At 43.5% G+C, this 122,710-nt stretch overlaps 4 protein-coding genes across 4 annotated transcripts; 2 read left to right on the top strand and 2 right to left on the bottom strand.

Moving 5' to 3' along the window:
• Nucleotides 1–12,269: 12,269 nt before the first annotated feature.
• On the bottom strand, nt 12,270–13,580 carry LOC135503759 (D(5)-like dopamine receptor). Its single transcript, XM_064921900.1, has one exon. It carries the CDS (start codon nt 13,566–13,568, stop codon nt 12,270–12,272), a length of 1,299 nt encoding a protein of 432 aa, XP_064777972.1. The 5' UTR covers nt 13,569–13,580.
• A 1,098-nt stretch (nt 13,581–14,678) lies between these two features.
• Nucleotides 14,679–35,534, top strand: LOC135505119 (TBC1 domain family member 12-like). Its single transcript, XM_064924223.1, is given in 15 exon segments — nt 14,679–15,112; nt 15,114–16,279; nt 18,008–18,131; nt 23,342–23,398; nt 25,278–25,408; nt 25,904–25,986; nt 26,309–26,426; nt 27,034–27,140; nt 28,936–29,010; nt 29,650–29,741; nt 29,868–29,939; nt 30,037–30,165; nt 30,567–30,676; nt 30,872–31,130; nt 33,881–35,534. Coding segments are annotated over 15 exon segments (2,763 nt in total). The 5' UTR covers nt 14,679–14,944; the 3' UTR covers nt 33,953–35,534.
• On the top strand, nt 34,064–42,085 carry LOC135559410 (nucleolar complex protein 3 homolog). Its single transcript, XM_064993565.1, has 7 exons — nt 34,064–34,105; nt 36,375–36,666; nt 38,622–38,758; nt 38,964–39,180; nt 39,493–39,686; nt 39,788–39,916; nt 40,281–42,085. The coding sequence occupies exons 1-7, from the start codon at nt 34,064–34,066 to the stop codon at nt 40,299–40,301; spliced, it is 1,032 nt and encodes a 343-aa protein (XP_064849637.1). The 3' UTR covers nt 40,302–42,085.
• Nucleotides 42,086–44,048: 1,963 nt separating this feature from the next.
• Nucleotides 44,049–120,080, bottom strand: LOC135559409 (1-phosphatidylinositol 4,5-bisphosphate phosphodiesterase epsilon-1-like). Its single transcript, XM_064993564.1, is given in 36 exon segments — nt 44,049–46,685; nt 46,687–46,760; nt 47,459–47,567; nt 47,854–48,066; nt 48,233–48,403; nt 48,643–48,840; nt 48,941–49,069; nt 49,241–49,359; nt 49,641–49,902; nt 50,956–51,119; nt 52,497–52,564; nt 55,758–55,899; nt 56,257–56,374; nt 56,526–56,650; nt 59,967–60,099; nt 60,249–60,407; nt 60,592–60,708; nt 60,913–61,020; nt 61,353–61,518; nt 61,638–61,699; nt 61,896–62,134; nt 62,537–62,673; nt 63,069–63,191; nt 63,433–63,580; nt 63,793–63,910; nt 64,026–64,181; nt 64,442–65,075; nt 65,400–65,435; nt 67,139–67,350; nt 67,567–67,828; nt 68,004–68,149; nt 70,749–71,065; nt 86,488–86,737; nt 117,907–119,157; nt 119,331–119,440; nt 120,029–120,080. Coding segments are annotated over 36 exon segments (6,903 nt in total). The 3' UTR covers nt 44,049–46,610.
• Nucleotides 120,081–122,710: the final 2,630 nt, after the last annotated feature.

Raw genomic sequence — 122,710 nt, 5'->3', positions numbered from 1 at the left:
CCACCAGTGCCAACACTAAGCACCAGGCTTCCTGTACGCTTTCAAAGCCCAGTACGCCCTGTTCCTCCTCCCCACACTCGCCCTGAGGTGTGTGTCACCAGCCCAGTACCACCAGTGCCAACATTAAGCACCAGGCTTCCTGTACGCTTTCAAAGCCCAGTACGCCCTGTTCCTCCTCCCCGCACTCGCCCTGAGGTGCGTGTCCCCAGCCCGGTACCACCAGTGCCGGCACCACGCACTTGGCCTACAGTGCGCCTTAGCAGTCCAGTACGCCCTGTTCCTGCTCCTTGCACTCGCCCTGAGGTGGGTGTCCCCAGCCCAGTACCATCAGTGCCGGCACCAGGCTTACAGTGGGCCTCGGCAGTCCAGAGCGTACGGCGACAGTACCCAGTCCAGAGCGTCCAGCGACAGTACCCAGTCCAGAGCGTCCGGATACAGTACCCCAGTCCAAAGCGTTCGGCGACAATACCCAGTCCAGAGCATCCGACGACAGTACCCAGTCCAGAGCGTCCGGCGACAGTACCCAGTCCAGAGCATCCAACGACGGGCCACAGTCCGGAACCTCCAACGACGGGCCACAGTCCGGAACCTCCAACGACGGGCCACAGTCCGGAACCTCGAACGATGGGCCACAGTCCAGAACCTCCAACGACGGGCCACAGTCCGGAACCTCCAACGACAGGCCACAGTCCGGGGCCTCCGGTGATGATCCATGCAGTGATGGTCCCCAGCCCGGGGTCTCCAGCGAAGGTCCCCAGTCCGGGGGGATTGGAAATGATTGGAAATGATGCAGACAATTACATTGATGGAAGCAACAATCTATTCACAATATTAAAGCTGATCCATCCCTTAAAAAAAAGATGATAAAAAAGAGGACATAAGAATAAAACAACCCACACAACACAGAGGTGTGCTGCAGCTAATCACACACAGCTTGCTCCATAAAGTGGTTGTGTGACTGTCTGCCATCCAAATGTTGCTTTCCAGTACTGGAAGAGAAGGTGAAGTCAGAAGGTGTATTGTAGCATTTCTCTCTCATTTCTCGGTGTTGGGGTATTCACCTACTCCTCACGTCTCTTCAGTGTGACTGTGCTTCGGGGTTGGCAGTCTAGTAGATTAAGAAACCTTTTTCAATCAATCGAATGTATAAATGTATACATGTAAAAGTATAAAGCTTTTTTTTTTACATTGGCAGCTGCCACAAAGTGATTTTACAGTAACCTGGCCTAGACCCCGAAGAGGAAAAATAAATAAATGCACAACAAAAGGATGATGCTAGCCAGGTTTGTTGTGCAAACACTTTGAAGATCTTCAAATGTAAAAAATAAATAAAATACAAATAATACAACATTAAACTGAATAAATCTACTAAATCTATTTTGGGGGATATGCTCATCGTTATTAATGATTTATTCATAATTATCCATAGTCATGGTAGCATCTGCAATAATGTAGAAGTGTTCCGAAACATCTTATATTCTTATTTATAAGAATACTCCAAAATGACACAATACATTCATTATTCACCGTTATTCACCATTCATTTCTATTCCCTCAAATAAAAGGTGACATTCCGTACTGTCGCCTCATATGAAACATTTGACCTCAAATCCAAAATGCTGGAGTATAAAGCCAAATAAAAACAACAAAAATAGCTTGACCGTCTAAAAACAACGGGAGGGGAGTGTATATGCAGGCAGCAGGGTGCTGATATGAATGAGCGTGACTGTTGGAGTCTTTCTGAAACATCAAACCTTGAAGAGTAATAACCACAGAGCGCTTGGTGCTTCTGCAATCAAGGAGCTCCATCAGGCCCCATTCACCATGATTAGACAGAGATGGATTGGATACTTTTCCTAGAAAGACCCCTGCCCTTTTCAGTTCTTACCTTAAAGAAGCGTGTGTGTGTGTGTGTTTGTGTACTCTGCAAGCTTTACTGTGTGTAACGAAGATAAGATTTTGATCATTTTTTGGGCACTCGTCCAATGCAGGTGTTACTTTAGCTGGTCTAGTTTCACAGCAACAATCTCTCTTCTAATCAGCGTCTCTCGTCCCATTCATCTGACGGAAACACAGATGTCTCCTCTCACATCCTGTTCTCCGCTACTTTCAACTCCCGGATTCATCGCTCTCATCATAAGTCTTGTCGGAGACTGGCAATGGCGCAGCTTTGAACAAAAACTTTCTCTTGATGCCTTTCGAGAAACTTCTCATGGTCTTTTGTATACCCAAATGTGATATTTGTTCAAACTCCGGTTGTTTTTGTGGTTTCTTTTGCTGTTGCTTTGTTACTGAGTGACCTTGTTAAGACGCTGGATTAAAAAGAGGTGTTTGTTTCATACCTCTCTTAAATTCCTCCTCAGACCTCCACAACTGTCTGTGTCTGTCTCTCTCCTCGCTCTCTCTCTCGCAGTTAAATGTTTTGAGCATCTTATTATCTTCCCTCTCTCTTATTTCATCTTTAGTTTTTCATCGTCTCGCGTCTCTCTCTGTCTCTCTCTGTCTCTCTCCTCGCTCGCTCTCTCTCGCTCTCTCTCCGTCTCTCTCTCTGTCTCTCTCTGTCTCTCTCCTCGCTCGATCTCTCTCGCTCTCGGTTAAATGTTTTGAGCAGCTTATTGTTTTAGCCCTGTGTAATTGCTGTCAATCAAAATGTCTCTAGTCTCTAGTCGAAGTCCTCTACTCTGTTACCACACATTATTTGGAGAGATTTCAAAGTTAGCTATTCTGATCTCACAGACAGATCCCCCTCCGAATGTGAAATATTACAGGTAGAGTCTCCAACAACTAAATTACATTTTCAACCCATTTATATTGTGTGTTGGCATGGTAACCTTTTTATGCAATCCTCAAGGATTAAGCAATAAAGGAGGTGTTTAAAAATGGCAGCCCTATGCACTTTCAACAAATTCTTATTTTTGCTAAATTTGCCATATTGTACATGTTCTCTGATAGTCTTTTTTTGTATGGTCATTAGCAGAATATACATTATCATTTTCATGGTCCTGTGCAGTTGTAAATCACACAAATTCACATGTGAAGACCATTTTTATTTTTCAATTTTAACTTCTTTTTGGAAAAATAGTTAATTATTCTTTAAACCTGCAATGGTGCAAATATATTACAATGCAACTGTACAAAGTATTTCACAAAATGCATTGTTTTGCCTCTACTTTTATTAATAAATGAAAAAGTTAAAATAATATAAAATATTTGGTCTTGATGTCATTGCCCCAGGCTTGTTTATAGGCTATGTACCTGAGTTTACTGTATTAAGCCCTACCCCAAGTAAAAATGTAAAAATGGCCCCAAATCAAATTTCATCTTCACATATTCTCTTGCATTCTGTCTGTGTTTCAGTTTCCCCAAATTCTTCCATCTATGATTTTGTAATATTTCCTTGTTATTTATATATTCATGGTGTAATTTGTTTTTCAGGGTAGGGTGCCTCATTGTTACCCTCTCTGCAGTATGTCTGTGGGATATAATTGGCAAGTGTAGCAGCAGGTTCAGAGATAGAGATACTGGTGGAGCCCACAGGGGGAGAGCTGTCAGTCATCAGCACTTCATCACTATTCCTCCTCAGACCTCTGCTACTGCGGAGGAGGCTCTTCCGTCTCTCGTCTCTCTCCTTATTTCCCTTCTCCTTTTCATTCTCACATCTCCTCCTTCTCTCTCTCTCATCTCTCCTCTCCCTCCCTCCCTCCATCCCTCCTCTCCTCTTTCCCCTGCCAAGAGATTAACCCCTCTGATAATGCAAGGCTCCTGTAGTTACAGTGGATGAAATGATTGTTATGCCAGCCGTGAGGTGATACACTGGGGGGCCTGTCATTGAATCAAGCTTTACAGCTGATTTAAGCTGTTGATTGGTGGCTATTAGAAAGAGGCACTGGAGTACAGGTTTTTGACGTATTTCCATGGAAACTTCCCCCTTTCATGCAACCAGAATAAGATAGGGGCCACCCATATGTAAAAGTAGTGGCCCCAGCCGACTTGTAAGTCGCTTTGGACAAAAGCGTCTGCTAAATGGGATATATTATAGTTCAACTGTCGGCACACTGTGGAGCCCAATACTACTTTCTTTTACCATTGAACCTTTCCCTTAAAACTATTAAAGCTTAACTTGTGGTACATTGCTTCTGGCCGAATAACTTAAACATAGACATAGTTACTCTGGGGGGGGGGGTCATGCATATCAGATTTAATAGACACTCAGGACATGATGTTCACACTGTGCTCCGGCAAAACTGATACCCGGATCATGTCCAAACGTGGCCAACTATGGAAAGAGGAGAGGAAGGAGAGAATCAAAAGTATAATAGTGTAACAACAACAAGTAAAATCACATATGTGGCAATTGTCTGAAATGGACCCTTTAGAGGTCTCAAACATATCTTTCAACACAGCCATGAACAGAAATGTTTGCTGACAAACTGCTTGTGAAGAGCAACACTCAGTTGAAATAGGTTCCATTCAGAAAGAATACATCTTCTGTCCAGTAATACCTCTGGAGAAAATGTCATGGCCACCTTTAGAGAGGAATAAACTATTGGTTGGCGGTCTGACTATTATGGCAGTCTATACTTCAATTAAAAATGATGCTTGATATCTGAGATTAATTACTGAGTTTCATACTGTATGTAATTGGATTCCTGTGGTTAGAAAAATACATTTCACCACAGTTATTGATCATTAGGCTTTGTGTCCCTTTTCATAGTCACGTAGAGTGACTCAAGGCTTTAGAACAGCAACATGCAGACACTGTCGCCTTAGCTGTGTGTGGGCAGTTGTACACTTCTGCCATACAATTATTTTAGACCATGGATAGAATGTCACTTTATCCTTTAAAACATTTTATCTGATCAGACAAAATAGTAAGAAAAATACATTGCATTTTGAGTGGAACAGTATGTCGTAAACTGAATACAGGGACTTCTTTTTTTAACTGTTATTTAACTAGGCAAGTCAGTTAAGAACAAATTCTTATTTTCAATGATGGCCTAGGAACTGTGGGTTAACTGCCTGTTCAGGGGCAGAACGACAGATTGTGTACCTTGTCAGCTCAGGGTTTTGAACTTGCAACCTTTTGGTTACTAGTCCAATGCTCTAACCACTAGGCTATACTGCTGCCCCTTCAGAAAGTATGCCCACCTCTTTACTTTTTTCACATTTTGTTGTGTTACAGCCTAGATTTTAAATGGATTAAATTGAGATTTTATGTCACTGGCCTACGCACAATAGCCCATAATGTCAAAATGGAATTATGTTTTTAGAAACTTTTACAAATGATTAACAAAGGAGTAGAATAATAGTGAAGACATCAACACTATGAAATAACACACATGGAATCATATATATATATATATACATATATATTAGAATCTTCAAAGTAGCCACTTTGTTTTGATGACAGCTTTGCACACTCATATATATTAGATTCTTCAAAGTAGCCACTTTGTTTTGATGACAGCTTTGCACACTCATATATATTAGATTCTTCAAAGTAGCCACTTTGCTTTGATGACAGCTTTGCACACTCTTGGCATTCTCTCAACCAGCTTCATGAGGTAGTCACCTGGAATGTATTTAAGTTAATTTGTGGAATTTCTTTCCTTCTTAATGCGTTGGGGTCAATCAATTGTCAGTTGTGTTTTGACAAGGTACAGGTGGTATACAGAAGAAAGCCCTATTTGGTAAAAGACCAAGTCCATATTGTGGCAAGAACAGCTCAAATAAGCAAAGAGAAACGACAGTCCATCATTACTTTAAGACATGAAGGTCAGTCAATGCAGAACATTTCAAGAAATTCGAAAGTTGCAAAAATACTCATGCGCTATGATGAAACTGGCTCTCATGAGGACCGCCACAGCAAATAATTACCGCTGCTACGGAGGATAAATTAATTAGTTACCAGCCTCAGAAATTGAAGGACAAATAAATGCTTCACCAAGTTTAAGTAACAGACACATCTCAATATCAACTGTTCAGAGGAGACCGCATGAATCAGGCCTTCATGGTCAAATTGCTGCAAAGAAAACACTACTAAAGAACACCAATAAGAAGAAGAAGAGACTTGCTTGGTCCAAGAAACACGAGCAATGGACATTAGACCGGTGGAAATCTGTCCTTTGGTCTAATGCAGGGCAAAGGCATGCCTGGGGTGATTCAATACCGCCCGCGGAATCATGCATAAAGAATTAAGAATTTGCGATAGTAACGTTTTTTTAAACGTATTTGTTATTCAAATTAAAAGCCCAAAAATATTTGCGTTTGTGTAATGATTTAACTCCCACCGCTTGTGGGACATTAGAAATTGCGCATTGTTTAAAAAAAAAGATTTCAAAGAAAATTAAAGTAGACAATGAATGTAAAGTGTTCCAGCAAGAGTGGATATCAACATATTTTTTTATTGAGGTATCTTGGAAAGCTGTGTGCTTAGTGTGTAAAGAGGGGCGGAAGGGTAGCCTAGTGGTTAGAGCATTGGACAAGTTCAAACCCCCGAGCTGACAAGGTACAAATCTGTTGTTCTGCCCCTGAACAGGCAGTTAACCCACTGTTCCTAGGCTGTCATTGAAAATAAGAATTTGTTCTCTGACTTGCCTAGTTACATAAAAAGAGGACATCGCTGTCGTGAAAGACTACCACTTATCCCTACACACCCAAAAGAATTGTGCAGAGAAATATAGGAATGTGTCTTCTGAGCAGAGGGCAAGTGCATTTTAAGAGTTTTTTCTCAGTTGCAAAAGCAGCAAGGACTTTTCACATAACTGCATTCAAGGAACGACGGAATTGCGAGAGCTAGCTATGTATTGTCTCACAAAATTGCTAAACAGCAAGACATTCGCTGAGGGTCAATTCATTAAAGAATGTTTAATTGACTCCGCAGCCATACTTTGCCCCAACAAGAAAGAGCTGTTTGAAAATGTTTCCCTGTCAAGATGAACAGTGACACGGCGTGTTGGGGACATCGCAGATAATATGGAACGACAGTTGAAAAGACAAGGTACAGGATTTCACCTATTTCTCCTTGGCCCTGGATGAGAGCAGTGATGCATGTGACACGGCGCAGTTTTTGATGTTCTTACGAGGCAAAACCCCAGACTATGATATTACAGAGGAGCTTGCTTCAGTGCGGTCAACTAAGAGCACAACCACATGGAAAGATTTATTGAAGAGGTTAATTAGTGTGTGGCAAAGCTGGGACTGAGTTTTGAAAAATGATCCAGTGTCACCACTGATGGATGGCCAAACTTGACAGGAAAAACATTGGCCTCTTGAAAAGGACACAAGATCAAGTAGCTGAGCTGAACCCAGATCAGAAAAGTATTTTCCTGCATTGCATTATTCATCAGGAGGTGCTCTGTAAATGTGTTCTGAAAATGAGCCATGTTGTGGATACAGTCACTAAAGTGGTGAACTTCATAAGAGCAAAATCTTTAAACCACAGGCAGTTTGTCTCACTGTTGGAAGAGACAGAGCCAGGTCATGCAGATCTCCCCCTTGGGGAAGGTGCTTAAAAGGGTGTGGGACCTGAAGTCGGAGATTGCTGTGTTTTTGCAAATGAAAGACAAATATGTGTATTTCCCTCAACTGCAAGATAAAGATTGGTTGGCTGATTTTGCCTTCACCATGGACATCATGGCCCTCATGAATGAACTGAATTCCAAGCTACAAGGGAAGGGCTTTTTTGCACATTATATGCCTTGTCAAAGCCTTCAAGGGAAATGTACTCCTGCTGACCCACCAAGTAGAAGCCAACAATCTGACCCACCTTCCGACACTACTAGTCTGTTCCTCTCAGATGACCAGCGGGAGAAGTATACATCGCTGCTGCGTGCTTTGAACGGTGAGTATTCTTGTTGTTTTGGGGATTTCAAAGTGTTGGGAAATGACATGCTGTTGGTTTCCTCTCCTTTCACCTTCAATGTGGATAACGCTCCCACTGACCTACAACTTGAACTTATTGATCTTCAGTCTGATGCAGTGATTGGAGAACTATTCAAAACAATGTAACCAACGAGGTTCTACGCATTTCTCGATGAACAAAACTTTCCAAAGATTAGGAGTCATGCTCAGAAGATGTTTGTACTGTTTGGGTCAACCTATGTATGTGAACAGACATTTTCACTGATGAAATATAACAAGTCAAGGCACAGATCATCTCTTACTGACTCTCACCTCTCAGCAATCCTGCCCATAGCGACGTCAGAAACTATACCTGACTTCACTGCTCTAGTCAAAGCCCATCAGAGACTTCACTCCTCACACTGATTGAGTAGTTTAAATGTAATGTTGAGCTCCCGCTCTTTCTTGTGTTTTTGTGCATACTAGTTAAGAAGAGTTCTGTCCGTGGTGCTGAATGCACAGTGTACTTTCCCGCCGTGTAGTTAATTGCATGTTTGATAATGAAAATACACAGTCATACACATGATGCATAATCCTGTAATATGATTCTGGCCTGCGATGGCAAAAATATATTCTAATGTGCCCCTCCGTGGAAAATAATTGCTCAGGCCTGGTCTAATGAGTCCAAATTTGAGATTTTTTGGTTCCGACCAACGTGTTTTTGTGAGATGTAGAGTAGGTGAAAGGATTATCTCTGCATGTGTGGTTCCCACCGTGAAGCATGGAGGATGAGGTGTGATGGTGTGGGGGTACTTTGCTGGCGACACTGTCTGAGATTTATTTAGAATTCAAGGCACAGCATGGTTACCACAGCATTCTGCAGCAATACACCATCCCATCTGGTTTGCCCTTAGTGGGACTATCATTTGTTTTTCAACAGGACAATGACCCAACACACCTCCAGGCTGTGTAAGGGCTATTTGACCAAGAAGGAGAGTGATGGAGTGCTGCATCAGATAACCTGGCCTCCACAATCACCTGATCTCAACCCAATTGTGATGTTTTGGGATGAGTTGGATCGCAGAGTGAAGGAAAAGCAGCCAGCAAGTGCTCAGCATATGTGGGGACTCCCTCAAGAGTGTTGGAAAAGCATTCCAGGTGAAGCTGGTTGAGAGAATGCCAAAAGTGGGCAAGTGATGTCTTCACTATTATTCTACAATGTAGAAAATAGTAAAAATAAAGAAAAACCCTTGAATGAGTAGGTATGTCAACTTTTGACTGATACTGTAATTCTAACATGTATTCACTCAGGGCTGTGAATATCTAATGTAAATGAGATATTTCTGTATATAATTTTCAATAAAGTTGCACATATTTCTAAAAACATGTTTTCACTTGTCATTATGGGGTATTGTGTGTAGATGGGCGAGGGAAGAAAATAGATTTAATTGATTTTGAAGTCAGGCTGTAACACAACAAAATGTGGAGTAAGTTAAGGGGTATTAATAGTTACTGAAGGAACTGTACATGCAGATGCAAAGTATTTAGGACTGTGTGTTGGATCCAGAATCACACTGGATTTTTAATACTTCTTATTATACAATACTGTAACACTCCTGTGTTTGAAGATGCTACTCTTTCAATGTTTTATGCATTTTCATCCCCCTTGCTTTAATAACTAGGTGACCATTTTTAACACAATAGTTCACTCAAGCTGACATGGGAAAATAGAATATCACTTCAAATGGACTTCTCTTGTGAATATTAGCAGATCTTTACAACATTTGTCAGCTTAAATCCTGTTTCACACAAGTAGGTGCTTCTCCAGAACACACATCTGGTTTCTCCTTGTACTATAATGACATTACGAGAAGAAATGTCAATCCTTGAGGGTATGTGTGTGTGTGTGTTCTGTCTGTAATGTAAGGTTTAAAAATTAAACTCACTGGAATTCAATTTCTTTTACGATGTTACTGCCAAAATTATATCCTTAAGATTTTCTCTAAGTCACCATGGTAACTACAAGAGTCACTTCACTGAAAAGAACTGTCCATGTATATATATTGACTTCACCCTCTTGACTGATTATGTGTTTTTTCCACATTATAATTTTCTCTGTGAATTTTTGAGCAAGAAGCAGAAACATATTATCTAGGTGAAATCTATTCTTTGAGCAACAGGTGGCGATGAGAAAAGCCATGTTGCGAATCAAACAGTTGTATCTTTGACACCACAGCTCCTGTACAGAGTGATAATGTATCTGCATCATCAAATCAACCCTTCAATTTCACTCACTTCATCCCAGCTCAGCCCAGCCAGCTGACAGACAGAGAAGCTTTCAGACAGTCCCCATTTCTGGATAAAATAAAACAGCTTCTGTGTGTGTGCTTTGTTCTATAGAGATGAAAGCAGTAAAATAGCTTTCAGGGACAGTTTTGTTTGTTCTATGTCTTCAACTGACACCCTGTCGATCAAGTGTGCTTCTGAACGTCCAAAAAGGCTTCAAAGCTGAACTACAGCAACAGTGACAGAACAAAAATGAATAAAATAATATTAAAAGCCTTTGAAGTGTAGTTTAGTGTCTCACCAGTTAGAGATCTGTTTGATCCGCACTCAGACCTGGTGTGTGCTTAAATGATGTCATCTTAATGATGTCATCTTAATGATGTCGCAACACACAGTAGGTGGAAATCTGGTGGTACTTTGAAGTAACTTGGGTGTCAACATGCCTTTAGATGAGTTTGTATCTGTCTTGTATCTTTGAGATCTTTGAGATACCATTCAGTAAGGTGGTTCTATTCTAAGAACTGAATCCAACACTTCAAAAATTGACAAGCATTGACCAGAGAGGTGATACTGCAGGAAGGCCATCTTTTAAAAAAAAGTGGAGAGTTTGGGGGATGGAAACTTATTTTGAGGAATACTGATCAGTTGATTAGAGATTCAGGAAATGAGTTTGGAAAGGTAATGTATGTGAGGGCAATGCAAAATGAAAAGCAGCCAAAGTGAATGGTGGAGGGCATTTTTGGATTACTCTGCCTGTCCATATAACCGCATGGGGAGTAAGGAGTAAGCAGAGGAGGTACAAACGTGTTGCATTACAAAGTGGCACACTGGCAGAGGAGCAATGACCTTCCATCTCCTGCTTGCTGTTCACACAGTTTGGATGAGACCTGTGCAGTAGGGCCTAGGATCCAGGGCCCTTGTTCACTGATGCATCTCAGAGAAGGAGTGCTGATCTAGGATCACATCCTGCCCTCTCTTATTCATTATGATTTTAGGCAGAGCTGTTCCTAGATCAACAGTCCTACTCTGATACGGTTTGTGAGTACAGGCCAAATTGTACTCCCACTGACACAGATTAAGCCTGGTTTTGGACTAAAAAGCACACTCTCCATTGTCCAGGAAACTGCCCTGTTTACTTTGCCTCCAAAGTATGTTTGTTTTCAGGGTTGGGGAGTAACTGATTACACATAATAACGTACATGTAATCTGATTACAAAAAACAGTAACTTTAATCAGTTATGTTACCAGTAAAAATATTGTCATCAGATTACAGACACTTTTGAAAAACTAAATTATTATATCTTGGATTACTTTTAATAAATTTAGAAAGGATGATTGCGAGAGAGAAAAATAGATTGACTCATTTCTGTTTTCTCAATGACATTCAATTCAGCTTTGAAAAAAAGTGCAAGTTTAAGTTTGTTCCACCTGAGCGAGTCTGACCACAAGTCAAAGACCACTATGATAACACACCAAATGCTTTTGAAGAATCATTTTAGTCTTCTTGTAATGCTGCTTAAGGGGAAAGTACTCCAAAAGTAACTGAAAGTAATCAAAGTCAGTAAAGCAATGTTGCTGCTAAATTTTTTAAACAGGTTACTAGTAACTGTAACGGATTACATTTAGAAAGTAACCTACTCAAGCCTAATTGTTTTTCAATCAACATATGTTTTGCAAACCTATGCTCTTTACTCTCTACCTCTTATCTGCTGTGGGTATGCTTTCATAGTTAAACCTGCTGCTACATTCCCAAGATAACTACCACAGAATTGCCACTGCAATTAAACAGGCAATTATCTGTAATTATACTTCTTGGTTCTTGTATCTTACCATATCAAAGACCCACTCACCCAGAGATGATGTCTGTTTTATTTCCTTTGAGTGGCATGGTATTTTACATAGACAATATATGATACCGACATTATTACATTTTGTTATAAATTGTATTTTAAAAAAATGCAATTTACTGATCAGTCATATTAATTTTTCATACTCAACTCAATTACCTGAGGTTTGTACCAATGTTTTTATATACAATGCTAGACAGAATATTGTACACTAAAACACCATGTGAAGATCAGAAAATAGGTATAATAGTGTACTGTATATCAAACATGAAAAAGACACAAAGTAGACTAGTTTCACATATCCTCAATTTGACCTGGAATCACACAGCACTCACTGGGCCCAGTTGAGGGGAAAGGCATCATGTCTAAGGATATTTCTGCTTCACATTCAAACTGCAGTGTTGCAGGCAGGATAAGGTTTCTTGGGTGACGTGAAACATCCGAGATAATGGAGACTTTGTCAAACGGTACGTCCAAGCCTTCACCGTGTGGGACCACGGGCTGGCGTTGAGCACAGTGCGCAGAGGCTGTGATATTTGTGTCTCTCTGGAGCGTAGTGTCGTGGTGGTAAGACACCAACTCGTTGCTGAAATTGACAGCTTCTACAGTAGAACTGGAGCAGTATCTATTGCAGCCCAGAATGGTGGAGAATGCTTTCCTGAAATCAGCATTAAATGCGTATATGACTGGGTTTAATGATGAGTTGGCCCATCCAAACCACACAAACATGTTAAACGTGGTGTTACTTACGCACAGGCGATCACCAACATCATTGATGTCACAAAAAGGTACGATGCAGTTGACCACGAAAAAAGGTAACCAGCAAAATACAAAAACTCCCATAATGATAGAAAGTGTCTTTAAAACTTTCGTTTCTTTTTTAAAAGTTCTTTTAAAGGAGTTTGTTTGCTCGGTTGCTTGTTGATTGTTCTGCGCGTGTTCCACCGCTCTCTCCAGCGAAGATATCCTCCGGATCTGGGTTTGCGCAATCCGGTAGATCCGGGTGTAAGTGCCAACCATAATAACGACAGGAATGTAAAAACTGATCAATGAGGAAGATATGGCATATGTGCTATTCAAGCTTGCGTTGCAGTCCTCGATGTCATTCATCTCGTTCCCTGTTGCATTGTCCTCCTCTGCTTTGTGCCAATTGAGCTGAACTGGAATGAAGGAGATGAGAATAGAGAGGGTCCATGCCACTCCGATCATAACGAAGGCAAACCTCTGGGTCATTTTACGCTCATATCGAAAAGGGCTCGAAATTGCCCAGTATCTGTCCATACTTATTATACAAAGATTGAGAATTGACGCGGTGGAGCACATGATGTCAAAAGCTATCCAGGTATCACAGAAGCTGCCGAAGATCCAGCATCCGGCCACCTCAGACATAGCCTTCCACGGCATCACAAGAACGGCCACGAATAGATCTGATACCGCCAACGAGATGACAAAAAAGTTGGTAACTTTAGATCGAAGGTGTCTAAATTTGATCACCGCGGCGCAAACGAGTGTATTCCCAAGAAGCGTTGAAACGATCAGGATGAACAGGGCGCAGCCGGTGAGCGCGCGGACGCTGCGCCCGGAGCTGTCCATTTCAGCACCTGCGGTTTGGTTGTCAGATTTCTCCATTGACAACTAATTTCTCCGCTTTTCTGCACATATAAAAGTTTGCATCTTCTACACTTGGCGTTCAGCACTACCTATATACATTATTCTTTCCGCATCGTTTTGGAGAACCCACTTGCGGATTTGGGAACTCATGCGGCAGCTATTTCATAAATTGCTTAATGTATTTTATTTTATTTTAAATATAGCATATCTACATCATAAACAGTACGTAAACAATAACGTAATCTCCGTTATGTTCTTACTCTGATCCAGTAAAACATTGTCCATGGTCGTGAATTAGTGCACTGCACATAACCCATTGTGCACGATCGCGCCTTTTTTGACAGTGAATGAGTGAATAGTCTCCCTCAGTGGTTGAATAGCGACTCTCGGTGCTTGATGATGGCAATGAATACCCCTCCTCTTAACAATGAGATATGACGAAAACAAGTGAATGGATCAGGGGTAATACCATCAACCGTAGAAAATGCAGTTAATGATGCCCCATGATTGCGATATTATCAGAAGTTTGACATCTAGGCAATTTCAGAGAAATTCGAAATCGAACAAGAAAAACATCTATACAATATATTTATATATTGATTATAGAACATCCAAAGAAAATATATAATCAATCAGTTAGCTGTTGAATGAATGCGGACATAATTAGCACTTTCAGTAGCCTGTGGAATAGCCTGTTATTTAGATGCCTCTAAGCAGCTAAATAAAACGTTATTTCATTGGCGCTGTCTATGGTGCTGAAACTAAACTGGGCACCATAGGTAACCTTTGCAGGCTATGAAGTGAAACAAATTAAACTACTCCATTGTGTGATCAACTCTTTCCAGGTCTTAGCCTGCCACCATTGTTGTGAGTCCCTTTACAAAAGACCAACGGGATACTACATCTTAAAAACCGACAACGAACAAATCCTGAATACCTGCTCATTGTGCTGTTTAAAAAAAGTGTTTCGGATAAGCCAGGCGTGTTATAGCACCGTACGGACACCAGATGTCACCTCATCCCAAATTTTCCGTCTGCGTGCCGGGGGATTTGCGCTCTCCCTACGTCATTGGAATCTCAAAATGGCTCCTGCTCAAATTCGCCGTCAAAGTGGGGGCGGCTGCCGATTTTTCTAACATAAATTACACACGACCATACGACTGACATTCTCTCTTTTCTTGCCGCTATCTCTCGAAATAGAAACCGTAATTTGTTAGCGTCATCATCAAGTAATTAGGGATACGCTGAGATCATGATAGGCATAGCCTACAGGGAACAACCGGGACGGAGCAATTGTAGCTGATGCAGCCGCCACAGCGTTTTTGTTGTGGAGCGGTGGTGTGGGGAATGTGAATGACATGGAAAAGGCAGAGAATGGCATTTTTCCACCGGCTTTGTCTGTGAACGAAAAGTGGACCAGCAGCACATCTCTCAACCAGCCACTGTCTGACGATATCGCCGACGCCGCAGGTCCTCTCTCTAAACATGTCAACAGGGATGAGACGTGTTGGACCGACACCGGACGCAGCCCGTGAAGCAGGAGAGGATATTTCCCGTTCCACAGTAGCGTGTGTACGTGTCGGGAGTACGATAATGCTCGATTTAGTTACTGACAGCCCATCTGGTGGCACTGTAAGCAATTGTGTCATTCCTGAGCCAGGTAGCGACTCTGCTACAAACGGGTTTACTGGGTCAATAGTGGTTGCCTCCAAGGCAGGGAGCTGCTCTGCTATCACTGCAGTGAATCGAGAGGAAATGGACAGAAGTGCTCACTGGGGGACCTCACTGACTCAGAAGAACAATGATTGCTCTGCAGAAAGACTAGATGCCTGTGTGACAGCAGCTGAGGCACTGCAGTCATTGGCACACTCCTGGAATGGACAGCTTGAACAGAGGTGCACAGTAGCCTCCCGGACTGGTCCGGCAGGGTTCTCGATTGGAGACACAGTCTGTGTTATACAGAGTCCTCTTCGCAGTGATGCTGTTATTAGACTACATATTAACCGAAGTACGACCCCTGACAAGGAGGACATAATGGCAAACGGTGGATTATTGATTGGATACAACAGCGCAAAGTTACACACAGAGACAGCTGGAACAATTTTTTCTGATGGAGCTGCAACCTGTATCTCTAACCCACAATGTGAAAAACTCCCCATGTCTGCAGTGAGTGCAAGGGAGGGCCATCACGAATCCTGCAATATCAGAGAGGAACCTGATGGAGCCGGGGCCCAGCCTAGAAAACAAGTTAACGTGGCAGGAGAGCTATCTGATGGGGCTACTTCCAGTCTCACCTCTCAGGGTTTACCATCAAGCCCAGCACCAAGGAAAGACCCTTGCAGTGTCAAACCAGACACCAAGCAGGGAGCAGAACCATCAACATCTGGTCACCCAGGAGGGGATCCATCCTCCAGACTCCATCTTCAGTCCCACAAGACCACCAGTCTGAACTATGACCCGTCCAGCATTCTCAGCCCAGGGGACGAGGATGAGGATGAGGATGGGGAGACCTTCGTGGAGCTGGGGGCCCAAGGCTACAGTGACCTCAGGTTCATGGACATCAGTCTGAGCTCCAGGAACACCTATGAGTCCAGCAGACGTCAGTCCGCCCCAGGACATATAGGACTGAGTGTGGACTCCTCTGAACTGGCCTTACAGTCAAAAAGGCCTGGCATCGCTGAATATTTCAGCAGGTAAATTCGTTTTTTTCTTTGTGGTCTGAGGTTATTTGCATGTTGCCGAGAGGATTTCTTACAAGGACAAGAACGGCACAAACTTTTAGAGTCTGCTTACCTCTCTTCACGTCATATTTGCATTTATACTGTGTATAGCCGCATTATTGCTGCAATATACACCCGTTACAACAGCAGTCACTTCTGTTAACCATGCTCTCCTAACAGAGATGTGTCCTGACATTGTAACAGCACACCAGGGCATAATGAACAAAGCCAGAACTAGAACTAGGTCTCAGTCAACATTTAGCGCAGGCAGAGACCCACCTGGTGGAAATGGAGCCAGCTGCAGTGAATACCGTTATATTGGTGTTCCCACAAGGACATCCCCTAGGTGCGTACTCTTTACATTAAAGGATTTTGGCAATGAAGCCATTTATCTACTTCCCAAGAGTCAGAAGAACCAGTGGATACCATTTGTATGTCTCTGCGTGTAGTTTGAAAAACCTATAAACCGTTTATAAATATGTAATAAATACTTTTTGGTATATATAATAAAATAATGAACAGTTTATAAACTACGTATAACTCCATCATAAACACTTTTGAGTACACCTTAATGTGAAGCGTTAACCCCTAGGTTTATAATCCCACATAGGATCAGGTGAAATTCATTCAATTGATGAAATAAGAGTGCCATCAAATCACTCACTCAGCTGAACGGACCATATCAGTATGACTTATTAGTATGAATTATTGGCACCCTTGAGAAAGATGAGCAAAACATACTGTATATAATAAATAAGGAAAATACTGAGCTATATTATCTGCAAAAAAATAACTGCATTCCAGGTGACTACCTCATGAAGCTGGTTGAGAGTGTACAAAGCTGTTATCAAGGCAAAGAGTGGCTACTTTGAATCATCTAAAATCTAAAAATATATTTTGATTTGCTTAACACGTTTTGGGTTACTACATGATTCCATGTGTTATTTCATAGTTTTGATGTCTTCACTATTCTACAATGTAGAAAATAGTCAAAATAAAGAAAACCCCTTGAATGAGTAGGTGTGTCAACTTTTGACTGGTACTGTATATATGTATTGCTCAGAGAAAGAGATTTTGTTTAACAAATAATATATAAATATATTTTAATAAAAAAGATTGGGGTCAAAATTGGCACCCCTGTTTTCTATTCTCTTCAATACCTCCCTTTGCAAGGATAACTTCCCTGAGTCTTTTTCTAAAATGTTTTTAGAGGGCAGTCCATAAGTGCAGATGAAGGACCAAAGATCTGAAAAGATTCTGTATGGAGAAATGGTCTTAAGTTCCCTCCCGAAGTGTTTCTTCAATCTCATAAAACATTTTTTTTTAAATACTCTTATCCTCGCAAGGTGATCTATTGAAAATAGGGGTGGCAATAATTTTGATCCCAATGTTTACATTTTTAAACATTTGTATTACTTGTTAATCAAAATCCCTTTCCCTGAGCATATACAATATAGCTCAGTATTTCTATTATTTGTTTGGTAGTCTTTTTTGCTTCTCTTTATCAAGGGTGCCAATGATTTTGGACCTGACTGTATGTCAGATCAGGGAAATGATTCAGATACTTAGAGAAACATTAATTTCCCTGTTTTCTCAGTATGTCTACTCATCAAAACTGTTTCGCTGACCGGAGCAATAAAATGAAAGTGTGTCATCATTAATAATTACCCACACATTGTCCTGGTTTTTCTGTCTGTTCAGGGGTTTATTTTCCAAGAAGCATATAGAGCCGAAGAGTCCGTCCCAGAATGTACCTGGGTGGAAGCTGTTTGGAAAGGTTGCTGCCAGAGAGAGCCCTCCCAAGGACTCCAGGACCATACAGCAGGTTGGTACCCTGGTCCTCTATTCTTCTTGTCAGATTAGGAGTGCTGATCTAGGATCAGTTTTGTCTTTTAAACCATTATAACTACGATTTCATTGACATGGAGGACCTGGGTCCGTATACATCAATAATTGCATCGTTGGAGTGCTGATCTAGCTTTTAAACCCACCCCTCAGCTACTCTCAGTCCATTCCACCTATCTACGTAAATTTCCCTGTTATGATTTCCATGTGCCATATATATTTCAACTGTGCTGTGATGTGTCACATAGATTCTGAACCTGTCTAATCGCATAGTATCTACAGATTGTAAGTTCAAGATCAATATTTTATTAAAAGTATTATTATATTGTTGATTGATTGACTGTGGTTTTTCAAATCTCCCAACACTACTATTTGTAGTGTTTATTTTAGATAAATGTTGTGATTTTTCAGCCATTCCTGAACCTGTGACCAGAAACAAGCTACATAGAGGCAATACCAAATAAGTGATCAAATGATTCTTTCTCTTCGTGGCAAAATCTGCAGAGCTGAGCTGGTTTTATGCCCCATATACATAACATTCTGTTTGAATTTTGTATAATCATTTAAATGGGGAAACTCTTAAGTTTTTGAATCAAGTGTTGCGCTCTGAGAAGCTTTTTGAATGTTTGCTCTGATGTCACTGTGCTCCTAAGTCTACAGTAGTTATTCACTAACCTATTAACTGACCGCCTAACTTACTGTACAGTATTGTGTATGGGAGACAACGCTATCTGACCCTCCGTGGAGTGAAGCCAGCATGTCTAATTGAATGCAATGAGCTCAATATTTTGCCCTACGTGCTAGTCAGGACTTAATCCTTATTCATCTAGGTTATGTCAGCATTACATACATACAGTAACCTCACTTGGTTAACATACGTTGCTTAAAGCTTGAAAGAAAGTCCAGAACTACCGTTATTTCATTTAAATCAACTCATTCATTCACTCATTCATCAACTCAATTCATCGTTGTTGGGGATTTTAACAAGGCTAATCTGAAAACAAGACTCCCTAAATTTTATCAGCATATCGATTGCGCAACCAGGGGCGGAAAAACCTTGGATCACTGTTACTCTAACTTCCGCGACGCATATAAGGCCCTGCCCCGCCCCCCTTTCGGAAAAGCTGACCACGACTCCATTTTGCTGATACCTGCCTACAGACAAAAACTAAAAAAAGAAGCTCCCACGCTGAAGTCTGTCCAACGCTGGTCCGACCAAGCTGACTCCACACTCCAAGACTGCTTCCATCACGTGGACTGGGACATGTTTCGTATTGCGTCAAATAACAACATTGACGAATACGCTGATTCGGTGTGCGAGTTCATTAGAACGTGCGTTGAAGATGTCATTCCCATAGCAACGATTAAAACATTCCCTAACCAGAAACCTTGGATTGATGGCAGCATTCGTGTGAAACTGAAAGCGCGAACCACTGCTTTCAATCAGGGCAAGGTGTCTGGTAACATGACTGAATACAAACAATGCAGCTATTCCCTCCGTAAGGCTATCAAACAAGCTAAGCGTCTGTACAGAGACAAAGTAGAATCCCAATTCAACGGCTCAGACACAAGAGGCATGTGGCAGGGTCTACAGTCAATCACGGACTACAGGAAGAAATCCAGCCCAGTCACGGACCAGGATGTCTTGCTCCCAGGCAGACTAAATAACTTTTTTGCCCGCTTTGAGGACAATACAGTGCCACTGACACTGCCTGCAACGGAAAAATGCGGTCTCTCCTTCACTGCAGCCGAGGTGAGTAAAACATTTAAACGTGTTAACCCTCGCAAGGCTGCAGGCCCAGACGGCATCCCCAGCCGCGCCCTCAGAGCATGCGCAGACCAGCTGGCTGGTGTGTTTACGGACATATTCAATCAATCCCTATACCAGTCTGCTGTTCCCACATGGTTCAAGAGGGCCACCATCGTTCCTGTTCCCAAGAAAGCTAAGGTAACTGAGCTAAACGACTACCGCCCCGTAGCACTCACTTCCGTCATCATGAAGTGCTTTGAGAGACTAGTCAAGGACCATATCACCTCCACCCTACCTGACACCCTAGACCCACTCCAATTTGCTTACCGCTCAAATAGGTCCACAGACGATGCAATCTCAACCACACTGCACACTGCCATAACCCATCTGGACAAGAGGAATACCTATGTGAGAATGCTGTTCATCGACTACAGCTCGGCATTCAACACCATAGTACCCTCCAAGCTCGTCATCAAGCTCGAGACCCTGGGTCTCGACCCCGCCCTGTGCAACTGGGTACTGGACTTCCTGACGGGCCGCCCCCAGGTGGTGAGGGTAGGTAACAACATCTCCTCCCCGCTGATCCTCAACACTTGGGCCCCACAAGGGTGCGTTCTGAGCCCTCTCCTGTACTCCCTGTTCACCCACGACTGCGTGGCCACGCACGCCTCCAACTCAATCATCAAGTTTGCGGACGACACAACAGTGGTAAGCTTGATTACCAACAACGACGAGATGGCCTACAGGGAGGAGGTGAGGGCCCTCGGAGTGTGGTGTCAGGAAAATAACCTCACACTCAACGTCAACAAAACTAAGGAGATGATTGTGGACTTCAGGAAACAGCAGAGGGAACACCCCCTATCCACATCGATGGAACAGTAGTGGAGAGAGTAGCAAGTTTTAAGTTCCTCGGCATACACATCACAGACAAACTGAATTGGTCCACTCACACAGACAGCATCGTGAAGAAGGCGCAGCAGCGCCTCTTCAACCTCAGGAGGCTGAAGAAATTCGGCTTGTCACCAAAAGCACTCACAAACTTCTACAGATGCACAATCGAGAGCATCCTGGCGGGCTGTATCACTGCCTGGTACGGCAACTGCTCCGCCCTCAACCGTAAGGCTCTCCAGAGGGTAGTGAGGTCTGCACAACGCATTATCGGGGGCAAACTACCTGCCCTCCAGGACACCTACACCACCCAATGTTACAGGAAGGCCATAAAGATCATCAAGGACATCTTCCACCCGAGCCACTGCCTGTTCACCCCGCTATCATCCAGAAGGCGAGGTCAGTACAGGTGCATCAAAGCTGGGACCGAGAGACTGAAAAACAGCTTCTATCTCAAGGCCATCAGACTGTTAAACAGCCACCACTAACATTGAGTGGCTGCTGCCAACACACTGACACTGACTCAACTCCATCCACTTTAATAATGGGAATTGATGGGAATGATGTAAATATATCACTAGCCACTTTAAACAATGCTACCTTATATAATGTTACTTACCCTACATTATTCATCTCATATGCATACGTATATACTGTACTCTATATCATCGACTGCATCCTTATGTAATACATGTATCACTAGCCACTTTAACTATGCCACTTTGTTCACATACCATCTCATATGTATATACTGTACTCGATACCATCTACTGTATCTTGCCTATGCTGCTCTGTACCATCACTCATTCATATATCCTTATGTACATATTCTTTATCCCCTTACACTGTGTATAAGACAGTAGATTAGGAATTGTTAGTTAGATTACTTGTTGGTTATTACTGCATTGTCGGAACTAGAAGCACAAGCATTTCGCTACACTCGCATTAACATCTGCTAACCATGTGTATGTGACAAATAAAATTTGATTTGATTTACACCCCTTCTGTTAAACTCCTTCACCAATGATACATTGCATTTACAGGCCTTTGTTTTACTGTATCACACAAATCATTAGTTTATTCGCAGCCTTGTGCAATATGTCATGCCACTGCATAGCAATCACTCCCTAGGCCCTATTCTCACAATAACTCACCTATACCAGTCTGACCAGGTAGCAAACTGATAGCAACTCACAGCTCAAGTAAATTCTTTATATCTATCCTTCTGTGTGTCCTGTAATAGAGCATCTTGTAACGATGACATCACAGCTTATAGATAAGTGTTGCAAAGGCTGTAGTCAGTCTGTACTTGGCCTACTCCTCCCCAACACTTGACAAGAGCGAGTAGGGTGTGGTAGGAGTAGGGTTCAGGTCCTCCATGTTGGAGGCTGGCAGCCCACTACAGCTGTTGAGGGTGTATGCTCCAGCTGGCTCTGTGCCTGGCTGGGTAACTAAGGAGCTGGTCTTACTCAAGGTGGATGCTGTGTTGAGCCTCGGCTGGGCTTGAATTATGCCCATCTCCTAGCCTCAGCCATGAGGCTTGTCTCCTGCCCTTAGCCCCTAGCTCTGTTCTTCCTCTCCCTCTCTCTCCCTCACTCCCTGTCTCCCGCTCTACCTCCCCAACTCTACCCTGCAGCTACTGATCTGTCTCCGCACTTGTCGGAGGCAATAATACATGTTTTCATGCCTGGATGGAAACAGACACTAAAGCCAATTACATTTGTCCCTTCACTGGATTAGTAGTGCACTTACCTCTAGTACTCTACAGCTGCAGACGGGGATGAGAGCATGTATCTGCCTCACTGCTGAGATTATGACTAGACAAGAGTGATCTCATCTACAGTGAGCTACGTGGGTTAGAGCAGGGATTAGGGGACTCCTAGGAAAAAGGGTTCCAAAAACTATTTTTGGTTCCACGTAGAATTATTTTGGGTTTCATGTAGAACCCTCTATAGAAAAGGGTTCTACCTGGAACCAAAAATGGTTCTTCAATGGGGACAGCCGAAGAACCATTTTAGGTTCTAGATAGCACCTTTTTTTCTAAGAGTAAAATTGTTTTTTTATTTTACCTTTTATTTAACTAGGCAAGTCAGTTGAGAACAAATTCTTATTTTCAATGACGGCCTAGGAACAGTGGGTTAACTGCCTGTTCAGGGGCAGAACGACAGATTGTTACCTTGTCAGCTCGGGGATTCAATCTTGCAACCTTTCGGTTACTAGTCCAACGCTCTAACCACTGCCGCCCCAGGGCTCATCTGTAATGTGTTACACAAATGTGCCGTACAGAAACTCGGATGATGGGAAGTTTATTCATGCAGTTATCCTACGTGCAAGGGGAGGGAGGGACTGAGTTGGATCTCCAACAGAGGCCTTTTTTTAATAAAGTTGACTATCTTATTAACCCTATCCAAAGGGCAAAGATGTTTATGTGGATTGGAAGTGTACTGAAGTACTTGAAATAATTGTTTAGTTTGAAAGACAGTTTGGAGTTGTTTTTTGGAGGGATTGAGCTATTTAACTCTTGAGTGCAAACTCTGTTTTTCTTTCATCAGGAGAGTGTTCCAGGTGGTCTCACGTCTGTGTCTGCACCCAATCTCTTAAGTGAAGGGGTATGGACTTTCTCAAGTTTCCCTTTCAGTCATCTTCTCACTCTCCTATCTGCATGGGGTTGCCAAGCAACCATTTCCATTGAACATCTAACTCATGCCCATGCCAACCCGTAGCACTTTGACAGGGGAAGCGAAATAAATGCACGTTAGAAAAAATACAAAATAATAATTAATCGCAGGTTTTTCAACAATACCAAGGTCTCTGGGACTCTTGCCATAGCTCCAGCAGCTTAGTCTCTGTGGCTCAAAATGTTGGAATCCAAAGTATGGCTATGTTTTTGTTCCAGTTGTCCTGACATACAGTACATGCCACCACATGTTTCTCTAGTGCAATAGATCTATTCCATATCGATTGTATTCCTTTTATTCCTTATCTGGGAATGTAAGGGTTTTTGGTTTACGGGTGTATTTGACTTGAGGATTATGAATACACAGTTGATTATGTGATTGTATATACACTTTGACATTACAAGCGGTGCCAGAGCTCTATCTGCTTCTCTGCTATACCATTTGTGAATAGAAATGCATGGGTGTTGGTTATACACAGTTCATCTCGGACTTTTCTTTGTACTATGGGGCTGTTCTTCTTCACTGGTGTTGGTAAATCTCACTCTCCTTAGATGGCACTCCCCTCTCCTGTTCCTACCAGCCATTTCCTCTGATAGCACCGATGTAATTTATTTATTTTATGTAACCTTCATTTAACTAGGCAAGTCAGTTAAGAACAAATTCTTATTTACAATCACGGCCTACCCCGGCCAAACCCTCCCCTAACACGGCCGACGCTGGGCATATTGTGCGCCGCTCTATGTAACTCCCGATCACGGCCGGTTGTGAAACAGCCCGGGATCAAACCCGGGTCTGCAGTGATGCCTCTAGCACTGCGATGCAGGTCCTTAGACCGGTGCGCCACTCAGTCCCCCAAACTATACCAATAAATGCCTGGAAGGAGCCACAGCCACAACACAAGACAATGTAGCCATTGACATCCATACAGAAGCAGTTTCATGCATCGTGAAAGGCCAAAGGTGAGACTTTTTATTGTGTAGTGGAGGTGAGGGATGTATGGTCACTAAGTCTAAGATACTCAATGTATCAACTCGCATGAAACAAACCCATAGGATATCAGTGGCGTCATGTAGAACGACTGGACATAAAGTCATTCCTTCAACAGGCTCTGATGCATTAGGCATGGCTAGGTATTTATTGACCCATAAGATCTCTCTCCAGTCATCAACAACCATCATACTCTCTCTCTCTCTCTCTCTCTCTCTCTCTCTCTCTCTCTCTCTCTCTCTCTCTCTCTCTGTCGCTCTCTCTTTCTCTCTCTCTCTCCTTCTCTCTCTCTCTCCCCCTCTCTCTTTCTCTGTCTCCTCTCTCTTTCTCTGTCTCCTTCTCTCTCATTCTCTCTCTCTCTCTCTCTGTCGCTGTCTCTTTCTCTCTCTGTCTCTCCTTCTCTCTCTCCTCTCTCTCTCTCCACCTCTCTCTCTCTCTCTCCCCTCTCTCTTTCTCTGTCTCCTTCTCTCTCATTCTCTCTCTCTCTCTGTCTCTGTCTCTCTCTCTTTCTGTCTCTCCTTCTCTCTGTCTCTCTCTCTCTGTCTCTCTGTCTCTCTTTTTCTCTCTCTCTCTCTCTCTCTTTCTCTCTCTGTTTCTCCTTCTTTCTCTCTCTCTCTCTCTCCTCTCTCTGTCTCTCTCTCTATCTGCCTGTATGGGCTTTGTGATCTCCATCATTCTGTCAGCTGATCCTGTCGGCCCTCGTGGCTATCTTTCCTTCCTTTCAAATGTAAACCCATAAGTCTAGTTGGACTAGTTGAAATGCGTATACTGGGGCTGTGTTTTCCAGTTTCTATGGAGATTTAGGTTGTTGATGTATCTGCAGGAGTACGAGGCCAGGGCGGGCAAGGCTGGATCTGGGGGAACGTCTCCTACTCAGCCTCAACATGGCCGGAGGAAGAACCTGGACTTTGAACCACTGTCCACCACAGCTCTTATACTAGAGGACAGGCCTTCGTAAGTCCCCACTCTCTCTCCTTTTTTCTTTTTTCTTTCTTTGTCGGTTCCTCTTTTCTTTTTTAGTTTATTCTGCCCCCCCCCTGTTCATACAAGGGGAAAGGCCAAACCTCCCAGACCTGCAGCCATATTACTTACACACATTCCATTGTTTTCAAATAGGCTCAGGCCAGTGTGTGGTGTCTATGAAGAACACAGTAAGAAACGCAGCGTCCAGAGACGAGCAGTGTTGTGTTTCTCCTCAGGTGCTCTCTCTGATCCAAGACCTCCGGCCCTCATTAAGAATAGATACAGTATATGAAATATGAGCATGCCGCCTGAACCATGACAAACACACTGTCTGCAAGGCAAAGTCTCTCTCATTTGTAGGTCTTACTTTCTCTTAAGTCCTCAATGTGTTAAACCAGCCATTTTGTGTCCTCAGTTGCTGTGATATGCACGGATTACGGTGAAACCAGCTGATACTGTGTCCCGTCTCCTCTTGTCTCTCTGCAGGAACCTTCCTGCTAAGCCTGTGGAGGAGGCCCAGCGTCACCGTCAGGAGTATGACGAGATGGTGGCTGAGGCCAAGAAGAGAGGTACTGGTACTTGTACTGTTACTGGTATTGTTGCTGGTGCTGGTACTGCACTGTCTGTCTCCTCAGAGCTGTGTAATTGAGGTCAGCAGCATCTGGCCTGTCGACTGAACAGATCTCCAGGTGGCACTTAGCTCAGTCTGTCTGTTGTAGCTGTTGCAAATACTTTTGTAACTTTACATGTACTTCAACAATTGTAAAGCTTTAGGCAAATTATTATAAAACATTTATAAGCATCTGTTAACATTTATAAGCATGTATAATGGCTTATTCATTGAAGTTATTGTAAAGTGTAACCAAAGGATTTGTGTCCCCATCCCCACAGAGTTAAAGGAGGCCCAGAGGAAGAGGAAAGAGATGAAGGAGAGGTTTAAACAGGAAGATAGCATCGCCAACGCCATGGTGGTCTGGAACCACGATATTCTGCCCCACTGGGACAACATGTGAGCCACTTTCTGCTAAACAACTCTCCACTGGCACGGAGCAGCTATGTACATTATCCAGTCAGTCAGGCAGTCCGTCTGTCAGTACGATATTCAGTCAGTTACTCAGTCAGTCAGTTATTTTGCCAGTCAGCCAGCCAGACAGTCAGTGAATCAGTCAGTCAGTGAACAAGTCAGTCAGTGAGTCAGTCTGTAAATCAGTCAGTCTGTAAATCAGTCAGTCAATGAACCAGTCAGTCGGTGGGTCAGTCAGAGAACCAGTCAGTGAGTGAGCCAGTCAGTGAACCAGTCAGTCAGTGAGTGAGTGAGTCAGTCAGTAAATGAACAAGTCAGTCAGTGAACCAGTCAGTCAAGTGAGTCTGTCTGTAAATCAGTCAGTCAGTAAATCAGTCATTCAGTGAACCGGTCAGTCAATAAATAAATCAGTCAGTCAGTCAGTGAGCCAGTCAGTCAGTGAAGTCAGTCAGTAAATAAGTCAGGCAGTCATGCAGTGAGCCAGTCAGTGAGTCAATGAGCCAATCAGTCAGTGAACCAGTAAGTCAGTGGGCATAGGTCAGGGCTCTGTTGTTCAGTAGGCCCATGCCAGTCAGTTTGTGTCCCCCTGTAGGCGTAACACTCGGCGGGTGAGAGAGCTCTGGTGGCAGGGCTTGCCCCCCAACGTCAGAGGAAAGGTCTGGAGCCTAGCCATCGGCAACGAGCTCAACATCACTCCAGGTATGTATGGTGTTTCAATAGTCATAACTCATAGAACTCCCATCATAATTGTCTATTCCCATTGGCATGCCAAAATATGATTTGCCTTCAGAATAAGATGTACAAAGTTAAGGATATCATGTCATAAACTCAGCAGAAAAAGAAATGTCCTCTCACTGTCAACTGCTTTTATTTTCAGCAAACTTAACATGTTTAAATATTTGTATGAACAGAACAAGATTCAACAGCTGAGACATAAACTGAACAAGTTCCACAGACATGTGACTAACAGAAATGGAATAATGTGTCCCTGAACAAAGTGGGGGTCAAAATCAAAAGTAACAATCAGTATCTGGTGTGGCCACCAGCTGCATTAAGTACTGCAGTGCATCTCCTTCTCATGGACTGCACCAGATTTGCCAGTGCTTGCTGTGAGATGTTACCCCACTCTTCCACCAAGGCACCTGCAAGTTCCCGGACATTTCTGGGGGGAATGGCCCTAGCCCTCACCCTCTGATCCAGCAGGTCCCAGACATGCTCAATGGGATTGAGATCCGGGCTCTTTGCTGGCCATGGCAGAACAGTTCCTGTCTTGGAGGAAATCCCGCAGAGAATGAGCAGTATGGCTGGTGGCATTGTCATGCTGGAGTGTCATGTCAGGATGAGCTTGCAGCGTTGAGATTGCCTGCAATGACAACAAGCTCAGTCCGATGATGCTGTTACACACCGCCCCAGACCATGACGGACCCTCCACCTCCAAATCGATCCCGCTCCAGAGTACAGGCCTCAGTGTAACGCTCATTCCTTCGACGATAAACGTGAATCCAAACATCACCCCTGGTGAGACAAAACCGTGACTCGTCAGTGAAGAGCACTTTTTGCCTGTCCGGTCTGGTCCTGCGACGGTGGGTTTGTGCCCATAGGCGACGTTGTTACCGGTGATGTCTGGTGAGGACCTGTCTTACAACAGGCCTACAAGCCCTCAGTCCAGCCTCTCTCAGCCTATTGCGGACAGTCTGAGCACTGATGGAGGGATTGTGCATTCCTTGTGTAACTCGGGCAGTTGTTGTTGCCATTCTGTACCTGTCCTGCAGGTGTGATGTTTGGATGTACCAATCCTGTGCAGGTGTTGTTACACGTGGTCTGCCACGCGAGGACGATCAGCTGTCCGTCCTGTCTCCCTGTAGCGCTGTCTTAGGCGTCTCACAGTATGGACATTGCAATTTATTGCCCTGGCCACATCTGCAGTACACATGCCTCCTTGCAGCATGCCTAAGGCACGTTCACGCAAATGAGCAGAGACCCTGGGCATCTTTCTTTTGATGTTTTTCAAAGGCAGTAGGAAGGTGTCCTAAGTTTTCATAACTGTGACCTTAATTGCCTACTGTTAGTGTCTTAACGACCGTTCCACAGGTGCATGTTCATTAATTGTTTATGGATCATTGAACAAGCATGGGAAACAGTGTTTAAACCCTTTACAATGAAGATCTGTGAAGTTATTTGGATTTATAAGAATTATCTTTGAAAGGCAGGGTCCTGAGAAAGGGACGTTTCTTTTTTCGCTGAGTTTACATTGAAATGTATTAAAATAGCCAAGGTTATACTTGTAGAAATTTAGTACCATATTGTTTGTTTTCTACCAAAGCAACACGTTCACCTCTTTCAGCTGGAATAGATTTACGAGCCTGTTGTTTTACTGCCAGGAAGTGCCTTTGTGGGTTACACAAAAAAGCATAATAGACGTCTCAGCTGGAGGACCCACCGCCTGACTCATTGCGAGAGATCTTCTTTCATTTCCCTCTTTTCTTCTCTACAGAGCTGTATGACATCTTCCTCTCCAGAGCCAAGGAGAGGTGGAGGAGTTTCAGTGAGACGGGTTCAGAGGCTGACGGTACGTCTGAGATGGGGGGGGGGGGTGTCACGTGGCAAGACTGTGAATTAAAGCCAAGCTTCTCGCATGTCAGACTGAACACCCCAGACTCATCCATTCTCCTCTCTTCCTCTTTGAGGCAAAGCTATTTCCTCTCGTTGCTTCACATCTATCGGCCATATTGGTGTCCCTCATTGCTGCACAAATCCCCCTCGTTCAGCAATCATCTGCAGGCTTGGAGGAGACCGGATAACTTTCTGCAAAGGGTTTCTGTTGTTTTTACTGCAAAATGTCTGCTTCTGCCATCATGTCAGACTAACTGGCCATTGGTGTAGTGCTGAGAGCCAACAGTGACACATTCTCTCCTCTAGCTCGTCAGAAAGACTGTGTTGTTGCCAACGAGAGCCTCAGGAGTTAGATCCAACAGGACTTAATGGAGCTGAACAGAAATATTTGCAGGATGTCTTCCTCCTGGCATCGTTTTCGGGTTACAAAATATTGTCACGGCATCAGTGTCTCTATGCATCATTGATTACCAAATGACTCTGTCTGTCATGCACAGACAGCGACACAGAACCAGCAGGAGATCAGTTTATTTGAGTAAAGTGAAATTATAAAGTTTTTCCTTTCGTTAGTATTCTGTTTGTGTTTCAATACTAGATGGGGCATCGCAGGCAGACAGAGAGTCCAGTCTGGACCTGATCAAGCTGGACATATCCCGCACATTCCCACCTCTTTTTATTTTCCAGAAGGTACAGTACATCTCTTACCCACTAATGTGTGTGTGTGTGTGTGTGTGTGTGTGTGTGTGTGTGTGTGTGCGTGCGTGTGTGTGCGCTCCATGACATTTCTCATCCTCTGATTGTCTTCCACCACAGGGTGGGCCATATCATGATCTCCTCCACAGCGTGCTGGGGGCCTACACCTGTTACAGACCTGATGTGGGATATGTGAGTATCACTTCAAAACGACACTCTTAACTCTTTATTTTATGCCATACTGTACATGCGGTGATTGTGAACTAAAATGGGGGTTCTGTTCTCTCAGGTTCAGGGCATGTCCTTCATAGCTGCAGTGTTAATCCTCAACCTGGAGGAAGCTGACGCCTTCATTGCCTTCGCTAACCTGCTCAACAAGCCCTGCCAGCTGGCCTTCTTCAGAGTGGACCATGATCTAGTGAGTCCTACTTCCACAGTGGCCACAGTAAAAAAAACTGTCCTCTCTAAAACTAATTTAAAGGGATACTTCACCCAAATTACATATTGGGTTCCTTACCCTATACGCAGTCTATGGACAAGGTATGACAGCAATCCATGCTTTGGTTTAATTTCCCAGGCATTGTCTCCACATGCTAACGTTTTAACATTTGTAGCACAAATGCCATTCAAATCATGGGACTGATATTAGCATTTTTCCCACATCATGTTCATATCATCTATAAGTTACTTTGTTGAGCTTCACAATAAATTTGAAACACTTTTGGACGATTTTGACATGATGCACGATTAGCTCTTTAACAGTACTGAATTAGTGGTCCCTGAATCTGTCTCTGACCTTTTTTTCTTCTTCTCCTCTAGATGCTGAAATACTTTGCTGCGTTCGAGGTGTTCTTTGAAGAGAACCTCCCTAGACTGTTTAACCACTTCCAGATCTCCAACCTCACCCCAGATCTCTATCTCATCGACTGGTGAGTAACTATAGATCTCTACATCAAAGCATGCATCAATTCTCTGTTAGTGTGGCCTTCAAGCTGTTTTCTCACACATTTAACACCAGCCATGCTGTCAGGTCATTATTCACAGTTATCAGAGCACAGCTGCTGTGCCATTCCGCTAACTGCCATTTTTTTGGCCTGTGTGTGTCTGTCTGTGTCTGTTTACAGGATCTTCACTCTGTACAGTAAGTCGTTGCCGTTGGACGTGGCATGTAGAGTGTGGGATGTGTTCTGTCGTGACGGCGAGGAGTTTCTGTTCCGGACGGGTCTCGGGATCCTGCGTCTCTACGAGGATGTGCTCCTACAGATGGATTTCATCCATAGCGCCCAGTTTCTGACACGCCTCCCAGAGGATATAGACTCTCATAGGCTGTTCGCCTGCATGGCGGCCATGCCCATGCTCAACGGAAACAAAAAATGGTCCCAGGTCAGTTCCTCTAAACATAAGAAGACAGGGAAGTGAGAAAATGGACAATACATACAGTGCATTCGGAAAGTTTTCAAACCCCTTGACTTTTCCACATTTTGTTCCGTTACAGTCTTACGAAATATCACATTTACATAAGTATTCAGATCCTTTACTCAGTATTTTGTTAAAGCACCTTTGGCAGCGATTACAGCCTCGAGTCTTCTTGGGTATGACGCTATAAGCTTAACTCACCTGTATTTGGGGAGTTTCTCCTATTCTTCTCTGCAGATCCTCCCAAGCTCTGTCAGGTTGGATGAGGAGCGTGGCTGCACAGCTATTTTCAGGTCTCTCCAGAGATGCTTGATTGGGTTCAAGTCCGGGCTCTGGCTGGGCCACACAAGGACAATCAGAGACTTGTCCCAAAGCCACTCCTGCGTTGTCTTGGCTGTGTGCTTAGGGTTGTTGTCCTGTTGGAAGGTGAACCCTGGCCCAAGTCTGAGGTTTTCATAATGGATCTCTGTACTATGCTCCGTTCATCTTTCCCTCGATCTTGACTAGTCTCCCAGTCTGTGCTGCTGAAAAACATCCCCACATCATGCTGCCACCACCATGCTTCACCGTAGGGATGGTGCCAGGTTTCCTCCAGCTGTGCCGTTTGGTATTCAGGCTAAAGAGTTCAATCTTGGCTTCATCAGACCAGAGAATCTTGTTTCTCATGGTCTGAGAGTCTTTAGGTACCTTTTGCCAAACTCCAAGCGGGCTGCCATGGTCCTTTTACTGAGGAGTGGCTTCCGTGTGGCCTGATTGGTAGAGTGCTGCAGAGATGGTTGTCCTTCTGTAAGATTCTCCCATCTCCACAGAGGAACTCTGTAGCTCTGTCAGAATGACCATCGAGTTCTTGGTCACCTCCCTGACCAAGGCCCTTCTCCCCCGATTGCTCAGTTTGGCTGGGCAGCCATCTCTAGGAAGAGTCTTGGTGGTTCCAAACTTCTTCCATTAAAGAATGATGGAGGCCACTGTGTTCTTGGGGACCTTCAATGCTGCAGAAATGTTTTAGTACCCTTCCTCAGATCTGTGCCTCGACACAATCCTGTCTCGGAGCTCTACTGACAATTCCTTCGACCTCCTGGCTTGGTTTTGCTCTGACATGCACTGTCAACTGTGGGACCTTATATAGACAGGTGTGTGCCTTTCCAAATCATGTCCGATCAATTGAATTTACCACAGGTGGACTCCAATCAAGTTGTAGAAACATCTGAAGGATGATCAATGGGAACAGGATGCACCTGAGCTCAATTTCGAGTCTCATAACGAAGGGTCTGAATAGCAATGTAAATGATGTATTTCTGTTTTTTATTTGTAATACATTTGCAAAACCTTCTAAAAATTGGTTTTCGCTTTGTTATTATGGAGTGTTGTGTGTAGATTGAGTAACATTTTTCATTTAATCCATTTTAGAATAAGATTCTAACGTAACAAAATGTGGAAAAACTGAAGGGGTCAGAATACTTTCTGAATGTATAAGAATATTATTATGTTTTTAAGGTAAAGCCATTTCTAGAGTCTGTTGTGTGAACTGGGACATGTTCCCAGAATTCCTCACACATATCCTGTATTTATGTTCAGACCCTGGTCTGCCCCGTCACATGTGATACTGGTGTGGCCAGGAGCGGTTTGGGAATGATACGTCACTCAGACACTGCAATGTCAAATAATTCAGGTTATAATCAAATCAAACTTTATTTGTCACATGCGCCGAATACAACAAGTGTAGACCTGACCGTGAAACGCTGACTTACAATCCCTTAACCAACAGATCAGTTCAAGAAGAGTTAAGAACATCTTTACCAAATAAACTGAAGTAAAAAATAATAAAAGTAACACAATAAAATAACAATAACGAGGCTATATACAGGGGGTACCAGTACCGAGGCCAGGTTATATGAGGTAATTTGTACATGTAGGTAGGGGTGAGGTGACTATGCATAGATAATAAACAGCGAGTAGCAGCAGTGTACAAAACAAATGAAGGGGGGATCAATGTAAATAGTGGCCATTTGATGAATTGTTCAGGAGTCTTATGGCTTGGGGGTAGAAGCTGTTAAGGAGCCTTTTTGTCCTAGACTTGGCGCTCCGGTACTGCTTGCCGTGCGGTAACAGAGAAGACAGTGGGTGACTGGAGTCTGACAATATTTTGGGCTTTCCTCTGACACCGCCTATTATATAGGTCCTGGATGGCAGGATGCTTGGCCCCAGTGATGTACTGGGCTGTACACATTACCCTCTGTAGTGCCTTGCGGTCAGGTGCCGAGCAGTTTCCATACCAGACGGTGATGCAACCGATCAGGATGCTCTCGAGGGTGCAGCTGTAGAACGTTTTGAGGATCTGGGGACCCATGCCAAATCTTTTCAGTCTCCTGAGGGGGAAAAGGTGTTTTCATGCCCTCTTCACGACTTTTGGTGTGTTTGGACCATGATAGTTTGTTGATGTGGACACCAGGGAATTTGAAACTCTCGACCCTCTCCACTACTGTTCGGCCCACCTTTGTCATAGATTCAAACCCGTTGGGTCCTACAATTCATATACTACAGCACCTGCAGAGGTGCATGTATGTCAGTTAAAGAAATACATTTGAAATAACCCATATGATAGTCTGCCTTTTTGTGGAAATGCAGCACCACCTACAGGTATGTATTGTGTGTGCCTAAAAATAATGATCGGTTGCAGTTTTATATTGAGATTTGATCTCCTTCTCTCTCCTCTCCAGGTGTTTAATGCATTGATAAAGGAGAACAAGGACGTGGACAGGAATTGCAGCCAAGTACTGAAGAGTTCATGATTCAGCCGTGGAATATTTTTATGTTCATGTTCCTCTCTTTAAATGAGAGCCTTTGACCACATTAGAGTCACAATGGTAATTTGACCTTAAAGAATGACATCATACTTGAAGATGGAGGCCTCAGACACCATTGCCAGTTTGATTGAATTGAGCGTATTTATGGTAGTATACCATGAATATATGATGATATACTGTAGGTAGATGTGATGAATTGGGTCTGTCTAGTCCCATCAGAAAGGTATGGAGTTTCTTAGATTGAGTGAGGCCCTTTGTTACACCTGTGGATTTTATCTCACTAACATTACAATATATATTTTCTGAAAGTGCACCTCCAAGCATAGATATATTTATATGACTTAATTGACCAAGCCAATTTTACAACATAGGACAATTATGAAATAATTAATTGATAGAGCCCTTCCGTTTCGTAAGTATCTGAAGCTTGACATCGAATAGTTTAACTAAACTACCAGTAATAGGTTTTCATTACAGTGAGCAATTGTTTCCGAAACTAATAGAGAAAATTTGTGACATGTGGCACTAGCCCAGTATTGGACTAAAGGAGCCTACCGTTACTCCTTAGTCCAAGGACCTTACATGATCTGTTTAAAGGGCGAATTGGCTCTGAAAGACAAAACTGCCAAATACTCCCATCTAAACGTGTATCGTTTCTCAATTGCGTCACGGTTCTAGAAACAAAGATCCCTCTACTTTCATATCACATCTAAATAATTTCACAAATGCAAAATACACACTGGTTTTAACACAGTTGCAGTCGACAGTATTTTTCAGTGACAACACGTTTGTGTCGCCTGTCTTCACACATGTGTTCGGAGACGGAGATCGCTAATTTGCACAGATAGTCCACTCTGTCTTCCGTCTGTTTTCCGTAAACAATCGCTTTAACATGGAAATATGTCCGTATGGGAACCCCAACCCTTTACATTTTACCTTTTTTTTTTTCATTCAAAAGGCACTCGAACATATGAGCTATCTTTGTTGCTATACTAGCTATTTGTTATACTAGCAAGAGCAGTGTGCAGGTGTGAAAGGTTAAGCTTCCGAAATCGTACGGTCAGCGTCGCGGCTCACACCCCCGTACAGAAGACGCCTTCATCCAATGACTCTTATGTGTAATGTAATACAACTGAGAGTTATGATCAAGGGCTGTTGTGCCACGTGAGGTTTCAGTGTTTTGCTGGATGAGTCCACAGTGAAGCTATTATATTGTTGTGAATAAAACAGCAATGGGACACCTTTTCAAAGTACCTATTCATGAAACATAATCCACTTTTAAAACTTGGTCTTGTTTGTGATGTTGCTCACATCTATTGTTACTTTACATTTGACCAAACACTTAGGTTGAGGTCCAAGATTTTTTATTATCAATACTGTAGTTCGTTTCTACAGTACATGTTTCATATCTGATTGTATATTGTTTCTTATGCTCTCTATTGTATAGTTTTCATACTGAGTACTAAAAACAATTGTACATATATTTTAAATGAATTCAAAAGTACCTCTGTGATACTGTATCAGACCAAAAGTGATGAATTATGTAAATAAATCAAAGATGATTATTCTCAAATGGTCAACAGTTTTTCCTGACTGCCACACACCACACCAAAGCACAACAGTTTTCTCAGCCAGTAGGTGGCGGTGTTTTCAAATCAATTTGTAGAGATCACAGTTTACTTTAATGGTCTTCACCTACGCCTAGCTAGTTGAAAATAAATACGCGTGACAACGTTATACAGTTTATATTATTATAATCAACTATATATCGATTCAAACAGGCACCCCATCCTTTAAAAAATAAGTCCTTTACGATGGCTCCGGAAAGTACCTCTTGTTATAGATGGTCGCTAGATAACTTGACAATCTGTACTAGTAGCAAAACAGAATGCATGTGCAGTTTCTCAGCAGTCAATGGCTTTTCACTGAACAGAACATTTGGCCTACTAATGTAACTCACCATTATACTAATATCCACATCAATAGTCCCATTGATATACATTTTCATTTTATTTAACTAGGCAAGTCAGTTAAGAACAAATTCTTATTTACAATGACGGCCTGGGAACAGTGGGTTAACTGCCTTGTTCAGGGGCAGAACGACAGATGTTTACCTTGTCGGCAATGGGGATTAGATCTAGCAACCTTTCATCTACTGGCCCAATGCTGACCACTAGGCTATCTGCTGCCATACATTCAGCTACTGTATTTATTAATATGGATCCCCATTAGCTGCAGGTGCATGGTAACTCTTCATGGGGTCCAGCCAAACCAAGGCAGTTATACAATTTGAAAAACATTACAGATTTCACAACACACTACTGTAGCGAGTGACTATTCAATCCCAATTCATCACCCAAGTTGTTCTTTTGAATACAAAGCAGTGACGAACTTTTGTCATCAACAGCCAAGGAGCAAAAAGAGGAAGTCGAGCTTTCGCAGGCTGCCGAAGACGAGCAACGTGAAGCTTGACCACAAGCTGAAGAACCGTCAGTTCAAGAAGGAGAGCACAGACAAGAATCACCGCAAGGAGCAGAAGAAGTTCCGGGCAGCTATCAAAGATGTCGCCTTGAAGGATGAAGAGGAGGAGGAGTTTGTGGAGTCCCTGCCAATTGACATGATGGATGAAGATGACCTGGAGCAGATTAAGGCCATGGCTCAGAAAGCCTCCTTCCTCACCAGAGACCTGTCATCGAGGAAATGACACGCGATGGAGGAAATGACACAGTCCATACTGTATTTAGACTGTTAGGATTTCTTTGTAGTTTTATGGTGTGATGTACCATCTGTCTATTCATTTCATGTACATCCCAACAACAAGTAGGTCATAGCAAAGTGCACACATGTTGAAATGTATAGCTGTATGGAGAGAGAGAGAGAGCAATGGAGAGAAAGAGAGAGCAATGGAGAGAGAGAGAGAGCAATAGAGAGAGAGCAATGGAGAGAGAGAGAGAGCAATGGAGAGAGAGAGCAATGGCGAGAGAGAGAGCAATGGAGAGAGAGAGAGCAATGGGGAGAGATAGAGCAATGGAGAGAGAGAGAGAGCAATGGAGAGAGAGAGAGCAATGGAGAGAGAGAGAGAGAGAGCAATGGAGTGAGAGAGAGCAATGGAGAGAGAGAGAGCAATGGAGAGAGAGAGAGCAATGGAGAGAGAGAGAGAGCAATGGAGAGAGAGAGAGAGCAATGGAGAGAGAGAGAGCAATGGAGAGAGAGATCAATGGAGAGAGGGAGAGAGCAATGGAGATAGTGAGAGCAATGGAGAGAGAGAGCAATGGAGAGAGAGATCAATGGAGAGAGAGAGAGCAATGGAGATAGTGAGAGCAAGGAGAGAGAGAGAGAGCAATGGAGAGAGAGAGAGAGAGAGCAATGGAGAGAGAGACCAACTTGTGAAAGTTAAACAAACTTGTTGCTGCAATAGGTTATCTATGATACCATCTGGTAGTGCCTGTCTTGACGGGATCATATCGTTGTAAATAAGCTGGTTAACTAGCTAGCTAAAGAGGCAAAGCTATTTTGAGGCATCCTCGTCTACAACAACTCCATTCATATGAAACATATGAAACGGCCTACCTGTTGTTGTCTTTTTTTTATGGGGCTCGCTCATAAAAACTCGTAACTGTTGTTTTTTTATTAACATTTGAAATGTAATGGTCTATCCTAGTATTCTATGTAGCAATGTCACATAGATATTTTAATTCAAATGAATACTCTCCCAAGTAATCGAATACTAACGTCCGTTCTGATATTCGAATAACCGTGCCCACCTCCAAGCATGATGGGATGTTAATTTCTTAATTAACTCAGGAACTACACCTGTGTGGAAGCACCTGCTTTCTCAATATACTTTGTATGCCCCATTTACTGAAGAATTTCCATTATTTTCAAGGTGTCTGTAACTTATCTTCTCACTTATACCTTACTTGTTTCTACTTGAATACCTACAGTGGTCCAGCGCATGACAAAAAGCACAAGGGGAGCAGCAGGGGCCAGAGAGCTATGAGAAGATGCCCAGAAAGATGCAGCTAACAGAAGAGAATTCACCTCCTGCCAATCAAAGAAAAGAGGCCTCATCCCTCAGAGCATGGAGAAACCTGGTAGGATGATGATTCAAATGTGTGTTTCCCTTGTACATCTTCATCTGAAAATGTCCATTTTTACCAAAGTCATATTGTACTAAATGTAAGTATCTCTGGATAAGAGTGTCTACTCAATGACTCAATTGTAAATATTGTTAAAACGTTTTAGAATTTACAACTCTGTTGATCCAAATTGGTTTTATGGTTTTGCCTCTTTCAGTTGAACCCCAAAAAGCTGAGGAGGAAGCAGATGCCCTGACTGGCTTGGAGCCCATGAACCCCTTCTTGGCTTGAGTCAGCCATCCTCTCTGTGTAGAATGTGTTGTAAGACCAACTCTTGGTAGCCCAGTCCTGGTCAGTAGATAAGGTTATTCACTCTGATGTTGCTGGGGTGTATTCATTACGCCGTTTCTGTTAGAACAGAAACGGCAAACGGAAATGAACGTTTCTATTGGACAAATTCAGATAGGTCCTGCCCCGTTTTGTTTGCTTCCGTTTTGGTTCTCAAACGCTAAATGGTTTCCGTTTTGCAAGATGCTGCAAGGCGTAATGAAATCAACCCTGATGTGTGTCCACAGAGGATGAGGCTGTGACTGGCCCGGCCCTGACCCCTCAGGAGCAGCTAAAGCTCCGCACACAGAAGCTGACAGACAGGATGCTACGCATCGCCAGTCTAGGATCAGACATCCTCTCAGAATTCCACCATCAACGTAAGGTTGCCCAGGCTACTGTTACTTCCTTGTCCCCATAGGAACATTTAAAGTATCATCTTATGTCACATAGACCATTCATCTCATAGCAGATAGAAGGGGACTTGGGAAATGTTTTGTTTGGTTCTCCTTGATGGTTTCTGTATGAAACCACTGTCTGTCTGTGTTCAGATTAAGAAGCTGCAAGAGCTGTGATCTATGCTGATGGAGACCGACCCCTACATGGCCGTGATGGTCAGAAAGCTGGTCATGTTCTCTCTGATGGAGGTCTTCAAGGACATCGTCCTCTCATACAGGATAAGACCCCTGACAGAGACAGAGAAAGCCTCAAAAGTGAAGAAAGAGACACAGCAGTTGAGGGAGTTTGAGAAGGGCTTGGTGAGCCAGTACAAGTTCTACCCGGAGAACCTGGAGCAGGCAGTCAAAGGTACATGGACACACTCTCACGCTGAACCTACTTTTCTTTTTATCTATTGATATTAATGACTTGTTGTGACTGGTTGATATTAATGACTTGCTGTGACTGGTTGATATTAATGACTTGTTGTGACTGGTTGATATTAATGACCTATTGTGACTGGTTGATATTAATGACTGGCTGCTGTTGGTTGTAAGGATTAGCTGTGTGAACGCCCTGCCCTGTAGACTGGAAGCAGAAGAAGAGAAAGCGCAGCGAGGTGGTGTGTCTCTGCAGTCCTATAGGGGCCTGGCTGAGGTGGCCATCCGCTGCATCTGTGAGCTGCTGGTGGCCCTGCCACACTTCAACTTCCACAACAAACAAAAAAATGTCTCGACGTGATGCTGACCAAGCGTAGGAAACGGGTAAACCTGCAGCACGCCTTAGCTTTCGTCAAGAGACTGAGCACGCTTAGTCTGCACACCCTGCCCAACGCCACCGTGGACATCCTGGCATCCAACAAGATGTTGATACATGTAAGTGTTTACCGTCTGTGTGTATGATGGATGGAGAGAGAGTGTGTGTGAGAGCATACGTTTGTGGTTTAAGAAAGCTGTGCTCCCCCTCTCTCGCCCAGACCTTCCCCAAGTGTAACATCCTCCTGGACAATGAGGCTCAGGGTAGTGGGGTGTTCCTTCCTGAGCTGGACGAGCCGGAGTACTGCAACCCTCAGAACACTGCCCTGTGGGAGCTACACACACTCAGGGTAAACGCACAAAGCGAACACACACACAGAAAAACACACACACAGGTATAGCTGATGGCGTTGTTGTTATTGCGTTGCAGAAACACTATCACCCAGTAGTCAGGTTTGCCGCTCGACTCTGTGCAGGGCTCCTAGTAAAGAGGAGCCCATCACTTTAAATCTCACTTTTCATTCATCCTCTATAAAAGGCCCTTTTTGCTCCTCCAGCTCTTTTACAAATACTCATACAAGACTAGTCTTTCTCAACAGTGCTGAGATATGAGACGCTAACCAAAGATGTGTGCATGTGCAGTATATAAAAAGCCCTAGCGTCTCTTGGGTGTATTATGATTGAATGGTGTACATTACTTTTGACCCGTCTCAGGCACCCAGTAGAGCTGTTTGAGGACCACAGAGCTAAAGACATGACCTTCAACCCTCCAGTGGCAGCGCCTTCCACAAAGAAGGAGGTACCTCCCTTCCCTCCCTGTCCATGTATCGACCTGGCCAAGGCTTTCGACTCTGTCAATCACCGCATTCTTATCGGCAGACTCAATAGCCTTGGTTTCTCAAATAAATGCCTCGCCTGGTTTACCAACTACTTCTCAGATAAGAGTTCAGTGTGTCAAATCGGAGGGCCTGTTGTCCGGACCTCTGGCACTCTATGGGGGTGCCACCAGGGTTCAATTCTCGGGCCGACTCTTTTCTCTGTATATATCAATGACGTCGCTCTTGCTGCTGGTGATTCTCTGACCCACCTCTATGCAGATAACACCTTTCTGTATACATCTGGCCCTTCTTTGGACACTGTGTTAACAAACCTCCAAACGAAATTCACTGTCATACAACACCCCTTCCGTGGACTCCAAATGCTAGGAAAACTAAATGCATGCTCTCCGACCGATTGTTACCCGCATCCGCCCGCCCGACTAGCATCACTAGTCTGGACGGTTCTGACTTAGAATATGTGGACAACTACAAATACCTAGGTGTCTGGTTAGACTGCAAACTCTCCTTCCAGACTCACATTAAGCATCTCCAATCCAAAATGAAATCTAGAATCGGCTTCCTATTTCGCAAACAAAGCCTCCTTCACTCATGCTGCCAAACATACCCTCGTAAAACTGACTATCCTACGGATCCTTGACTTCGGCGATGTCATTTACAAAATAGCCTCCAACACTCTACTCAGCAATCTGGATGTAGTCTATCACAGTGCCATCCGTTTTGCACCAAAGCCCCATATACTACCCACCACTGCGACCTGTATGCTCTCATTGGCTGGCCCTCGCTACATATTTCTCGCGAAATCCACTGGCTTCAGGTCATCTATAAGTCTTTGCTAGGTAAAGCCCGGCCTTATCTCAGATCACTGGTCACCATAGCAACACCCACCCGTAGCACACGCACCAGCAGGTATATTTCACTGATCATCCCCAAAGCCAACACTTCCTTTGGCCGCCTTTCCTTCCAGTTCTCTGCTGCCAATGACTGGAACGAATTGCAAAAATCACTGAAGCTGGAGTCTTATATCTCCCTCTCTAAATTTAAGCATCAGCTGTCAGAGCAGCTTACCGATCACTGTACCTGTAGCACACCCAATAACCTCATCCCCATATTGTTATTTATCCTCTTGTTCTTTTGCACCCCAGTATCTCTAATTGCACATCATCATCAGCACATCTATCACTCTGATGTTAATGCTAAATTGTAATTATTTCGCCTCTATGGCCTATTTATTGCCTTTACCTCCCTACTATTCTACATTTGCACCCACTGTACATAGATTTTTCTATTGTGTTATTGACTGTACGTTTGTGTATGTGTTACTCGTATTTTTGTTGCACTGGTTTGTTTTATCTTGGCCAGGTCGCAGTTGTAAATGAGAACTTGTTCTCAACTGGCATACCTGGTTAAATAAAGGTGAAAAAATATATATATATTCCACAATGTTATTAGGCCCCACTTAAAGGAATACTCCACCCAAAAACTGTTTCATTAGTCCATTGTTGATATAGTCCCAAAATCTTTTAGCTTTTGTCAGCGATCATGTTTTCAAGATATGTAACTGTCAAAATACAGAAATCATCCCGGTATGATGCAGGAATTTCCTTTAAGTGAGTTGTCTTTGTCTCCTACCTCTGCATTGTCTGTCCCAGGGTTATTTCAGGATAGGCAAAGCCGATTGATCATGTTCAGACATTTTTGACACCTGAGAATATACAAAGACATTTGATACAGTTAAGTGTCGAAGAACATTAAAGTAATGTTGCGTTAAACCTCCTGCCCCATTGATTACTCATTTCGCTACAGTCCTGTACACCCCTTTATAAACCTCAATCTCAGAGTAATGTATTCACAGAAAGAAAGTTGCACACTAATTATTCACCCAAACATTTCATGGTTATGCAGGGCCTTCAGAAAGTATTCATAGCCCTTGACTTATTCCACATTTTGTGTTACAGCCTGAATTCAAAATGTATTAAATATTTGTTTTCCTCTCACCCATCTACACACCATACCCCATAATGACAAAGTGAAAACACGTTTTTAGAAATGTTAGCAAATATATTGAAAATGAAATGCAGATGTATTCGGCCATGTTCTGTTATACTCTCCACCCGGCACAGCCAGAAGAGGACTGGCCACCCCACATAGTTGGTTCCTCTCTAGGTTTCTTCCTAGGTTTTGGCCTTTCTAGGGAGTTTTTCCTAGCCACCGTGCTTCGACACCTGCATTGCTTGCTGTTTGGGGTTTTAGGCTGGGTTTCTGTACAGCACTTTGAGATATCAGCTGATGTACGAAGGGCTATATAAATACATTTTATTTGATGTATTCACACCCTTGAGTCAATACATGTTAGAATCACCTTTGGCAGCGATAACAGCTTTGAGTCTTTCTGGGAAAGCTCTAAGAGCTTTTAACACCTGGATGGTACATTATTTGCCCATTTATAATTTTCAAAATTCTTAACTCAATTGGTTGTTGATCATTGTCAGACAACCATTTAATTCTTGCAACTTGGCAATCAACTCCAGTAGATTTGGCCTCATTTTAGGTTATTGTCCTGCTGAAAGGTAAATTCATCTCCCAGTGTCTGGTGGAAAGCAGACTGAAACCAAATTTTCCTGTAGGATTTTGCCTTTGCTTAGCTCTATTCCGTAAATTTTTCTTCCTGAATAAATCCCCAGGCCTTAAGGATTACAAGCATACCCATAACATGATGCAGACACCACTATGTGGTGGCTGCAACATTATTCAAGAGAAATTGCTTTGCCACATTTTTTGCAGTATTACTTTAGTGCCTTATTGTAAACAGGATGCATGTTTTGGAATATTTTTATTCTGTATAGGCTTGTCACTGTCAATTAGGTTAGTATTGTGGAGTAACTACAATGTTGACCCAACCTCAGTTTTCTGCCATCACAGCCATCCATTAAACGCACCATTGGCCTCATGGCGAAATCACCGAGCGGTTTCCTTCCTCTCCTCTCCGGCAACTGAGTTAGGAAGGATGCCTGTATCTCTGTAGTGACTGGGTGTATTGATACACCATCCAAAACAATGAATAACTTCATCATGCTCAATGGGATATTCAATGTCTTTTACCCATCTACGAATAGGTGCCCTTTGAGGAATTAGTAAACCTCCTTGGTCTTTATGGTTGAAATTCACTGCTCAACTGAGGGACTTTACAGATAATTGTAGGTGTTGGGTAGAGGTAGTCATTCAAAACTCATGTTAAATTGCACACAGAGTCCATGCATCTTGTGACTTAAGAAAATGTTTACTCCTGAACTTAAGGCTTGCCGTAGCAAAGGGGTTGATTGCTTGACTCAATACATTTAAGCTTTTCATTTGTAAAAATGTTGAAGAAAAAAAAACATTCCACTTTGAAATTATGGGGTATTGTGTGTAGGCCAGTGACAAAATAATCTATCAATTATAAATTCAGGCTGTAACCAAATGTAAACATCAAGGTGTGAATACTTTGACAGCACTGTATGTTGCTATGCCCACTAAAATGTTTGGGAGCATAGTGTAAAACTTTATTTTTTTAGTTCACTCTCCAATAATCAGCACGTCTACAAAACATTTTTGAGGTGTGCGTCAGTTTATGCCTTTTACTAGACCAAGTAATCCAAACATGAAATATGACTAATGATTTTATTGTGGTCATAATATAGAACAATTAATAGTCCAAGTAATTAAGACATTAGTCCCCCGACGGTCACATCACATGAAGTGAACACGTTACTATGACATTCATCATGGCGACTCCAAGAGCTAAAAACATAAATGTGGAAATGTTTAGTCGCTGAAATTCAATTTACCATAACGGTATGCGCTTGACACAACTTGACAAACGTTAAATGTTCAGCATTGACGCTAATAAACATTACATGAAAAGCATACAATGCCAGTGTGCAGCAGAATAACTAATACTAGCTATATATTAAAGCCTCCATGTTAAAAGTACATATTTCAATTACAAATATAAAGTTAGTCACAGCAGTGAAAGCATTTTTCCTCCACACCTTCAAATAAATTAAGACAATTCAAATATTTTTTCTACTTGCAGGAAAAACTCGATAAGAGCTTTGTACACAAAATAATAAAGGAAAGAACCAACCAGGGCTACACATTCAAATAAATATAACATACAAAACATCTCGACAACAATATTCATGTTATATTACAACTCAGCTCTAAAAGGTTAAGAGAAAGAAATTTGACCCCTTCAAAAGCAAACAGGGAAGAGATGGTAGTTTGCTATTACATTGTCAGCCAAATGTCATCGGCATTACAATCCTCATAAGGTAAAATTACTGTTTGGATTTGATTACTCAAAACTGAATGAAGAGCCAGAGGCCATAGTCAACCAAGTCAAATTAAAACAATATATTTTTTCAAAATAAAAGTGTCCCTTGGGTGACAAAACATACCAAAAGAAAAACCGCTGTAAAAAAATTATAGTTATAATGCAGTTTGTTGATACTTTTTCCATAATATTGTCATGATGGATAGTTGTAGTTGATTGGTTGCTAATTGGTTGATATTGGTCACTTAAGTACTGTAGCATCTACAGATCTCATACAGCGGCTGCATAAAAGCCCATCATTTTGTCTGCTGTGAGATTGTATGGACACAGGGGAGAGGTTGAAATATGTATCTAGATCTGTAATGCCCTAAGGAAGTGGACATCTGGGCAGTACCAACGATCAGACAAGATACACACACAAAGTACAACATAAAGAATGAATTAGAAAATGCCAAACCTTCATAGTTTAAAACATGTACTGAGTTGGAAAAACTACAGACAATCACACACAGTGATCCACAGTCCAAACCAAGGAGGGAAACAACATGGGCCCCGATTAAACAAAGTTTCTGACAACTAGTTGAAATGGACATCGGTTAAAACACTTGAGGGTTCGAGTCAATCCGTATCGCGGAAGATCAGCGTGACTGAAATTTAAAAGGCAATGTTCACGTATTAGCGAAAGGACGTTTCAATTTCGATCTCGCAATCTAAAGCTTCAGCAATCCAGATTGACAAGAGCCATTAGTAGACTACGGTTTACTATTTTAATCAATTTCATCAGCAAACGATTCAAACAAATGTTACTAGATAATGCTGAGGGTCTGCAATCAATATGCCAATCAATAAATTGGGAACAACATCAGAAAACTCTAAAACCCTGTACTGACCTTGTTATGCTGGTTATGTGTGCTCCAATAGAAAGAAATCAATAACATTACATTAAAACTACACTTGAGATTTTTATGTTTTAACGAAAATAATTATATCTGGGGATTCGAAAACCTCTCTTGCGTTTGACATTCAAGAAGTGATGGTGGTTCTCAACTTTGACCTGATGAAAAGTTTGCATTTGAAGCCAAAATCACATTGAGGTGGAAACCCATTCAAGGTGACCTCACAACTTCATATCAAACAATGATTCACCCTCAAAGTAGAGAGAGCAAGTACTGAGCGTAACAGCAAAACAACAACTACGTGCAAAACACTGAACATCTTCAAATACACAACTATGTGTTAGATATGACAGTACTGTGAAAACTGGGTCACAAAGGGAATCAAACAACAAGCCAGCTTGTTGGCCACATTCACAATGCCCTCATTCTTAGCAGGAGAAAGGCTGCGAGCAGCAGTTATAGCTGCCCCCCGCACCACAACGACATACGCTGCCTGGATTCAATGCAGCCATTCAACACCGGCCTACATACAGTAAGGGCATGACTCAGCTGTGGGTATTCATTCTCAAAGAAACCAGGCTGAACCGGGTTAGGCTGCTACATCCAGTCTGCCTCCTCAACATTGCTACCTCATCCCTGGGCGTCACTTCAAGGGTGTATTCATTGGGCACCAAACGGAAGAAAACTAAAACACAGAGGGACTACCTAAACTTGTCCAGTAAGAATCATTTGTTTAATTTTCCGTTGCAAAATGTTCCGCTACAGCGTACCCTAATGAATATGACCCAGGTAGAGGGGGGACGGCTAACGACCCTGTAGATGACGAGGTCTTCCTTCACTCAGAACCGTCATCCTGGAGCCGACATTCCAAATCAGCCAGCCAGTCTGGGTAGGACTTTCTGGGGGAAGCTCTTCACTCATGGGAGGGAGTAACTCGACTCATCATGGTGTGTTCAGGAACACAGGTGCTCTCTATGGTGGTGGAGGGGACCTAGCTTCATTTGTGGATCTTCCAGTTCCTCAGCAGAGGGAGGGACCAAGTAGAAGGGGTCACATAGCCGGTGTGGGCCCCGACCCCCCAGCAGGAGCCTCTCTGCCTCAGCCCGGCCCTCCATCACCCAGGCCCCGAGTCCTGCAGAGAGAGACCCTGCGAAGGGAGAGACGGAAGTCAGGGGTTAGAGAGAAGACATGGACAACAGGACGACACAGACATGCACTCTGTGTATAGTAGAGAAGATTTCAGATGCATGATGCAATACGCAATTGCCCGTGTCATTGTCCACGCAAACATACTGTGTATCTGTAGATGTCATACTACAGGATAATGTAATAACACACAAACAGTATTGAAATAAAGCACATTGTAGCCAAGATGCAAAACACTACAGAGAGAAATAGTTTATTTAGACATGTTATGGAGTGCTGCTAGTGTTATTGCATTCCGGTTTAGAATATTACACTCACACTTAACCACACCTCATATCTATAAACCCGTTGGCACTCCACAGCCTGGTTAAACACAGCAACCCAACAGCCGTAAATCACACCCTTACTGGTCCCTGGGTGACACGTTTATGCTAATTTGTGGGGTGATAAAGTATCTCATTAAATATATGGCGTTGTATAAACAAAGGAAGATGTCAGAAGTTAAGGAATTGAAGAAAGAAAACTGACTATGGAAGACACGAAGAAGAAGGACAAGCCCTAGCTGTAAAGACAACAGGAAACTGTAGGGACTTCCGTACCTTCTGGGGACTCTATGCACACACTGCCGACCGAACGTCTCTCACTCACGGGTCTCAGTCAGAGGCACATTGCATGCTGCCCTGCAGTTCTCATCCTTACTGTGACTGCTCTCCTGGGCGGCTGGAGCCGGGATGCTCCGGCTGCGACACGTCAGCTTCTTCAGCTCGCTGGCAAACGAGATGCCCTTCCTCTTGTCCTCACGGGCCATCTGAGTACACACACACACACCAACAGTCAGTGTTATACCTGATAAGAGCGAGAAAGATTATTGCTGCTCATATGAACTTGAGCCGATGCGTGGGTCTCTCAAACATTGGCACAATTGTATCATTTACACAAACGTTTGAGTTATTACATGCTTATTTTTCAAGTTCAGATTCAGCTCTTTTTATTTTTACAAGTCATTTCTCTACAATTAGTAGAGATATACACTAATACATATACACACACACACACACTGGCACAGTTCATTTCTGCCCTCCAAACCTGGGTACCTGTTCTTTGAGCTTGAGGATGAACTTCCCTGCGCCCCTCCAGCGGCCCTGGACCTGGTACACGCACTCCTGGTCCAGGAGGACCCTCTGGAAGGGCTTAGCTTGAGAAGACTTCTTACTGCTGGCCTCCTTCGACACCTCCTCCACCAACACATAGTCACTGGGGTTAGTGTTACTCAGAATGCTCAGGGAATACTTGGCTTTGCTCAGCGTCTGTAAAGGAGACCCGAGGAAAGATATTTTACTTTAACGATGACCTTTCAGTCCAAAGCCATTTCAAAATCAGCTGTTTAGTGCATGAAGTGATGTCAGAAAATCTGCATATCAAAGCCAGTCTCCTGTGATTCCTGTTGTTAATGTTGCAGCGCCACATCATCACCTGCTGGATGATGTCCTGCGCCGTGCTGTATCGAGGGGCTCTGATGACTGTGTGAGGTTGTTCTGGGGACACGTCGTGCACCTGGACGAAGAAGGTGTCGTCCTCCCCTGCTACCACCTTCTCCACGCCCTCCTCCACTCTCTCCACCACTCTGTTCTCACAGTTCAGGTTCTGCCAACACAGCATTTCATTATTCAAATTGTTCCGTTATTGAGACTTTCCCCTGTATGAAAGTAAAGTGGTGTGCAATTTAGAACATGTCCACAAGAGGGGGGCCTTAGAACATGAAGAAATTCATAACAATTCTATAGAACAAAAAAATACACGATTTGTTTGAAAATGAATGGGCTTGACCTATTTCTCATATAAATATCTTGACTCTAGAACAGTGTTGATTAAAAAAGTGGCACCTCTTCCTTGGTTTTAAGGTAGATTCTGCCCACATATCCCTCTTCAGGCTGCCAGCTGTTGACCACCCTGACGATCTCCTCCTCGGAGGCTAGGGGGCGCTGCTGAGGACACCGCTTACTGTCACTGCGCTCCTTCACCAGAGGCACCTTCTCCTCACACAGGAAGTACTCACCGGCACCTTCTGTGGACGTCGGTAACTAAAGTTGGGAGAGGGGAAATCCATGAGCCACTTTGAACAGAGTGTGGCAGGTGTGTGTGGGCGTGCGTCAGTCTGTGGGTGGGAGGGCTGGGACTGACCGTATCCAGTAGCTGTCTGACGGTGGTCTGCTGCTTCACAGACACTACAGTGAAAGGCTCTGGACCTGGGACACCATGGACTGTCACCTGGTGCTGCTGGGCTGTCCTCCGCTCCTCAGAACTGAACAGCTGCCAGGGATACAGTGTTCCGTACAGATACGACAGAGTATTTGACACAGTCCTCACATGCACTTTAAGGTTGCTAGCTAATTAGCTCATCGGATGCTGTTCGACAAGCTCCAAAAAAATCTAAGTAATCCCTAGATGTTCCTTCCCTAGTGGGGTGTGAGCGTGTGTTACCATGGCAGCAGGCAGCGCTGTGCCGGTGGGGCTCTCCTCTACTCTGCGGCTGTAGACGAACAGACTGGACACCTCCAGGGGCTCGTTGTGCTGTGTCCTCAGCTGGATGTGTCTGTAACCTGGAACAACACACAACCAACCACAGACATTAACAACAGGGAGTAGAAGTGTATGAACCTGGCCACATGTCATGCTACAGCTGCTAGCCAACTCTGTACATAGTGTGTTGCAACATAGCATGTTGATAAATACAGTAGCGTGTTGCTACATAGCGTGTGGACAAATAGGTTTCATGCTGTCGCTTGAAAACATTTGTTAGGATTATTTAAAGTGAAAATAGAACAGTTTTAAATTAATCACTTTCTTCCTCCTCTCCACCCCCCCCCCTCCTCTTCCTCACCTGGTTTGAAGGCCCGTAGAGGCAGCGTCCTTTGAGCGGTGGTCTGGGAGCTGTTATTCTCAACCACAGCGATGCGCAGGAAGCAGGCGTCCTCAAAGTGCACGTGGAACAGGAAGTGCTCTGACCACATGGGGTTGAGCGTGTTGCGGTGGATGGGCTTGGTGCGGAAGTGGCAGCAGTCCACGGGCATGCCCAGCACGTCCACCTCCACACAGGGGCTGCCCGCGCTGTTGGCAGGGCACACATTCTGCCCCGACACAATCTGACACAGAGGGGGAGGACATCTTTACTTCATGTCAATCATCTCAAAACACTTCAATACAGATACATAACTTATTTACTTAGTACTTTATAATACTTCTGTCGGCCTAGTGGTTAAGCGCGTTGGGCCAGTATCCGAAAGGTCGCTGGTTTGAATCCCTGAGCTGACTTGCTGAAAAATCTGTCGATGTGCCCTAACTGCGCCTATTAGTCACTCCGGAGGAGAAATTAAACATCTCTTTGTTTAGACATAACTAGTCTTTTACCCTTCACTATTGCAAAATATTTATTGGGTGGCGTCCCTGTCTGTCAACTAGACAAATCAGATTTATGATGCAAATAGCTCTAATAAACCATCAAACCCATGCTGAAGAGCCGATGGGAGTGCTTTGGGTAAGTGTGTGTTAATACCCAGAAGGGTAGTTAGTGGGAGAAAGCAGTACATAGGTCATATTGAAGTGCGTTTGGCTACATTCTAGTTTTTGTTGGGTTGAGTATCTGGGTATCCCTAGAGGGGGAGAGATTGTGTGTTTACTCCCAGAGCACTGTGTGTGCGTGTGTGTGTGTGTGTGTGTGTGTGTGTGTGTGTGTGTGTGTGTGTGTGTGTGTGTGTGTGTGTGTGTGTGTGTGTGTGTGTGTGTGTGTGTGTGTGCGTGCGTGCGTGCGTGCGTGCGTGCGTGCGTGTGTGTGCACATGCGTCCATGTACAGTCCCATCCATATATCCACGTCCAGTCAATTCCTATTGGACAAACTATAATCTAAAACACAACCAAAACAAACTGAACATTGATCTAAATACTAAACCTTTGACTACTTAATACCCGATAAGTGAATTTGTTCAAATACTTGAGTTCTTCAAATGGGGGACCTAGATACATAAGTGCTTTCATTCTTAAACGGTAAAACAGAGATGTATGAAAATACACTCTAATAAAAGGTGACATTCCGTACTGTCGCCTCATATGAAACACTTGAACTCAAATCCAAAATGCTGGAGTATAAAAAGCCCTGTTTGCAGTCCAAAAACATAGAGAGGTGTGTGTGAGTGCTCACCGTCAGAGAATAGAGTGTTGGGCTCATGCTCTCTACATCTCTCTCCAGGGGGCAGAGTTGCTGGTAGAGGGGACAGCAGCGATCCCACAGCACTGGAGGTTTCAGAACGTAACCACAATGCCCATTTGCTTCAAACAGAGCTGTGTTCAACTGCATGGGCAGGTCTAGAGAGAGAGAGAGAGAGAGAGAGCAGAGAAGAGAGCGAGCAGAGCAGAGAGCAAGCAGAGAAGAGAGCGAGCAGAGAGCAGAGAGCAAGCAGAGAAGAGCAGAAGAGAGAAGAGAAGCAGAGAAGCAGAGAAGAGAGCGAGCAGAGCAGAGAGCAGAGAAGAGAGCGAGCAGAGAAGAGAGCGAGCAGAGAAGAGAGCGAGCAGAGAAGAGAGCGAGCAGAGAAGAGAGCGAGCAGAGAAGAGCGAGCAGAGAAGAGCGCGAGCAGAGAAGAGAGCAGAGAAGAGAGCGAGCAGAGAAGAGAGCAGAGCAGAGAGCAGAGCAAGCAGAGGAAGAGCGAAAGCAGAGAAGAAAGGAGAGAAGCAAAAAATAGCAGAGCTAAATCCAGCAAGCATCACTTAATATCAGAAAGCTGAAGAGCGTGAGTGCAAAACATATCAGCGCAAAGCAGAGAAGAGTAAATTAGTGTAAAACAGACAAAGCCCATAAAATGCGAGCAGATCACAACCATGTTCAGTGAGCAGTGGACTAGGTGCTGCCAAGGTCAGAGTGCCCGCTTACAGAGAAATGAATGACATGCATGCGAGCACAAGCCAGTGATACATCTCCACAGGGTGATACTGTAAAGACCCTGCCCACGAGCAATGAGTAAGCAGAGCAGAAAAGAGAGCAAGAAGCAGGCCCAGAGCACCTGACCAGGGAAGAAGCAGAGTAGAGATGGAGAAAGTGAGTGAAAGAGGGGAGAAAAGGAGAGAAGGAAAAAAAATAGCAGACCTTCCACTCTAAATCCATTGTTCCACAAGCATCACTTAATATCATTTTTGTTTGGAAACGCTGAATTGGCACAGGTGAGTGGAAAAACATATCAGCTTGCAAAGCTGGGTCCAAGCTTTGTAAATTAGTGTAAAACAGACAAAGCCCATAAAATGCTTCAGGCCCATCAGTATCACAACCATGTTCAGTGTACCGAGTGGACTAGGTGCTGCCAAGGTCAGAGTGCCCCCTTACAGAGAAATGACATGACATGCATGCGAGCACAACCCTGCCAGTGTTTCTCCAATACATCTCCACAGGGTGATACTGTAATGTACCCTGCCCACGCCATTTCCAATGAGTAAGCAACTAAAGTTTCATGAAAAGTTCAATGAGTTCAAGAAGTAGGGCCCTGCGTTTTTTATTACCATGTCACCTGACCAGGGAAGAACTCAAGAGCCCTAGTTATAGACTTCATGGGTTACTTCCTGATAAAGTCCCAGCCTGGTCCTGGACAATTTAAAAAAAAAATACTTTCAATGAAGAATCACCATTGAGCATAGTCTCATCCAGGGACTAACCTGGACTGACCCTCTCAGTAAACCTCCACTCCATCACCTTACCGTCAGTCTGATAATTGAGGGCCACCACTTGCATGCCGTGGAGCCAGAAGGGCAGAGGGACACTAATACTGATTGGGGTTGGCTGACACTAATACGATTCTGACACTAATACTGATTCTGACACTAATACTGATTCTGACACTAATACTGATTCTGACACTAATACTGATTCTGACACTAATACTGATTCTGACACTAATACTGATTCTGACGGGTAGGTCTGACACTAGCAGCTGGCAGGTGGTGTGCTGGATGACACAGCTGATTCTGACACTAATACTGATTCTGGACACTAATACTGATTCTGACAAACTGATTCTGACACTAATACTGATTCTGCGATTCTGACACTAATACTGATTCTGACACTAATACTGATTCTGACACTAATACTGATTCTGCAGATTCTGACACTAATACTGATTCTGACACTAATACGATTCTGACACTAATACTGATTCTGAGGAGATGTGACACTAATACTGATTCTGACACTAATGGGAGTGATTCGGATGATGGATTCTGCTCATTCTGACACTAATACTGATTCTGACACTAATACTGATTCTGGGGCTGATTCTGACACTAATACTATTCTGGGATTCTGACACTAATACTAATTCTGACACTAATACTGATTCTCCTCCCAATTCTGACACTGATTCTGACACCCAGATTCTGACACTAATACTGATTCTGCCTGATTCTGACACACCACCTGGATTCTGACACTAATACTAATTCTGACACTAATACTGATTCTGTCTAATACTGATTCTGACACTAATATAATTCTGACACACTTACAACCTATTCTGACACTAATACTAATTCTGTCATTTAGCTAATACTGATTCTGACACTAATACTGATACTGATTCTGACACTAATACGGATTCTGACACTAATTCTGACACTAATACTGATTCTGACACTAATACTGATTCTGACACTAATACTAATTCTGATACTGATTCTGACACTAATACTGATTCTGACACTAATACTGATTCTGACACTAATACTGATTCTGACACTAATACTGATTCTGACACTAATACTGATAATCTGATTCTGATTCTGACACTAATACTGATTCTGACACTAATACTGATTCTGACACTAATACTAATTACTGATTCTGACACTAATACTGATTCTGACATTCTAATACTGATTCTGACACTAATACTGATTCTGACACTAATACTGATTCTGACACTAATACTGATTCTGACACTAATATTCTGATTCTGACACTAATACTGATTCTGACACTAATACTGATTCTGACACTAATACTGATTCTGACACTAATACTGATTCTGACACTAATACTGATTCTGACACTAATACTGATTCTGACACTAATACTGATTCTGACACTAATACTGATTCTGACACTAATACTGATTCTGACACTAATACTGATTCTGACACTAATTCTGATTCTGACACTAATACTGATTCTGACACTAATACTGATTCTGACACTAATACTATTCTGACACTAATATTCTGACACTAATACTGATACTAATACTGATTCTGACACTAATACTGATTCTGACACTAATATATTCTGATTCTGACACTAATACTGATTCTGACACTAATACTGATTCTGACACTAATACTGATACTAATACTGATTCTGACACTAATACTGATTCTGACACTAATACTGATTCTGACACTAATACTGATTCTGACACTAATACTAATTCTGACACTAATACTGATTCTGACACTAATACTGATTCTGACACTAATACTGATTCTGACACTAATACTAATTCTGACACTAATACTGATACGAATACTGATTCTGACACTAATACTGATTCTGACACTAATACTGATTCTGACACTAATACTGATTCTGACACTAATACTGATTCTGACACTAATACTGATTCTGACACTAATACTGATTCTGACACTAATTCTGACACTAATACTGATTCTGACACTCTGACACTAATACTGATTCTTATTCTGACACTAATACTGATTCTGACACTAATACTGATTCTGATTCTGATTCTGACACTAATACTGATTCTGACACTAATACTGATTCTGACACTAATACTGATTCTGACACTAATACTGATTCTGACACTAATACTGATTCTGACACTAATACTGATTCTGACACTAATACTGATTCTGACACTAATACTGATTCTGACACTAATACGGATTCTGACACTAATACTGATTCTGACACTAATACTGATTCTGACACTAATACTGATTCTGATACTAATACTGATTCTGACACTAATACTGATTCTGACACTAATACTGATTCTGACACTAATACTGATTCTGACACTAATACTGATTCTGACACTACTGATTCTGACACTAATACTGATTCTGACACTAATACGGATTCTGACACTAATACTGATACTAATACTGATTCTGACACTAATACGGATTCTGACACTAATACGGATTCTGACACTAATACGGATTCTGATACTAATACGGATTCTGACACTAATACTCATTCTGATACGTTTATCCAGAGCAATAACTGTGAATAGTAAGGACAGATCAAATAATGATTTGAACACATTAAAAAATTTAAAAATATTCCAGGACCTTAAAGACAATGTAACACTAACATTTCATGAGGTAGGACATTTAAATAATACTAATCTGACACTAACTGAATACTCCTGATTGATTATAATACTAATACAAATAGATTCTGTACTGACACTCATTGATCAATAACTATGAAAGTAAGGCAAATAATGATTTGCATTAAAAAATACAATACTAAAGACAATTAACACAACATTTCGACATTTAAATAATCTAACTTCCTTAGTGTTCTCATTGATCATGAAAGAGGCCTCAGTGCTGAGCCAAGCCTCAGTGCTGAGCCAGAAAGAACATGGGCCTCCAAAAAGAAAATCCCATTTCAACCCTTCTACAAACCTTTTACAAATGTCACGACAGCTCCTCTCAGCATGTTTCAGTATACTTTTGATTACATCGTGCACTCACTTTTAGAGGGCCATTTTAAGTATGGAAAAGTTAACAGGCTGGTTCCCATGGGGTGTAGTCCGACTATGTGGGTGTCCTTCCCTGTCCCATCACATCCCGTCCCCCAGCTCCAGGTCTAGGGGTCTGGGTCATGGGGAAAGGCCCGGCCATATGTACCCTTCCCTGTCCCATCACATCCCGTCCCCCAGCTCCAGGTCTAGGGGTCTGGGTCATGGGGAAAAGGCCCGGCCATACGTACCCTTCCCTGGGGTCCGGCCCAGCGTCACCGCCTCCCCGGGGCTGCCTCCGCTACGACCAGGAACCGTGCCAAAGATGGACTTCCTGCTCTTTCTGTCTTTTCTTCTGCCAGAGGCCGAAGGAGAGAGGGTGGAGAGGCCTGTTTCCCACACAAGACAGATGGACACACACACAGAAAGAGAGCCCCAGACGAGAGTGTAAGACAAGGGCACCAGCTCTCCTCCTCTCGCTGGTTTAATGTTGCTTGTTTGTTCTGGCTGTGCTCTGGAGAATTATGCCCCTAGCAGATGTGCACCTGATTCTAATTTACCATCAATTCATAGACCTGTATTTCATTCCTTTGTGAACTTTTAATCGGTATCCCTCATGATTGAAAAATCACCAGGCAGAATCAAAACACTCTAGGAATAAGCAAACGCACAACATTGTGAACATAAACCATTTCTATGCTGGAATGAGCCATACAGTAAAGTAAATTAAATGAAAGGAGGACTACCAGGGAACTTGACGGCCTGGCAGTAGATGACGAGGTCAGAGAGCTCCTGAGCGATCTGTCGACTCTCCTTCTTGTTCTGGGGGAGATGGAACTCTTCTCCCAGCTCCATGTCAAATACCTGGGGTAGGAGCAGAGTCAGTCACTCCATCTGGGATTACTTCCAAGAATAAAAACATTTCAGGTGCATTTGTCAAATCTGGTGTCTCCTAGTTCTCAATGGTCTCTCTTGGTTCAGAGACTAGAGGTCAAGGGTTAGAGGTGAAACCAACCTTCCCTTTGCTCTGGGTTACAGAATTGTCTGCTTTCTTCATCCTCTTGGGCATCTCATCAATGATGGGATGATCATCCTTGTCACCAGAGGACTTCCCGTCTGGTTTATCATCTAGGATGTTATCTGAGAAACAGAACCATCAACTTTGAGGGAGGGAGTCAGAGGCAGACCAGCTTTATTTAATCAACAGACTGCTTTCAATGTGATGTTAGTCAATGGTTTCACATTGAGTCTTCCTTGTCAAACCATAAGTGCTAAACTGGGAAGAATTCCATCCCATATCAGATAGCTTGCTTGCAATGCTGGGAATTGGGGAAATGCCATTCCGAGGAAAATATTGGTCCCCCACGAATACCACAATGCAATGCAGATTCTGTAAACAAAGAGCTGGGAGTTTGAGCCTCCTGTTCTTCTCTCGCCCACACACAGCAGGACACAAAACATGAATGTAAGCCATCCATCACACACATCCAAAGTCAAAGTGCTTTGCGGTTAAAGAGGAATTTTCACCAACATGACAGTTATTTTACAGGAGGAATCCCACCGGTTCAGTGCAGTTACAGTACAGTGTAGTGTCGTCTGTGTCTCATACTGCTCTGGTTACATGTGGTAGTGGCTGGTGAGAGCATCGCTTATCCCCAGAGCTCCTAACAGTAGAGTTTTTTTAACCCCCGCGGCTCCCCGTTGGACAGGGGCGCGCAGGGGCCTGAGAAAACAGATGTCTTTGTTTTCTCTCTCTGATGAGCCACTGCCACCAGCGAGGTCAGGACGTACATATGAAAACACAGCAGTGCGGATGGGGGGTGGCGTATTTACACTATACTGGCCCTGTGTGTACTGACAACACAGAGACAAACAGATCATTAGACATGACCCCCCCCCCCCCCGAGCGACATGACCATCATCCCATCTGCAGCGTAGTACTACAACAAAACCCCAAAGACAATGTAACAGTTCCAGACTTCTAACCCATCCAGTACCCACACTAAAAGCCTTGACTTCACTCCAGACCGCGCGATGGAGACATGCAAAGCGTACAGCACCCAGGCCAAGCACACTGCACAGGCAGAGTGTTACAGTAGGAGCCATGCAGTAGCGCTGGTAGGGTGAAGGCGGGGCGGCTGGTTATGTTGTTCAGTTTACCTTCAGGGCTATACGAGGCAGTGGACGCTGTAAGAACGTCAGCTAAGGAAGCACAGAGGAACCGTCAGGGACAGGGGAGGAGAGAGTACAGGAATAACAGAAACCCATCTCCAAGTAGAGCTACTGTAACTCGTGTTAAAAAGAGAGAATCAAGGAAGATGTTACAAAGAAGAGTCTAGATACAAGATCTCACTCCTACATTACTGGTCCATGCATGTGCAGTGTATATTACTGGTCCATGTATGTGCTGTGTACATTACTGGTCCATGTGTGTGCAGTGTACATTACTGGTCCATGTATGTGCTGTGTACATTACTGGTCCATGTATGTGCAGTGTACATTACTGGTCCATGTGTGTGCTGTGTACATTACTGGTCCATGCATGTGTTGTGTACATTACTGGTCCATATGTGTGCAGTGTACATTACTGGTCCATGTATGTGCTGTGTACATTACTGGTCCATGTATGTGCTGTGTACATTACTGGTCCATGCATGTGCAGTGTACATTACTGGTCCATGCATGTGCAGTGTACATTACTGGTCCATGCATGTGCTGTGTACATTACTGGTCCATGTATGTGCTGTGTACATTACTGGTCCATGTATGTGCAGTGTACATTACTGGTCCATGTATGTGCTGTGTACATTACTGGTCCATGTGTGTGCAGTGTACATTACTGGTCCATGTATGTGCTGTGTACATTACTGTTCCATGCATGTGCTGTGTACATTACTGGTCCATGCATGTGCTGTGTACAGTCGTGGACAAAAGTTGAGAATGACACAAATATTAATTTCCACAAAGTTTGCTGCTTTAGTGTCTTTAGATATTTGTCAGATGTTACTATGGAATACTGAAGTATAATTACAAGCATTTCCTAAGTGTCAAAGGCTTTTATTGACAATTACATGAAGTTGATGCAAAGAGTCAATATTTGCAGTGTTGACGCTTCTTTTTCAAGACCTCTGCAACCCCCCTGGCATGCTGTCAGTTAACTTCTGGGCAACATCCTGACTGATGGAAGCCCATTCTTGCATAATTAATGCTTGGAGTTTTCTTGAGGATTGACCACAAGTTCTCAATGGGATTAGGGTCTGGGGAGTTTCCTGGCCATTGACCCAAAATATTGATGTTTTGTTCCCCGAGCCACTTAGTTATCACTTATGCCAAGGTGCTCCATCATGCTGAAAAAGGCATTGTTCATCACCAAACTGTTCCTGGATGGTTGGGAGAAGTTGCTCTCGGAGGATGTGTTGATACCATTCTTTATTCATGGCTGTGTTCTTAGGCAAAATTGTGATTGAGCCCACTCCCTTGGCTGAGAAGCAATGCCACACATGAATGGTCTCAGGATGCTTTACTGTTGGCATGACACAGGACTGATGGTAGCGCTCACCTTGTCTTCTCCGGACAAGCTTTTTCCTGAAAGGAGATTCATCAGAGAAAATGACTTAACCCCAGTCCTCAGCAGTCCAATCCCTGTACCTTTTGTAGAATATCAGTCTGTCCCTGATGTTTCTGCTGGAGAGAAGTGGCTTCTTTGTTGCCCTTCTTGACACCAGGCAATCCCTTAAAAGGCTTTGTCTCACTGTACGTGCAGATGCACACACCTGCCTGCTGCCATTCCTGAGCAAGCTCTGTACTGGTGGTGCCCCGATCCCGCAGCTGAATCAACTTTAGGAGACGGTCCTGGCGCTTGCTGGACTTTCTTGGGCACCCTGAAGTCTTCTTCACAACAATTGAACCGCTCTCCTTGAAGTTCTTGATGATCCGATAAATGGTTGATTTAGGTGCAATCCTACTGGCAGCAATATCCTTGCATGTGAAGCCCTTTTTGTGCAAAGCAACGATGACGGCACGTGTTTCCTTGCAGGTAACCATGATTGACAGAGGAAGAACAATTATTCCAAGCACCCCCCTCCTGTTGAAGCTTCCAGTCTGTCATTCGAACTCAATCAGCATGACAGAGTGATCTCCAGCCTTGTACTCGTCAACACTCACATCTGTGTTAACAAAAGAATCACTGACATGATGTCAGCTGGTCCTTTTGTGGCAGGGCTGAAACGCAGTGGAAATGTTTTATGGGGATTCAGTTCATTTGCATGGCAGAGGGACTTTGCAATTCATCTGATAACTCTTCATAACATTCTGGAGTATATGCAAATTGCCATCATATAAACTGAGGCAGCAGAATTTGCGAAAATTAATATTTGTGTAATTCTCAAAACTTTTGGCCACAACTGTACATTGTTACTGAGGGCTTATATACAGTCAAAGCGAGTATCTGTCTCACCATCAGACAGGGATTCATAGTCATCGTCGTACTCGTCTTCCTCCTCTTCATCATCATCATTGTGGTTACCAGGTGAGCTGCCAGCCGGTGCCCCGTTGCCGGCCTGGGCCTGGATGTGGGCCAGCTGGTGAGCCTGAGGGAACAGAGCACAGTATGATTGGTGGAAAGTACAGTAGCCATTGCCCCCATGTCAACAAACAAACTACCTAAGACAAACCTGACGTCATCCTGCGAGGGACGCGTGTGTAATAATGCACGTGTTCACACTGTATAAGATCTCACCTTCTGTTTGACAATGTCGACGGGAGCCTGGTGTGCTTTCAGCTTCTTGTTCTTGAGGAGGATCTTTCCCTTCAGTTGCAGCGGGGAGGGCAGCAGAGGGTCATCAGAGAAATCGCTCTCAAACAGGAATTTGGTCACCAGCTTGTCTCCGAACACAGTCTTCAAAACACAAACAAACAGGAATCCTCACAGGCACGCTACAATCAAAGGCTTTTTTTAAATCAAAGTACTTGGAGCAATCTCCAAAGGAAGGAATGCAGTAACAAGGTTCTTTGAGACAGGACACATGACACATCATCTAGAATCCCTACAGATCAGGTCCATTGGAGCCAGGAGGAGGTACCTTGAAGATTTCAGCCATTTTGCGTTGCTGGGGTAGAGAGCAGTGGTTCTCAATGGACAGGATGACCGGCATGTCTGAGTTGACGAAAGCAGTGCGATTGACCGCCTCCACCACATCCTAGAAGACCACGGGTTACAATACATGAGGCATAACATACATGACACTAGTCTCATTTATTCTAGAATACAACCCGTAGAGATTCCAGCAGTATTAATCAAGCTACTATGGAGGTTGGACATTATTGTACTGTATCTAGGATAAACAGTGACATAAGGTCAAAAGTGGCAGTGTGCCACGGTCGTGCCAGGGTTACAGACTAACCTTGAAGGGGATCTTGGTGGTGAGGGTGTGCCCATGGTAGATAATGGGTGATCCGTCATCTCCATCCCAACAGTCCAGCTCCACACTCCTGCAGCCCTGCAGCAGCACCTAGACAACACAAACGACCACATCCCATAATAATAAGATGGGACTATCACACCAACACAGAATTCATCTTATAGCTCAAGTACTGCAGGAGCTCAGAGTTTGTCCTGGTCAGTTCATATAGTCTGGAAAAACTCCTGGCCCTGCTTATGGCAAACCACACCAGAAACATCCTCGCTTATTTTTAATCTGAAAACCAGATGTGGGGATCCCGCGCAGGCCTTTCTTTTACACCTGCTACGTTAAGTAAAATGATCAGATGCTTAGAAATCCCCTACAAACTAGAAAAAGGTCAATTTCCTGAAGAAAATATATACGATTGCATCAATCATCACCTGGCTGTAGAGCTCTACAGAGGACTCTCCTTTGAGCTGGTGTCCAGTGAGGTACGTGTTGTGAGAGGACTCTATGTAGTAGTAAGACATGGGATACTGGAGCTCCTCCGTGTTCACCTGAGACTCCTCGTTCTTAGACGCAAAGTTGTCCTTGTCCATTAAAAACCTGGGGAGGATTAGAGTTAAAAGGTCACTAACTAAACAGTTGAAATATGTCATCTCAGAATTCCTATGACGGAATTTCTTGAGTCGGTCAACTTCATATTTCTTGGGAAATTAATGTACCTGGCAAAACCTTCGAAGGACATCCAACCCATCTGACGCATGCTTATGCAAGGCTCAAACTTCTGAGATGGACAAAAGAAACCCAATTAAACAATATTTCACAGTAATCCGGTCCTTACCTATATGTCTACTGTGCAGTATATCATATGTCGGCCTAGTTAAAGGGACATTACACTCCAAAATTTAATTCAGACATTTTTTTCAGACCGTAAAAGACATCCCTTAAGTACAGCTTGCTGGACCAGTCATGTGACGCACCTGGATGACGCTGAGGATCTCGTCGTAGGTCAGGTGTTCCCGCTGGCAGTTGACCAAGAAGTCGTTGAGCTGTGGGATGGCCAGCCCCAGCACCCCTAAAGAGGCGTTCTCCACACCTGTCCCATTGGTCACGATGCTGGCTGCCGCAATGGCGTCCGAGATCTGCTTCTGGTTGTCCGACATCTGCTGCCGTGTTCGGATTAAGAGGCCCAGGTCCGAACCGTTACGGGTCAGCAAGTCTGGAGGACAGGAAAAGTGCATCATTAGAAGTCATTCTCTAACACACTAACGACATTAACGTCCAATGCTCCTACACCACAGTGTGAATACACTGTTAAGAGTCCTTCGGAACCAACAAGCCTCTAGAGAGAAATCATCGCAGAGCGCTTGGTGCTTCTGCAATCAAGTAGCTCCCATCAGCCCCCATTCACCATGATTAGACAGACTGAGCACTGAAAGCTTGTACCATTGCCACCCAAACCAATCCACTTCTCTTATTTAAGTATATATTTAAATATATATACACGTTCTGACCTTAAATATATATATATGTATTTGATTTACTTTGAAACAATGACTGAACAGTACCCAATGCAAACCACTCACAAACACATAGGAGTACAGTAGAACAGAGGACAGACCTAGGTCAGGCTGCAGTCCCGTGTCCTTGTCGTCGATCCTCAGGTTGGTGTAGAGGGGGGCAGACTCCGTGCCGGAGCGACTGCAGGGAACGGCGTAGGTGTCAAACAGCTCCTTCAGGTCTTTACGGCTCCGAATGCTACAGCACATGAAAACAAGAACGGGGGCGTTCACATTCAACTGATGGAAATATGAAGCCACTCTTGGAGGACATAGACAGGTGACAATGGTATGCTTTTTCATTTTTACATAAGAGCAACATGTTTTGGCGTGTAGCCTTGGTCTTTGTTTTCAACTGAGAGACACTTTAGAAAACCACAGTGTGTCTTTGACAAAACAACCTTGGGAAAGATTGGTTGGATTTGTAAAAGCTTCTTCTGAATGTTTGAATGGAATGCAATAACTGTGCTCTTGTGCTATGAGAATTCTCTCTATTTTGCCAGTGGGAGTGCATTTAATCACTACCAGTGACTGTATATAGACTATAGTTACTGCGCGCTACAAAGAGAGGAGGCTGGAAGTTGGACGGCACACCTGAAAGACTTGAAGAGCTCGACGAACTCAATGAAACTCATGGTGCTGCCAGAGATCATGAGGTTCTGGAAGCCCTTGAAACAGCCCTTCCCCCGTCCGTGCCAGCTCCTGCTGCTCCACGCACTACACAGGGACAAGACGAGAGGGGATTGGTTACTGTTATAGTTAAAAAAACTAGATTTAAAATCTATTCTCTTGTTTGTTTTATGTTGTAGATAAAGACATTTAAATAAAGTGGCAATAGTATTCGGTGTGAGGCTTACACTATCAGTATATGATAATAGGTTTACAGATGTATTATCAACTACGTATATACAATGTTTCCCCTCTAAGAACAGGTCTGGGGTCAGGTTTCATTTCTTACCCTGGCTGGGCCTTGGTGCTGCCTGACAGGACGGGGGAGGAGAGAGGACGGGAGGGGTTGGAGCTGCCCATACTGGAGGAAGAGGAGGAGGAGGAGGAACCCGGGGTCTTACAGCTCGACAGGGAGAAGGGTCCAGGGAAGCCGTCCTCTATGGGATCAATAACGTGCAGGGTTACACTCAATGTAAAAATGGTCAAACACAGTGAACAAGAGTCAAAATCGGTCTATTTAAAATCCCAGATATTCCCCTTTTTGAAAGTATTCCTCCCTGTAAACCATAAACTACTGGTATGTAAAGACAGTTACGTGTCACTGAGGAATTGTGAGAGGTGGTGTAGTGTAGGGTAGTGGACAGGTTACCTAGCCCTTCCTGGTCCATGCCGTCACACAGCTCCGGCCTGTTCCTGCACAGGGTGTCCTTGCAGCTCTTGGTTTTCCGTTGGAATATCTCGTCATCGGTAGCGTCCCCGCTGTCTCCCTGTGTGGTGTATGAAACACCCAGTCAGTGACCCAGATCTCCACAAACCCAGACAAACACATTTGAACGCTGTATTTCTCAAACTAACACTGTATTTAGGTATATTTCTCCTAACCCTGGTGAGAGCCTTCTTCTTCTTCTTGGTGGTAGAGATGGAGTTGTGCTTCTGAGCGCTGGGCTTCTCTGTGCCCCCTGTGCCCATGTTCCAGCGCCGGCCCCCAAACAGCTCTATAGCCTGAGCAAGAGTGGGACCCTCGTACCTGCCCTCCTCCTATTGCAGATGGGAGACGAAACACACAGCAGTCTATGAGGAGATCGCTCACTCAAGGCTAATTGACATTAGGATGAGTCAAAATCACCTTCCTCGCATCTGTGCTGAAGTTACAGGAGGCTCACTGTTTCCCTTTTGAGTATTGATTAACAGAACATTAGACTTCCCAAATCAATTCTACCTTGTGTATTCTAGACTGACTCAATATACCTGCCATCCCATATCATCCACTACACAATCTCAATGAATTAGTATTTTACCTGATAGAGGCTGACGTACTGCCTCCTGAGCCAGTGCAGTCTCTGATCAGGGAACTTCTTCAGCTTCCTCATGGCGTTGACCAGCTCCACCAGACCCTCATGCAGCATGCGGGCTGTGTGCTTGGGGGCCACAAAGTGCAGCAGCCTGTTGTCTGTAGTATGGAGCCCGTAAAGCAGACTGACCCCATTCTCCTCAGCCCTCATGGTGTGACACAGCTTGTTCTGCAGACACACAGCATGTAAGTCCACCCCGGAGTGGCCCAGGAACACAGCCTTGACCACCGAGAGGTCCAGCAGACCCTCCGACAGGCTGTTCACTACAGGTTGACCCAGGCCTGGGGGCTCCGCGGGGGGGCTGCCGCTCTGGGGATTAGCCCAGGTCAGGATGCAGTTGTCGGGCTGCAGGCGGAGGAGGCAGCGAGCGGTGAGGTGGCTCTCCTGGTCGTAATGGATGACGGTGGCTCCCTGCAGGAGGAACTGGTGGACGTCAGGCTGGAGGGAGAGCACGTACCAGGGGATGAGCTCCGTGCCGTGGCCGAAGGCCCGGTGGGTCTCCTCGGTGCCCTGGAATTCCACCTCTTTAGCCTGCTCAGACAGGTCGCCCTCAGAGTCTGACAGGTCTCCCACCACAAACCTAACGGGCGAACAAGGAGGTCAAAGAGGAGCAGAACACCAAACGGTGGATATTTGTGATCGATTAATAGTTCTGCCTCTGCTCTAGGACATATAGAGCGGGAATGATTGTCTCATCACCACCTTGTTCTATTCAATGAGTGTAACAACCCAGCCATGTCATCTACCAGAAGGAAATCACTTTGAGGATAGCAAAATGCATTGAATGCAGCCCAGTCTGAACAAACAAAAAACGCACCATGCAATTGCAACAGCAAATTCGACACATACAAATAAAGCAAAGTCAGTTAGTGGGAAAGCTCTAAACGACAGTCTGATAACTTACAAGACACGGTTGGAATCTGACGTGCTCCTGAAAGAGCTACGGTAGAAGGAGGAATGAGGGAGGAAGAACAGAGAGAAAAGGTCAGGAAGTGTCGAGCTACAAATAGTTGCGATAAAACAAGTAAAACAGAGAAGGACTGAAAGGATGAGAAGTGTCACATTTGCCCTTATCTTTCCTCCAATCAACATTGTGAGAGGACTTCCACAGAAAACCATTGACTGGATCCAGAGGCCCCGTCGGAAACAAAATGGTGTCATAAATCAGAAGCCTTTTCCACCAAGTAGCCATTACCCCCAGTCAGAGGACAAACAGATCTCCCATAAGGGTCAGGAAACTTCACAGCGCTGGAAACTGGCTCTCGTTTTCCAGTATAGTACACTAGTACAGGTAACGGGATCTCTTCAGATTTCTACCACAATCATTTATGCCATTCATTTTTGCTTTGTAAAGCCAAAAGGAAACTGGAAAGTAGTGAAACAAAGATTTCCCATCATATAAATACTCACAGTCCCCAGATAACCTGACATTAAATATGATTCATGAACCTCTGCTTCCTGTCAAGTACCACTTGTCATTGATTATACAGTATCATAAACCAGGTAGTTTGGGTCCTGGACGCTGATTGGCTGAAACCGGTGGTATATCAGACATTATAAACCGGGTGGTTCGAGCCCTGAATGCTGATTGGCTGACAGCTGTGGTATATCAGACCGTATACCACTGGTATGACAAAACATAATTTTTACTGCACTAATTACATTGGTAACCAGTTTGTAATAACAATAAGGCTCCTCGGGGGTTTGTGATATATGGCCAATATACCACGGCTAAGGGCTGTGTCCAGGCACTCCTCATTGAGTCGTGCTTAAAAACAGCCCTTAGCCGTGGTATATTGCCGATATACCACACCCCTTGTGCCTTATTGCTTAACTATACTCTACGCTTTACTGTTGCATGTTCTCTAAAATATCCCGTCTTAAAATATTCTTTGTCTTGCAGTTACTGTGCATTCAGCACGTTCCACAAGGCCAAACAATGATATTTCATAACAACTCCACTTCTGCTGGACAGAACATTTAAAAAACATTTTTTTAAAGGACAAGCTGCAATAATGGCAGAACTGAAGTGGTCCATGGACAATGTCTGCAGACAATGTCTGCTAACTGAACATTATACAAGCCGTCCACCTTCGGTTTCTATGCGTTATCTGTCAAAGAAACAGCAGAAAAAGGAGTTGACATTAAAGGGAGCCTCCCGCTATCAGACAGGGTCACCATTCCTTTTGAAAGGGTTGACATTCAAATAAGAGCTACTTTAAACACAACATAACTTTTGGTGGAGGTTCGGCTGTGGAAACATCAGGGGGAAAAGATTTAGGATTTAAAGGGGAAGACGTTATTCTCAACTTTCTCAGATTAAAGGGCGTTTAAACAGGTGGAATCTATATCTATCATCCATGTAATTCTGATATAGAATGTGAAACATTCATAGAAAATCCACGTATAAATAACCTTTGAATCAAACATGCAAGTACTGAATATGCTAGAGGGGAGTAGTCAAGTAGAGGGAACGCCTACATGAACGCCATCACAATATGATGGCGAGAGGAACGGAGCGACTGTAGATTCTCCCTGACATTTTAGGATTTTTCGTGTTTCCCCCCACAGGTTAAGTTTAGGATTTGGCAATCCCAAAATTGATCCTAGATCTGTGCCTGAGTACCACTTCTAGTCACTTACTGGTTCCTGCTCCTGTCCATGAATGTCCTTTTGCAGGAGATGGAGGAGCCTTCCTGGTGGCCCTCCTCTCCCTCCTCCATCTCCAGACTGCGGTTGCAGGAGCGGATGATCTGCAGGATGTTGCTGACCGTGGCCTCCTTCTCCTGGCTGTGTAGCCCATCTGGCCCCGCCCTCTGCAGGAAGTGCTGCTGCCCACCGTAGTCCCCCACAAACTACACAGAAAGAGAAACAGGGTAACGTGAACAATAAAAGGTGGCACTACACAGGTAAAATAGCAACTTGATGTAAAGTGTACACGGTCAAACTGCTCATCTAGGAAGAGCCATCAAAGCTGTGTTAAGAGCTTCAGAGCGATAGCAGGTTTTGTCTATCCAGCTAGCCTTGTTCACCCACTACGCTACAAGCCTGGGCCTGGCCCACTTCCTTACCTCTAGTGAGTCCTCAGGCGAGTCGTGCGTTGAGTGGCGCAGGCTGATAATGCTGGCGGCCCCGTCCAGCGCGTCACTCAGCTCTTTGAGGAAGACGCCACAGAAGGGCACTACCTTACACCCTGGGATGTTAAGGGCACGGTTCAACACTTTCTTGTACTCGGACGAAGACTCGTGCTGCGCCATGGCATCTTTCAGCCTGCGCATGGTCTCAATGTCCGACTGCTCCATGAACTGCCACATCTTCAGTACTTTACGAGACCTGGAGCAGAGAATAATTCCATATCGATCTATCACACATCTTACTTACGTTAGGTTTAGCAGAATTAATTTTAATTCGGTGCAATCTGAATAATGAAAATTGACAGGTGCTGTAGGATTACAGCCGGTTGGAAGAAAGTGAGGCGTGTAAGAAATGCGTCTGGAGGACCAAATACCGTAGTCCAGCCAGGAACTCCATCACGGCGTTGTAGTTGCCCATGTTCCAGCAGCACTTGGCCACGTGGACCAGGTAGGAGAACACCGCTCTCTTCTCCTCCATTGAACTCGCAGTCAGGATCAACCAGGTCACCCACGAGCTCACCTGTTAGAGGCAGCAACTCTCACAGTTACAACATCGTCTACTTCAAGACCTGCCAATGCTCTGAAACAGCCAGGCTGAGCTTGAAATGGCACGCTAATCCCCATGTAGTGCACTACTTTCATAGGGCCCCTATATATAGTGCACCGCTTTCATAGGGGCTCTGGTCAAACGTGGAGGCACTCTATAGGGAATATGGTGCCATTTTGGACACACCCTTATAATGAAAGGAAGAGTGTTTCACACTGGGCAGGTCAATGTTCTACATCGACAAACGCATCGACAACAGCACCATTTACGATGAACTCAATGAATCGGAATTAGGCCTTATTTCAACCCAGGTTTAGAGGTCAACATCTCTAACCTAACACGAAACAATGCTGGTCGTCGGCTCTACAACAAGTTATGAAACCTCTTGATTGCATCAGGTCTCGTTTGTTGCATACATCCAACCAAAATAGTAGCGATAAGGGTTTATCCAAGTTCAGGCAGAAACCCTGGACTGGACATAACAGTTGGAGCAAATATTTGCCCGCTGTCATGTTGCGGCTAACCCCCCCCCTAAAACAATGAGGGTTACATAAACAGTTCCACAGGCAGGTTCCTGATACTGCAGTCAGGTCTGCTCTGTTCCTATGGGAGAACCAGTCATCAGAACCAGGGCCAGTCAGACTCTCTGCCTCTCTAAAGTCATCCCTGTAAGCATTCCTCTTGTCGCTCTGCTCGGCTGTCTACAGTTACAGATGTAGGATCTTCATTTGAGCCAGTTTGCTACAGCAGGAAAATAATCCTGCAGCAACAGGACATGTGAATTGTTTGGGAACTATAATTAATGGAAACATCTTGTAGGGGTTGATTCATTTTTCCTTATAGAGCAAATCAAGTATGACATTTTAAAGTGGAAATTACAAACTGTACAAGCCTTTGTAAACCTAAACAACTTTGCATTTCCTGCTGTGCAAAATTCTCAGCAACACAAGAGCAATCAAATGAAGAACCTAAATCTGTACACACCCAGAGAGAAGCCAGTAGGCTTAAAAAAACAACACAACACAGATCCAATTACCGGGTTATGTAAGATGTAAAGGGGGGGGGGGGGGACTTTAGTTTGATTCCCTCCAGAGAGAAAACTTCAGACACTAAAAAGTTACAGCGCCATCACAGACAAATAGATATCATCCGCCTTCTCCTCCCCCGTTTCCAGGAACGACTGACAATGAGAGACGGCACCGAAGTGATCGAGAGAGAAACATGACATTCCACTTCTCCCTCTCCCAAGTGTCTGCAGTACATAACTATTTGAATCCAGACTGTGTTACATTACAGCCATGTCCCTCAGCACTATAAACATTGTCGGCGGTGGACATGAAAGCACTGGTAGGCCGTAGATTAGAGGCAGGTGCATATCTGTCCGAGTGGCTGATATTCTAGACGGCACGACTCCCGTCCTCCCATGGATGAGTCCATATTAAAAAGGTGGGAGATCAGTCGGCGGTGATCAAAAATGGTCTCTGCCTGTTATGTGGCGTCCCTTTGATAACGACACATAGGGGATACATCAGAATGACAACCCGAATTCACTGGACTAAAAACCGCACGGCACTCGGATTCCAATATGATACCATATAAATCAAATAGGCTACACAATAACAATGGAAGTATAATTCCAGGAATAAATATTTTGGTGAGAATGCCAATAACACCATTTGACCCGTGATCAAAAACATACAACGTGCTTACAATCTTGTTTTCTTTGTCAAGGTTCAGTTTCCCCCATGATGGAACGATGACATAATCAAGGTTGACAGAGTTAATAAAAACTCACCACACGACCATTTTGTGTTTGTCAGAATGAACCGCTCCAGACAGCTATTTCGGCTCTAACAGCCTCTGCCCAGTTTCTCTGATCGGTTCGTGGAACTGGGGCACAGCAGGTAACCACACACATAGTGAGTCCATCTCTACCATGCTGCGTAGGTTATGTCAGACTCGGTCTCTGTTGAGAAGAGTCACTCATTTGATTGTAGCTCCGCCATATGCCCAAAAATGGTTAGGATGCACATTTGGGGAAATACAATTCTCACTCAATAAAAACCAGCTTATGTTAAGGCACGAAACTTAAAGATGACATCATTTCCACTCTCCTCCGTGTGCTTGGGACTGACCTCATTCTGATGCTGCCGTAATGTTTTTCTTAATTGTTAATTCTCAAAGTCAATCAGCGTAGAGGGAAGCTCAAAGAGCTCCGTTTAGGAGTGTAATTTGACACTAATCACCGCAGGTGTGGGAAACAAACTGGCAGAATAAGACCATCAAACACAGTACACCACCGGGTGGTCAATTCCACAAAAATAATAACTAACAATTAACATTACCATGAAGTGAGATCTTTAATAACCTTACACCATAGGGCTCTCCAATCCTGGTCAACAGTGTGTGCAGGCTTTTGTTCTAGCCCGGCATTAACACACCTGACTCAACTAATAGATTAATCATCAAGACCTTAATTAATTCAACCCCATCCTGCAGATATTTAGGACCAAGATTGTTACTAACCACTCAACGCAGTCACATTAGTCCAGCCTCTCTTCACCAGTCTCACCTCATTGAACCGCGTGACCAGGTCCTCCACAGTGTTCCTCTGGGTCTGTATGGGCATGGCCGGGGCCGACAGCGAGGCCTTGAGGCTGGGGTGCAGGCGCCTGCTGCAGTCGGGGCTGCCCAGGTCCCTGGTGAAGAAGCAGAGGTAGTCCAGGGGTAAGATGCGTCGGTACAGCTGCTGCTCCTGCTCCGTCAGGATGCTGGCGATCTCCTCGGGGAACTGGATCAGGTGACGCAGCTCGACCAGCTCCTTGCTGATGCCCGTCACGTTGGACGGGACCGCGCTGGACGCCGACATGTTGCTGCACAGCTGACGCTCTGAGAGAGACAGACGGGTGAGAGATGTACACAGTAACCTAAAAAGTATCTTCCAACGTCAATTCCCAGGTAATATTAAACATGGGAGGAAAGCTGAACCACGCTGCTTTTCAGAATACAAAACACGTCGAAAACAAACTCCCCAGATCAGACAAACTTCTAAGTGACTCCCACATTTCCACCCGAGTGGCAGAAGTGCGTGTTTGGGTTTTCGTACAGGAGCCATTAGCCCCGTTTCCAGTGTGTTTACACACCCTGAGAACACACACCACAGCTCTGCTGTCTCTGCTCAGAGATAAATGGCTGTGTGCTCTGTTGGTATGGTGGACCGGGGGACCGGTGCAGAAATACCATAAATACAGGGAATTAGATGCCCCTCTGGACATCGTCAGCCCTCAGCCGCCACACACCACCGCTGGATGTCCTGGGAAACCTTTTGATATGTGCGCCAGGTAGCCATGGCTACCGCAATAACGGGCGGCGAGAAAATAAATAAATAAATCGGCCATTTATATTGGTTGATTTGTGCATCCGGCGCAGTCTCTCAAATGCTCTCGGTAATGAACATTGTGTGCGAGTGTGGATTTGTGTGCCGTTTACATTGTGAGATTGACGCGATCTATCATGCTACGGCCTAGAGCGGAGTCTAACTAAACACAACATCCCGCAGACTGCACTAGGACTGGTGGTAAAAAAAAATACATGCAAAAAAAAGTCAGACTTAAAAGGGACAGTTCAAACAATAAGAAAAAGGGACCATCCCGCCACTGTTTGGGTAAACAGCTGAGGGATGGCGATGGAGAAATGTAACTACTCAAATTCATAGACAGAGCTGACCATCTATGAGATCAAAATGACAGTTTTAACCCTGTTTTGAGGCTAGTAACATAAGCCTGTGTTTTGGATTCTGATGGAGTAAGATGGTTGAACTAAGCTTATAAGGCATTTATAATTTGGGCCTATATTCTCGAAGAATAAATGACGACATATCATGAATTGAAAAGTCTAAAAATGGACGTAGCCACTGCAGATTGCCCCTTTAAAATGATACTGAAGTGGGTTGAAATATATAAAGGGCCCCGCTTTATAGCCAGAACATAATCAGAAAGTTCTAGAACGGCGTAAAAGCAGAACATAAACAATCATTTGATGAATTCTTCTTATTTTTAGAACCTTGATAAAGGGGGCTCGGTGTTTTATTGGGCCCCCATATAACAGTTGAAGCTCAAACATTGCCATTGACCATATTAGCCATTTTATCCTTGTAGTCAATAACACTACTCTCCCTTAAACAAGAGCAGCATTTGTTTTGGTTGTATAATGCTATAAATCATTGACTTCTTATCAAGTTAATATCTCAAAACTAATATTGAACATTTAATTTAAAAAAAGCTGTGGCGGCATATGGTCCTGGAAATATTTTCAACAAATCAACGTCTGTTATCATCCATCTCCAACATCTGCTCAAAGTCCTCTTTTTATGAGCTACCTTTTGAAGTGGAAATAAATTGCATTTGATTATGTAGTACAATACTCCGGGGCTAAGTGTCTTCCGCTCCCTAATCTTTATGCACGATGCCCTACTCAAAGCACAGCATAAGCCTTGCATAAAAGCCTGGTAAAGCAGGGCTCATGGGAGATTGTCTGCAAAGATCCTGTTTTAGAATATACCCGGTTGCATCCTAAATGGCTCTTTATTCCTATATAGTAGTGCACTAGGTTTGGCCAGGTCCAATAGGGCTCTGGTAAAAAGTAGTGCACTGTATAGGGAATAGCCAGGCTGCCTAGGTGGCTGGTCAAGGATGTAGCCTAATGTACAGTGGGGAGAACAAGTATTTGACACACTGCCGATTTTGCAGGTTTTCCCACTTACAAAGCATGTAGAGGTCTGTAATTTTTAACATAGGTACAATTCAACTGTGAGAAAAATCCAGAAAATCACATTGGATGATTTTTAAGCAATTAATTTGCATTGTATTGCATGACATAAGTATTTGATACATCAGAAAAGCAGAACTTAATATTTGGTACAGAAATCTTTGTTTGCAATTACAGAGATCATACGTTTCCTGTAGTTCTTGACCAGGTTTGCATACACTGCAAAAAGGGATTTTGGCCCACCCCTCCATACAGACCTTCTCCAGATCCTTCAGGTTTTGGGGCTGTCGCTGGGCAATACGGACTTTCAGCTCCCTCCAAAGATTTTCTATTGGGTTCAGGTCTGGAGACTGGCTAGGCCACTCCAGGACCTTGAGATGCTTCTTACGGAGCCACTCCTTAGTTGCCCTGGCTGTGTGTTTTGGGTCGTTGTCATGCTGGAAGACCCAGCCACAACTCATCTTCAATGCAGTCGTCCTGTCCCCTTTGCAGAAAAGCATCCCCAAATAATGATGTTTCCACCTCCATGCTTCACGGTTGGGAGGGTGTTCTTGGGGTTGTACTCATCCTCCTTCTTCCTAAAAACACAGCGAGTGGAGTTTAGACCAAAAAGCTCTCTTTTTGTCTCATCAGACCACATGACCTTCTCCCATTCCTCCTCTGGATCATCCAGATGGTCATTGGCAAACTTCAGACGGGCCTGGACATGCGCTGGCTTGAGCAGGGGGTCCTTCCGTGCGCTGCAGGATTTTAATCCATGACGGCGTAGTGTGTTACTTATGGTTTTCTTTGAGACTGTGGTCCCAGCTCTCTTCAGGTCATTGACCAGGTCCTGCCGTGTAGTTCTGGGCTGATCCCTCACCTTCCTCATGATCATTGTTGCCCCACGAGGTGAGATCTTGCATGGAGCCCCAGACCGAGGGTGATTGACCGTCATCTTGAACTTCTTCCATTTTCTAATAATTACGGTTGTTGCCTTCTCACCAAGCTGCTTGCCTATTGTCCTGTAGCCCATCCCGGCCTTGTGCAGGTCTACAATTTTATCCCTGATGTCCTTACACAGCTCTCTGGTCTTGGCCATTGTGGAGAGGTTGGAGTCTGTTTGATTGAGTTCAAACAGGTGCAGTTAATACAGGTAATGAGTGGAGAACAGGAGGGCTTCTTAAAGAAAAACTAACAGGTCTGTGAGAGCTGGAATTTTTACTGGTTGGTAGGTGATCAAATACTTATGTCATGCAATAAAATGCTAATTAATTACTTAAAAATCATACAATGTGATTTTCTGGATTTGTTTATTTTAGATTCCGTCTCTCACAGTTGAAGTGTACCTATGATAAAAATAACAGACCTCTACATGCTCTGTAAGTAGGAAAACCTGCAAAATCGGCAGTGTATCAAATACTTGTTCTGCCCACTGTACATCCTGCTGAGGAGACGTCCTCTGTGATCACACTCTGCGTCTTTCTGTCAGCCTGTGTCACGGCCCGTGTCTGTACAACAATATACTTCAGAGCTGTATTCAGGGTGCTTAAAGCCCATAGGTCAGATCCTCAGGAAAGAGAGTCAAGACCTGAGTCGAGAGAGTTCTTTCCCTTTGCCCCTCTGTGATATTTCCTGTGTGAGGAGCAAGTCGGTAGGATGCTTATTGGCGTGACAAAGGAGAATAACAGAATGTAAACCATTACAAAACCGGATCAAGAGAAGCTTGCAATTACTGTAGCTTGAGCCATGCCATGATGAATCACCTGGCTATTTATACTGACCTGAGCAGAGCACAGAACCTTTACATGTCTGACCTTACTCATTGCTGCAGTGATGACAATCACAACTACAGTAGGGGATGAATCAAACAGGTGCACCAAGTCGGAGATCATTATTTTATTTGATCTAAAACCAGCCTGGTTATATACACATTTCTTTATTATGATAAATTGACTTTACCCATATCGGTCTCATGACAAGGGCCTAACACAACACCCCAAAACCTTGTATCAATCAATCAAATGCATTTATAAAGCCCTTTTTACATCAGCGAATACAGACTATAACCACAGCACCTGACAAGAGTCTCTCTAAAGCCCAAACCACACAACAAATTCGTGACATCAAAAATACTGTTTCAAGTCAACAAATCCACATCATTCAAAACAACATTGCAACAGACTGTAAAGGAACAGAAGTCTGTCCTTGGAGCTCAAAATAAAACATGCCATTACAAACCAGGACATACTGTGACCAGCCAGTCCTGGTAAACTAGCCACAGACACAGAGACAGGAGTAGCAACAGTCTGTGACAGCTCTGGAGACAGAAACTCTGTGGAGACAAGTGACAACCCACAGGAGTAGGCTAGCTATAGAAACTGAAGAAATCTAATCACACACACTTGAGAAGGCTGCTAAGGTGCAGGCAGATAGCTTACTGTTGGGTGAAAAGAGCCTCCACACACTCACAGTTTAGTCACAGTATACTCCACACTCACAGTACAGTCACAGTATACTCCACACTCTCACAGTATAGGCACAGTATACTCCACACTCACAGTATAGTCACAGTATACTCCACACTCACAGTATACTCCACACTCTCACAGTATACTCCACACAGTACAGTCACAGTATACTCCACACTCTCATTGTATACTTCACACTCTTACAGTATACTCCATACTCACAGTACAGTCTCAGTATAGTCCACACTCTCACAGTATACTCCACACACTCACAGTATAGTCCACACACTCACAGTATAGTCCACACACACACAGTACAGTCACAGTATAGTCCACACACCAACAGTACAGTCCACACACTCCCAGTGCAGTCCACCCACCCACAGTACAGTCCACACACCCACAGTACAGTCCACACACCCACAGTACAGTCCACACACCCCCAGTACAGTCCACACACCCCCAGTACAGTCCACACACCCCAAGTAGAGTCCACACACCCCCAGTACAGTCCACACACCCCAAGTAGAGTCCACACTCACAGTACAGTCCACACTCACAGTATAGTCCATACACTCACAGCATACTCCACACACTCACAGCATACCCACCTGTAGCACGCGCTCCAGCAGGTGTATCTCACTGATCATCCCTAAAGCCAACACCTCATTTGGCTGCCTTTCATTCCAGTTCTCTGCTGCCTGTGACTGGAACGAATTGCAAAAATCGCTGAAGTTGGAGACTTTTATCTCCCTCATCAACTTCAAACATCTGCTATCTGAGCAGCTAACCGATCGCTGCAGCTGTACATAGTCTTATCGGTAAATAGCCCACCCAATTTTACCTACCTCATCCCCATACTGTTTTTATTTTATTTACTTTTCTGCTCTTTTGCACACCAATATCTCTACCTGGACATGACCATCTGATCATTTATCACTCCAGTGTTAATCTGCAAAATTGTATTTATTTGCCTACCTCCTCATGCCTTTTGCACACAATGTATATAGACTCTCTTTTTTTTCTACTGTGTTATTGACTTGTTTATTGTTTACTCCATGTGTAACTCTGTGTTGTCTGTTCACACTGCTTTGCTTTATCTTGGCCAGGTCGCAGTTGCAAATTAAAACTTGTTCTCAAATAGCCTACCTGGTTAAATAAAGGTGAAAAAAATAAAAAAATACTCCACACACTCCCAGTATAGTACATTCCATAGGACTACAGCACTGAATCTTTTGTCTCTAGACGGTTTCATTTAAAGCCCACTTACTGATCAGCTTGAAGTCCATCCTGTGGGAGTGCTTCATGGCTGAGCTGCGGACGGCGGGAGCAGCGCTGTCGTTACTGTTAGCTCCGTGGTTGTTCACACAGCACCGGCGAGGTGCACTTGTCCACATCAGGAGCGCCAGCTGCTCTCCAGCTCTCGTTGCTCTGCTGCTCCCCGAGCTGACACGCTACAAATCTCACAGCCATGCGCCAGCAGCCAGCCCCCCACCTCCAGCTAGAACACCCCACACAGAGAGACACCGATAGCCCCAACACTCCTCCCTCCCCCTTCCCTCCCCCAGCTCCTCTCTGTGAGGTCAGTTTACATACACATGAAGGCTATACATGTCCCTCCACAGAGGGGGAGTCAAGTATCTAAACATGTAGTCTAGAAGCCAAATATGACTCATTACAAAGTGGAGGGAAATCTCAGAGAAAAGGAGTGTACCATTGATTTACTGGCGGTTGTAAAATGGTTTTCAGATAAATATATTCGGATAAAGCTTAGTCACTCCCCAGTCCAAAGGAACATTTAAGTCTGACTAACAGAATATCAAGGTAATACTCAGTGCTGCCAGAATACATGTGGTCAGCTGGCATTTTCCCCCAGCACTTTTCACTTTGGTGGGGCAGCGCCTCACCTTTTCTGATTTAGTTTAATAAAAAAATATTGATGCTAACGTGTTAAAAAAAGGCGCAACGTGTGTTTCTTTTGTTTTCTTAAAACAAATTCCCTCATGATTGGTCAACTCACGCACAATTTCTCTGTCCTTCACATCAGAGTGCTGCTGCAGGCTCTGTGTATGTCTTTAGAAATCCGATTTAAGGAACTCGCGCTCTCCACTTTCCTCTGGTAGATTATTTATTTAGCAAGCGTGACAACCACACATCCCCCGCAGTTAGCTGTTTTCACAACGCCAAAATAAATGAATATACAATTTATTTATTACTTTGGGGGACCTTGCATGTTGCCTTGCAATACGCCACTGATAACACACCATTCACATTACTACTCTCTGTCCCTCTGGCCAGGGTAAACAAAGCACTAACATTAAGTATTTATAGCCCAGTTGTTTGTGTTAAGAGTAAACTTGATTTACTCAATAAACACAATAGCTGACAGACTGAGATCATTTTTTTATTAGGCCTACAGTTGCAAAGGGCAGGCCTACACAATGCAAACCTGCATGACGCAAGCTCAGCCTGGTGAGTGCCATTGTCCAATCATGCTGGCTGTCTGTGCAGAGGAAAACCCTCTCCCTGTTAGTCTAGCTTTACAAAAAAACAATCCATATGAATTGATGTGAAACAAGTACAGGTCGCAGCAGTTTGACAGGGTTTTCATCCTCCCCAAACCCAGGAGTTTTTCCAGGAGAGTTTTTCAAACCATGTGACCGGATGACAAAAACACTGGTCCCATCATAGCCCATATTAAAACTTTTAACAACTGATAAACACCTTCATACCATATAAGGTCCAGTTTTACCTGGATTGACTACCAGATAAGGAAAAAACTATTGGCCCCAGGTTTCTTGTTTTTTTCCCACCACTCTGGGACCTGTGATGTCATCTCTGTAAGGCATGAGGTCATACATCATTGACGGCCTTAAAAACTGGAGACTTCCCCCGCCATGTCGCCAAATATATGGTTCAAACACACAATGTATATCAACAGCCTGTTGGGAGGAAGCCAAACAGTATTTCCCTGAAATTAGTCATTTAAACCACATTTAGACAATATGATTTGTAAGACAAAAGACTTCAAGCTTCACCCTATTCAGTACACAAAAAAAAAAACTGAACATGGCTTTTATATCATGACTCCTCAAAAGAGAAGGAAAGGCTTCATTGTTTAACCCACACCTGCTTTTTGTCCACAAGCAGTTCAACATATACAACGCTAGCTGACAACCTGGGCTGACAAGCAGCCTCTCTAACCTCTCGCCATGTGGATCTGCACTTCAGACAAAACAAGCGCTTTTCATTCTAGCATACTGGTGGATCTCGCTGTACTTTGACCTGATCTTGACCTGGCTATTCCAGTCAGCATTTTTCTGAAGCCGTTATTTGCGTTTGCAGCTGCCAGTAGGTCACCCTCAACCCTCATAACAATAACGACAAGGGTGTTTGCGAATGTCCTCAATCCACATACAGCACTGACGTCACCGAGCCTCTCGGTCATCGGCGTGCCTCTGAACATCTACATTTGAAACGCCTTCATCAAGTGTTAGAATGCTTCTGATCATTTGGCATGATCTAGAATGATTATATTAAAGTCCTAAGCCTTCACAAATGCCAGTCATAAAATGAGATTGTTCCCATCTCTAAATAAGTCGCTCAATAGCCATCTACACCTTACTGTATCTGTTCTCTACTTATTACAGTAGATAGTCGCAGTAACACTGCTCTTGGCTGGAAGACTACAACAGCATTTTAACATCAGTGACAATGTACTGAAGGGAACATGACAGTAACAGTATGTAGCCAATTGGAAGAAAACCAGGAAGAGGAGAAGACGGGTGGATCCCAAAACAAGCCTCACTGACCTCACCCTTTGAAGAAAGGGTTAATACAATGTTTTCATATTCCAGAGATGAGAACAAGATCGCTAGGTGGTGATGGACTCATCCACTGTGTGTGGTACAGTCCCAACCACACTCAGCCTCCACTTCAAACAACACAAACCCCAGACTGACATTCTATTATGAAAAGACTCTTCCACAGATGAAAACATCAACTGGACTCCTGAGGGAGACTGCAGTATATAGAGATCATCATCAATCTGTATATCAAAGGCGACGGATGTGCTTCGGGCCAAATGCTCTTAGTTATCAGAACCGGGTTTGCAAAACAAAACCGAAGCAGGTAGAGTCTATATGTATTCTGCGAGCTTTGACTCAAAACCTTTCCTGTGGATCATACTGTACGAATAAGAGAAGTACTGCTATAGTTTCTAAACCTGCTGGGTGAATACATTCTGCAGTCCATAGCATAGCCTAACATCGGGGGTCTCTTTCTCCCCATCTACCACCTCAATCCAACCTCGCACGACAGCTACCGGCATCTCAATCAAGTCCTACAAAGGGCTCTATCGGCTTACAGTTCTGGTATTGAACGAATGCCGTACGCCTTCCCGGACTCTATAACAAAGGAATGCTCCTGCAATGAATATTTGGACGGCAGGGATGGCGAGGGGGCTAGTGACTCAATGTGTCAAAGCCACATCAGACGGCCTGTCACCTGGCCTCTGTCCAGCAGGATTTTCGTCCGAGCCAGAGGGGGGGGATAAGCTTACAGCGCTCTCTCTTTGTGTGTGTGGGTGTTACATCATCGTGCTAGACAGGCCCAAGGGAGAATTCAAGGTGAAATCATCACTGTAGAGCGTGAGAGAGAGACAGAGAGACAGCACGAGAGACTCTCGCGAGAGACACAAAGAGACACAGAGAGGGTGTGGGCCAGCCAGAAAGAAGCCAGAAGTCAGCCAACATCAGATTAGACCAGGAGACAATCAGGGAGAGAGGGGAAATAAAGTACTTGTGCTAATCAAAGGAGAAAAGCAGCAATCTTTGAAGTGCATATTGCGTTTTTAATTTTCTAGCTTTTCTGATTTGGAGGAGGTGCAGAGTTGAACCTCAGCGTGACTCACTGCAGGCACTTAGCTAAACTAGGGAGAGTGAATAGATTAGCGTGGGTTGTTTTTCTCATTAGTTGGCACCATCAGTCTCATCAACACAAGGACTGATATCTAATATCTCTGAATAACAACGTTGGAAAACCCACACTAACTAATAAAGAACTTTAGAGAACATAAGATTTGAACAGTTCTGAATGCTCCAGGCCTTAAGTTAGTGATAAGGTGCTAGAAATAGCTCAATTAACAAGTAGGCTTTTTAGTGATTCACAGGCTTCACAAGTATTGGGTAAGTCTAAAACAACAAATTATACGACCACAGGGCCCAACGTGCCGAGTGCCTGGCCTAGGTTAGACAGACAGACAGACATGTCCTCTCTCACATGGCCCGATGCGGCCAGACCTGAGCTAGCCAGCATGTGGGAAAAATACGAGAGCAGATCACTGGGGAATACATGACTAATGAGAACCTCTTCTATTCTATTAAACTGCAGTTCAAATATCAGGAGCAACCCACAGGAACACACAGACCTTCCCTTCTGGAACACGAGCGGGGACAGAGAGCGAAGTCAGACAGAAATACAAGCCAATTCAAGTTCTACCTAGGTAGTCTGAAGTTCAGACCACTTTCTGTTAAACTGCTATAAACTGTGTGTGGTACAAGATGCATCCAAAAAAGGTTTAGTGTCATTGTAGTAGTCAGTATGCTGCATTATTATGAGGACACAAACCACAGAGGGACTTCTGGGCCCTTCTGACGGACCTTCTCAGATTTAACAGAACATTGGCCGATCACACACAAATACCCTGTATTGTATATTTCCTTCTTTTTGAAAGAAGAACAAGTTTTTTGTCCATTAAAATACCATCAAATTGATCAGAAATACAGTGTAGACATTGTTAATGTTGTAAATGACTATTGGAGCTGGAAACAGCAGATTTTTAATGGAATATCTACAGTTGAAGTCATAGGTTTACATACACCTTAGCCAAATACATGTAAACTCAGTTTTTCACAATACCTGACATTTAATACAAGTAAAAATGTCATGTTTTAGGTCAAGTTAGGATCACCACTTTATTTTAAGAATGTGAAATGATGATTTATGATTTCATCACATTCCCAGTGGGTCAGATGTTTACATACACTCAATTAGTATTTGGTAGCATTACCTTTAAATTGTTTAACTTGGGTCAAACCTTTTGGGTAGCCTTCCACAAGTTTCCCACAGTAAGTTGGGTGAATGTTGGCCCATTCCTCCTGACAGAGCTGGAATAACGGAGTCAGGTTTGTCGGCCACCTTGCTCGCTCACACTTTTTCAGTTCTGCCCATATAGGATTGAGGTCAGGGCTTTGTGATGGCCACTCCAATACCTTGACTTTGCTGTCCTTAAGCCATTTTGCCACAACTTTGGAAGCATGCTTGGGGTCATTGTCCATTTGGAAGACCCATTTGCGACCAAGCTTTAACCCACTGACTGATGTCTTGAGATGTTGCTTCAATATATCCACATAGCATCACGAGGAAGGAAAACTATCTATTTTGTGACGTGCATCAGTCCCTCCTGCAGCAAAGCAACCCCCACAACATGATGCTACCACCCCCGTGCTTCACGGTTGGGATGGTGTTCTTCGGCTGTTCTGGCCAAAGTTCTATTTTTGTTTCATCAGACCAGAGGACATTTCTCCAAAAAGTACAATCTTTGTCCCCATGTGCAGTTCCAAACCGTAGTCTGGCTTTTTTAATGGCGGTTTTGGAGCAGTGGCTTCTTCCTTGCTGAGCGGCCTTTCAGGTTATGTCAATATAGGACTCGTTTTACTGTGGATAAAGATACTTTCGTACCTGTTTCCTCCAGCATCTCCACAAGGTCCTTTGCCGTTGTTCTGGGATTGATTTTCACTTTTCGCACCAAAGTACGTTCATCTCTAGGAGACAGAACGGGTCTCCTTCCTGAGCGGTATGATGGCTGCGTGGTCCCATGGTGTTTATACTTGCGTACTATTGTTTGTACAGATGAACGTGGTACTGTCAGGCGTTTGGAAATTGCTCCCAAGGATGAACCAGACTTGTGGAGGTCTACAATTTTTTTGGCTGATTTATTGAGATTTCCCCATGATGTCAAGCAAAGAGGCACTGAGTATGAAGGTAGGCCTTGAAATACATCCACAGGTATAACTCCAATTGACTCAAATAATGTCAATTAGCCTATCAGAAGCTTCTAAAGCCATGACATAATTTTCTGGAGTTTTCTAAGCTGTTTAAAGGCACAGTCAACTTAGTGTATGTAAACTTCTGACCCAATGGAATTGTAATACAGTGAATTATAAGTGAAATAATCTGTCTGTAAACAACTGTTGGAAAAATGACTTGTGTCATGCACAAAGTAGATGTCCTAACTGACTTTCCAAAACTATAGTTTGTTAACAAGAAATGTGTGGAGTGGTTGAAAAACGAGTTAATGACTCCAACATAAGTGTGTGTAAACTTCCGACTTCAATTGTACATAGGCGTACAGAATAGAGGTCGACTGATTATGATTTTTCTACACCGATACCGATACCGATTATTGGAGGACAAAAAAAAGCCGATACCGATTAATTGGCCGAATTTTTAAAATGTATTTGTAATAATGACAATTACAACAATACTGAATGAACACTTATTTTAACTTAATATAATACATCAATAAAATCAATTTAGCCTCAAATAAATAATGAAACATGTTCAATTTGGTTTAAATAATGCAAAAACAAAGTGTTGGAGAAGAAAGTAAAAGTGCAATATGTGCCATGTAAGAAAGCTAACGTTTAAGTTCCTTGCTCAGAACATGAGAACATATGAAAGCTGGTGGTTCCTTTTAACATGAGTCTTCAATATGAGTTGTAGTTATTATAGGAATTATAGGACTATTTCTCTCTATACCATTTGTATTTCATTAACCTTTGACTACTGGATGTTCTTATAGGCACTTTAGTATTGCCAGTTTAACAGTATAGCTTCCGTCCCTCTCCTCGCTCCTACCTGGGCTCGAACCCAGAACACATCGACAACAGCCACCCTCGAAGCAGCGTTACCCATGCAGAGCAAGGGGAACAACCACTCCAAGCCTCAGAGCAAGTGACGTTTGAAACGCTATTAGCGCGCACCCCGCTAACTAGCTAGGCATTTCACATCGGTTACACCAGCCTAATCTCGGGAGTTGATAGGCTTGAAGTCATAAACAGCGCAATGCTTGAAGCACAGCGACGAGCTTCTGGCAAACCGCACGAAAATGCTATTTGAATGAATGCTTACGAGCCTGCTGGTGCCTACCACCGCTCAGTCAGACAGCTCTATTAAATCATAGACTTAATTATAACACACAGAAATACGTGCCTTAGGTCATTAATATGGTCGAATCCGAAAACTATCATCTCGGAAACAAGACGTTTATTCTTTTAGTGAAATACGGAACTGTTCCGTATTTCATCTAACGGGTGGCATCCATAAGTCTAAATATTCCTGTTACATTGCACAACCTTCAATGTCATGTCATAATTACGTAAAATTCTGGCAAATTAGGTGGCCCAAACTGTTGCATATACACTGACTCTGTGTGCAATGAACGCAAGAGAAGTGACACAATTTCACCTGGTTAATATTGCCTGCAAACCTGGAATTATTTTAGCTAAATATGCAGGTTTAAAAATATATACTTTTGTGTATTGATTTTAAGAAAGGCATTGATGTTTATGGTTAGGTACACATTGGAGCAACGACAGTCCTTTTTCATGAATATGCACCGCATTGATTATATGCAACGCAGGATACGCTAGATAAAATAGTAATATCATCAACCATGTGTAGTTAACTAGTGATTATGATTGATTGATTGTTTTTTATAAGATAAGTTTAATGCTAGCTAGCAACTTACCTTGGCTTACTGCATTCGCGTAACAGGCAATGTTACTAGTTAACTAAGGTTGCAAGATTGAATCCCCGAGCTGACAAGGTAAAAATCTGTCGTTCTGCCCCTGAACAAGGCAGTTAACCCACTGTTCCAAGGCCGTCATTGAAAATAAGAATGTGTTCTTAACTTTTTCGATATAGGGGGCGTTCTTTTAATTTTTGGATAAAAAAACGTTCCTGTTTTAAACAAGATATTTTGTCATGAAAAGATGCTCGACTATGCATATAATTGACAGCTTTGGAAAGAAAACACTCTGACGTTTCCAAAACTGCAAAGATAGTATCTGTGAGTGCCACAGAACTGATGCTATAGGCAAAAACAAGGTGAAATTTCAAACAGGAAATGGCCCAGATTTTGAAGGCGCTGTGTTCCAATGTCTCCTTATATGGCTGTGAATGCGCCAGGAATGAGCCTACACTTTCTGACGTTTCCCCAAGGTGTCTGCAGCATTGTGACGTATTTGTAGGCATATCATTGGAAGATTGACCATAAGAGACCACATTTACCAGGTGCCCGCTTGGTGTCCTCCGTCGAAATTTTTGCTTTATCTCCAGCTGCGTGCATTTTACCATTTGCTTCAGAGGAGAAAGTCAACTGCCACTAATGATTTATCATTGAATAGATATGTGAAAAACACCTTGAGGATTGATTCTAAAAAACGTTTGCCATGTTTCTGTCGATATTATGGAGTTAATTTGGAAAAAAGGTTGGCGTTGTAATGACTGAATTTTCGGGGGGTTTTCTTAGCCAAACGTGATGAACAAAACGGAGCGATTTCTCCTACACAAATAATATTTTTGGAAAAACTGAACATTTGCTATCTAACTGAGTCTCCTCATTGAAAACATCCGAAGTTCTTCAAAGGTAAATGGTTTTATTTGAATGCTTTTCTTGTTTTTGTGAAAATGTTGCCTCTGAATGCTAGGCTAATGCTATGCTAGCTATCAATACTCTTACACAAATGCTTGTGTAGCTATGGTTGAAAAGCATTTGTGAAAATCTGAGATGACAGTGTTGTTAACAAAAGGCTAAGCTTGTGAGTGAATATATTTCTTTCATTTCATTTGCGATTTTCATGAATAGTTAACGTTGCGTTATGGTAATGAGCTTGAGGCTATGATTACGCTCCCGGATACGGGATTGCTCGACGCATAAAGTTAACTGACTTGCCTAGTTAAATAGGATAATTGAAGGTGTTCAAAATGTATTTATTTATTTTTTAAATCGGCCAAATCGGTGTCCAAAAATACCGATTTCCGATTGTTATGAAATGTTATGAAATCTGCCCTAATTAAATCGGCCATTCCGATTAATCGATCGTCCTCTAGTACAGGCTCATTATCAGCAACCATCACTCCTGTGTTCCAATGGCACGTTGTGTTAGCTAATCAAAGTTTCTAATTTTAAAAAGCTAATTGATCATTAGAAAACCCTTTTGCAATTATGTTAGCACAGCTGAAAACTGTTGTGATCATTAAAGAAGCAATAAAACTGTCCTTCTTTAGACTAGTTGAGCTACAGGATTTGTAGGTTCAATTACAGGCTCAAAATGGCCAAAATCAAAGCACATTCTTCTGAAACTCATCAGTCTATTCTTGTTCTGAGATATTAAGGCTATTCCATGCTAGAAATTGCCAAGAAACTAAGGAGCTCGTACAAGGCTGTGTACTACTCCCTTCACAGAACAGCGCAAACTGGCTCTAATCAGAATAAAATGAGGAGTGGGAGCATAACTGAGCAAGAGGACATTCAGTACATTAAAGTGTCTAGTTTGAGAAACAGACGCCTCACAAGTCCTCAACTGACAGCTTTATTAAATAGTACCCCCGTCAACAGTGAAGAGGCGACTCCGGGATGCTGGCCTATTAGGCAGTGTGGCAAAGACAAAGCCATACCTCAGACTGGCAAATAAAGATAAAAGATTAAGATGAGCACAGACACTGGACAGAAGAACACAGACACAAAAGAACACATACACTGGACAGAGGAACTCTGCAGGAGTGATGGTTGCTGATAATGGGACTCTGTACACCTATGTAGATATTCCATTTAAAAATCAGCCGTTTCCAGCTACAATAGTGATTTACAACATGAACAATGTCTACACTATATTTCTGAAAAATTTAATGTTATTTCAAAATGGACAATTTTTTGGGCATTTCTAAGTGACCCCAACTTTTGAACGGTAGTAAAGATACATACATACATGCACTAGCCTCCTATAACACACACACACACCTTCTTACCTTTGAGCATGGCGTGTCCAGTGGAGCCAACGGTTACACTGGGCAGAGTGCTTCGGGCCCCGAGGGCGGCGGTGGCCTCCAACAGGGCCCCGGTCAGATGGACATACACTGAGGTCCTCTGGGAGCTGGCACGGTACACGTACCTAGGCTGAGTCGGGCATGTCACCCTGAGACACACACATCCAGCAAAGGCTAGGAGCTTCCTGCACGGGTGCAGCAGGTTGTCCTCAACACTCAGCGCATGGTGGATCTGTGGACAGAAGAGAAGACATGTATTTATAAAAAAAAATATTGTTTGGCAAGATACAGCTAAATTATTCAGAACAAATGATATCTTCTACAATAATGACCTGGTTAACCCTGGTTATGGAGACCTGCGTTAAAGTGGAGCTCCTCTAGCTAATAATAATAATTGTGTTTGACCAGAAACAACATTATTTCACAGTAAACAAAATAAAAACTGACTGTCATCATGCTTATAGGGAAGAGCACTCAACAGCTTTTGACATTACCGATCATAGTCTGCTGCTGAAAAAACGTTTGTGTTATAGCTTTACATCCTCTGCTATATTGTGGATTGAGAGGTACTTGTATAACAAAACACAGATGGTGTTCTTTAATGGAAGCCTCTCCAACCCAGGTAGAGTCGGGCATACCCCAGGGCAGCTGTCTAGGTCCCTGACTTTTTTATTTTTTTTTTACTAATGACCTGCCACTGAGTAAATCCTGTATGTCTATGTATGCTGATGAGTCCACATCATAGACATCAGCTACCACAGCAAGTGAAATCACTGCAACGCTTAACAAAGAGATGCAGTCAGTTTAAGAAATGCAAGTAATAAGCTAGTTCTAAATATTTGTAAATGAAAAGCATTGTATTTGTGACAAAACCATTCACTAAACCCTAAACCTCAACTAAAGCTTGTAATAACTAAAATGTAGAAATTGAGCAAGTTGAAGAGACTAAACTGCTTGGAGTAATCCTGGATCGTAAAACATAGACGTAACAGTAGCTAAGATGGGAAGAAGTCTATCGCACCTGGATTACTGCACAGTCATATGGTCAAGTTCCACAAAGAGGAACATAGGTACTGTAGATCTGTAGTGGTAGAGTAGTGGTGTAATAACGTGTTGTATGACGTACCGTTTAATGTATTTTTATGTAATACCCTTAATCTTGTTTGGACCCCATGAAGTGTAGCTGCTGCCTTGGCAGCAGCTAATGGGGATCCTTAATAAATACAAACACTACTCTATTTGAGTATAGAGGAATCCCCTTATCCCTAGGGGATTTGCATAGCCTGCATGTTTTACATATGATACATAAACACAGCTGGGACCCTTTTACTATACATATATTATTACCCCACATCTAATTTCTTCTTCTGCAGCCTCAAAATGATGAGCAGGCTGATCAAGCCTTTGGTATGTATAAACAAGGTTTTAAAAGTTAAAATGACACACTCCAACTAACAAATGTAATCCTGGTCATCTTAAATCCACCCAGGGTTACGTAACATTTGTAAAGATCAGAAGAGGTCTTCATAATGTCTTCCTTCTGATATCCAAAGAGAAGGAAAAGAGCTGAGGTAAAGGACTAAATCAACATCTCGATCTTACTGGCCTCCGAGTGCATTTCATCTCACTCTGAAAACGTTTGTGAAACCAGCTGCCATTATTCTGCCATTACTACCAATGGGTTCCAGGAAAAACAGTTAGCTAAATCTTTGCCCTTCCTCTGAACAGAATGACCCTGCTAATTTGTCCTTGCTCTTCACTAGACCTACAGTATACACATGTACCGAGGTAGCGACTTAAGAGGTTTGAATGAATGGAGGACCTGAGCAGGAAGTCACTTTCCAGCACAAATATTCACTATTGCCAGACAGCATGATAAGGGAATAGAGCATTGTGCGCTCTCAGGTAAGCTCACAGACTTTGAAGTCAGAGCAGTACTGATGACTGTTACTCCTTAGAGAGACAGCAAGACCTTTGCAGGTTGGGTTTGATTGTATTAAGAAACTATTACGAATTATTCATCCAGTTATTTTTTATGGTAAATGTATTTTAAGGGCTGAAAAAATGTGATTCATAACATAAACCCTAAAATCATCAGGTATCTCATGTTTCAATATCATTAGTGCAATAACACCCTCCTCTTGCCTTGTTAAAGCCAAAATTAAGTAGATTATTGTCACAGCAACCAGGATAAGCAGACAGTCTATAATACTTGGCAATTCAATTAGCTGGTTCTCATTTGTGTGCCGCAGAACATTACATAGCACAGCTTTTACAAAAATACACAGGGTGTCTGAACTGTTCAAGAAAACAAGGGCAATATGGATGGACAGGGGCTACAGTAATACCAGATCATGATGTCTCTATAATGTCGTCCTTATGATATCCAAAAGCCATTTTACATCTGAAAAGGAAATTAGCCAAAAGGTAAAAGGACTAACACAACAGCTTGATCTTATTGGCTTCCGAGAGCATTTCATCTCACTCTGACAACGTTTCTGTGAAACCAGCTGCAATTATTCTACCATTACTTGTCCTTTGTAACCAGACACATTAGCTGTGCTTGATTGAGCTTACCTGTTGCAATGAAACCAATAGAACAGTCCAAACCTGGCACTCCAGACAAGCCAAAGCTCAGGTATTTGAAAGATTTCAAACCCAAATAGCATTTCAACCCAGGTCTGACTAACAGAAAGCCCTGATGCTGAAAGAAAAATGGCACACAAAAAAACAAACAATAAACTCCTGTTTACGGTGAAAGTAGTCCAGAAGTCATGGACCCTGCAGTCACCAGCCCAGATAAACGTTCTGCTCATGGGATGGGTTTCCTGTCTGAAAGGCCAGTTTGCTGTTGTCAGATGTTAAACTGGCCCCTCGGGGCCTGAAATCTACCAGCCTGCACGTTCTGTAAATTAGGCTACAGCAGCCAGTCATAAAATTGTCAAGTTAAATTTTTTACAATTTAGTAATTTAGCAGACTTGCTTATCCTGAGCAACTTACAGTAGTGAGTGAATACATTTTCATGCTTAATGTTCTGGTCCCCTGTGGGAATCGAACCCACAAGCCTGGCATTGCAAGTGCCATGCTCTCCCAACTGAGCCACATGTGACAGCAAAGTTGCAAAGCTCTTGTGCCCTTGTTGCCTGTGTTCCAGCAGCAGATATATGCAAGAGAACAAACCAAGAGCCACTGTAGGCAGAGTGGTGTCCATTTGATGTTTGCCTGCCTCTCGGTGTCAAACGACTCGCTCTCTCGCTCTCTCACAGAATATGGATTCATCTTAACCAGTTAGGAAAGAGCCACGCAGGACATTCATTTCATGTATTTATTTAGCCAGAATAGTCCACTCAGTAACAATTGCCAACGTTTTCCAGGTCGTCCTGGGTTCCAGGACAGACCGAGACAGCACAAGTCCTTTAACTGGCACTTATTTCTCTGAGCACAACGTCTACTCTACACACACCCAGAACATGGGCCGTTGAGAGGGATTACAACATGTCTCTCTCCAGTCTGCCTGGCAACAGCCTTAGATTGCCGTCATGCCATGCCATTCTAGATCAAAGGGATATTAGCGAAGTGCGGCCTGCATGAACTGTTGAGCTTTTTCCAAGTATTCCTCACTTGGTACAACTGGAAGATGACTACTACTCCCTCAGAGTCCCTTCATACTTCATACACTGGAATGCTGACAGACCCTGTCGAAGACCCAGTTTTGGGAATTAAAGAGAAATGGACCAGATAGAAGCTCATCACAGTTCATAAACACCTAAAAGAGAGCTTCTCTGGTCTGTCTGTCTGGAATCCAGAGCTGGCGTGTGTGTGTCCTCCATGCCTCTTGAGTAATTTGATGGTGTGTGTGTGGTCCCTGGCCAGAGAATCTGAACCCTGGATGGAAACCCCAACTGCCCTCGCCCTGCCGTGGCTCAGCAGACGCAGAGGGGCACAGGGAATGTGCCCTGTTTGATGGACACATGGCAGCTGCCGACACTACTGAGACACGTACATCAAGTCCTTACCAGTCTGACTATTCCCATCAAACACACATGTATGTCAGTCAGTCACACATGGAAACAACATCTGCAATATGGCTCGAAATAGGAGAGGTATTTTATTGTGTTTTTTGAAGAGGGGGAAATTCCCTCGATAGTCTCCTCGACTCTCAGGTTTCGTGGGAGAGCCACTATGTTTACACAAATTTAAAAAGTGAACAGACATGGCTGACCAACTGTCCCAAATAAACTCTGAATATAACCTAACAATATATCTTTGCTTTGTCTATTAACCTGTAAAAATCCCTCATCCATCCGATACTATACTCAAATGGCACCAGTACAGGGCCCAGTTGATTTCTCTGCCTGGCAACCAGCCTGCGAGCCAGCCATTCTGGGCAGTGATTAGCATGGACAGTGCACTAACAGCCTGACTCAGCTGAGCCATGCGTGGGACGTGGCCTCTATGTGACAGTCGTGACCTGTTGATCCTTTTAGAATTCTGAACCCCTCGGTCCCCTGTTATGTGACCCAAACAGAACACAGTTGTCCCCAACATGTTACAATGCTGTGCTGCCTGGCATATGAGCCCCCCATGGTGTGGAAGTGACAAGCAGGGTGGGCTAGTGTTACGGCAAGAGAGAGTGGGGTGGAGTGGGGGAGGTGGATGTATTCTGGATCAAGGCTCGGTGTATCCGCTGAAACCCGTCACATTCAGAGCTCCTCCCTAGTTTCTCAGAGCATAGGGATGCTGGCTGATATGGAATAGTACATCTCAGATTTCACCCAGATGCAATGGACGCAGGGCCGGGTCGAGCTTGTTGGGGGCCCCAAGTGAGATTTGGTTGGGAGTCTCGTCCATCTCGTGACAAAATATCTTGTGGCAGGGCAGAGAAGAATGTAAGTTCATTACCTAGAATTGTACCCATTTTGCCATTTGGTGGAGAGACATTTTTGCATATTTAAGCAAATTTCCTGCAATTCTACACATTTTGTATTAACTTATGCCATGTTAATATGATATCTGAGTGAGAATGACAAACAAAATTGATGGATGCCTACTGGAGTCCCGGCATTTGTACACGTACCCTGTGAGGCCAGGTTGGTATTAAGCAATGATTACTATAAGTTTAGATAGCTGGCTAGACTAACTACCAAAATAAAAATTGTTAGCTGACATGGCTAATTGAGTGACTGTAGTAGGTTACTGACACAAGAGAAAAACTGATGAACAACCTCATTTCTAAATTGCACCTAGTATAGTCTAGTATTCTTAAACGTCCTCTCACTGTCAACTGTGTTTATTTTCAGCAAACTTAACATGTGTAAATATTTGTATGACCATAACAAGATTAAACAACAGACAAACTGAACAAGTTCCACAGACCCTGGGCATCTTTCTTTTGGTGTTTTTCAGAATAAGTAGAAAGGCCTCTTAGTGTCCTAAGTTTTCATAACTGTGTCTTTAATTGCCTACTGTCTGTAAGCTGTTAGTGTCTTAATGACCGTTCCACAGGTGCATGTTCATTAATTGTTTATGGTTCATTGATCAAGCATGGGAAACAGTGTTTAAACCCTTTACAATGAAGATCTGAAGTTATTTGGATTTTTATGAATTATCTTTGAAGGACAGGGTCCTGAACAAGGATAGCTATATACTAGAGGTCGACCGATTAATCGGAATGGACGATTTAATTATGGCCGATTTCAAGTTTTCATAACAATCGGAAATCTGTAATTTTGGGCGCCGATTTGCCAATTTTTTTTACGTATTTTTGATATGTTTATTTAACTAGGCAAGTCAGTTAAGAACACATTCTTATTTTCAATGGCGGCCTAGGAACGGTGGGTTAACTGCCTTGTTCAGGGGCAGAACGACAGATTTTCACCATGTCAGTTCGGGGGATTCAATCTTGCAACCTTACAGTTAACTAGTCCAACGCAATAACGACCCGCCTCTCTCTCTCTCGTTGCACTCCACAAGGAGACTGCCTGTTACGCGAATGCAGTAAGCCAAGGTAAGTTGCTAGCTAGCATTATCTTTTTATCTTATAAAAAACAATCAATCATAATCACTAGTTAACTACACATGGTTGATAATATTACTAGATATTATCTAGCGTGTCCTGCATTGCATATAATCTAACTGAGCATACAAGCATGGAAGTATCTAAGTATCTGACTGAGCGGTGGTAGGCAGAAGCAGGCGCGTAAACATTCATTCAAACTGCACTTTTGTGCATTTTGCCAGCAGCTCTTCATTGTGTGTCAAGTATTGCGCTGTTTATGACTTCAAGCCTATCAATTCCCGAGATGAGGCTGGTGTAACTGAAGTGATATGGCTAGCTAGTTAGCGCGCGCTAATAGCGTTTCAAACGCCACTCACTCTGAGCCTTCAAGTAGTTGTTCCCCTTGCTCTGCATGGGTAATGCTGCTTCGATGGTGGCTGTGGTCGTTGTGTTGCTGGTTCGAACCCAGGGAGGACCGAGGAGAGGGACGGAAGCTATACTGTTACACTGGCAATACTAAAGTGCCTATAAGAACATCCAATAGTCAAAGGTTAATGAAATAGAGAGAAATAGTCCTATAATTCCTATAATAACTACAACCTAAAACTTCTTACCTGGGAATATTGAAGACTCATGTTAAAAGGAACCACCAGCTTTCATATGTTCTCATGTTCTGAGCAAGGAACTGAAACGTTAGCTGTCTTACATAGCACATATTGCACTTTTACTTTCTTCTCCAACACTTTGTTTTTGCATTATTTAAACCAAATTGAACATGTTTCATTATTTATTTGAGGCTAAATAGATTTTATTGATGTATGATATTAAGTTAAAATAAGGGTTCATTCAGTATTTTTGTAATTGTCATTATTACAAATAAATAAATACAAAATTGGCCGATTAAATCGGTATCCGCTTTTTTGATCCTCCAATAATCGGCATCGGTATTGAAAAATCATGAATCGGTCGACCTCTAATACACACACACACACACACACACACACACACACACACACACACACACACACACACACACACACACACACACACACACACACACACACACACACACACACACACACACACACACACACACACACACACACACACACCACACAGTGTCTTCGGAAAGTATTCAGACCCCTTGACTTTGTCCACATTTTGTTATGTGACAGCCTTATTCTAAAAATGATTAAATAAAACATTTTCCTCAGCCATCTAGACACAATACCCCATAATGACAATGCGAAAACAGTTAATTTTTATTTTGTCAAATGTATATAAAATATTAATAAATAATTCAGACCCTTTGCTATGAGACTCAACATTGAGTACAGGTGCATCCTGCTTCCATTGATCATCCTTCAGATGTTTCTACAACTTGGAGTCCACCTGTGGTAAATTCTATTGATTAGACATCATTTGGAAAGGCACACACCTGTCCCACAGTTGACAACGCATGTCAGAGCAAAAACTAAGCCATGTGGTCTAAGGAATTGTCTGTAGAACAGACAGATCTGGGGAAGGGTACCAAAACATTTCTGCAGCATTGAAGGTCCCCAAGAACACAGTGGCCACCATCATTCTTAAATGGAAGAAGTTTGGAACCACCAAGACACTTCATAAAGCTGGCCACCCAGCCAAACTGAGCAATCAGGGGAGAAGGGCCTTGGTCAGGGAGGTTACCAAGAACTCCATGGTCACTCTGACAGAGTTCCAGAGTTCCTCTGTGGAAATTGAAGAACCTTCCAGAAGGACAACCATTTCTGCAGCACTCCACCAATCAGGACTTTATGGTAGACAGGCCAGACAGAAGTCACTCCTCAGGAAAAGGCACATGACAGCCCGCTTAGAGTTTGCCAAAAGGCACCTAAAGACTCTGACCATGAGAAACAAGATTATCTGGTCTGATGAAACCAAGATTGAACTCTTTGGCCTGAATGCCAAGCGTCACATCTGGAGGAAACCTGGCACCATCCCCAGGGACTGGGAGACTAGTCAGGATCAAGGGAAAGATGAACGGAGCAAAGTACAGAGAGATTCTTGATGAAAACCTGCTCCAGAGCGCTCAGGACCTCAGACTGGGGCGAAGGTTCACCTTCCAACAGGACAACAACCCTAAGCACACAGCCAAGACAACACAGGAGTGGCTTCGGGACAAATCTCAAATTTGGACTCATGAGACCAAAGGACAGATTTTCACCGGCCTAACGTCCATTGATCGTGTTTCTTGGCCCAAGCAAATTTCTTATTATTATTGGTATCCTTTTACTGGTTGTTTCTTTGCAGCAATTAAACCATGAAGACCTGATTCACGCAGTCTCCTCTGAACAGTTGATGTTGAGATGTGTCTGTTACTTGAACCCTGAAGCATTTCTTTGGGCTGGTAACTCTAATGAACTTATCCTCTTCAGCAGACTCTGGCTTTTCCTTTCCTGTGGCGGTCCTCCTGAGAGCCAGCTTCATCATAGCGCTTGGTGGTTTTTGCGACTGCACTTGAAGACCCTTTCAAAGTTCTTGAAATTTTCCGGATGGACTGACCTTCATGTCAAAGTAACGATGGACTATCATTTCTCTTTGCTTATTTGAGTGGTTCTTGTCATAATATGGACTTGGTCTTCTACCAAAATAGGGCTATCTTCTGTATACCACCCCTACCTTGTCACCACACAACTGATTGTCTCAAACGCATTAAGAAGAAAATACATTCCAAACTTTTAACTGGTACTGTATATTTATTATGTTTGTTGGGTCGGGGACCATTGGCTTTTATACTTCAAATCCTCAGCGCAGCTCAAGCAATTCCTCCAACTGCGTATTAGGAGCCACGCTGGTTGGGAAATTTGGGGAGGTGCGTGTTCGAGCTGTGCATCCCCCGCGGACGAGTGTCTCAGAGTCTAGCTACGTCACTATGGGACGCCGGACTACCACATCTCAGCGACTATGGACTATGATTTACGCTTAAGGTCTACTTTTCCCCAGTTTAAGAAAGTGAAACATTGTGGAGGAGGGTTAGGGTGAGACGGTTAATGTGCTGTGCCTGTTACTCTGGTAAGGTCGCTGGGAGACAGGTCATACATACTTAAAGCTGTAAGAATGTCACAGGCCTCGTAAAAAACAGAGATTTCTGATATGTAAAACAGTTGAAAACTTCAGCCAAAACAGCTATAACAGAGGCAATAAAACCATTTGAGAAAATGTTTTTAATATCATAAAATAGCCCGTCAGGATCCAGTCAGGCAGATGCGTCCCAGCTAACTCTTAAAATTAGGGTTGAGACAGCGCCTCGCGTATACACTCCAGTATCAGCTGACAGGGTATTCATGACATACCTTGCAGACCAGACCACCCTCAGAAATGAGCCTGCTCTGTACTACAGCTAGTCAGCTACAGTATCTCAGCATAAAGACAGTCGACCAAGCTGTCCATCCAGACAGTGTAAACCAGACGATCCTGAGACGTAAACACAGACAATCATTCTCCTACTATAGCTGTAAGAACATGAGGACAATCTGAGAGAACACTGTACACTCCTCCACTCTATTCAAAGTCAATAACTGACAAGCCTGTTTTGTAATGTCTTTCACGCAGCAGAGAGACTCTCCCAAACGCCTGTCCTCCACGCTTCCTGTGTCTTCACAAGGTAATGTTTGTCTTTCCATAACTGGATGTCTGGACTTTTTCAGCATTGACTAAATATTTTGTGTCCAGGCCAGGCCTTGTCCTCTTACCTCGGATAGGAGAACTGGCTTGGGCCTATCAAAAGCATCAATTGATGCTGTTTAGAGAGGCTGATATCGGAATACCTTTCCTGATAAAGGAATGATGTTCTTATCAAAACAGAACTAGGTTATGTAAAAGGCTCAGGGAAATATCCAGGATAATGTTCTGCATTAGCTCCTGGAAACCAAACGGAAACTATGAGCATGAAAAACATGCACTGCTCTTATCCTCTCGGCCGAAATAATACTGCTCAGTTCTGCAATCTAGTGGCAGTTTTCCAATCCTAGTGTCGCCTGTGTGGATTTCTGACTTTCCATGGAATGTTCTAGGTCCAGCCAGGTTAATGTCATGGAACGACATGTATACAGTAACTATAGGGGGAGATGTTGCTTCAGCATCTTTGTCACAGCTGTAGGCTACTCACTGCACTGTGAGTCTAGCGGTTCTAGAATATTCTGTACAGTTTGCTTTAGTCAAACACAGGAAGAGCTAATCAGCGACTGCAGTTAGCACCCAATCTACACATCTCATTCTGCAGCTCTGACAATACTGGAAATCGTTCCCACAATTCAAGAGGTCCTCGGAGGGACTGTAAATCTGTTCGATGAACACTAACAACAATTGCTGATAGTCTGACCTAGCAACTCCCTTACCCTTCAGAAAGTTCAACACGAACTACGGCAAAGTACTTCTTAGGACTTATTTTCTTGCATTCTCTTTTTTCTTGAACTCAGAAGGCACGCAAAAACACTAAGGCAGAAGGCATAAAGAAACCCCCAACAGACTGTAGAATGTATAAGAGGCCTATACTTACATACAATCAGCCCCCCACTTGTGTGAAACAAGAGATCCAGATTTTCCAGTGGCAACAAAATTAATATGAAAAAGCTAATACTATCCAGTCTAGGCACAGGCCTCAGAATATGACCGATCTAAAATGTTTGCCAGGCCAGTACTGATGGACCTGCAGCTTTTTTAATCTAGGCCAAGGAGAAGCTCAATGGCAGAGATGCCATCTGTGGGATCTGAGACTGGCCTGCTGTGGGGAGGAGAGAAGGGGAAGGCTTCATAGTGCCCCATTGAATTTCACAAGGAGCTGTTTTTAACCAATGCGGGGGCAGACCCTCTCCACCCAACACCACTGTACACGTTTTAACAAGCTTCGGCTTAATTGAGGTGTGCATGTTGAGAGGAGAGAGAAGGGGGGGGGGGGTAGAGAGAGAAGCTACGGTTCAAAACCCCAAATGAAGCCCATAAGAATCCTTAACCATGTTCAGGTGTAGCGTAACATTGACTAACAGAGTGTTGAATCTCACGGCCTTGAGAGAACTGTAGGAGCGCGCGAGAGAGAGGGGGAGGCCAGTTCCCTTTAGAGTGCAGAGCCAACCTGAAACCCATTACCAGGCAGAAAGAGAGGGACTCTCACTGCAGCTCCCAGCACTACACGACCTCATCAACCCGTTCGCATGTCATACATCCAGCTGTTACATTTTGCATACTTACCGTATTCCAGGTATACATTAGGCCACTTGTGATTTCTTAAAAGTCCATAGTGTACAATAGAAAGTCAGCTTTCAATACAGTAAGGTTAAGTACTTTGAAGGTGCTAGTCTGATATCTTCTAATGAGTAGTGTACATACCATCTTGCCCTTTTAAATACCACACACGTTCTGCCACATTACACCGTACGCCAAATTGAATACCTCAAAAAGTCTGTTTGGAAAGAAAAGCGGTTTTCAAATCCCCCCTCAAAACTCACACTAGAGGTGTGAATGAACTCACAAGCATCTGAAAAGACCTAACAGATTACAGTTCAAGTTATAACATCAGTAAATGTGTCTACTTACTTACTGTGACTCAGGCAGTCAATGAAGAGGGTAGAGGAGAAAACCAGACCATAACGGATGTAAAATCCTTTCTAGTCAGTGAGGAGACTCCAGATTGAAAGAGGGAGAAAGAGAGATCTAAACCAGAGAAGGAAGGAGTAACTGCTCACAGAGCTTTGCCTTTGGGAGGGATGAGGGCACCCCTTATTTGGCTATGACTAGCCGGTTGAAAATGAGAGGCAATGAGAGAGATCTTATCAGAAACTGAAGAGTTGATTTTAAAACAGACTGTGACAGAGGGGTCGGAATTACATGAGCGTCCCATTAAAAAATCGATTGTACGATAATAGTCTGATTAATGTAGGAGCGTGATTTCAGAGGTCTCCATGTAATAAGGTCTCTGTTTTTCTGTGAGGAGAAATGATGTACGAGTCACGTCGACTGTGGTGCCTTGCTTCATGCAGGTACACGATTCATAAAGGCCTAATTGTAAAAGTAATCCGAATTTCCGCGAGGAGATCAATTCTAAAATGTTTTAGCTGATCAAGATAAAAAAAATGTAAAAAAAGCTTTGACGAACGCCAAGAGGCCGATAAATGAAGCTTCAATAAACAAGTGATACTTGCAAGAGCAGTGTGATCAATTCTTCTAAGTTATCTCTGTTGCCATGCACCTGCAGCAAGATACACTACATTACCAAAAGATATGTGGACACCTGCTATTCGAACATCTCATTACAAAATCATATTAATGCCCCCCTATGCTGCTATAACAGCCTCCACTCGTCTGGGAAGACTTGCTTCCATTCAGCCACAAGAGCATTAGTGAGGTTGGGCAATGATGTTGGCCAATTAGGCCTGGCTCATATTTGGTGTTCCAATTCATCCCAAAAGTGTTCGATGGGGTTGGGGTCAGGGCTCTGTGCAGGTTCTTCCACACGGATCGCGACAAACCATTTCTGTATGGACCGTGCTTTGTGCACTGGAGAATTGTCATTCTTAAACAGGAAAGGGCCTGTTGGCACAAAGTTGGAAGCACAGAATTGTCTAGAATGCTGTAGCGTGAAGATTTCCCTTCACTGGCACTAAGGGCCCTAGCTCTTAGTTTTTTCGAACCACGAAAAACAGCCCCAGACCATTATTCCTCCTCCACCAAACTTTACAGTTGGCACTATGCATTGGGGCAGGTAGCGTTCTCCTGCCATCCGCCAAACCCAGATTCACCTGTCGAACTGCCAGATAGTGAAGCGTGATTTACCACTCCAGAGAATGTGTTTCCACTGCTCCAGAGTCCAATGGTGGCGAGATTTACAGCACTCCAGCCAACACTTGGCATTGAGCATGGTGATCTTAGGCTTGTGTGCAGCTGCTCGGCCATGGAAACCCATTTCATGAAGCTCCCGACTAAGAGCTCTTCTACTGACATTGCTTCCAGAGGCAGTTTGGAACTCGTAGTGAGTGTTGCAACCTAGGACAGACAATTTTTATGCGTTACGCGGTCCCGTTCTGTGAGCTTGTGTGGCCCACCACTTCGCGGCTGAGCTATTGTTGCACGTAGATGTTTCCACTTCACAATAACAGCTCTAGCAAGGCAGACATTTAAAATGACTTATTGGAAAGGTGGTATCCTATGACGGTCCCACATTGAGAGTCACGGAGCTCTTCAGTAATGCCAATGTTTGTCTATGGAGATTGTGTGGTTGTGTGCTCGATTTTATACATCCGTCAGCAACAGGTGTGGCGGAAATAGCCGAAGGGGTGTCCACATACTTTTGTATATATTGTGTAGCTCAAAAATGTTAAACAAAAACAAATACAATAGTTCTCTATCAAAACGGATTCAACCAGTTTGATAACAACCTTCTGAAAATAGCAAAGCTGAATGCTAATCATGTATTTTACTTAAAAAACACAGATGTGGGTAATATTTATTTTTCTAGTTGGCCTCTTGGGGTATACATAACTATTCCCCAGGCTATGACAAAAAACCCTGCTCGATTTCACCTTCATGTTAACAAATGAGCTGTTAGATAACCCTGACGTTAGAGATACACCTTCATGAAAATCACAAGGATAAGCATTTGGCGAAAACAAATTACAGATTGAAAAGATAAACACTACTGTGAACAATGTTTATTTAGTAACCTAATTGCTATGTCTAATTAGTCTGTGATGAAATCAGGTCTCAGGTCTCTGATCATTAGTGTGTGGGCCAATCATCCCTCCACGCCTGCAATGGCTGCCCACTCATGTCCCCTGAGACTGTGGGGAGCTGATGAGCGTGTCACCCTGGGATGTCAGGCCACTTGATCCTGCTCATTAGCCAGCTCTGCCCTCCGTTGCCATGAGAACCTCTTAGAAAAGACACTTATGTATTTCAGCTTTCTGCCACCTCGTGCACACAAACACAGAATGTCACAATGTCCACCATAATCCCTTACATTTCAGCTTTCCTGTTAAAATGATATATTTAGAATTTAAAAAGCCCATACTAACCCCGATCCCAAATGAACATATTGTCATGTTCTTCCCCTGTGTTTTTGTCCTGCAACCTCTGTGTAGCAGGAGCTGAAGACAGACTTACCACGGACCCTTATTCAATCCATTTAATTCAAGTGGGAGAATTAATCCACTCCATGCCTTGTGAGCATCAAAGTGATCCCACGAACAAAGGACTCAGACGCTTGCTTACACATTGAGGCCTTTGATCAATACTTTATCAAATTAAATGCACTGCACTACAGTAATTAAATTAGGTACAACACGATGAACACTGTTCCCTTGATATGGTGACGATAGATGCTATTCATGTTATCGTTTTAAGGGGGGGGGTGTTCCTTTAGCTTTCATGGACCGTGTGAGACTGAGGTTCTGGTTCAGATGATAAGTACTGCCACCATGTGGTGAGTCATGGAAGTACAGCAACAGACGATATCTCAATGAATGCATATACACATCTTTTTAAGTATTGGACTGCCTGCCTAAACAACGTTGAATGAAGGAGCCTAAAATCTGCAGATAAAATGAACTGATAAAGTCAGAGGGAAAAGGTATCAGAGTGAGGCCATACCTATCCAGTATACAGCCTCACCCTGACTGTGTTCACTGTTCACAGCCAGGGACACAATACACTTTGATCCAGGTGAAGGAATGACAGGAAATAGCTGAGAGATATCTGGTTCGGTATCATCTATTGCATAAAGACGGCTTGGGACCAGTTCATTAGCAATCAAATGCCAGCAACACTTGAGAAGTCCTCCAAAAAATACTGCCTGTGGTCACTAGATGGCACCCAAATAGCAGCCATGCTGCTGGCCTACCGGGATATGAGAACGCACATTCCACTGCCTGTGCACATGTAAACAATCAACCAGCACAGATGATAACCAAATAACCTGTAGAACTGCACCATCTCTGTAGTAAAAACATCTTGTTCTGGTGGGAGTTTGTTATCTTGCCTACCGATCGTCACATGTAAGTGATGAACAATAGCAAGGCTCCACTCTAGGGAGGCCACAGTTCATGAGGGTTATCATGACTAAATCAGAGACACCAAGGCGAAGCAAACGTCTGTGCTCGCATACACCTTTCTGAAGGTATTCGCTTGAAAAACAAGAGAAAAAAAGCTGTGTTAGTCCCTCAAGGCACAGTAGCCATGAATTAAGAAATATCAAATGTAATGAATTGATTTTTTTTGTTTTTTTGCAGAGGGTCTGTTGCGCAATTTTACATTAGCCTAGATGTTTGGTGCAGTACATCTCAAGTGAAAACATTGGCATGAAAACTAGCAGTACACTGCAGACAGTAAGGCCTAGCCGCTACTGTGTTCTCTGGTCTTGCTCGTTGAGCCCAATGACAGCAAACACTTCATTGAAGAACCCCGTTCATAGGTCCCACCCTTACTGTTGACCAATCACCAACTTCGACTTGCCTAAAGAAAAATGTGTGTGTGTACAGCCCCACAAAAATATAGAAATCATCAGCTAGCCACAGTCTCTGGGGACCTGAGTGGGCAGCCATTGCAGGGATGGAGAGATGATTGTCCAATGCACTAATTAGCAGAGACCTAATTTGCTATCAAGACTAAATAGACATACCAATTATGTTACAAAATAAACATAGTTTCCATTTTGCTCTATTCTATCTGTTAACTTTGTGCTTATCCATGTGATTTTCAGGAAGGTGCATCTCCAACGTCAGTGTTTTTCTAACAGCTAAAAACAGAATCATTATATGATGTATATCAAACTGTTTCCACTGGGAAGCATGGGACAGGCTTTAGTCAGTAGCATAAAAACAGCTAGAAGAGGATTGTGTGCTTCACAGTGAGGGTAAACAACCAGACAGAAGAAACACACACACACAAAAGTCTCCTCAGGGGGCCAAAACTCTCCATAGGACAGGACAAGAGGGATGTTCTCTCTGGACCTCTGCCATTTTCCCACAGTAGACGAGGTGATGGCGGGGCCCCACATCTGTACTGTAGTCACATATTATGGCAGACTAAAGAGGATGTCGTGATCACAGTTCAATCTATATAATGTTAACCAGTCGATTAGGACATCAATGACTAGCTCAAATCCTAGATAAGGTCACTCGGCTAGCCTAACACAAAGTCTCTGGACATCCCAGAGAAACAGAGGATTCCTCACAGTGATTGTGTGTTTACTCCTCAGCCGGTTCTGTGTAGGAGAGCATCTGGGCAAACAGAACAGTGTAACACTCCCCTAATCTCTGCTTAAGCTGCATCACCCAACTGGGACAAAAACACGCCGTCTCGGCACATTCCACTGGAATGGCCCAACACTCCTATGGAGCAGGGAGAGAATGGAGAAAAGGGGATGCCTAGTCAGTTGTACAACAAATTCAAAGGTGAAGCAGATGCTAAACTACTGGACTGTTTTGCTATCACAGGCTGGAACATGTTCCCGGGATTATTCCGATGGCATTGAGGAGTATACCAGATCAGTCACGGGCTTCATCAATAAGTGCATCGATGACGTCGTCACCACAGTGACTGTACGTACATACCCAACCAGAAGCCATGGATTACAGGCAACATTCGCACTGAGCTAAAGGGTAGAGCTGCCGCTTTCAAGATGTGGGACTCTAACCCAGAAGCTTAGGCACAGCGTTAATACAGGGCTAAGATTGAATCATGCTACACCGGCTTTGAGGCTCGTCTTGTGTGGCAGGGCTTGCAAACCATTAGACTACAAAGGGAAGCACAGCCGCGAGCTGCCCAGTGATACGAGCCTACCAGACGAGCTAAATCACTTCTATGCTTGCTTCGAGGCAAGCAACACTGAGGCATGCATGAGAGCATCAGCTGTTCCGGACGACTGTGTGATCACACTCTCTGTAGCCGACATGAGTAAGACCTTTAAACAGGTCAACATTCACAAGGCTGTGGGGCCAGACAGATTACCAGGACCAACTGGCAGGTGTCTTGACTGACATTTTCAACATGTCCCTGATTGAGTCTGTATTACCAACATGTTTCAAGCAGACCACCATAGTTGCTGTTCCCAAGAACACAAAGGCAGCACGTAGCACTCACGTCTGTAGCCATGAAGTGTTTGAAAGGCTGGTCATGGCTCACAACACCATTATCCCAGAAACCCTAGGCCCACTCCAATTTGCATACCGCCCAAACAGATCCACAGATGATGCAAACTCTATTGCACTTCACACTGCCCCATCCCACCTGGACAAAAGGAATACTTACGTGAGAATGCTATTCATTGGCTACAGCTCAGCATTCAACACCATAGTGCACTCAAAGCTCATCACTAAGATAAGGATCCTGGGACTAAACACCTCCCTCTGCAACTGGATCCTGGACTTCCTGACGGGCCGCCCCCAGGTGGTGAGGGTAGGTAGCAACACATCTGCCACGCTGATCCTCAACACTGGAGCCCCTCAGGGGTGCGTGCTCAGTCCCTGGACTGTTCTCTCTACTACCGAATGGCAAGATGTACCGGAGTGCCGGAGTGCCAAGTCTAGGACAAAAAAGGCTTCAACAGTTGGCTAACCTTGCTATCTGCACTGTGTCCAGCCACCCACCACCCGCCAACCCCTCTTTTACGCTACTGAAACTTTGTTTATCATATATACATAGTCACTTTAACCATATCTACATGTGCATACTACCTCAATCAGCCTGACTAACCGGTGTCTGTATGTAGCCTCGCTACTGTTCTAGCCTCGCTACCGTTTACAGGAGATACAGCCTTGCTACTGATACAGCCTTGCTAAAAGCCTTGACTGTATACAGCCTTGCTACTGTATACAGCCCCATTCTGTTCTAGCAGGGCTATAGTGGACAGGTTGAGAGTATACAGCCTCACTATGTCCACATCACCAGCAAACTTGACTGTAACACAGCCAAGCTACTGTAACAGCCACGCAAAGCCTGTATACAGCCTCAGGAAACTAAAAAACAGCATTGGTCCTCAGATCCTACAGCCTTGCTACTGTATACAGCCTTGCTACTGTTATTTTTCCACTGTCTTTTTTACTGTTGTTTTTATTTCTTTACTTACCTATTGTTCACCTAATACCTTTTGCACTGTTGTTAAGAGCCGGTAAGTAAGCACTCCACTGTAAGGTCTACATTTATTGTATTCGGCACGTAACAAATAAACTTTGATTTGAACAAAGCATTCAACTGAAATGTGTCTTCCACATTTAACCCAACCCCTCTGAATCAGAGAGGTGCAGGTGGCTGCGAAAATCCACATCTTCGGCCGCTGGGGGAACAGTGGGTTAACTGCCTTATTCACAATAGATTTTTACTTCAGGGATTCGATCCAGCAACCTTTCAGTTACTGGCGCAACGCTCTAACCACTAGCCTGCCTCCATAGGAAAGTTAGTCAGCGGCCTGGAGATGGTCCCAGACCCAGAGGCCTCCCTGTACTGAAGACTAATTACAAAAATGTCCTTTTGAAGTTTACTGTGTTTGTGTCCATTTCTGCTGGGCTGTGGCGGTCAACATTTTGTCCGCCAGTTATTGTCATTTAAAAAACTGCCAGTGTCACGCTAATTGACTTTTAATTAACAAGCTGATTGCATGGCTGTGTGCTCAATTTTATACACCTGTCAGAAACGGGGGTGGCTGAAATAGCCAAATTCAGTCATTTGAAGGGGTGTTCAAACTTGGTATATACAGTGGGGAGAACAAGTATTTGATACACTGGCGATTTTGCAGGTTTTCCTACTTACAAAGCATGTAGAGGTCTGTAATTTTTATCATAGGTACACTTCAACTGTGAGAGATGGAATCTAAAACAAAAATCCAGAAAATCACATTGTATGGTTTTTAAGTAATTAATTTGCATTTTATTGCATGACATAAGTATTTGATACATCAGAAAAGCAGAACTTAATATTTGGTACAGAAATCTTTGTTTGCAATTACAGAGATCATACGTTTCCTGTAGTTCTTGACCAGGTTTGCACACACTGCAGCAGGGTATTTTGGCCCACTCCTCCATACAGACCTTCTCCAGATCCTTCAGGTTCGGGGGCTGTCGCTGGACAATACGGACTTTCAGCTCCTCCAAAGATTTTCTTTTGGATTCAGGTCTGGAGACTGGCTAAGCCACTCCAGGACCTTGAGATGCTTCTTACGGAGCCACTCCTGAGTTGCCCTGACTGTGTGGTTCAGGTCGATGTCATGCTGGAAGACCCAGCCACGACCCATCTTCAATGTTCTTACTGAGGGAAGGAGGTCACGATACATGGCCCCATCCATTATCCCCTAAATACGGTGCAGTCGTCCTGTCCATTTTGCAGAAAAACATCCCCACAGAATGATGTTTCCACCTCCATGCTTCACGTTTGGGAGGGTGTTCTTGGGGTTGTACTCATCCTCCTTCTTCCTCCAAACACGGCGAGTGGAGTTTAGACCAAAAAGCTCTATTTTTGTCTCATCAGACCACATGACCTTCTCCCATTCCTCCTCTGGATCATCCAGATGGTCATTGGCAAACTTCAGACGGGCCTGGACATGTGCTGGCTTGAGCAGGGGGACCTTGCGTGCGCTGCAGGAATTTAATCCATGACGGTGTAGTGTGTTACTAATGGTTTTCTTTGAGACTGTGGTCCGAGCTCTCTTCAGGTCATTGACCAGGTCCTGCCGTGTAGTTCTGGGCTGATCCCTCACCTTCCTCATGATCATTGATGCCCCACGAGGTGAGATCTTGCATGGAGCCCCAGACCGATGGTGATTGACCGTCATCTTGAATTTCTTCCATTTTCTAATAATTGCGCCAACAGTTGTTGCCTTCTCACCAAGCTGCTTGCCTATTGTCCTGTAGCCCGTCCCAGCCTTGTGTAGGTCTACAATTTTAACACTGATGTCCTTACACAGCTCTCCGGTCTTGGCCATTGTGGAGAGGTTGGAGGCTGTTTGATTGAGTGTGTGGACAGGTGTCTTTTATACAGGTAACGAGTTCAAACAGGTGCAGTTAATACAGGTAATGAGTCGGAGAACAGGAGGGCTTCTTAAAGAAAAACTAACAGGTCTGTGAGAGACGGAATTCTTACTGGTTGGTAGGTGATCAAATACTTACAGTGGGGCAAAAAAGTATTTAGTCAGCCACCAATTGTGCAAGTTCTCCCACTTAAAAAGATGAAAGAGATCTTTAATGTTCATAATAGGTACTCTTCAACTATGACAGACAAAATGAGAAAAAGAAATCCAGAAAATCACATTGTAGGATTTTTAATGAATTTATTTACAAATTATGGTGGAAAATAAGTATTTGGTCACCTACAAACAAGCAAGATTTCTGGCTCTCACAGACCTGTAACTTCTTCTTTAATTAAGAGGCTCCTCTGTCCTCCACTCGTAACCTGTATTAATGCCACCTGTTTGAACTTGTTATCAGTATAAAAGACACTTGTCCACAACCTCAAACAGTCACACTCCAAACTCCACCATGGCCAAGACCAAAGAGCTGTCAAAGGACACCAGAAACAAAATTGTAGACCTGCACCAGGCTGGGAAGACTGAATCTGCAATAGGTAAGCAGCTTGGTTTGAAGAAATCAACTGTGGGAGCAATTATTAGGAAATGGAAGACATAGAAGACCACTCAATCGAGCACTCCCTCGATCTGGGGCTCCACGCAAGATCTCACCCGTGGGGTCAAAATTATCACAAGAACGGTGAGCAAAAATCCCAGAACCACATGGGGGAACCTAATGAATGACCTGCAGAGAGCTGGGACCAAAGTAACAAAGCCTACCATCAGTAACACACTACGCCGCCAGGGACTCAAATCCTGCAGTGCCAGACGTGTCCCCCTGCTTAAGCCAGTACATGTCCAGGCCCGTCTGAAGTTCGCTAGAGAGCATTTGGATGATCCAGAAGAAGATTGGCAAAATGTCATATGGTCAGATGAAACCAAAATATAACTTTTTGGTAAAAACTCAACTCGTCGTGTTTGGAGGACAAAGAATGCTGAGTTGCATCCAAAGAGCACCATACCTACTGTGAAGCATGGGGGTGGAAACATCATGCTTTGGGGCTGTTTTTCTGCAAAGGGACCAGGACGACTGATCCGTGTAAAGGAAAGAATGAATGGGGCCATGTATCGTGAGATTTTGAGTGAAAACCTCCTTCCATCAGCAAGGGCATTGAAGATGAAACGTGGCTGGGTCTTTCAGCATGACAATGATCCCAAACACCCCACCCGGGCAACAAATGAGTAGCTTCGTAAGAAGCATTTCAAGGTCCTGGAGTGGCCTAGCCAGTCTCCAGATCTCAACCCCATAGAAAATATTTGGAGGGATTTGAAAGTCCATGTTGCCCAGCAACAGTCCCAAAACATCACTGCTCTAGAGGAGATCTGCATGGAGGAATGGGCCAAAATACCAGCAACAGTGTGGAAAACCTTATGATATAACAAAGTATTGAGATAAGTATTTGGTCAATAACAAAAGTTTATTTTCCACCATCATTTGCAAATAAATTAATACAAAAATCCTACAATGTGATTTTCTGGATTTTCTTTCTCATTTTGTCTGTCATAGTTGAAATGTACGTATGATGAAAATTATAGGCCTCTCCTATCTTTTTAAGTGGGAGAACTTGCACAATTGGTGGCTAACTAAATACTTTTTTGCCCCACTGTATGTCAAATTAATTACTTAGAAATCATACAATGTTATTTTCTGGATTTCTGTTTTAGATTCCGTCTCTCACAGTTGAAGTGTACCTATGATTAAAAATAATTACAGACCTCTACATGCTTTAAGTAGTAAAACTGCAAAATCGTCAGTGTCTCAAATACTTGCGTACCTTTGAAAACATATTAAAAAGTAGAAGCGTTGATTAGAAAACCAGTCAGTATCTGGTGTGACCATAATTTCCCGCTTGCAGCGTGACACATTTCCATTGCATAAAGTTGATCAAGCTGTTGATTGTGGCCTGTGGAATGTTGTCCCACTCCTCTTCAATGGCTGTACGAAGTTGCTGGATATTGGCGTGAACTGAAACACACTGTCATACACGTAGATCCAGAGCTTCCCCAACATGCTCAAATGCCTGACATATGTAAATGTAAGATTATTTATTAATTATTCGTTTTGCAAACATTTCTAAAAACCTGTATTTGCTTTGTCATTATGGAGCATTGTGTGTAGATTGAGGGGGGGGGGGGGTTATTTCATCAATTTTAGTGTAAGGCTGTAATATAACAAAATTAAGAAAAAGTCAAGGTGTCTGAATACTTAATGAATGCACTGCGAGCGTGTGTATAAGCTCTAATACGCATATGGGTGTTTTAAATAAATGCTTTGGTAGTTTTAATCATCACCTTAGAAAGCGCTGTCCATTTATTTGTGTTTGGCTTTGAAACAACAACGGCCATGTTTCACACTCATTTTCAACCTGCATTTCTAATCGACGACCAGGCCATTAGGACCTGATGGAGGGACAATAGAGCCCCGAGGACCAGGCCATTAGGACCTGATGGAGGGACAATATAGCCCAGAGGACCAGGCCATTAGGACCTGATGGAGGGACAATAGAGCCCCGAGGACCAGGCCATTAGGACCTGATGGAGGGACAATAGAGCCCCAAGGACCAGGCCATTAGGACCTGATGGAGGGACAATATAGCCCAGAGGACCAGGCCATTAGGACCTGATGGAGGGACAATAGAGCCCCGAGGACCAGGCCATTAGGACCTGATGGAGGGTCAATAGAGCCCCGAGGACCAGGCCATTAGGACCTGATGGAGGGACAATAGAGCCCCAAGGACCAGGCCATTAGGATCTGATGGAGGGACAATAGAGCCCCGAGGACCAGGCCATTAGGACCTGATGGAGGGACAATAGAGCCCCGAGGACCAGGCCATTAGAACCTGATGGAGGGACAATATAGCCCAGAGGACCAGGCCATTAGGACCTGATGGAGGGACAATAGAGCCCCGAGGACCAGGCCATTAGGACCTGATGGAGGGACAATATAGCCCAGAGGACCAGGCCATTAGGACCTGATGGAGGGACAATAGAGCCCCGAGGACCAGGCCATTAGGACCTGATGGAGGGACAATATAGCCCCGAGGACCAGGCCATTAGGACCTGATGGAGGGACAATAGAGCCCCGAGGAACAGGCCATTAGGACCTGATGGTCATTAGCAAGTTGGGTACTACCAACGCATGTCCAGAGTACATAAGGGGAGATTACCATGAATTTTACTGTGGTCATGCCATATTACTTACGGTGGTAATATGGTCACCGCAACAGTCCTACCTGACACTAACAATCATAACACATCTTACTAATTTCCTGGTATTTATTAGTCTTGAGCTAATCACAGTGGGTCAAACAACAGCCTTTGAAGGTTGTTGATTCAAGCTTTAGGTTTCTGGAAGCAGGAAGTTGTCTTTAATTTACCCTTCTTTAGAACCTGCCCCTGTTGGCTCTTCCCTCTACTTAACGAGGTCGTTAGATTTGCTGGAACAGTGAGCTGTAATGCAATGACTTTAGTGTTGTTCTTCTATGTAAACCATTGATCTATTTTAAAAGGCCTTCTTCCTATCTAACCAACCAGCTGGTAGCTACATTACTGAAACCGCACACATTCAGCTATGTGCACGCACACAGAGCCGATACCACCGACTCCGATCCCTTCTATTACCTTTCTTACTAAGAGAAACTAGAGAAAGCCATGGAGGTCTGGCTAAACAATTATAGGACCAGTTTTTAGCCACTTCCCCTCTCTGTCACTGGGTCCCTCTTTTTTTCAGTCTCAAAACGGCTCTGACTGAGAAGCCTGGTCAGTGACATTGGTGAGCATCCTTATCAGCCAATCCTGTAATTCTTATTCTCTTGACAGGGCCCGAGTTATCCGTCTACCACACAGACAGGAAGTGCTGTGGACATGAGGGTTAATTCACGACTGTTTCTGTTATTCAAACTGCAGACCTGATTCCTGTAGTTAAGTGGAGAAGAAGAAAAAAAAGTGACAAAATCACATGTGTAATTCTCACATTCATGTCAAAGTTCAGATTTCAATATATTAGTCATAGCCTTTTGGAAATCCCCCTCAATACAATGTACTGAAGACTGTTACGCTTATCAGTTTATTCACATACAATATTTAACAGCTGTGTGCTATCTATTTGTCTAGGTTCCTTTTATTGTGGGAAATGTTTCACTCCACTGCTTATTTTGTAGTATACTATATATACACACACTGTAGCATCCCTCGCTCATGTGCAGTACTTACTATAGAATTATTATTATCCACAAAAAAATAAAAACACCGTAGTAAATACTTCAGTAATGTCCACAAAAACACTTTTGTAACTATAATAAACACTAAAGTTTTTAAATGTGCATATACCCTGCCCATTCCCCTCCCCCATATCCCAATTTGTGGCTCCCATAAGTGAGAAACCTACATGTCAGGTATAGACCATATAATGGGTTCCCTACAGATTACAGAAAATAGCAGAAGAGTTCAAGTCTGTTCACAACCCAGTTCTTCCTACCTACAGGTTATGTCAAATTAGATTTTTTTTGTATTTCTCCAATAGGTTTCCTCAAGGAGAAAGACTCCACTTCTTTGTCAAAGATAATACAAAAACACTACAGTGATGTCCTCAAAATCAATACAGTAAAAACTACAGTATACTACAATCTGAAAAAAACTGACATTAAGTGACAATTACTATATAGTTATTTTACTTAAGTATTTATACTATAGTTAACTGTAAATACTACAGCATAGTCTGCAAAAAAAACTAGTGAATACTATAATACTTATACCATAAAACATAGTACTTTTTTATGTGGGCTTTGCTGAAAACACAAGTTTAACTTACTGCATCATACCAGTCTTAAGCAAACATCTTAGGATCACGTTTATTCCCACGCTGGCCAATGTAAATTAATGAAACAGGGTCTCGCGTGGGAGAACTATCCCCAAAGATTACACAAGACAGTGGGGTCATAGTGCTTTAAGAGGTCAGCTGAAGTTTGCATTTCCGTCCCGTCAAGATGTTTTACACCAGTGCTAATTTGAAAACAGCATTTTTACAGGCTACTTTCCGGGAAGCAACCAACTCTTATCGCCATGCCCTCTGGCCACCAGTACATCTGTTGCCAGGAGGCTACACATGTGCAAACTTACAAAAGAGATGTGTTGACATGACAAACTGCTTTGGGGGAAATGAAAGGATTTGGTCCAATCTAAATTGGTAGGATCCTTAAGAGCAAACAATAAGAGGCACAATCTTAAGGATGTTTGATTCTGACGGCAGGTGAGCTGGGAGTGTTTTTTTTTACAGGTAAGCACACTCATGGTGATGAATTACAGACCTGCTCTCAGACCACACCAAATAAACAAATAAAGCTACTGTGAAGGTCTCATTTGAATAAAATCAACATAGAAAATTGCAAAGTAACCAATAAAGTTTGCATGGGAGGCTGATCTCGTGTCAATTTGCAAATAAATGCAAATGGAGATTCAAACTTAAGACAAAGATGAGCTACCAACTTTCAACTACAAACTAGCTTGGTGCCTCACGCAACTAACGTTTGTTAACCTACTAGCCCAACTTCAGTGCCTTTGGAAAGTATTCAGACTCGTAACAAAATGTGGATGAAGTCACGTTGCAGCCTTATTCTAAAATAGATTTAAACATTTTTTTAAAGTCCCTCAATCTACAGGTAATACCCCATAATGACAAAGCAATTTTTGCTTTTTTGCAATGATTTTTTTTTTAAATGAAATTAAATATTCTATTTACGTAAGTATTTAGACCCTTTACTCAGTACTTTGTTGAAGCACCTGTGGCAGCGATTACGCCGAGTGTTCTTGGGCAGGGTAGCCTAGTGGTTAGAGTGTTGGAGTGTTGGACTTGTAACCAGAAGGTTGCAAGTTCAAATCCCCGAGCTGACAAGGTACAAATCTGTTGTTCTGCCCCTGAACAGGCAGTTAACCCACTGTTCCTAGGCCATCATTGAAAATAAGAATTTGTTCTTAACTGACTTGCCTGGTTAAATAAAGGTAAAATACAATTTTTTTTTTAAGTATGGCGCTACAAGCTTGGCACTAGAGGTCGACCGATTATGATTTTTCAACGCCGATACCGATACCTATTATTGAAGGACCAAAATATATTTAGAATAATGACAATTACAACAATACTGAATGAACACTTATTTTAACTTAATATAATACATCAATAAAATCAATTTAGCCTCAAGTAAATAATGAAACGTTCCATTTGGTTTAAATAATGCAAAAACAAAGTGTTGGAGAAGAAAGTAAAAGTGCAATATGTGCTATGTAAGAAAGCTAACATTTCAGTTCCTTGCTCAGAACATATGAAAGCATGAGTCTTCAATATTCCCAGTTAAGAAGTTTTAGGTGTGCTAACTAGCTAACCAACTAACTAGCTAGCCATTTCACATCGGTTACACCAGCCTCATCTCGGGAGTTGATAGGCTTGAAGTCATAAACAGCGCAATGCTTGACGCACAACGAAGAGCTGCTGGCAAAACACAAGAAAGTGCTGTTTGAATGAATGTTTACGTGCCTGCTTCTGCCTACCACCGCTCAGTCAGATACTTAGATACTTGTATGCTCAGTCAGATTATATGCGACGCAGAACACAATGGATAATATCTAGTAATATCATCAACCATGTGTAGTTAACTAGTGATTATGATTGATTGATTGTTTTTTATAAGATAAGTTTAATGCTAGCTAACAACTTACCTTGTCTTACTGCATTCGCGTAATAGGTAGTCTCCTTGTGGAGTGCAACGAGAGAGAGGCAGGTCGTTATTGCGTTGGACTAGTTAACTGACAAGGTGAAAATCTGTTGTTCTGCCCCTGAACGAGGCAGTTAACCCACCGTCCCGAGGCCGTCATTGAAAATAAGAATGTGTTCTTAACTGACTTGCCTAGTTAAATAAAGGTATAAAAAAAACATTATTTTTATTTATTTTTTAAATCGGCGCCCAAAAATACAGATTTCCGATTGTTATGAAAACTTGAAATCGGCCATTCCGATTAATCGGTCGACCTCTACTTGGCACACCTGTATTTGGGGAGTTACTCCCATTCTTCTCTTCTGATCCTCTCTGTCAGGTTGGATGGGGAGCGTCGCTGCACAGCTATTTTCAGGTCTCTTCAGAGATGTTCGATCGGGTTCAAGTCCGGACTCTGGCTGGCCCACTCAAGAACATTGATACTTTTTTTACCCCTTTTTCTCCCCAGTTTCGTGGTATCCAATTGGTAGTTACAGTCAAGTGTCATCGCTGCAACTCCCGTACGGACTCAGGAGAGGCGAAGGTCGAGAACCATGAGTCCTCCGAAACACAACCCAACTAAGCCGCACTGCTTCTTGACACAATGCCAGCTTAACCCAGAAGCCAGCCACACCAACGTGTCGGAGGAAACGTCGTACACCTGGCGACCGCGTCAGCGTGCATGCGCCCAGCCCACCACAGGTCTCACTAGAGCGCGATGGGACAAGGGCATCCCTGCCGGCCAAACACTCTCCTAACCCGGATGACGCTGGGCCAATTGTGCGCTGCCCCAACATTCAGAGACTTGTCCGGAAGTGCTTAGGGTCATTGTCCTGTTGGAAGGTGAACCTTCACCCCAGTCTGAGGTCCTAAGCACTCTGGAGCAGGTTTTCATCGAGGATCACTCTACTTTGCTCCGATCATCTTTGCCTCGATCCTAGTCTCCCAGTCCCTGCCACTGAAAAATGTTGCCACAGCATGATGCCACCACCACGCTTCACCGTAAAGATGGTACCAGGTTTCCTCCAGACGTGACACGCTTGGCATTCAAGCCAGAGTTCAATCTTGGTTCCATCAAACCAGAGGATCTTCTTTTTCATGGTCTGAGAGTATTTAGGTGCCGTTTGGCAAACTCCAAGTGGGCGGTCATGTGTCTTTTACTGAGGAGTGGCTTTTGTCTGGCCACTCTACCACGAAGGCCTGATTAGTGGAGTGCTAAAGAGATGGTTGTCCTTCTCCACAGAGGAACTCTAGAGCTCTGTCAGAGTGACCATCGGGTTCTTGGTCACCTCCATGACCAAGGACCTTCTCCCCCGAAACTCATAAAGACCTAGTAATATTTTACATCAATGGCAGTCAATATTAATCGTCACCTTAATTCAGTCTCATCTGAAAGTTGTAAATTCTTGGTTATCTTCAAGAACCCTGGCTAACAAGTTGAATCAGCAATACAAAATTGGGTTTAAATATTTATTTACTAAATACCTAACTATTCACACAGAATTGCACATACACATAATTAATCATAACTTGATTATAAATTACGTCATAAAGGAAAACATCCCTAGCAGGCGGAACAGATATGACAGCTTGTTACACAAAAGAAAGGCTGCTGGGTTCGAGTGAAAGAGCGGGAAGACTGAGGGACACAGGGAGAAGCTGTGCTATCGTAAATACAATATCTTATGCATTCTAAATTACCTCCCATTTGGAAAAGGAAAATGCAATAAATATTTACTCTGAGCTGCGCTTCAGTAGATTGGTGGTAGATGGAAGGCCATGTTGCCAAACTGAGTCCTTTGAAGAAGGTCTCTGTTGGTCAATTGGATATGTTGTAGTAACGTCATTGTGTGATAGATGGGATACTCTGTCTGTTCCTTCCTAACGCTCGTTTGCAGCTGCTGTTGCTAACTCAACGGCTCGGAGGTAACACTTCTGTAGTGAATAAGAGTTCATACCATTCGCAACCAAAGCTCACGCTGATGTTGGCTTCGTTCTGTAGTTATTATCTGAACCATTCTGACATTGGACCGTCGTCCTCACGTCCTCGGAACAGGAGGTTACATTTTCGTCAAGGCTTTATATAGTGGAGCGAATAGGGTGTGTCTGAAAAGTTTTATAACCCATGTCTCTTCACAGGGGCGGGCCACTGATTGAGCAGAGCCCTAACCTGATGAAAACCCAATTCTCACATTTTAGAAGCTAAAATCACATTTCATCCCATCATGAATAATTTAATATTCAAACACTTTTAAATTGAACAACAATTCCATGTGAATCCGATAACTCTGATATGTAGACTTTCCACTGTAGAGTTTATGTCATCTTACCATTGATGAGAATGTCTCAGATGACAACCAAACTGACATCATATTCATTAAGTACCACCACATATGTTCAACTGGTCAGATTACCAGAATATAGTTCATTTCCCCCCACCTTCTGATGTTCCCAGAATCTCTATGTTAACCAAGGGGTTTGCAAATGTAACATCAGTAGGGTAGAGAGAGGTAAAAGGGAGGGAAGAGGTATTTATGACTGTCATAAACTTACCCCCAAGGCAAACATCATGACAACTGTGAACTGTGGGACCTTATATAGACAGGTGTGCCTTTCCAAATCATGTCCAAATCAATTATGTCGAAATCAATTCAAATTTACCACAGGTGGACTCCAATCAAGTCGTAGAAACATCTTAAGGATGATCAATGGGAACAGGATGCACCTGAGCTCAATTTCGAGTCTCATAGCAAAGGATCTGAATACTTATGTAAATAAGGTATCTTTATACATGTTTAAGATGTGTCATTATGGGGTAGTGTGTGTAGATTAGATATAAACTACATCAAATATCAATCCATTTTAGAATAAGGCTGTAACGTAACAAAATGTGGGAAAAGTAAAGGGGTCTGAATACTTTCTGAAGACACTGTACGTGGCACTAAACATCTTTCTGAAGACACTGTACGTGGCACTAAACATCTTTGTGAAGACACTGCACGTGGCACTAAACATCTTTCTGAAGACACTGCACGTGGCACTAAACATCTTTCTGAAGACACTGTACGTGGCACTAAACACTAAACATCTAAACATTTTCCTAATTAAACATCTTTGTGAAGACCTACGTGGCACTAAACATCTTTCTGAAGAGTTGGCACTAAACATCTTTTGCACGTGGCACTAAACATCTTTCTGAAGACAACGTGGCACTAAACATCTTTCTGAAGACACTGCACGTGGCACTAAACATCTTTCTACGTGGCACTAAACAGACACTGTACGTGGCACTAAACATCTTTGTGAAGACCGTTAAACATCTTTCTGAAGACATAATAAACATCTGAAGTGTACGTGGCACTAAACATCTTTCTGCACTAAACATCTTTCTTGGCACTAAACATCCTCACGTGGCACTAAACATCTCTTTTCCTAATTTCCCTTCCTCTCTCTGAGTTCACTACTCCAACGTTGCCCCGGTAAGATCCCTTCACTACATAAAACCTCAGGAGGAACACTGGACACTTTGGAATTTCTCACAGAAAACTCCACTCAATTATTGTATAGTCAGAAACTCAAGTGGGGGCTGGGGGGGTGGCATAAGAATCAGTGCCCATTCTGTTTGGTTCCTATGGTAACGCCATAGGAATAGTGCAGATGGTGTTTTGACAGGCGCCCTGACTATTACCCTTTACAATGGCCTCATTATTAGCCAAGACATGAGCGAGCCTTAGACTTAATGCAGCCCATATTTCTGCACCACAAAGGACTCATAAAAACCCTGCGTCTCCAACCACTGCAGCGCCCGGGTTAGTTACCACAGCACAGACTCTCTGGACACAGAGGTTTGCTCTGTTGTGGCGTACACACACTCAGCGGAGCGGGGCGTGTTAAACCTCCAAGGCAGTGGTTCATTCAACAAGGGAGACTGGAAGCCAGATGCTCTTTCTCCGGCCTTATTCGTCTAAACGCTTTGTTACAGGTCCTTTCGGCATCCCAAAAAACTCCTCACACCAAATTTGGCACGTGTTCCATAGGAAATGAACCATAACACCGAACCAGGGGTTTCTCCCCATCTCGCTCTGTGGATATTACTGATTTCTATGGCAATAACTTCAATGCAATGGTAGCTCAGGCTGTTAGTGATATTGGCACCAGAAACTAACTGGGCCAGATCCATTTTTCCACTGCTGCGGACTGCTGTGGACAAAGACACAGTGTGACTGAGTGGTTCTGCTTATGACTCTCCCTGCAGAGCGTAAGAGGCGAAACATTAAATCAAACAGATGAAGATGCAGTATTTTTTCTGAGAACCAATCATCACTTGTATTTTAGTTGGGAGTGATTGAATTGCTGAAGCCAAATAATGACAAAAATACTGCACATTACAAAAATATTTTCAGAATTGCAAGATTGTACCATTTGCACAACTACCGTATTTGAAGGAGTTGATTTGTCGTGTGTGGGAGCTAAGCCAACACTTTGATAAGAGAAGGCTGCTGCAGCTGCATAGACAAAAAGAGGTTTCTTTCAGGAACCCTGTAGCCTGGGTGTGAAAAACAAAGACGCTTACCTCTGAGAGTCTGGCCCCCATGTATCTGAGCAGGCCCCTGTAACCCCACAGGCTGACGGCCAGAGGCCCCGCGCCGTGCCCTCTGACTGACACGATGGGTCTCTCACTGGGGTGCCAGGTCCTTTTGCAAACAGCCTCCCAGGCCTTCTCTGCTATGTGTCCCGAGAGCATAAACCTCACGATGGCCTTGGTGCCCGCGCGCACAGACTTCTCAACTTTGCGGTTGTTTTTGTAGTACCTCCTCACCAGCACGGTGGAGCGCTCTTTCCTGTTGTGGATGAACTCGCTGTCCGACAGGCCGCCGTCGCTATCGCTCTTCTGGGGGCTGGTGGACTGCTTGGAGGAGGAGAGCATGGTATCCATCGAGGCCCTCCTGAAGAATCTCTCCACGGAGACCTTGGCTCTGGGTCTCCTGTTGAGCCTCTCTAGGCTGGAGTAGCCATCTTTCAGGAAGTGCAAACAGCGGGCATCGATAGTCCTGGCTGGCATTCCTGGCGTTCCTCCCTCCCCTATGGGAGAGCAGGAGAAGTGGCACCGAGCTACTGGCAGGCTGCTCCTCCTAAAGCTGCGTCTGCAGGGCACCGAGGATGGACAAGGGTGTTGTGTGCCAGCCGTGCTGGGCTCCAGCTGGCAGGGAGAGCCCTCGGAGTAGCTCACCTTTGGCAGAGCAACAGCCTGGGGAGTCACAGCAGGAGAAGAAAACCCCTCTGTTCTCCTCTCGGACTGGTTTTCCCGAGGCTCTGTCTCGGTCCCAGCGGTCCCACAGACCGAGTCAGTCTCCTGGCAGGCTGAGAGACTTTCCACTGGATCACATGTCAGACACAGCTGGGTGGAAACCAAAGCATGCGTCCCCCTCTCCCCCAGAGATGTGGTGCCGAACTCAGCTACAGCGCTAGCATGTTTAGGGTTGGAGTATTCCCAGCATTTGCATCCTGCATCCAGAAACGTCCCCTCCCCACCATCATAAGACCCGCTATCATAAGATAACTTCCAATAGAGAGGGAGCGGTGAGCAGCAGTCTCCGCTGCCCTGGTGGCTAACCTCTGGCTCGTGAGAATGTGGACGTGTGTTGCTTTGACTCAGAGGCATGCCGTAGTCTGAAGTGACATGGTTATTTCTGGACCCGGCTGACAAGGCCACCACTGTCGCACGACCCACAGCATCTCCTATGTCCTCAGATGCCATAGTGACGCTTAGAATGACCCCAATGTCTCTTTGTCCCTCCCCGGCAAGAAGCTTCAGATCACAACATTAAGAGGTGAGGATAGCCTTGATCAGGAACATACACAGCCAGTCATGCTGCTCCAGACTGATGTGGAAACAGAAGCTTTTCCAGCTGTACAAACCAGCGCGGAGAAGGGTGACCACCTTGGCAAATCGAGGAATTTCCTGACAGAACTGTCCAGAGTTAAGCGCTTACATACCCCATCTCCGGAGTTTAGTGAGTGTGGTGTGGCTAAGTGTGACAGCAAGGCAGTCACTGACACCTTGGCTCGCTCCTCCCCACTCCAACTGCTATGCCTGCTTTCTGGATCTGAGAAAAGAAGGAGAAGACAAGAGGAAAATGCAGATTAGCACCAGAATAGTCTCAGTCACAAAGGGCCATCCAAAATCTGCGCCGAGACTCCAAAAAACAGTCCAAAAAACAAACAGTAAATTCAAAGTTGAATAAACCATACAACTCTGTGCTCAAGGACTACTTTTTCTCAATTTACTGGAAGAATTGCAGATGCAATGTCTGGTCAGAGAATTTAGGTAAAATCTCCCTCAGTTTGTGTCCACGTTTTCCAAAAACGCTTAAATATCTGCTCCGAATTAAGTTTGAAAAACTCTAGAAAGAATGGAGCGTCAGCTATAACATGTCACCTATTTTTGTTATTAACCACAGTAAGTGAAGTGGATTTACACCCAGTAACAGAAATGCAGTAGCGAAATGTAATCATGGGTCCCTGATCTGTACTACACAGAAATGCATAATGCATTTTTTTTCTTTAAGCTGGTCATACCATGCATCATTTAGCTATTTCCTTTTTGGATTTTAGGACCCCTGTAGGTGTGTGTGTGTGTATATATATATATATATATATATATATATATATAAAAAGATGTCTCCTGGTCTGACAGACAGTGCTGTAGCTCTGCCACTTTCCACCGCAGGTGCGGAAGTCCGACATGGTGGATGCAGTGGATTGAGACGCAGCCCATACAAATAAATCTCTCTACCTTTAAAAAAAAAATACATTGATACATTTGAGTTATTTTATGTTAATTAGAATGACTCACGGGTGCGTCAATCAACTCTAGGGGTTTTACCGGTGATGTATCCTGAATAGGTACACAAAAAAGGTAGAAATACACAATATCTTCCTTTGCCTATTTGAGAGTTATTCTACACTCCAGCACCAAACAAGACCAAATTTGGTTGGTCCGGAATGGACCAAATCTGAACCAATCACAGCCGTCTATATTTCACAACTTTGGACATCTTAAGCTCAGAAGAGTACAGTAAAGTAGAGCACAGTACACTATAGTGTACTCAACTCTAGTGTGCTTTGCTGTGTGTGTATTGAACTCTACTCAACTTTACTGTACTCTCCAAACTTGTGAAACATAGAGGTCTATGATTGGTTCAGATTTGGACCGGTCCAGACTGGACCAAATCTGATCCAATCATAGATGTCTATGTTTGTACCAAATCAACGCCTGTCAGGACAAGAACAAAAATCAACAACAGTGGACGTTGAAATTAAAGGCGCCCCGGACAGTACCAAAAAAAAATGTCTATGGAGTGGACCTTGAAATCAAACGTAAACTATTTTTCAACATCCACGGACGTCCGGTGACTGTCATTGCTCAATGAGTAAGGATGTTGGTTACAGTTAATAGAAAGAGAGGGCTCATGGGTAAGTGTCAGTAAGAGCCAGGAGAAGTGACATTAACTGGAGCAAGAAAGAGAGGGGATGTCCAGACTTAACACTCTTGCTTTGACCACCAGACAACAGACAGAGAAAGAAAACAGCAGAACAGATGCCAGTGGAAGGGACGACAGTAGCAGGGTTTGTGGCTACTGTGATTTCCCATTGGAGCCAATTCAATAGCAGAAAATCTTACCTATATTTAAAAAATTCTGTTACCAAGTTGGTAACAGAATTCTGAGTTTTAAATCACTTAATTGATAAAGACAATCAATATCAGTAAAAACCTAACTAATTGATAGGTTTACCTTGTTATTTCTGTGAACTTTCATTATCCTCCCTCATGAGGAAAACAAATTAGAAAATATCTTAAAGTTATGTGGGTTTTTGGTAACTGAATGTCACGGCAGAAGGCAATGTTCCTTAGGCTCACAGAAGGCAGAAAAAAATGCCTTTGCATGTTGGTACTTATGGGTCCTTTTACATGTAAATAACCACAACATAATCCAAGTTTCTTTGACTTCTTCGTTCTTCTCTTGCTCTCAACAGTAGAACAAGCATGGCCAAACAACTCAATTTCACTAGGCCTTTCAGATCAACTGTAGCACATGTGCTTCATATTGTGCAGATACTTGAACTTTGTTGAGACTGTCATCATGCTGGTAGAATGTCAGTTATCACATCCTAGTTCTGTTGTGTCTCTCCAAACGCTATTTGGGTTTCATGCTTAATTATTGGCTTCAGATGAACAGCAATGGACGCCTTTACCACATTTTTTCCTCAACGACACTCCAGTCTTTTGTCTTTTTCCAACCTTGACAACGTCCAAGTTAGAGAAATTGTCACCTCTCAGAAAAAACACACAGCTGTCCAAAACCTCACTCGTGAGGATGGCAGCAGAAGATTCTGCTCTAAAAAGGCGTGGGTAGCTGAAATGTGAGGCCTCTGTGTGGGAGGACCAGTCCAGAGAAGATTATGGTTGAGAATTGGGTCTTGCTTCTGGGTCAATTTAGCTAGCAGTCAAGGCCTAGTGGCCAGCCAACTTCTCACACCCACACAGCAGACACACAGTAAATCAACGTGTCAGAGTAAGCAGCCTCTTTTCAAGGCTAAATGTCACATTCTGAAAGGGAAGAAAATTACGTTGGCCAATGGAAGAAAGACAAGCAATCCATTCATTCGTTTGGAAATTGCATCAATTCTTAAATTCTTAAATTCATTTGACTGCCTGTCTGTGCCCTTTGATTAAAAGCTTTGATATTCCACAGATGACAAGTCCCTCGTGATCGAAGCATGTGTTCATTTTCAGTTTAATCTTTCTCTAACAAAAGTGTGTTGTTGCTCCACGGGAAAGGCACCGACTTTACAGCAACTTTGTGTGCCAATATAATTATGACAGGGAGTAAGGTAATTACTCCGAAAGTTGTTCAAATAATTTATATCCTCTGGAAACTCCTCTGATCCATGAATCACACTAAACTGGTTGGATGAAGAAAAACATGAATCCTCAAAGCAAATGAGAGCTGGGACTGCAACAGACTTAACACCCTCACTGGCAATGAGCGTTGGGCCCCGTTCAAAATATGCAACGCACTACTAAGGTAACGCAGATATCTCTTGTGGAGTTTGGAAGTCAACCGTCTCAGTCCACACATCAACAGATCAAAGTTCCTTTGTTTTTGGCTGAGCTGCAATCATGGCAAAACAAACAAAAGGGGTCCGGAGGACCAATCACAGCTGGGTGCAATTCAAGGGAGGAAATCAGATCATGGAAAAGACAGTAGACCAAAAACTATTCAATACGGTACTTTTTATATAATTAGTGGACTTTGGTCCTTACCTCTACAGTTATCAGGTCTTGGCACACAAAAGGTTTCTGTTGAGAAGGG

The sequence above is a fragment of the Oncorhynchus masou genome, chromosome 18 (genome assembly GCF_036934945.1).
Source record: "Oncorhynchus masou masou isolate Uvic2021 chromosome 18, UVic_Omas_1.1, whole genome shotgun sequence".
Taxonomy (NCBI): domain Eukaryota; kingdom Metazoa; phylum Chordata; class Actinopteri; order Salmoniformes; family Salmonidae; genus Oncorhynchus; species Oncorhynchus masou.
Note: the sequence above shows the minus strand (reverse complement) of the source record. Positions and strands in the feature narration are given on the sequence as shown.

Coding starts and splice junctions, on each gene's coding strand:
- LOC135559410 (XM_064993565.1), top strand. CDS start 34,064: ATGGAGGCCTCAGACACCATTGCCAGTTTGATTGAATTGAGC. Junction 38,759..38,963: donor AATTCCACCATCAACGTAAG/GTTGCCCAGGCT, acceptor ATGCTGATGGAG/ACCGACCCCTACATGGCCGT. Junction 39,917..40,280: donor GGGAGCTACACACACTCAGG/GTAAACGCACAA, acceptor GACCCGTCTCAG/GCACCCAGTAGAGCTGTTTG.
- LOC135503759 (XM_064921900.1), bottom strand. CDS start 13,568: ATGGACAGCTCCGGGCGCAGCGTCCGCGCGCTCACCGGCTGCGCCCTG.